Source organism: Poecilia latipinna, unplaced genomic scaffold, assembly GCF_001443285.1.
Source record: "Poecilia latipinna isolate Pla-1442-1.1 unplaced genomic scaffold, P_latipinna-1.0 Scaffold830, whole genome shotgun sequence".
NCBI classification, from domain to species: domain Eukaryota; kingdom Metazoa; phylum Chordata; class Actinopteri; order Cyprinodontiformes; family Poeciliidae; genus Poecilia; species Poecilia latipinna.
This window is the reverse complement of record NW_015113446.1, coordinates 1-140794: the sequence shown is the minus strand read 5'-3', so window position 1 is coordinate 140794 and position 140794 is coordinate 1. Positions and strand designations below refer to the sequence as shown.

The window sequence follows — 140794 nt, the reverse complement described above, 5'->3', positions numbered from 1 at the left end:
TTAATCAATTTTCCTTTGAGGGTGACCGCTTGGGTCAGATGGTGGACAATACCAAAACCGTCAACTCTGGTTGTGGAGTGTGTCATCCAGGAAAACATTAAGATTCAGGAATTGTCCAGACTAAAACCGGGTTGTACATGTGACTATACTTAAAATGTATCAATTACTACAAAAATGAGTGGTTGAATATCCAACTAGAATTACTTCAGAAACTTGATGAGATATGATTTCTCTGAAACATGCATGATTCATCCAGATATTGGTGGTGTATGTATTTATTTGAGCTTACATGCTGTATGTTGATTCTATGTAGAGGAAATGCACAATGAATTTAAAAACCATGCATCCAATTTGCAATTGAAGATCACTGAGTGATTGGCCCTTCACAAAAACGCCCCCCCCCAAAAAAAACAAGAGTGGTTGAAATCAAATATAACAAAATGTGTATGACATTCATGCCATCTGATTGGAACTCCACATAGTCTTATTTATTTATTATCTGGTGATTTGGTACAGTTCTGATGACAGCTTTTTAGATCCTCTATCATCTCGTCTCCAAAACTGACATAACTTTACAGCAGTTGTAAAAGTGAGGAGAAGAAGACAAACAAACGCACCCTCCAGTTCTTCGTCAGGCCACCAGCCCAGCTCACAGGCCTTGCATGTGAACTCGTCCTGCACATATTCATTGTCCTTGCAGGCAGTGCATATCCAGCAGCAGCTCACCTCCCCCTTTCTTATGACCTATCCAAAAGAAACAAATATATATATATATATATATATATAAAGTACTTATCTAAAAATACCACTGTGTGACTCTCTGCTGCCCAGAACAAAAGGAAAGCCAGTAAATATTTTATATTAGCTTAAAACATGGAACATGTAAATAAATAAAAGTTATAAGTAACAAATTGGTAGTGTAACTATTATTTTTGAAATCTTTTACTAATAAATAACTTATTACAGTTGTGAGTAATAACAGAATTATAGAAAACAAATAATATCTCAACTGGAATTACAATGCTTTTAACAATATTTTTATTGTTGATTAATAAAAAGTCTATCTAGATCTATTGACAGGCTGCTAGCTAACTACCTCGCTGGATAGTTAGCTAGCAACTGTCTAACTATTTAGCTAGTTAGCTAGCTGTCTAGCTAAGTATTAAGCTAGCCGGTTAGCTAGTCAGCTAGCTATCAACAAACACTGTATAGTTAAATAGACAACTAAAGAGTATGACTAAAGTCTGTTCTGTCTCTAATGGGAGTAGACTTTCTCAGTGCAAAAACATTAAAGATGTCAGCCATCAGTGGAGTCTAATCGCAGCGTGTAAAAGATTAGTCCTGGACCTTGATTTCTCCTTTGGAGCAGGGCTCGCTGCAGACGGAGCGGACCATGTCACTGCTGTTCATATGGATCATTTCATCGTCGAGGCTCAGCATGCCCTCATGCCACGAGCCGATGTTGATGTAGTCATAAACACCAGGCTCCACGTGCTGGAAGTTCATAATCTCATACCTGAGTGAAGATGGGCGGGACAAAGATGACAACAAGGTAATCTAAATAATTTATAGCTAAAAAAGACTCTTTAACAGACTCTTTTTCAAATCAGTTTTTCCCATTTTGTGTTGTTCAAATTAGTGATATTTCTTTTTTTGCTTTCCTTCCCAATAGATTTCTTGTTCATTTGTAATGCTTAAGTACTTGACTTCATCATGCAATTTTTTATATAGGGCAAAGATAATATGAGTAAATACAACAAGCAACTTTAAAATCATAATTTAATTTATTGAGGGACAAAAAGGTATTCAGAAAAACCGTGGCACATCTATTTCAAAAACAATTAACCACTTCCTGAACCCAGTAACTTGACTTTCCAGCCTTGACGGCAATTGTCAGTAAAAACTGGTAGTAAGTCTTTTACATTGCTAAGGATTAATGTTAGCCCACTCCTCTTTATAGATTTGTTCTCAATGAGCCACATTGGAGGGTTTTCAAGCCTGAGCAGCTATTTTTTTTATAAAGACAATGCCTATGAGATTTATATTATCTGTTAGCCACAATTGTGGCATACAACCACGCTTTAAACCACACATATAAAGTAGCTCACCTTCCAGGCGAGTCTCCATTCTCATCAAACCATATGTCCTCCCCGGACACTCCTGTGAAGGACGTCTTGAGTAGAAACTCCAGCAAATGGCTTCCATCGATGGGCTTCATGTCATCGCACAGTCCCACATGGCCATCACAGAGGTGAGAGTGCATGTCATGCAGACCGTGTGCCATGGCGTAGATGGCATTGATGACAAAGCCCATCTTGCTGTCTTGAACATAGTTGTCTTCAAGACTTTCATAACCTGCCCATGAAGGAGACAACAGTAAGGAATCTCCTACAAGATAAGTGTATTCGTTTTTTTAAAAAGGGAAAAGCCGTACAGTGCCTCGTCAATGCAAGCAGTAGCATGTTTTATGTCATCTCTCAGGTTCAGATGTACCCAACAGGTTGCCTGGCAGGATGCAAGGTATTACAAAGGAGTGATAGGGTGCACATAGATGCAGAAAATGTTCTCTGAATTCAAGCTGCTGGAAACACGCTCGTTTTTTTTTTTTTTTTGTCCTCTGTGGGAGACTGCTTTTAAGGAACTGGAAGTCTCAGAAAATGGCTTCAAAGAAACCTTGTTACCATGGCAAAACTATTCATTCTTGGAGTCATGAGTCAGGATTCAATTAGAAATGGTCCAACTGTTTAAAACCTGCACCGCATCGACTCTGTATTCTGCTCGACCACGGTTAATGTCACAAAGTCTCACGGGTTTTTCTTTTATTTAGCTTCCTAATTTCATCTGTCACTGCGGGGATTAACAAATACTTAAAAAATAAGTAACATTAGAGTATGTGATCTTTCAAACACACCCTATCAGTTCAGTGTAATGCAAGCTGGAGAAAGCAGTTTTTTAATTAAGCGTTTCACATTGTACTTAAACCTCTCTTGCGGCAATCTTTTTGTGTTAATAGCTGTGTTCAATATTTTGCATCTTCTCGCTGAAGGTCCCCGAAGTCTGATTATTATAATTTTTTTTTTTTTGCAATGCAAGCTAAAGCAACTAGTAATAATGCATTACACTGCAGTCTTTACCTTGACTATCAGTACAAGATAGCATTATCCTGTACATGCACATGCCTTGGAAAAGTATTTGTACGTCTTAAACCTTTACTTATGTAACACTTCCTGTGTTTTCCTGAGACTTTACTGGACACAATAAAAATATAAAGAAGAGCACAGCTGTGAAGTGGAAGGTAAATGATAAATGGTTTTAAAATATTTTTGCAAATAAAAATCTAAACAGTTCAACACACACACACTTGTTATTTCGAGAAAACCATCAGGAAAAGCTACATACGTAAAACGTCTGCTCTCGGCTTCCACACGTGGCTACTAATTGTGGTGCGTAATATAAATTATCTCAAAACCAACAAAAAAATATATATTTTTTTTTTTGTTTTAAAAACAGCCCTTTTCATTATTGAACCATTATATTTTAGCAATATTTAACTGTAGTTTATCTGAATGTGTGTGTGATCTTGGTGGTGCCTTGATTTCAGCCAAAAGATAGATGGGTCCAGGCGTTAATGTTGCAGATCTGAGCACCAGTGTGAAGGCTGGAAGTCTGGCAAGGTTTATCCTAAAGCAAGAATTATTAGTATTTCGCCTGTCTAAGTATGATCCACTTTTGAACACAGACTGAATGTCCATTCCTCCTTTGTGCAGAGAGCGATTGCACTGTCCTTTCTCCTTAAACTATGCTGTCACAGAAACACAGCTTTCTCTGAGCTTTGTGTAAACGGAGAAAAATCTGTAAGGGTTGCTTTATTTTGGAGATATGGCTTCCTACAAGCAGTCCCGAAAAAAGAAGGAAAGAAAGAAAAGGTTTTCTATTTCTATTGCATGTCCAGTAAATATTCCAATCCTGTGTGAGCAAAATGATGCTGGAGAAGCTGGTGTCTGAGTGCAGAAGATTCTGTTGTTGCTAAGTTCAAATAGCCATTTCACTCTTTTTTTTAAGAATATATTTGATCATCTTTAGTCTAAAATAAGAAAAACCAAAGAATGATCAGGGTTAATCTCCATTAAACTGAGCTTCTGTGATTTATGAAACATCATACTTGTAAACATACAAAAAAAAGGATTACGGTATCTTAGATTGAGACTAGCATCAACGCGTCAATTTCACAGAATCCTTAAAACACATTTTTGGATTTGTAAAAATCAAAAACAGGGTGTGGAAAAAAGATCTTGGCTGATTTCCAGGAGAGCAGTTCATTAAATGTATCTTACAATTGGATTTAAATGTTCTACTTGTTTTCTGCTGCTGGTTTGTTCCACTCTCCTGTTAGATGGCATTTCAATCATTTGTTGAGAATTCATGCAATACTTTCTGGGGGGAAAAAAACAGATTGCAGCCGCTCTAAGCAGCAGCAGCAGGTGACGATATTTCTTTATAAGCATCCCCTCCTGTATGCTGTGCTTGTTGCAATAATGATTTCAGAACAACTGGTGGGAAAGCTGCCTGTGCAAACAAACACACAAACAGTAACTACAGTCGGGTTAGCAGCTGGGTGAGCATCCGAAGGGAGCGACTGGTGATGACCTACTTTAGCAGCTCCTTGTCTTTGACGCTCGCTGCACTCACTAAGCTGTAGGAGATTCAGTCATGATGCGGCGATGTTATGATGTCTGCATGCAAGCAGAGGGACCTACTGCTGCATGTCGGGATTATTCGGCTGCATGACAGCGGGACTTTGTCTGCTTACTATATGAGTAGAACAGCACGGTTTGTGTGCTCACATGCAAATTCAGCAAGATTCAGCCAGTTATTGGGCTGTTTTATGCGACTGCCTTAAAGCATAGAGGGAGGGCGTGAGAGCACAAACGAACCCAATTATTGGGCTCTCGGAATCCCAAACAAAACATCCCAATAGCTTCATATATAAGAGGTCCACTGAGATTAATTGTATCATTAATGTGTTTCAATTTTAATGTCAGTCAACCTCCAGGTATATTTGTGAGGTGAGCAGCGTTATGTTTCCATTCAGAAAAAAAATAAAAATAAAAAATCACTCACCATCTTGGAGTTCTAAACCAAAATAAATTAATAAATAAGAAATAAAAACAATAAAAATGACTAAACAGCAAACGGGAACTACTTTCCACAAAAAAGACAAAAATAAGTATTTTTTTAATACAATTTTTAATGTGTTGTTTTTTCTTAAATTAAAACATGACAGCTCATGGGAGCAAACAAAAGCTTCAGGTTTGTGCATCAGACCAAAAATATCACACACAAAAAAAGTGTGAATGCTGCAAAAAATATTATTTAACAAAAAGTGCAACATAAATCCAGATAAGTAGAGCCAGAGGTGTCAACTGAAAAAAAAAAAAATAGGTGTTGCATGCACCAATTTATATTTACGTTTATCAGTTTCTTTAAACGTCATTTATATTAAGAGAGAGAATCTTTTCTTTTTTATTTTAAATAAAACCCTCATATATTTTGATTAAAAACGTAAATATATATACAAGCTTTTTGTTGGGGGAAAAAAACTCATGAATAAATAAAAAGAGCTGTGTCATAAAAAAACATTTAGAAACATGCTTGTTGAGCATCATTTCAAGAAAACAAGAACCAAAGCTAATGCATTAGCAGTGTTCCTTTAATAATGAAAAGCACTTAATTTACCTAGATCATCATCCTCTGTGAAAGCCAAGTAACACACAAATGAACAATATGAAAAAATGTACTGGATTCACTGGTGGAGAATTTTACCCTCGGGTAGTCTAATTCATATTTAAAGAGGTTGTTCCACTTCATGGGGCCTTTTGGCTCCTTCGCTCTGGCACTGAATACATCACAATATTTCAGAGTAACAAACAGATACTTTCTCTGTTAAAAATAAATATACTACCTGAGCAGTTGCGTGCGTAGTTCATGTTCTCCTGCGGGTGTCCGGGAAGGCGGCACTGAAAGCGGTGCTGCCAGAACTCCGGGAACCACGGGTTGCGCGTGTTCGTGCTGAGCTTGAGCTTCAGGAAGTAATTGTCGAAGGAGGAGACCTCTTCGGAGTGTAGCTTCACGGTGATGCCGCCAACAGCCTCGTGTTCGTATCCCTCCACTACCTCCACGCGGTCCGCCCAGCCGTCACTGCAGAAAACAGCACAATTAATCAGATTAACTAATCTGAAGGTATGTGTCTCTGCCGCCGCCATGATTCACCGTTGGGATTGGAAACTAGCGTTTTGAAGGCACGTGCACACATGCTAGGTGGTGCTAGCAGCGGCGGTTATGGGCGACATGCCAGGGCGCCATTTTGTCAATGAGACGCTTAAATACGGTACTTTAGAAAGTATTTAATTTAGATGCTCGCTTTGCAAATGCTGGTGAACACCGAAACTTTAGCCAATTTATTTTTTACAATTTAAATTTTTTCATTCACATAAGACGAAATATTGGAAATGTATTGGGGCAACACCCAGTCTTGTTAGAATGTACTTTATTAAATGACACACAAAGTTGTTCCATTAGAACACAGACCTGCATGTAAACAACATATTCCCTCGATGACTATACCCCTAAAATGAATGTGGAAAAAAAAGAAAACATCAAAAGAAAACATCAAAAAAAAAAATAAGTGGTCATAAATTCAGAGCTCTCTCAAATATCCTCCTGTGTTTCCACAACTCCATTTTCCAGTTTCCGAAGGGTGTGCGGTTCTCACTGTACTTGCCGAGAAAAGACAAGAAAAGCCTCCGAGTCCACTGACACAATCACAAGTCCAGTGAGAATTCACAGATTAGGAGCGTAGCTGTGCCGTCTGCCCCTGAGAGATTCAAACTCTCACCCGGCTCACACACTCCGAGCCTCAAGAGGGAAATCTGTTTCTGCACTGGTCATAATCTCTATTTCCTGCATGTGTCGCTTATTATGGTTAACAATCTGTCTGTCAAGAACTCACCTTCATCTTCTGCAAGGAATTAAAAACATGTTGAAGAAAAGGCAGAAGTGTGTGCCATGTGAATGGAATATAGAGGTGGAGAACAATCTGCATGAAAGTCCTTTAGAAGGAAGTGTTGGCGTCTTTTCAGGTTTTCTTAATGGTAACTTTTTTATGCCTTGCATTAGGTTTGATTAGTTTCTTCTGTAATGGGGGGAACAGCAGCTCCACTTAATGAGAAACCTAATTTTCCATGGGACTGTAATTGGGAGAACGCTGACTGCCACCTTGGCTGACTCTGCCACCGTGTGCATTATTATTTTTGCTCCCTAGCAGTGGTTATATAAGCCTAATTATTATGTTTTTCGTAGGAATAAGCAATAAGATCCTCAGCACTTGCTGGGAACAACCAACACGGATTCCCCAGAGTTTTTTCCTCGACAGAACTGAGAAAGCAGTAGCCCATAGCGTAAGGTAAATACGGATACTAGCCAGGCTTCCGCTAAATGCTGTGGTTTGGGGAAAAAAATCCTATCCTGAATGTTTTCACTTTTTGTCACAGTACAACCACAAACGTGATGTGTTTTAGAGCAACACAAAGTAGCATGTAACTAAAGAAGTAGAGGGAAAGTCTGAATGTTTACATATTTTTCACTGATAATCTGCAACTTCCAGCTGTTTGGGGATACGCCTCTAACAGGTGAAATGGCCTGGGTCAGATTAGCTAGAGAGTTTCTATGAACAACTATTTCAGCATCAAAAATGGTCACAGACTTTTGATTGGATTTAGGTTTGACTTTATGTCATTCTAAAGCAGTGGTTACCAAACTTTTTCTCCTGCCCCCCCCCCCCGTGGTTTCCAAACTACTTCTGGGCCCCACTATGGCTTACAAATAGCTGACTGGTTGAACGATGTGTGTGAGCGAAGGGGGTGGATTCTTAGAGACTCCCTGTTATACTCAGCCCCGTCTCCAGATGAACAAGGGGGGGAATCAACTTTTTTGGGGGCAAAATGAATCGTAGCTGAACATGGACAACAACATGTTCAGCTACTTCAGTACAAGCTACTTGTTAACAATCTTTAGGTGCTGTATTGATATTAGCTATCTTTTAGCTAACTTTACCTGCATCCAACAGCTTTACTCAACAGTCTGTTAGTTTGGAGGAAAAACTGAAAAGTTCTTTGCGTTTTGCTGGTTTGCTGCCATGATTCTAACACACCTGCGTAGCAGCAGCAGCAGCAGGTCTCCTTCACAGGTGTAAACGCAGTGCGAGCGTCGTAGCGCTCATGTAACGTTTAAAGGCGGCTCGGAAAAACAGGTTAAGACATGTTACCAACGGATTAAACAGTTTTAACTGCTGATAAAAGTGATAGAGGACACAGATATGGGAAGTGTTGAAGCCTCTACTGTATCAAATTTACAGAGGAATAACAGAGAGTTGGCCATTCTAAGGTAAAAACCCAGAGCATACTGCGTTCATGTTATTTTTTTTCTTTTCATCCAGAAGGTTTCCCCCGACCCTCCTGCAATGGCATGGCACCCCCCCCAGGGGTCGCGCCCCACAGTTTGGGAACCTCTGTTCTAAAGCATGATTTGATTTAAACCAAAGCTTTAGCATTGCTAAAAGCTTTTGTCTCAAGTCTTTTGTTGCCTCTTACAAGTCTTCTAGTTGCCCTGAATTCAGCTTCATCCATCTTTTTTTAATGTCTGATCCACCACCACAGATTATATACTAGTAAATTCCATTACAATTACACAATTATGTTTGTTTCATTCATTTAGAATTTAAAATGAACATGCCACATGTTGCTATGAAGAAAAGTTTTGAATGAAAATGAGTAGTTGGCAGAATAAAATCTTATGTTTTGTGCTCGATCTATCGCATAAATCCAAATTAAACAGGCAGTGGCTGTAGTGCACTAAAATGTGAAAAAGTTTGAGGTGCCGTAATCGGTAATAAATCTGGGTCATAGCATGCCGTTTCCGACTTAAAACATAATCTTTGGACAAATTGCTGTTTATCCGCAGGACAGAAATATCCCACCTCAAACCCTCTTTTGGGTTGTGGGAGCCAGTCGCACGTTTGGCTTGGCTGACACTTCAAGAATGAGCTGACAAAGGCTGTGCGCTACGACGGTCTCAACAGTACCTGGCCATCTGCTTCACAGCATCACGCCACCCCCAGGCCGACACTCCCAGTGCCAAAAACCTACAGCTCTGACGTCCACACACACACACACACACACACACACACACACACACACACACATACTGTAAAGTACTCTGAGTTCATGCACTTGTACATCATTTAGCTTCGCATGGCAAAACTGAAACTATTCATGTGAAGACGATTTTAAAGTAATTCTGCACGAGAGGAGGAAATTATTTTAAGATAGATTCGAAACCAAATAGAGTACATGTTTAATTGAACGGGGGCATCGCTTCCGAGCTGGTTAAAAAAGTTATTTGTTGATTGGGAGGTGTGAGAATAGCCTTCCTCCTCCGTCTTCCTCCACACAGCAGAACAGAAGATGGATGGCCGATGACCAGCACCTCCAGGCCGTCCAGTTGGCCTGCTGCACAGGCGACTGCGTGTGTTCACTTACTGCATTGCTCTAAAAAACATTTTCCATTTTAGAAGTCTCCTTGACCCAGAAAGCACTCCGTCACACGCACACACACACACACACACACACACACACACACACGCCGCATGCACACACACTGCTTTTCTGCACCCTTCCCACCAGCCGTGGCAGGCATGAAGCACAAGAGAAAGCGCTTTTTACTTGATCGTGTGAGTTTCAGAAACATTTGGGTGACATTTTAATGCCCACACAACCAGCAAAACATCTATAATGAATGAAAGAGATTTAACTTTAATTACGGCCTCAATTCAGCTGCTAACTAGACCAGCGACAAACCACGACTCCACAATAGGATAATTTCTGCCGTATTAGCTTTGATGTTCCTTACTGCACACTCCCCAGATTATGCTGGAGGTGCTGTCCCATATTAGCCCGTCCTGCCGGAGATCTGACAGGGAGCGGGAAAGCTTGCTGCGTGGATGCATTATTCATCAGTGAGCCTGATTCAAAGCGTCTCCTGCCTTCAGAGGAACTCTTTGGGAAAATTGGGAACATTTGAGTTTTGTGTGAATTTTGTGTAACAACTGATTCAGGCTGAGAACATCTACACGCCAAAATATGGATTCCAAACAAGAGACAAGGATGAGTGATGTCCTTTTTCCTTAAGTTATGAGGAAAACCATTCGATGAACAGACACTAACATTTAACCTTAATAAAAGTTGCAAAAGTTTTGCATGATACGCTGTTCACAAACTTCAAAGTATTAAATTAGGGTTTATGTTATAGAAAAATATGCATACTTGAGAAGTGTTAGGAAAATTGTCAATTGTTTCTAGTTTATTATTGTTTATTTATTTTGTAATAATATAGGTTTCATACTTTTCAAGCATTTTCAAGGTAAGTTTTTAAACTTTTCCAGTTTAAACCACACTTTGGAGATAGAAAAAAATAATGTTAAAGAACTATAAAAAAAAAACAATTTCAATTGACTATTGTATGATTTTATTTATTGTCATTAAGAATATTTTGTAATAGTATTCTACTTTCTGCTGCAGGGACACGGTTGACTAAAACCCTAAAAGTGCAGTATGTATTTGTATTCAGTCCCCCTTACTCAGATACCCCTAATAAAAATCCATTCAGAGTGTATTTAGAGGTAATCTATTCATTATATAGACTACACTTGTTTGTAATTTATTCTCAGTTTTTATACAATTAAGAGACCTGAATGCAGAAACCGACTGAGGCAAAACTGAATTTCAGTGATAAATAAATACAGTGGAGACTTTGAAAACGACAGGAAGAGACTAGAGCAGGGAAGAGCCACAGGCAAACCATGGACAAACAGAGAATGAGAGATAAATACTGGTTAGCTGGATTATTGAAAAGAGACAGGTGGTGGAGGGAAAAAAAACAATAATCACAAGAGAAGCAGAAGAGGACATAAACAATAAACCAAGAAGGGGAGGCTAACACTAATCTAAGGAAACTACAGTAAATTCAAATGCACAACCAGAACAGGTACGGCAAGACTTTCCCACCATTATTAATGAACTGAATACGGCAAGACATGTTGAACAATAAAGCATGCAGGAACTAATAAAGTAAATAAACAAGAAATTGACAAAAATACAAGCAGACAGGCCAGGTAAACAATTGTAGATAAGTTTAAAGCAGGGTTAGATTATAAAACAGAAATGCCAAGCTTTAAAGATCTCAAAAACACGGCACAAACCTGAAAACAGGAGTAATTGGAGAATGGGTGCATGTTTACTGTAATCTGAGATGACAACTATTAAGTCATGGACTCATTAAATTTAGGCTTTATATTGGAGTGACAAGAAGAAACCAATTGGTGACAAAATGCTGAAGCAGCTCCTGTTTGCAGCTTCTTTGGTCAGATGAGGCAGAGATTTAGGTTTTTGGTGCACATCCAAAATCATATATGGCAACACTACACATCACCCTGCACACACCATTTAGACATGGACACATGGTAGTGGCAGCATCATGCTGAGGGAGTGTTTTTTTTTTCTTCAGCTGGTAGAGGGAAGTAAATAATAATTGACAATATTTCAGTCTCCAGGTGTGTATTGATTATAAAATATATCCTAATTATCGCCCTCAGAGGAAGGTGATCCAACAAAGTGCTGATTCAGGGCTTTGAATTCAAATTTGAGCTACTTGACTCAGTTTTTTGTAAAAGATTTTAGAAATCATGAATCCCTTTCCTTCCACTTAAAGACAGACTGTGGGATCTGAAGGTCGTTGGAGGGGGGAGGACTTAATACATTACTTTTCAGAGTTTTACTCCTTTTACTATTTTCTTGCACTATATTCATGTTGGTCTGTCACAACAAATCAATACAAACCACAAAAAAATAAATGCTGAGGTTTGAAGTGATAATGTGACAAAAATGTGAAAAAGTAGTAAATATGTTGACATGGCGCTGTAATTGAAATGGAACTGGAAGAACTATCTGCACAAAACTCTCAATAATTGTTACATAAATACCACAAAGTTGTAAAAGAAAAAGGAGATAATCTTAATATCACATCTACTGTATTTTATGAAGATATTAAAAGTTAGTGGATCATTTAATGATAATGACAGAATTACCTGCATATTCTATAAGGAACAAAAACATGCTTTGACAGAGCCATTAAGTGCCGTTTTTAGTCCTACTTGGTACCATCAGTAAGGAGCTAATCTGAGTTTTACAGCCTATTTTTACAAAAAAAACAGCTAAGGATAAAAGCAACTTTAGCTTGTTAGTGTTTCATCTCCCGTCCTCCAAAAAACAAAACAAAACAAAACAAAAAAAAAACACAACACATAAAGCTGGAAGCCCCTTGGGAAAACATTCCCTAACGAACCTGCCAATTAGGAGGAACTCTCCCGCCACTCCGAGGCGCCTCATAGCCATGAGCAGCCCGCGGACTGTCATGCCTTCACAGAAGCAGACAACAACCCTGGCTTTGGGAAGACGCTCCCGCAGCTTCCTGAGCAACCGGTCGAAGTGCTTCTCGCCAGCGTTGCTGTAGATCTTGTCAGAATGAGCGATGCAGAGGCCTTCCTGCGAGGCGAGCTCCTTGAACGCTTCCATCCCGCTCTCGCCGTAGTTACCTGAGAAAGACAAGAGGAGCCGTCAGCAGAGGCTCATTTGCAGGGGAACAGACGCGATCAGTAGGCTGTCATTCATAACTTTTCTCGACGGCGTGGTTTTTCAGATTCGCTGAAGTGTCATTGAATATGAATTTCTTGTTGTTTTTTTGGGCACAGAAGAGAACATGGGTTGTAAAATATCCAGAGGATGCTGTAACAGAAGTTAAAGACTTGCATCTTGTTTCCACTTGCCTGCTCGGATCTTAAGAATCAATCAGTTGTGGCAAAACACATTAAAACGCGCCTCGTGCTTACTGCAGGTTTTGATCCGTTTGCCAAACAGATTTTAATCACCTCAAAGAAATCTTACCATGTTTTAACAGGATTATCATCTCCTCTTCCTACATTTATCATATTCTGTTGTGAAAAAAAATGAAGCAGGCATGAAATTTGACTCCAAATCATGTGAGGGATTTTTGATATTCTTGTAATTGCCATACAGTGTTTTTTACATATTTTGTGACTTTTAAATTTGCAAATCTCAATGTGCCTTACTTGGGTTGTATTTAGCTTCAGCTATTTTGGAAATACCTCTGGCCTTCTTCTCTGTCCCTGCTGAAGAAATAAATCCCCTCATGATAATGCCTGAACCACCATTTGTAACCATGGTTACAGTGCGCTCACGGCGGACATAAAAGTTTGGTCTCATCTGACCAAAGTGTCTTCTTCCACATGCTTTCCAGGTCACCCGTATGTCTTGAGGAAACGTTTAGATTTGACTTCTTAAGGCTGTCGCTCAACAATGTCTTTCTTAGTCATTCGATTTGTGACGAAAAGTTCAGTTCAAATTCCTCCACCTGAGTAGTGGATCTGTACGGCTCCTCCAGACTTACAGAACCTCCTGACTATTGATTAAAGATGTGAATCTTTCACTATCTACCAATTCACTTCCAATTCGATTCGGAAACAATCGGTCTGCAGATTCTGTTTAAATTATGTGACTGATAAGTGGAAAAGACAGTGTGTGTGGGGGGGGAGGGGATTTACATTTCTGTATCAAATTCAATCAGTTTATATTTAAACAAAATCGGTTTGTGCATAAGCTTAGCAGGCTGGCTTTTCCTTAAATAAAAAAAATCATAGAATAAGTCAAAATATATACAGAGGGCGAGACAGCCTTCTGCGATATGCAGTGTAGTTGCAAAGACGTACAACTTAAACACATCTTAAAATTGATTTAGCATTTTGATTCAATTCAGAATTACCAGGCCTATAAATTGCAGTTCTCTATAGAACTGATTTATTTTTCTGCACCTCTACTGCTGATCCCCTTGAAATGCCTGTAAGTTTAGGAGAAGAAAAAAAACAACAACTTTGTGTTGGTTTGTCACATAAAATGCCAACAAATTACATTGAGGTTTTGGTTTTAACATGACAAAATGTCCAATGGGGGTATAAATACTTTTACAAAGTATTACAAAACATGGCTTCAACTCAATATGTATATTTTTGTTGCTGTATAGGTGAATACATCGTGACCTTTATTATAGTGGCTTGACTGCAGGACTTGGTATTGTGAACAGAATGTTACAAATGCAAATTACACTTCTTAAATAATTCAACGGCTTTTATAAAGAAACCCAGAATCAATTAAGGAAAGAGGCTTGATTTGACCTTCGTAGACCTCAAATGATCAGTGCTCCTGATAAGCCAGGAAACTCACAAAACTGAATGCCTAATGAGCACAGATCATAACCGTGGCTAGAATATCTATTTGTCCAAAAGCTGGACGCTTTGCCTAATTGAGTGACACGACACATTGAGGGACGATCAACAGTTTCACCTTTTGAAAAATGTACCAATATTTGGATGCACTGTTTGTTCTGTGTCTCATTCAGTTTCCTGTGCCAGGAACAGATGAGAGGTGGAGTAGACCTCGAACAGTTCATCAATCAGTTCCAGGGATCAGAGGAACACCTGCAGTGACTTGCAAAAGTATCAGGACCTCATAAACATTTGAGCATTTTGTTGCAATTTTACAACAAGCTTCCGTTTATATCATTTAAACTCGATGTGATGAGTCAACATGAAACACTGAGTAAGTATGAAACATTTTACAGATTTGTTTAACTAATAAAATGTGTGGTGTGCATTTGCTTTCTGTTCCCTTTATTCTTTAAGCACTGAAAATAGAGAATCAAGAAATCCATAGTACCATTAGAGATTCCCAGAAGAAGGTGAAAAAGTGAACATTTGGAATCACTCTTGATCAAAGTCAGACTTTTCAGCCTGTCTCCAAAATGCTGCGTGTGTTGGAAACAGACTGTAAATCACCCTGAACATGCCATCAGCAAGGTAGAACATGGTAGCAGATGCAATATATCGCGGGAATATTATTCATCAGAAGGAACAGGGAAGCTGGTCAAAGCTTGGAAGGATGGAAGGATTGGTAGTGAAGGTTCACCGACTAGCAGGTTCCCAAAACTTATAACCGTAGTTACACTATTCGTGTGTCAGAATGGCCAAATCAAAGAACAATCGTAACAACGGAAGATCATTCTACAAAGTAATAGTCCAGGTTTACTGAACATGAATGCATCCTAGAAGTTTCAGGTTTTAATCTGTCCAAAAAAACTTTACTTGCACTTCCGAATTAAATGTTAATTATCACATAAAAGCCCAATAAGACAAAGTATTTTGTTTTGTTTTGTTTATGAGAGTATCAAGAGAAAACCCAGCTGGTTTGATTCTTGACCCAGTGGATCTGATTTTTTTTTGTCCAAAAGATTGCATTAGCAAGTATTTAAGTAAGTTTACAGTCACTCCAGAACTACAAAAATTAAGAAGCAAAGCATTCATTGAAGTCATAAAAGGAATATAAAATATATGATCAACATATTAACTAACCGGTTCTATTACCCGGGACAAGCTATTGACACAACCGCAAGCAATAATGGAAAAGGAAAGTAAATGTGCTGCCCTCTTTGTCTTTCTTCCTCTAAAATAACTTACTGAAGAAACGTCACAAGCAACCATATAACAACGGAGCCACTGTACTGCACATGTATGCTGTTGATTTTATGAATCATCAAGAAACAACTAAAGTGACTGATCCCGCTCAGCTTGTTCTCAGAGACAGTTATTAAACTGTGATCCTCTCGTCTTAGACTTTCTTTAGAACCTTCTCTGGTTTATTGAAGAAAATATGTTCTTTCAATGAAAGAAGAAGAAGATGATTTATTAAAGAGGCATTGTATGAGCTTTATGCCATATGGGGGTTGTCTCTGCTATTCAGAGATTTTGTTCATGTCAAGACACATACACACATTGTACTATTTAGCTAACGATTTTGAAAATCATGCATCGTTTCCCTTCCATGTCCCACTTCTTTGCAACTTTGTTAATCATTTTTGGATGCAATGTGGCAAAAAGCCATTAGGCTCCAATGAAAATATCACTTAACATCTAAAAAGAAGGATGATGTCTTACCCTCTGTGTGTACTGCTGACACATAGGTCCAATTGTACTGTTTGACAATGTCCAACAGGGCTCTGGCTTGGAGAGTGTCCGAGGGCACAACTCTGAGGAAGTACTTGAACAACGTCTTATCACTGAGGTCAATGCTTGTTGCAGAATAGGCAATCTGCGGGATGTTGAACAGCTGCAGAAGGTTCTGGACTTGAATTGCAACCGAGCTTGAGCCAGGACCGATGACTCCTGCGATGGGCTTCTTGGTAGGAGGTGGCTGGCTGGAGGGTGACCCTTCAATGCACCACTTGGAGCCCTCCGTGTCATCTCGGATGGAGATGAGAGAGTCCCGTATGAACTCAATGCTCTGCTCCAGGGCCACAGAAGAATGCCAGCAGGAGTCCCTGATCTCACAGCCAAGGGTGATGTTGGGTAGCAGGTTGGGGTCCGAGTTTATTCGATCCAGGGTGTGGAACATGGCCTCCACTCTCTGGATGCCATACTGCTCACGGACTTCTCCGCATTTCCTCTCAGCAACCTTCTCCGCTGATGGCTGGTGGTGTACGGAAAACAGGGCACCTATTATTACATCCCCATCCATTCGTGCCACCAGGCGGGAGGCAGAACTTGGGACAACTGACCTCTCATACTTGCCTTTGGACAAGACGAATGCCTCAAAGAGTAAAATGGGCAAGTACAAATTGCTTATTACAGTCAGGTAAATCATGCTTGTCATTGTACAACAAGTGATGGGTGTACAATCATCTCCTTTGGGCCATAGTAGAGGTCCATTAATCCCGTATGGATTCAATGGGAACTTCAAGGGACCGTCTTCATTGCTTTTAACCTGCAATTGAGACAAAAACACTTGCACTACTTTTCATACAATGTCTGTCGGAGACATTTGAGTGGTCAAGATGACATTAAGTTTCCTGCCACTGGTAAATCTTTTCAGTTTCAGCACCTTGGACAGCTGCCTCTGCTGTGTGAGGAAATCAGTTGTTTTAATCTCTTTTAAACTTTTACCGAAAAGCATCACATACAATGCCAATATCTAATTGCGACATCTACTATCAACAGGACAATAGTTGACTGCACTACATTACACTACAGCTTGCATCCACATGCATATCGATCAGAGATAGCTGCATATCTAAGCTGTGTTAGGAAGCCTATTGTCGGGTAGCAAACATGAGTTTATTTACCTGCGACAGGCAGCTCCGGGTATGCGGGCTCTGTGTCTCCGGTGATGCAGCCAGACTGAACCCCAGCTTCTCCTTACCAACAGAACACGGTGGGACTGACTCCCTCTCTCTCTTTTCTATCTGCACTGATGCCCCCTTCTCCTCCTATTCCTCACTGCATCTTAAAAGCGGGTCATAGTCGCTGCAGTGTCCCTGATTTGAGTGCACAGTTTGTAAACGTCGGGGCGGGACAGTGACGCATTTACAAATCAGATTTTGGGGGCGAAGTATATTGGGACTGACGTGAAAAGAAAATGTATCCGGGGAGCAGAAATGTTAACTTTTAAAGCTAACATGACAGCACAAACACAGTACGATATAGGACGACATGCCAAATGATAACTAACTATGTAGGGACTAATCAAACTTCATGTACAGAAAACGCTCCTGTTTCGTTTGGTCACTGACAGATGTGATGCACGTGCAGTTTACCGCTGCAGCTGAAAAAAGGGGAAGCTCTCTTGTGACACCATGTGGTAAATATATGGTATGACAACCTTTATTTCAAATACAAGTTTAAAATCCTTTTAAATTGTTATCCCAATGAATAATATAAATAATTCATTAAATATATTTGAACTATACATTTAATTGTAGTTACATAATTAGATATATTAATTTATTATATTGGCTTTACATTATGACATAGGGAAAACTAATGATTTAGACTCATCAATCCGTTATGAAATACACAAGTAAACTATGAAATGTGGAAATTGCTGTTTAAAACTTGAATACATAAGGAGATCAAATTAAAATTAATTATGTATTTAGTATGTATTTGAACAATTCTTGTGATACATTCGAACATGGATTATTGAAAAAAAAACCTTCAGTATTTAACTACGAATTTATTAAATCAATAAATATGATACATTCCAACAAATATTAATCAATTACTTTTATTTTATTTGTGATATAAATATAGGCTAAATTATCTTACGACTTCAAAACTCACTATCTAATGAATAAGCCAACAGTTATATGAATTTATATGATGAAACATAAATATTTATTTCACAATATAGTAATGTACATACTTGTATCTTTTTACCCTCAATACACATAGGTATCAGAACCAGAACAAAAAGAAAAAAAAAAGTTTTTAATTGAATAACTTGAAAATATTACATTTGACATTTTGGTATTTTTTTATTATTATCTTCAAAATATATGTATATGCTAAATTTGACCTAAATTGTATGAAAGTAAAGATCTAATTTCTTATCGTGGAAACCCTTTTTATTATTTATTTTTAGTATGGCTTTTGACGCAGAACGAAGATGTTAAACTCTGGAAATTCTACGTCCTCAGACGGCAACAAAACAAAACAATAATAATAATAAAAAAGACGTCACTTAAATTGATCAGAAAAGACATTGAGGGGTTTTAGTTTCCAAAAACTGCTTTTTTCCCCCCTCAGACGTCACTTCCTGTATTTAAAAATGGCGGACATGAACGTCGCTGTGGATAATTGAACTGTGTTTTTGCTGCTTTTTCTGCTCGTTAATGAGGAGCTTCTTCATCATGAAGCGACTTTTGCTACAGTCGTAGTCAGCGGAGCAGCTTGGGGAAGGCTAAGAAGGTAAATGTTTTTAATATAATTTGCTGGTATGTCAAACGATAAATCTACAACGTTAGGTGAAAGCGCTCTCTGTACCGTTGTTTATATTAGCAGAAAGGCTTCCGTATTTCAAATCCTGAAACAGTGCCCTGTGCAGGTGGATAAACAAACTAGTTGCTGGTTTGCAGTAGGTTTTACCCTAAAATTAGAAGCTGTGTTAATGTACGTCTGTGTTTCACCTGATGTAATGGAGCCAAGTACATTACATAGGTTTTGTAATGATACAAATGCTCTTAACTGACAGGTTAAAGTAGTAAAATGACGAGAGCATCATAGTTAAAATGGTTGCTAATAACCCTTTAAAAAAGCATCTACTAGACGCAGCAAAATACAAAAGTTGCACTTGCATAAAGCATAAGAGACATTGTTGTGCAACGTTTTTTAATCATGATACTCAGTTCAAAGAAATGTAAAATATGAATAAACATTATTTACAGAGTAAGGCTCAATTCCAGCTTCTTGGCTCTCTCACTTTCTAGCTCTAGAGATTTAATTCAGGTAATATGGGACACTTCAGATTTTACTATTCTATTCTAATTTAATGTATGTCCCTTATACCCATAAATATACAGAATAAATGTTTGTATTGCCTCATAATGACACTTTATCTTGCTTTGTTTAGTTATGTGGCTCCTATTTTTGATGTGGTACAAGGTAATAAGTAATTCCTTATTAATTTTGGTCTCTGTTAAGGTTTTTACAATGAGCAGTCGAAGGAAGAGGGCCCCTCCTGTGAGGGTGGACGAAGAATCGAAGAGGAGGCTGGAATGGAACATGCTGGAGGACCGGAAGAACGAAGCCATCCAAGAGGACGACCAGACTCCGTCCTCTTCTTCCTGTCTTTCAGTCGACCCTACCGCCTGCAGCTCTTTTCTCTCCGCCGTAGAAGACATCACCGAGGAGGACGCCTGCGCTCGTTCGGTTCAGCTTTCAGATGAACTTCCCAGCACGTCCTCGGACAGCAGCGGCGCCGCCTCTGCCTCTCTGGCGGTCTCTGTGGTGCCGGCTTTAAAGCTGGGTCACGTCTGGAAGGCTCTTATCGGGGAGTTCAGCATCAGGCCGGCTTGGCTGCCGTCTGACTACGAGCACAGATCTTTTCTGGCGTACCGGACGGGCAAGCAGCTCTACCTCAGTTACAGCAGCTGTGATGAGAGCCCGGGGCCACAGTGGAGCTCTGAGGAGGACGGCTGTGCCGTGGAGTGCAGCCTCAGCAGGATCCCATTCGAGGACCTCGACTGGCTGCAGAAGAGGAGGGTGGTGCAACTCTGCCACCAGACCAAGGAGCAGGAAGTTAAGGTGCAAGTTAGGAGGTCGCTTAAACTTTTCCACATTTTGTCACGTTACAACAGAAAACTTTGTTTGGATTACATTTGACAGACCAACACAAATTGGAGCATAACTTGCTCTCTGTAAATTATTGGAACAGACTTATGTGCACCTATGAGTAATTAATCAATGAATTGCATGATAAACTTAAATGAGCTTGATAATTTCCATGGTGATGATATTTTTTTGACAGGCAGTTCTTTTCACAGAGACTTCATAATGCATCTTATTTACGGTTTGGGATGGGTGTGCTTTTTATTTCCATGTTATTTATTGATTTTGGTTGTTGTTTTGTTTTGCATACTTAAATATCTTCAAGTTCCAGTGTTAAATGTCCTTTACAAAATGAAATTATGCCATTTTGCCATTATAAATACATTACTGGAAAATGGTCTCAAAACACAACAGTATTATCATTAATCACGATAATTACTGGGACAATTTATCGTCCTGAAAAACGTGTTATTGTGACAAGCCTACTTATTGTAACATAGCAATACTATATCACAGGATTAGTGGTTGTAATATTAGGAAGACATATTTTTGCAATTAACTACAGGCATATTCACAAAATTAGATTACACACACCGATGAGGCTCGTTTGTCAGATTAAGTGTATTTTTGAAAATAACAACCTTTAAGCAATTACTAAGCATGCATTTCATTAATCCCATATTTCTGCTTTGAATATGTGTTTTTTTATGGTTTGAAGTCATATTCTAGTCTTAAATTTTGAGTGTCTATGAGCTGTAAGCAGAAAATCATCATAATTAACAGAAATGGAGGCTTGAAAACTTCTGTCTGTGTGAAATTTATTTGTATAATATGACCTGAATTTAGTTACTGAAATAAAAAAAACCTAATTTTTAATTTATTGAACATGACTGTACAGGTTTATAGTCTGTACACAGTAATGTTAATAATCCGGTATAATTAGTGATTAATTACAGATTTGTTTTCCGGATGCTTTAGAGCTAATTTAAGATATAATAATATTGTTTCCCTCATGCTGCATGAAAGCTGAGTGTTGTCTTTGTGTGACAGGTGGGAATTTACCTGCTGGAAACTGGGCTGGGGAAGCCAGAGTTCCTCAGCGAGGGAAACGCTCGGCCGAAGAAAGCGACTCAGATAATGCAGAAGCTGATGGAATATTTCTACGATTTCATCATTCCTGGTGCGCGTTTGGGCCCAGTTTGTAACGTTAGCCACTAAATGAACCCTATGCTCCTTCAGAGCCCTCTCTTAACCGTTTCTCCTTCTTTTTTATTTTGATGCAGAAGTCGTAGAGAACGAGGAGGAGGAGTGCGACACTGATCTGGAGAGGCAGAACGTGGAGGAACTCTACGATTACGTGAGGCACCAGCACCAGGAGGAGAACCAGGATGTAACATACGACGTCCAGCACAAGGTTCTGATTCCCGTCCTCAGGCCCTACCAGAGCCAGGCCGTCAACTGGATGCTGAGGAGAGAGAAATATAACATTAGTGCACCTAAAGGTACATATGATGATGATGATAGTGAAAGGTATGCATGTCCATTTCAGGGAAACTTGGGAATTTAAGTGATTACTTGAGACTATATAAAAGGTGAAAAAGACGTTTCGAGTGTTCGTAGAAAAAACCAGAGATTATGCGAGCTTTATATATTGAAGATTGTGATGTATTTTCTGCTTTTGTTTGTAGAACACTCCCTGCATTTCCTGTGGCGAGAGGTTGTGACTTTATGTGGCAAGAAGTTGTTCTATAATCCCTTTACTGGCTGGTAAGAAGAACCACTTTTTCTGAAACACGTGTAATCAATAATAAGAACAATAACAAATCTATTTATGTTCCTTGTCTTAGGTTGTATTTTAGTGCTTTCTCTTTGAGCATGTTTTTTTTTTGGTCATAGTGCTACAGTTGTTACTTAAGAAAAACAAGCCAGTAGACATTGAAACTCTGCTGAAGTTGCGCTGCCATTTTTTTCTCCCCCCCAATTAAACTCACACTGCAGCCTTAACCAGTAAAACTGGACACTTCCCTTGTAAATAAAGAAAAGTTCATGCACTGGTTTTTGGATAAATGTAACACCACCCACCAGTAGGTGGCGGTATAGCTCAACACAAATGTTATAGTTTGGATATTATATGGTGCTAAAGGAGGGTTTTACTCCTCAATGAAGCCATCTGGGTTTCACTTTCAAATCTGCTCACACAAAATAAAAATAAAACAACATTGAATGCATAAAATCATTGGATGTTTCTGCATGTGATGAGCAAAGCCACACACTTATGTCCTCCAAAGAGATTTTGTCACATCTTTGCAAGGAAATTTCAAAACGTTTTAAGCCTGACTGGTCCAGAAATGTGCATGTCTTACTAAGAAACAAAGCCGAATACCATAGGTAGTACAATTTTTGAAAAATAAACAAGATGCACGTTTTACAGCTCCTACCTAAAAGCTAGATTTTAAAGATATTGTATTAGTACCTGCAGTTTTATCTGTTTTTTTTTTCCATCCTGAAGCATATGTTTAGTTTTATCTGCGTTTCCTGTTATTTTAGCTTAATTCGAGAATTCCCGCTGGCCGGAATCGAGTGGCCCGGTGGGATCCTGGCCGATGAGATGGGGCTCGGGAAAACGGTGGAGGTTTTGGCGCTTATTCTCTTCCATACTCGTCAGAATCTGGAGCAGGAGGCCCTCACTTTGCCTGTGGTGTGAACTTCTTGCACAGTATTATCTTTTTGAACGAGACCTTTGAAAACTGCAACCCTTTTATAGCTCGTTACCTTCTGTTCACTGCAGGGAAAATCTGTGAATTACTTTGTTCCTCCTCGTCCGTTAGAAGTGAAAGCTACGTGCTACAAGCCTGAAGCTCAGCCGAAAATAAAAACGTCCCACCCAGGTGCGACACCCTCATCCGTCTCTTGACACATCTGTATGTTCAAAGTTGATCTTGCATTTTTTTAAAAAGTGGTTTTTTTGGGTGGGGGTTTTCTGCAGCTGTGCGTGTGATGTTGCTAAATGCAATAAAGGAGATGCGGACCAGCAAAGGAGCCTCTGTCAACGCTGTGTTCACCTACATCCGGGCCACTTACGGCTACGACCTCCTGAAGAACCGCAATCACATCAAGAAGACGCTCGCGAAGCTGATAAATGAAGGATTTGTCGACCGCGTAAAGGGCCGGGGTCTGGCAGGTTCTTTCAAGTTGGGGAAGAACTTCAAAGAAACAAAGAAAATCTTGTCTGCAGCGTCCAAGTTGGTAAGAATCTGCAACTTCCGTGTCAAAATTTGATGCCGTGATTAATCGGTCACTTTGATTTCTCTCCTGAATCAACGTTTGTCTTTGTTAGATCTTCAGACCAGCAGAGAGCACGCCAAGGAAGACGTTTCAAAGGCGAGCGAAGGAGAAGGCCGAGGCGGCTCTCCAGAACTCCCTCTCAGACGATCAGAGAGATCTGAGCCCCGCATCGGACCGGCGTGACACAGAGCGAAAAGAACAAAAGCAATGGGAGGAAAAAGCGAACAAGAAAGCCAATCTGGAAGATGGTGCAACGTCGACGGGTTCTGCCGCGGTATCTTTACGGCTTTCTCTGGGTAAAGTTGAGTCAGACACACAGGGGATTCCCGGGGCAGACAGAGGAGAAGAAGCCTCTGGGACGGATTCGCAGGACAAGACGGAAACTCCCACCAGAGTGTCCGTAGTCCCGTTCAACACTGCCGATTACCGCTTCGAGTGCATCTGTGGAGAGCTGGGCATTATTGACTACAAGCCGCGTGTGCAGTGTATGAACTGTCAGCTGTGGCAGCATGCAGAATGTGTGAACTATAAGGAGGAGAGCCTCACAACCACGCCCTTCTACTGCCCTCACTGCCTGGTGGCTATGAAACCAGTATCCACTGGTGCCACACTCATCATTTCGCCCAGCTCCATCTGCCACCAGTGGGTGGAGGAGATCAACCGCCACATCAGATCCTCCTCCCTGCGCGTGCTGGTGAGCGAGATTTATTTACTTTTTTTTTTAAAGCGGCTAAATAGTTCTGCAATCAATTAGCTAATCAATTGATTGGCGATTAATTGATCCATTGTCAGTTATTCTGATGATTAATTGATTAATCGGATAAAAATACTGTCACATTCTACAGAGTTTTCATTTAGCTACTTAAGCCTTTTCAATATAATATTAGGAATACAATAAAAGATGCAAAGAAACGTTCAATTAATGTTGTAAATGAAAAATGAAACATTTTCTTTTGCCTAAAATGCATTAACAAAGAATTTCTTTAGTAAATTTGAACCTGGTGAAGCTAAAACTACAACACCCGAGGAGTTTTAGATAAAACAAAGGCATTTTACAAAATGGATATATATTTTGTACAATTTTGACTAATCGCTGCTAATCACTGAATATATATTTTTTTATTTCAGCAAATGACCTTTTTTGAGGCTGTATACTCCAGTTAATGATTAATCAATTATTAAATTAGATTCATCACGATTAATCCAATTAATCGTTTCACCTCTATTTGGTTTTAAAGCCTTCTATGTCTTTCTATGTGTTGGAAATAGTTGTCATTCTGTCTTATTAAACTCCACCTTACATCTGTTTTCTCACATTTGAGTTTATTTTTTTTACAGCTCCTGCTCTTCTCTAAAATAGCTCCGTGTGTGTGTGTCCGTCTCTCAGGTGTATCAGGGCGTGAAGAAACATGGGTTCATCCAGCCTCGGATGCTCGCCGAGCAGGACGTGGTCATCACCACCTACGACGTTCTTCGCTCTGAGCTCAACTACGTCGACATCCCCCACAGCAACAGCAAGGACGGCCGACGCTTCCGCAACCAGAAGCGCTACATGGCGGTCCCCAGCCCTCTGGTGGCCGTGGAGTGGTGGCGCATCTGTCTGGACGAGGCCCAGATGGTCGAGTGTCCCACTGCCAAGGTGAGTCGAGGTCGCGCTCTTCTGTTGTTCATAAACGTGTCAATTTACGTGTGCTACTTTTCTGGCCGCCAGGCTGCAGAAATGGCTCTACGTCTTGCCTCCGTCAACCGTTGGTGCGTCAGCGGCACTCCCGTCCAACGAGGCCTCGAAGGTAAAGTTGTCGATGGAAAACCGTCGACCTGAGTCCATTGAATCTCTCCGCTCCCCACTGAACTCGTCGTGTTTTGTAGATCTGTACGGCCTGACGCTTTTTCTCGGAGTGGATCCATACTGGGTGAAGTACTGGTGGGACCAGCTGCTTTATCGCCCCTATCGCCGCGGAAACACAGAACCTCTGTACAATGTGATTGCTCAGATATTGTGGCGGTCGGCTAAAAAGGACGTCATCGATCAGGTAGGGTTTTTAAGAGCCCCGCGCCGACTTTTCAGACAATTTCACCGAAACTAAATGCATTATTTATTCTTCCCTCTTCAGATTCAGATCCCCCCTCAGACAGAGGAAGTGCACTGGCTTCATTTTTCTCCTGTTGAGGGCCATTTCTACCATCGCCAGCACGAGGTCTGCTCCCAGGATGCTCTGGTCAAACTCAGGAAAATCTCCGACTGGAGCCTGAAACTGGGCAGCCTGGACCGCCGCACCGTCAACACCATTCTGTACCCGCTACTGAGGCTGCGCCAGGCCTGCTGCCACCCGCAGGCCGTGAGGGGGGAGTTCCTGCCTCTGCAGAAAAGGTTTTCTTTTAGCACCCACTAATTACTAACCCTGCTAGACTAGGCAGAGTCAACCAGGAAGCTAATAGGGCGCATTTGTGTTTATTTTAAGCTCACCAAGTCTGCGTAGGCGAGATTTAAGCGCGTTTCTCTTCTTTCAGCACCATGACAATGGAGGAGCTCCTCAAGTCCTTGCAGAAGAAATGTCGAGTGGAGTGTGAAGAAGCTCACAGACAGCTGGTGTGCGCACTCAACGGCTTAGCTGGAATTCACATCATCCGAGGTATAAAACGCCCGCCCGCTTTGCTCCCGTTTCCCATGGGAAGAAGTTCAAAACAAAACACGATCTCATCTTTGTTGCGTTTTGTACGGATATGTGAGGTTATTCCTACAGTCTCATCTCATTACCTCAAATTGCAGCAAGAGTCACTCAGGACAACTGCTTCTTTTGTCACCTGCAGGCGAGTTTGTGGAGGCCGCAGAGATGTATAGAGAAGTTCTTCGCTCATCAGAGGAGCACAAAGGCCGGCTGAAAACTGATTCATTACAGGTGTGTGGGATCATTGTTGATTATTTTTCAACACTACATTGACGTTTGTGGTTGAGGGTGGCAAACGTAGAAAAATTCAAGGGGTTATAAATGTAGGAAGTCATGCTCTTCTCCGGTTTTGTCCAGACATAAGAGTTTAATATTATTCTTTCACCATTAATGCAAACCAGCGACTTCACGCCACTCACAACCTAATGGAGCTGCTCAATGCAAAGCATCGTGGGATTCCTCCAACACTCAGAGATGACCGACTCGGTGAAGAGGTACGCAGCGCAGATTTGTTACGAAAACAAGTGTAGTGTTTTAGATATAAACATCGTTGGAGGTCTGTTCCAAATTCGTTTCCTTTTAAAATATTTGTCTGCAGGCTGAGCAGCTGCGGCAGCATTACATGACCAAATACGACTCGGAGGTGGCCGACGCCCACCAGGCTCTGCAGCCGGTGCTACAGAACATCAAAGAGCTGAAGCGCAAAGTGAGAAATGGCACATATTCTTTCAAAAACATTCAAACATTCGTTGTTGCTGTCAGATTTATTATTTTTACGCTACAGAAATAGATGAATTTTTCAATAATTATCTGAACAAGATGAGCAGTTACAACAGAAGTATTTATTATTGTTTTATTGCTTTTTCTGTTACTTGTATTTTCTTGTATTTCTAGTTTTTGAACATGACAAATAAACTTGAGTAAACAAACTGCAACATCAATAGAGGCAAAATAAAAAAATATAAAATGAAAGAAAATTTACTCAAAATTAGTCCTGAGATTTTGGGCAGATATGTTCCATTGCTTTCATGTTGCTGTTAATTAAGAATCCAATAGTGTAATTAAAATAATTACCTCACTATTTTCTGAGATAATTTGAAAAAGATAAGCTTCCAATCAGACAGATTTACTTTTTAATCTCCAGGTGAACTTGAACTCCCCCTGGTGGTTGGAAGTCGTCCAGGTGTCAACTCGCTGTTCCACCGATGAAGATCTGGTGTCTCGTGTGAAGAATGAGCTAACTTCCAGCTACAAGCAGCAGGCCAACAAACTCTCCATGGCAGACAAGTAAAACGCCTCTGCTTAGCTTCCACTGTTAGCAATCACGCTAATAACAACTAAAAACATGCTGGGTTCCCTGCAGGTTCCGTGACGCTTGTGGTCTGCAGTTCCTTCTCACCACACAAATGCAAGATCTAATGAAGTCACAAAAGACGGTCCGAGACGCAGTGAAGAGTCTTGAGGGCCCAGCTTCTAAGGAAGTGATTGAAGAGGCCACCATTTGCCACCTTAGGCCAATGCGACTGCCTCTCAATAAGTAAGTTACCGATACCAGTACTCTGGGTCATCATCACATTATACATGATGCTCTACAATATGTACAATATGTAGTTGTATGAGCGACCCCTCTTAAAGCTTTTATAACTAACATGTGTTTTACATATTTGTTAAAACTGTGACTGTGTCATGACAGCAGAGCACGAGACAGATAAAATGTGGAAAAAAATGTTATCTCCTCCATGTGGTTCTACTGCCATTGTGAGAAATACACCGCTTGGCCAGAAACAACCAATCAGATCCAGGAGGAGAGTCAGTTATGCTTGGATACGTGCTGCTCACACCTTCCACCCTTCCTCTCTGCTACCCTACAGCTAGCTCCTCTCAAATTACTAAGGCTAGTTAGCATGGCCACTGATGACGGTGGATATGCAATTTTTTATAAGAATGTGCCATTAGCACATTTAGCACCATGTACATGAGCATGATTGACAGTGCCAAGACCCTCCTCCTGGCTCTGATTGGTTGTTTTTGACTGAGCTGTGTATTTCTGCAGATGGCAGTGGGACCACAGGGGAGCTTGATACATATATATATATTTTGTTTGTTTTCCACAGATCATCTGCCTCATCAGGACATAGTGACAGTTTTAACAAATATAAAAAAAATATTGCTTATAAAAGTTGCATAAATCAGCTTTAAAAGTCATGAACTACACCTCATCTCTTTTTATGTCACAGCTGTGTGTTTTGTAAAGCCGACGAGCTTTTCACTGATTATGAATCCAAGTTGTTTGCTCACACGTAAGTAAGCAGGCACCTTGAGTTTTCCAACTCGTATTGAAATTGAACACCCGAAGTGATAGAAACAAAATCCGTCGTCAGGGTGAAAGGCCAGACGGCCATCTTTGAAGAGATGATCGAGGATGAAGAAGGCCTGATGGACGACCGCCTCCCCACCACCAGTCGCGGTCTGTGGGCGGCGAGCGAGACGGAGCGCACTCTGAAAGCCATCCTGTCGTTCGCCAAAGCTAAGCGCATGGACCCAGAGCTGGTGGAGGAGGGCAACACGTTCATGGAGCTGTTTGAGAACTGGAAGAAGGAGTATAAGGTAAGTGGGCTTCTCTTATATTTTGGAATTGAGGAAGAAAGTTTCCTGTCTGCTTTAGGAAAAATGTCAAATTACAAAAGGTCAAAGAGATTTTTATATTTGTCTGTAACTTGTTACACAGCTGTACTTTTGCAAGTTAAAAAGAAGATTCATTTGGTGTTATTCCAGGTGTTGCATGAGTACTGGATGGTGCTGCGCAATCACGTGTCGGCCATTGACGAGTTGGGCATGGCGACTGAACGGCTGCGTGTTCGTCTGCCTGACGAGCCGAAGCCCAAACTGCTACACATTATAGAACCACATGAAGTAAGTAAACAGAGTGATGCAATCTGTCACTAATCAGATGTTTAAACCCGTCTTATCAAAGTAGGACTGTACTATATGACTGAAAAACATATCATGATATAATAGTTTCATATCAGTCAATATCGATAATTACTGATTAGTTTTTTGTTTTAAATATTTGCAATGCTGACAATCTAGTGCCATGACCTTTCCTGTTTTATCCACAGTTTTTACTCTGTCATTATTTTATTTTTAAGCAGTCATAACAAATTTTGCTGGATGATAAATTGTCTCAGAAGTTATTGTAATAAACAGTAATGCTGTTTTACACAATTTTAAGTTATATAATGGTATATATGTATGTGGGTATTTTTATTTAACTAGGAAGAAAATCTAACTGAGTTAAAAATTATTGCGCCACGAAAGCAAAACCTGAAACTGCTGCTTCGCATGTTACTCCACAGGTTGTTGCTAGGTAACCAAAGAGCAAGTGAGTTAGTTGATGAGGCTCACTTTGCTTAGCTAATCTTGAGAGGTTAAAGTCTTTTCTCTGCCTACATCACCCAGAATTCTGTGCGGTTCTGAACGCAGTGAAATGATTGAATATTCTATCAGACATATTATCTATTGATTGATGACGTGTCTGTTGCATTGTTATTGATTTATTGTCCAGCCCTACATTAAAAGGTAAAGTACGTTTATCTAGTTTTGACCCTTGTGCTCGCTGACTTTAATTATGAAACATTTTCACTGATAGTCTGTCGCTTTTGTTGCTTTTCTATCTTTTTTGCCCTCTGCTCTCCATGGTTTTGCCGTCAGGTGGAGCAGAACAGGGTGAAGCTCCTGAACGATCAAGCTGTGGCCAAGTCTCAACTCCAAAAGAAGCTTGGACAGTTTCTGTATCTAACCAATCTGGAAAAGGTACGTTTATAATTGTTAGCAGCATTTCGTTGTATCTTTTGGAGTAATTATGAAACATTTAATGTAGTCTGACTCCATGTTCCATGAATTTTGTATCCAAGTCACAGGACAAGTCAACTGGTGGGCTGAACCCAGAGCCATGCCCCATCTGTGCTCGTCCTCTGGGGCAGGAGGTGAGTGTTTTATATTAAATATATTAAAAGAATGAAAGAACAAGGCTCAACTTTTAAGCAATATTCTCATAAATATCAATTTAAAACAATTTTGCTTTTGGATGCTTATTGATAAGCTTGTCAAAATAAGCAATAGATCATGATAAATTTGAATGATAAATTAAAATGAGTTCAATATTTTCCATTTGTATGAGTTGGCGTTTTTCTCTTTTCATACCAAAAATTACCAAAAATTGGACAAAAGTCATCAGTCTGGTGCTTTGGTCTCAACCAGCCCTAGTTTTATTTACAGACTTCATGATTCATATTATTTGCCGTTTCTTTTCTTTTCTTTATTTTGAATATTTAAAATGTCTTGCATTTCCTGTGTTAAATGTTCACGAGAATTTAAAGTTTATTGATCTTTGACAATGTCTGGCATTATCATGCTATATGACCATTATATCACATGAAAATGGTCTCAAAAATAACTTCTGGGACAATTTATTGTCCAGTAAAATGTGTGTGACAGGCCTACTAATTGCTTTTGAATTTTTTATAACATCTAACATTTGACATTTAATCAAATTTACCACAATCTCACTGCTATTATGCTGTTCTCTGGGAGCAGCGAGTCAAAAATAACCTCAATCAGGTTGCAAACTGTGAACTACTTACTTTCCACCGTTATTTCCTCCTTATAGTGGGCCGTGTTGACTTGCGGCCACTGCTTCTGTAACGAGTGCATTGCCATCATCGTGGAGCAGTACAGTGTGGGCTCAAGGCGGCGAGCCATCAAGTGTGCCATTTGCAGACAGACCACTTCCCACACAGAAATCTCCTATGTGTTCACTACCCAGTCTTCCAGCCACGACCAGGACATACCAGTCAAGGTTGATCGACAATTGCATTTTAAACATGTTAAGTTTTGGACTTTTTGTTAACAGCTGTAATTGTTTTGTGCAGGGCAGCCACTCTACCAAAGTGGAGGCGGTTGTGAGAACACTAAAGCAGATCCAGATGAACAATCCCGGAGCCAAATGTCTCGTCTTTTCAACGGTAAATGAAGCATTTCTGCTGCGAAGGACTGTGGTTTGTTGTGATATTGAGCTTGGATGTGATCTGGATTGTTTCCTCGTGTCTTGCAAACAGTGGCAGAGTGTCCTGGACATCATCGCCAAGGCCTTGTTGGACAATAACCTGGAGTTTTCACAAATCAATGGAATTCATAAGTTCCAGGTTTGGCTTTAAACATTTCACAGAAATCATAGCAAACCATCTAGATCACTGATATTTTTTTTCTTGTGTGTTTTCAGGAGAATCTTAGTTCTTTCAAATACGATGAAAAGATCAATATTCTCCTCCTCCCACTCCACACTGGCTCCAATGGGCTGAATATCATCGAAGCAACACACGTGTTGCTGGTCGAACCAATCCTCAACCCAGCTCACGAACTCCAGGCTATAGGGAGGGTGCACCGGATTGGCCAAACAAAGTAAGCGACAGGAATCTAACTTGAGTTCCCACAAGTAAAGATGTAATGAGGGGTAATGTTTCCCATTTTCAAAGCTTTCTTATACAGACTCAAATGATCACTTTATGACAATTACAAATTCACAATCTTACATCAAGCACACATACAGAACTTTTCATTGATGTCTTTTGTATATTTAACTTTAAGCTTTTAGTTTAAACTTCACAGTACTCTGCAAAAATGCGCTTCCCCTTTAAATGGTTTTACAATCTGTGTTGCCTAGACCACAAACGTCAGTGCATTTTATAGGGATTTTTATCTGATGAATCAGACAAAGTAGTACATCATTGTGGACGACTTTGGCTGAATTAAATGTGTTTAATTATCTCTTTGACCTATCATATAAACACATGGAAGTTTGTGGTTGGCACATGACAAAATGTGGGAAAATGTAACATTGGTGTTCTCTGTCCAACAGGCCGACATTTGTACACAGATTCCTGATCAAATCCACTATCGAGGAGCGAATGCAAGCGATGCTGAAGACGGCAGAAAAGAGGTGGTTTTCAAAACACCATCATTGGTATATGTACTATTAATTTAAATACTAACAGAATGTGTTTTGCTTTAATTGTAGTCACACCAGCACAGCCATGAAGCATTCGGAGGCTGCCGTTCTGACGGTGGCTGACCTGGCCGATCTTTTTACGGAGGACACCGAACCTCTGGAGTGAATCCGAACAGACTCTGTACCCAGTGGCAATGGAAGTACTATGATTTTGCACATTCCTTTTTATATACATATGTAAGCAACTTACGAAATGCATTTCCAAGAATATATTGTTGTTGTTTTTTTAAGCAAATCACTGACAACAAGCAATGTATTTAAAGCCACATTTTAATGTAAGTCAGTTCTCGTTCTAACAGACTCAGCTGTTTATATTCACTCTCGGTTGTAACGTTTGACTAGACTGTACAGCATCATGCGCTACTCTGAATCTCACTGTACGGCCACAATAAAACCTCATTCAGGTGAAGCTACCACAAGCGGTAAATAAAAGTGTGTCAGTGAAACAATGTTGGCTTTTTATTTATTTCATTAATGAACGAATAAACAGGAAACCACTCAATCCACTCGTATTTACTCTTACAAATGTCTGCTAAAACAATGACAGGGAGACGAACCAAATTGTAAAACATGTCTCATTTAAAAAAAAAAAAAAAAACACAAGATTTGTTGTGTTTGAAATAAAAGAACGTATAAAATCTAACAAAGGTGAAGAGGATTTCTGCCTCACTTCATCTTTTTTTCCCCCTTTATTTCCATTTGCAAAGTGCCTGAACAAGTTTAATGTTCAAAATGATTTAATACATGTTGGTTTTAAGGTTTTTTTTTTTTTTTTTTTTTTAAAATGAGGATGTATTTCTTGAATTTGCATGCGGTAGCGGGATTTCACTCCGTGTCTAACTACACACATGCAAACTAGTCAGTGAATTGCCCTTGACCTATAATGAGTCTCTTTTGTCCTTGCCAACTGGGATTCCCGCACCAATAAAATGTTTTAAAGTGTCCAAACAAAAGACGGAGAGAACAAAGAGTAACCCTTTCAGGGTTTTTTCCACATATATAGTTGCTCCCCGCGGTAAGCAACTTAGTAAGGTGTTTACTAAGACGACATCGCTGTAGTAGGTGGTGTCATCCGTGTTACCTTGGACTCGCCTCGGTCAACCCTATTCATGTGTGGAATCTCATTGTTGTCTGAAGCATCATTCAAACTGGTGTTTTAATGCCAGAGAAGGGGATAGTGGGGTGGGAGGGTGGTCCCAGTTCATTTAGAGCTGGGTTTCATGGGTTGGAGAAGGAGAGAAGCGCTACATCTTCTGGTGACAGTGAAATTTAGGGAAAGATTCAAGCAGCAGCAGAGTGGCAGAGCAGAGAGAAACCAGAGGGACAGGATGTGGAAGATGGTGTCCAGCGGTGTGGTTTTCACCTGGTTGCTCTTCGCTCAAACGACGGCGGTCTCGGCAGTTCACCTGGAGCCCATGGTGGAGGGTCAGTGCACACTTTACAAACCGCATACATGATTCAGTATCAAAAATCAGGCAGAAAGCTCTTTTACTACTTGTTTTCTTCACTTCTAAGTTGTAGTTATTCGTATAATTTAAATATGAGTAATGTATTATGTGTTGAAGGGAAATCTGACTCAATTTGAAGAGTAGTCGTCCTATAATCAGAAAGTTCTGGGTTTGATTCCAGTTTTTTCCTGTTACTTATTGTTGACTTAACCCCAAGTTGCCATTATGAAGCTTTTCATTATGTTGACAATTTTTAAAGAGAAATTCACAGTTCTGTAAAAGAAAAGTTGTTTTTATTTGCCACACTTAAATGTTCCTAGTCATCTAAAACAAAAACAAAAAAGCTTGATCTCACTAAATAAAATCTATTGAAACCAACATTCCCTTAGGCCACATTTTTGGACAGCTTAATTTCACTTCTTACACCCATATCACTTGTATCAGTTGCCTCAGTCCTCGCATGCACAAGGGTTAAGTACCTGTCTGACAGTATGAAGTAGGTGTGATCTAAATTCAATGGAAGGGAAACAGAGTCGCTGACATTTATTGATCTGAAAAGGCTGATGAAGTCATTCCTAGGGGTTGGCTTTCACTGGACTGACGAGACAAAGTGCAACCTTTTGAAAGGTGTACATGTGCTGAAGTGTATCAGACGAACATCACACTGATAATGAAACATTGTGGGGGCATTGTAATAATCTGGGCCTGCTTTGCTGATTGAAGCACATATTCTGCTCTCTTATAGAGAGAATCCCAAATGAGAATGTCTGGTCCTCAGTTTGTGACCTTAAAGTCAAACAAATTTCTGCTATGTAGTAGAATAACGATTCAGAGCACAACATCAAGTCCACTTCTGACTGAATGGCTCAAATTGAACTTAAAGGACTTCTCCGGGTCAGGACTTCAATCTTGTTGAAATACCGTGGCGTGACCTTGCTTTCTCTAAAGGGACTTTTTTATTGTCCTCTTGTTTGAAAACCTTTTTTTGCCCCCATTTTTTAAACACCAGAGCTCAATGAAACGGTGATTTGTACCAATGACCAAATGGACGTCATTATTCCAAGTGTGTTTTTCCTCAACAAGGTTCCTCCAGTTGATGTGAGCAAAACCGTCCCAACATTTTCTCTTCAAGTGCGACCACAGCAAAACGTGAACCTGTGTGACTTTGTTTTTCAGGTCGATGATTTGCATCTAAATGATCCAGAATGCAGAGGAGAGGAAATCGGGGACAACTTTGTTTTTAGCATAAAGACGAATCTCTCAGACTGCGGGACCATAATGGTAGGACACTAAACCTAAATGGTAGAAAACTTTTTTTGTTTTTGAGTGTTTTGCAGCACTCATCTAATTAATCAAACATTGCACGTGAGCTCAGACATTTAGAACAGCTCCTTACAAATGAGAGAGGCTTTAACTTTAACTGCTATGGAGACAAACAGCACTTGGTATCAGCATAATGGGCGATGTAAAACTGCCACTAATAAATTTTCTATTTTACGATGGCTACCTTTGTTCTGGGGCTAGTTCCCAGCCAATTAGTGTTGCTTTTGGCACCAACTTGTGCTATTAACATCTTTTTTTTAAACAAAGGTGACTTTTGAGTTGCATAAAAATGAGTCAAGGAAATGTAAAAATAAATTAATTAATTAATTAATTAATAATTTAAAAAAAAAACTGAGAGAGGAACAAACTCTGAAGTCCAGCCAGAAAAAAGTGAGGCGAAAAGAAATAGGGAGTGGCTCTTTTTTCATCAGGAATTATGGGTAGTGTTTCTTTCAACCTCATTCAAGGGAACCCTGAAGATTTTTATTGGGAAAGCTAATTATTTATTGAAAGTTCTCTGAATAAGAAGGTGGTGAATCACTGGCCATTTCACCTCCTGATCATTTTAATCCGGTCACTTTTACGAGTTTTGGGGAGCTTTAAATGCTGGCTGCACCACACAAGTTTTCTCAAACTTGGAATGTTTGAAGGTTTCTCGTATAAAGAAAGCCAAAGGTTAAACCAGCTTTCACCGGGGGAGACAAACCCTGCCAGCTCTCCACCTCAGTGTTTTACAAGGTTTCTGGCACAGCAGCTGGTGAAAGTAACCCTCCACACAGGATTAGGCTGTGGGTTGCTAAAGAAGACTGGCTGCCTCAGCTGCCAGAGCCGCTTTCACCCTGACTGTAGATCTTTAGAAACTTTTAGAAACGTCATGTGATAGACAAATTCGCAGTTGTGCAGTGAAAGGTCAATTAAATGTGCTTTTTATTATTTTGATGGAGCCTGGATGGAGATTGTCAGGTGGATTTGGTGACATCTACCTGCCACTGATAGCCCTAACCCTTTGGTCCCGTCTCACCAGAGCAATGTTTTCTATTTAACCTGTCATTCACGAGAGGACCCAAATTTGGGTCCTCTCCTTGTGAATGACAACCTGTGAATGACAGGTTAATACATTTGCTTAGCATAAACAAATGTATTGAGTAAATTCCGAGAGGTTAGAGTCCTCGTCAAACGGCGTTTTGACTAAAGTCCAAAGGGTTGGAGTCCCAGTTAACGGTGTCTCAACTAAAGTTCTTCAGCTTTTTATTTCTTTTTCTCACTGTTTACGTTTTAATTATGTTTTTTAAATCTCTTTCTCACATGCTGTTTTTATTTTAATTATGTAAAGCACCTTGAAATGCCTTGCTGCTGAAATGTGCTATACAAATAAAATTTGATTGATTGATTGATTGATTGATTGATTGATTGATTGATTGATTGATTGATTGATTGATTGATTGATTGATTGATTGATGCGGCCTCATACCTTCTGATTTTAGTTGACCTTGAGTTCGTAGGGGGGCTTTTTGGCAGCAGTGTCCTCCACAGCAGGTTGCTGGACGGATCCTTTTGTGTTTTTCTTGACAAAAACTTCCCATTTCGTGCTTGCTACGCTAGCTTGTCGAGCAAAGCAACTGGCAGCCAATCAGAGATGAGCGTGGCAAATAACATTTGAATAAGTTATTCTAACGTATGTTTTACATTAATGGCTAAAAAGCAGACTGAATATTATGATATCAAAAGTTACAATTGAAAACTTATGATTAAAAATGTATAAAATTCAGTTTTTTATTTTCGCATTTTTTCTCATCTTTCGTCAAATTATCCGAGTCACCTGTAGCGACCCCTGGTGGCCTCCACTTCGAAAAACACTGCTCTTTACCACTTGTAGCGACTGATGGCTTACTTTTGATGATGGTTTTGTTTTTGCCTCTTTATTTTGGTCTTAAACAAATACAAAACACTGAAGTTTATGACTGTAATGTGACATGTGAAAAGGTTCAAAGAGTATGAATAATTTGGCAAGTGGCTGTGTGTAATATTATGGGATACCTGTTTTCCTCAGCATGCCTTACACATGAGGAAAACGTCTCAACTAATTATTCTTGTTAACTTTCTGTTCCTTGATCTCTTTATAGGTCTCTGATGATACACACATCATGTTCATCAACACTATACACAATAACTATTCAGATATCATCACAAGAAACTATATAAACATCACGTTTGTGTGCCGCTACCCCATAAACTACATGGTCCAACAACCCAACAGCGAAAACATGATCCGAGTGGATGTTCGGTAGGTGATTTGTGTGCTGCTTCTTTTTATTTATACCCCTGACATCTGATTTAACAATAAGACTTGTGTTTGCTTGACCTCTTCAGAAGCATCACCCTGAACACTGAGGATGGGAATTTCTCAGTGTCAATGCTGCTGTACAAAGATGAAGCCTTTGAGGACGTGTGGACAACTGTGCCGTCCCTGACCCTGGATGAAAACATCTTTGTCAAAGTTTTTATGGTATCTCTGCAGATAAAGAAAGCCCTACAATAAAAAGTAAAAAGTAGTCCCCCACTTTATTTATTTAGTGGGGGGACTAAATAAATAGTCCCCCACTAAATAAATACACATTTATTTAGTGGGGGACGTGGTACGAGGCTGAATGAAGACCCGTATTTATCCTCAACTCTCCATAACTGTCATGATTCAGGTTTTGGGTGAGGTGAGGTAAGACGCAGGCATGCCCAGGATGATGAAAATAATTAATTTTAATGAAATGACCAAAACAGAGACAGCCCAGGGAACAGATTGACGACATAACACACGACGAGGATCCGACACAGACAAAGACAACAGGTGGGGTTAAATACACAGGGAAGGTAATCAGGGAACGGGATACAGCTGGGAGCAATCAACAGGGAAGACAGATTCACAGGGGAAACTGGACTAACACAGAAAAACTACACAGAAAACACAGATCCTAACAATAACTTACAGTTAGAGATTTACAGCCAGGAGTGACATTTTGGGGACATCAAATTTGTATAAAAACCATTAGAGGCTATCTCCATGCCAACTGGTTGTTCCTGTCCTTTTGTCAGAAATAAAAATGGACTTTGTTTACATTGAGTTTCAGTTGAAATTCAACTGAAACCCTGTGCTTCAAATCAGACTAAGATTAAGCGTTCTGGTAACAAACACTCCTCCGTTTTGCATTAAACAAAGGGTAATTATGTGTAAATGTGCCGCTGTACAACATCTGTGGTGCTTTGGGCCTATCTCTCCTCCAAAGACCCTTGGAACACACGAAAGGAACTCTGAACGATATAAAAAAGTGAACAAAGATGGCAAATATTCTCTCTTTATTTGCTCCAAACTTGTGAAATGCAATACACAAACAGTATGGGCTGCTCTGTTGGGGTTTTGTTTCTTAACACAGAATATTTCCCGTGTTAAGAAATACCCCATTTAATTTATATACATCAAGTAAATGTATATAAATCAAATATTAAATTTAAAGAATTTTTACACATCCTAACCAAGTGTGATAATGAATATGACCGTCAATGTCTGAATTGTACTTTTATTCAATGGTATTAAGTTTTATAACCCAATGACACCAGAACAACTAATACGATTGGGAAAACTAGTTCTTTAGAATTAAAAAAGCAAATTGAGAGATGACAATGATTACATCTGTTATCTGTTTGCTTAACAGATTGGGAAGGGATGTCCTGGACCATTTTAGAAAACTGAGACGAAAATGTTTCAAATGTTCTTAGTGTTAACAGCTATTTTTGGATTAGTTGTACGCTGCCTGCCTTAGTTGCCCAATGTTAAGAAATACTGCCTTGTGGATTGATGTCCCAAATTATCCCGGAAATCTAACACTTCAGCCGTGACTAGACGGTCATGTGAGAGCTTCTGCACATCTTCTCCAGGCTGTCACCACCCCTCGGATCAGCTGTTGTTTACACACTGTGAATCAGCAATTCGTAACACATCGTGAAACAGGTTTTGGCTTGCATTCAGAATGACTTGATTGCTGCTTGACATTCAGATTTTTTTATTTTTTTTTCGTTTAAAGATACCGGCTCACTTGATGCTCCGTTTGGAGAGATGCTGGGCCACACCCACCAGGGATCCATACGGCAACATTCAGTACACCTTCATCAGAGACAGGTGTGTCACTGTGATAACGCTCAACAAGTTCATTTTGACTGCCTGCCTTTCTATTTACAAGAGAAGCTTGTTTGTGGTGCGCTCTATTTCAGTGTTATTGCTCCACGTTTGCGACGAGCTCTAGAGCACTGTTGAAATCTGAAATAAGAGAATTTGTTGCCTAGAGAGCGGGTCAGACAACAAATCCCAGAGCCAGGTCATGTGACTCCGGTCTGAAAGGCCACATGCGGTTCAGTTCAACAGCTGTGCATGCCCTTGACAACCGGGGCAGCGTTTGGTACTGTTAGCGACAGCAGGACTGTGAAATGCACAATGATTTCACAAGGTCAAGAAAAGGAGGAAAACACTGCTGGCTTAGATGAGCTTAAAGGAGTAGTTCAGAATTTTTAGGGAGAGTTTCTGTGAAATGGTTATAGCAGCTAATAACTAAACTCTCTTGGCATCTTCACTTACTCTAAATTCAGATTAGCTGGACCTGGAAGCTGAAGCTAACAGCTAGCCCGAGAGATGCAAGGCTAAAGCAGAGGTTTTTGTTTTTTAAAACAACTGTAAGTTTTAAAATGTCATAGTTGTTGACGTGAATGCCAGTTTCTGAGTCTTTAATCCGCTGTCATATTCAGAAGCTGATAATTATTTATGTTTGAAATGTAAATAACATTGGTAGAGGCAGGCCTTCACCAAACCCCTTCCTGAGTTAATATGTACTGAAAAAAGAAAAAAGAAAGATGTGTAAATAAATACATTTAAAAAATAATTCACATAAACCACTATATTTTTCCTCACTGATTAATTTTATTATTTCAGTACTTGTTTCACATAGGAAGATCATTGGTGATGCACTGTCTCCTACTCCTATTTCCCTTCTAAATCATAAACCTTTGTATGAATAATCTCCCAAATATCCCAATAATCTCATAAAACAGGAACGCTTTTAAGAATGGACCATCCATTAGCTTCAGCCTCAGCGATAAGCTAATCTGGATTCATGCAAAATGAAGACACCAAGAGAGTCAGGAAAGACATCAAACATGCTTTAAAAGAGCTGCACTCATACATTCTGAACCATCAAGATTAGGTTCAGAAATGTTTCTAAACGGACAGCTCACTCCTAGCTCGTTTTTTTTTTTCCACCTTCCTAGTTGTTCAGTGTTGGCCGACAAACAGACTCTCAGCGTCCTGAAGAACAGCGAAGGTCCGGAGGCCACGTTCAGGATACAGATGTTTAAGTTTGTTGGCAGCTCTTACGCTTTCGTCTTCCTGCACTGCAACGTCCAGATCTGCCACAGCAGCCTGAGTGTGTGTAAGCCTGTGAGTGAGACCTCCTTACACACACACACAGCTCAAAGTGAAAGTCAGACGCCAGCTCAGAACAGCAGTCAGCAAGCCTTGACTTGTTTTTACTGGTATGAACTGAGACTTACACAGTCCTTATTTCAACTGAATTACAAGTCTACATCGTTACAACCAGACATTTACTTTTTTTTTCCAGCTAAATTTTTGAGATTAAATCTAAACTTTTCCTTTTCCCTGCAACCTGTAAGATATATTTTTATGCAATTTTTCAAGTAAATGACATCTTCTTCTCTGAGTTGCGTTTTAGTTCACATTAGTACAGGACTAGTTTCCCTTCGATAGGGTTGATGTGCTCATTCTAAATACATTATCTGGTTTCAACTGTGATTGTTTGTCTCTGCATTTGCTACGCAGAACTGTACCACCGAAGACGGACAGATGAGGACACGGAGAGACGCCCCACTGTCCCACACTGTGTCCTACGGCCCAATCAGACGACTGCTCACCGCCAGTGAAAAACCCAACCTAAGTGCGTCACTTTACAATCCCTGCAACTTGCACAAGTTAAAACAGTTCATTTAAGGGATAATTCAACCTTTCTCTGCAGAGCCCAGCGGTTTCCCTCCGGTGGAGACTCTCGTCCTGGGAGGCTTGCTGGTCGTCTTGGTGCTCGTTACTGGGGTGTTCGGGAGGCTGTGGCTTCGCTCCAGGCGTTTCTACCCACCACAGGAGGCACAGCTCACCCTATCTAACATTCACCACATCTCAGAGGTGGCTTCATGAAGTGAAGCTTTTATAGAACTGACAAATGGACATAAACCTCACATTGTGATTGTAACAGCAAATGTTTTGAGTGTTTCCTGTTCATATTTTATTATTATTATTATTATTGTTATTTTAAAGAAATGACTAAGTCATCAATCATTTTTTAACATCTCTTTCAGAGTGCTATATTGCAGATTTAATAATAAAACAACTAAATAATGTGTGCTTTATTTCAAAAATTTAAGTAATAACCATATCATTGCTTTCTTTGTCCTAAAATTGTCTAAAGTCACATCACAGTTATTTCAGATATATGTTGTAAAATTGCACTTAGGGTATTTCCTTACGCTATTTCAGGACCTTAGCCATAGTACTGTGTCCATTGTATGGCAAGCCATTTATTATATTGAAGTACAAATCAATTTTTTGTTCTTTTTTCCTAACATAAACCAGAACATTTTAGCTTTCTAGAGTTCATTTTGTCTGGTGCACAATCTTAAATTCTGATATCTCAGTTGACATTCTTTATAGTGATTACTAGGGGTAAAGTTTGATTTTTGTCTATATTTTTGGCCACATTACTTATCAAAATGGAGTCAATATTATCTGTCAGCAAGTGATTTCATCTGGTGTTTATGTTTTGGCTATTATAATGGTATTTGGGATTTAAAAGTTAGCTTTAAGCTTTGACAATCTACAGAGGGGTCTTCAAATTCAGACCTTGACGACCAGTGTCCTGCAACTTTTAGATGTTTATTTGCTTAAACACAATTTTTCGCTCTATAAACACCCCAACCAGCACCAGTGGTGGTACCAGTTTGAGAACCATGAAGCAAAGCCATATTTTTTAACCTTGGAAATGTTAAGGTTGCAAAGGAGTGGGAAATTTTTCAGAAACCTTTCATTAGAAGTTAGGCAGAGGAATGTTGAACCGTTGTGAAGAGACAGTCGACGAATAAAGATTTCTTATTAGGCTGTATAAAGCTCTAGACGTTTAAATCTAATAATTAGCAGATCATGTTAATTTTTTTGTATCTTTATTTTCAGCTTGGACAAGTAAGTATGTTAATTTGACTCAGATTGTTTCATTTAGCTAAAAAGAAAAGAAAAGATTGTATATAACAACGACCTGCCATAATTCGCCCATAAACCTAAATGTGACAGGCCACTTTACGTGATGAGGTAGTGCTGCGACGTCCTAAACCAGGATCAACACTCGGAGAGAACCAAAGGTCCCGCACCAACTAAACCAGCTGCGGCCAATTCACAAGATTTGAAGTTGTTAAGTACTTTAAGTTGTTGATATGTAGGTATAGTTTCCGGCTCTTTGAAATTAACGAACCAAATTTAAAGAGAACAATATTAGCATAAATAAGACTTCAGGGACTTCAGTAACTCAGGTAGGTTGTTTCCAGAAGCTACCGGCGAGCTAACAACTGAGAATACAGAGTTGTACACGCTAATGCTAACAGGCTATTTGTGTTGTTCTTTTGTTAGCTTGAAAAGTTTTTTTTTTCTGTCTGTTCGCTGCTGTTCGGCTGTTACTTGTTTAGTGATAAAACAAGTTTATGTAAATCCTATTATTTTTAGTGAAGTCATAAGAGGAAGGGATAAAAGTGGGCAGAAGGAATTACACCGGCTGATGTGTTGTTTACGTTTAGCTGAATGCTAACCTGCCAGCTGTTCTTGCGCAACTCTGCTGTCAACTGCAGCAAAGATTTCAACAATAATTATTATGTTTTAAACTTTTCATTTTAGACCAACAGCGTTGTTGCGGGTGTTTAAATTGCTGTCTGGAGACACAACGCCGTTCACATCCGTAACCTGACCTGATAAACAGTAAACTCATAAGCCATCAACTGGTTGTGTTGGTTTGGGAAAAGTCTTGGCATGTTTTTCTGAATACCAGAGATTTTGAACAAAAGCTTAGTTTCTGCTCTGAAAGTAACATTTCAGGTTTTCACCAAACCTGAAAACCCCTGTTGTGAAATGTTCCTCACCAGACAAAAATATTTTATTTAGTGTAGTTATTATTAGTATTCTTTCTTTGTGTGTGACAAAGAAGCACTAATTATTATGTGATGTGGAAGTGAAATGTTCATAATTCTTCCTGAATAATTATTTGAAAAGTGTACTTGTATCCAGTGGTGAAATTTGAAGCAAATTATAACCCAAAATATGCAGTCAGAGCTACAATACAGTGGTTTAGATCATGAAATTTGTGTTTTAGAGTGGCTCGGTTAAAATCCGATATTTTAAATTCCTTTAAAAATAGCTGAGCTTGTTTAGTATAAAGAGGATTAAACAACATTTTTAGTTCCTAGATGTGCAAAAGGCCTTAATGAGAGGTTCATTTTGGTATTGCATGTTTTCTCTGTATGTGAATAATGGCTGTAGTTATAAAGCAACCCTTTTCACAGTGATTACACTTTTTGCATTTGTTGTTGAATTTCTCTTTTTCAGGGTACAACGTGTTCCTTTTTGAGATTTTCTAGTCTACAACATGGCAGGTTCTGTTTAAGTGATTAAAAATAATAATTATAAGAAGAAGAAAATTACAAGTCTTGTAGTAATCAGGTATGGGTGTGGCCAGTAAGCAGTAAATCTGCTGAATCACAGCTGCTATGATTTAACATGGGGGGGATTGCTTTTTTTCTGTAGTCACTCCGCTTATCTTCATCTAATTTGTATGTATATATTTTTTTTATAATCTAAAACAGGGGTGTCAAACTCCAGTCCTCAAGGGCCTCTGTCCTGCAACTTTTAGATGTGCCTCTGCTGCACCACACCTGAAAGGAATAATTAGGTCATTAGCAAGGCTCAGGAGAACCGATCTACACAGGGAGGAGGTAATTAAGCCATTTCATTCCACTGTTTTTTACCTGTGGCACATCTAAACACTGCAGGACAGCGGCCCTTGAGGACTGGAGTTTGACACCCCTGATCTAAAACATTTAAGTGGGACAAAAAGGTACAAACAGAATTCATCTGTAATGGCACAAACGCTGTTTCACATCACTGTATGTACACCAGACTTTTCAGGTTTCCATTTGAAAAAAACAATTAAATACTCACTAAACTATCATATGTGTTCCATTGAACCTCGTTTGTCAAATTAAAAATATATTAAAGCAGGTGTTAAACTTTTAATTAGGCCCACATTTCTATGTTAAATGTCTTTTTTTTGTATTAGTCTGATGTGATGTTCTAATTTTAAAAGTCATGTTTTCATCAGTTTTGTGCTGAAAATCATTAAACAAAGGCTCAAAAAACATCAGTCTGTCTGTAATTAATCGTTATGTGTTTCACTCGGTGAATTGAGTTACTAAAGTAAATAGTTTTCAGTAATATTCTAATTTATTGAAAAAATCTGTACGACAATGTATAATTTTTAGGACTTCAACTAACAATTATTTTAGCTATCGATCAATCTCTGTTTGTTCTGGTGATTAATCAGATAAAATAAATTGGCACGTTCTGCAGATTTTTATTAAACTACTTGAGCCTTTTCAATGCAATACTAGAAATTCTTTTAAAAGGTGGAATAAATTAAATTAGAAAATATTTTATTTCCTAAAATGCAGTAGTTTATTGAATTGTGTGAATATATAAAAAATCTACTTGAGGATTTCAGGGTAAAACACATTTCCAGCCAAAGGTGTTTTTTTTTTTTTGTGTGTTTTTTTTAAATCTTAGAAGCAAAATATATACATGTCCAGTTTTGGCTTAATTACAGCTTTGAATATTTTATTTTTATCAGCAAATGGCCTTTTCTTGAGTCCGTATTCTCCAGATAATGATTAATTGATTACTAAATTAGCTGACGAGTATTTAAAAAATTCATTAATCCAATTAATCGTTTCAGCCCTAATAGTTTTTCCTCCACTTACCCAATAGGTGTACAAATCCTAGTACATTTGAGTTTGTTGTGTTGTGACACGATGTGAAAAAGTTTTAAGAATAAACATTAAAGGTGAGGGATTCACTATAAAAGTCTTTTTTTAATCCTTTGTCTTTGTTTACAGGGTCCAGCTTTTGACCACCCCACTGCAGGCAGGAACTACTTTAAAATGGAGAACCTGCATCCACACTGCCTTAAATGCATCAACAGAAGGTGCATGGCCAAACCAGAGCCGGGTGTCTCCTGCGATCTGGTTGGCTGCCCTCTCGTCTGCGGGGCTGTTTTTCACTCCTGCAAGCTGGACGAACATCGTCTCCTGTGCCCCTACGAAAGACTGCCGTGCCTAAACAGCGGCTTCGGCTGCCCCTTCACCGTCAAGAGAATCAAAATGGCGCAGCATCTGGAGACGTGCCCTGCCAGCATAGTTTGTTGCACAATGGAGTGGAACCGGTGGCCTGTGAGCTACGCCGATCACAAGTCCTACGAAAACCTGAGCAAAGACTTTGACGAGGTGGAGCAGCTGGACATGGCTCTAGCTCTTCAGGATCAGAGGATGCTATTGGAATCGCTGAAAGTTACAACCAACGTGTCGAAGAACGGAGAAAAGGGAGCAGGTTATGGGAATGAAATGGCGTCGGTGTTGGGCAGTGAAACGGTAGAAATGGAGGAAGAACCTTACAACAACTTGTACAGAGCTTCAGGGGAGGCGACCAGGAGCTTAGCTGCTGCGCTCGACATCCTCACTAATTCCAACAACATTGGCAAAATCATCGAAAATATAAATGGAGATAAGAGTGGAGTGGTCCATAATGGAGAAAATGGGGAAATCAGGCATGTTGCTGAAGGCGGGAGGAACGTAGAAATGCTTGAGAGTGACAGTGATTCAGAGTGTGAGCTGGGGGCTGTGGGTGGAGTTGATTGCGCTGTGGAAACGGACGGAGATGAAGATGCTGCTAACTGGTCTGAAGAAAGGAACTTTGTGGAATTGCATTTTGAGGAAAAAGATGTCGTCATCAATGAACCAATTCAAAACGGTGACCTCGTCTGGCCTCTCATCCCTCAGGACTACATACCCGTCGTAGCACCGGAGCCTCCCGCGCCCCAGCTGGTCCCGCTCACACCGCCATTCCTGGTGTCGGATCAAGTGAGAAGGAGCTTCTGCAGGTATCGGTGTTGGAAGCAGAACTTAGAAGTGCTCAGCATGTTTACATATAACGTCCCCCAGGCCCTGATCAACCCTTACTTGTTTCGAGTAAAAATGGAGGACAAAGCGGTGGACACATCTGACCTGGAGGTAGAGGAGGACCCGATGGGGCTCCATGGCATTGACCTCATCACTGCGGCGTTGCTGTTTTGCCTCGGGGATTCCCCGGGAGGCCGGGGGATCTCCGACAGCAGGTTCGTCGACGGCTACCACATTGACTTTGGCACTCAGACATTCTCCTTCCCTTCCGCCATCCTTGCCACGAACACCATGGTGGGCGACATCGCCTCAGCCTCGGCCTGCGACCACGCCAGTCCGCAGCTTTCCAACCCCAGCCCCTTCCACACGCTGCGGCTGGAACTGGTGCTTGAATGCGTCGCGCGGTACCAAACCAAACAGCGCTCCATGTTCACGTTCGTGTGCGGGCAGCTCTTCCGACGCGACGAGTTTTCGTCTCACTTCAAGAACGTCCACGGGGACATCCACGCTGGCCTCAACGGCTGGATGGAGCAGCGTTGCCCCTTGGCGTATTACGGCTGCACTTACTCCCAGAGGCGCTTCTGTCCGTCCGTGCAGGGCTTTCGGATCATCCACGACAGACACCTGGGTTCCTTTGGAGTGCAGCCCGGATTGCCTTTGAAAACCGGAGACAGCCACTCAAGAAAGCCCCACCACATCGACGCTCAGTACGATCAGTTTAGCAGTCTTCCTTTTGAGGTGCTGCAGCACATAGCAAGCTTTCTCGACAGTTTCAGTCTGTGCCAGCTGTCCAGAGTGTCTCGCACCATGAGGAACGTGTGCGCCAGTCTGCTTCAGATGCGTGGCATGGTCGTCCTGCTGTGGGAGAAGAAGCGGCGCGACGACGGGTCTCCTTCGTGGCAAATAACGCACAAGGTTAGAACATTCAGGTGCTATGTTGTATGGTCATTCAATTGTCAAAATCCTTGTCATAATTAAAGCAAATGTGAGTTTTTCTCGCCATGGTTGAAGTTGCATGCTGTTCTCGTGTTCTGCCAGGTGTGGCGCTTCAGCACGGCCTTCGGCACGGTGAACGAGTGGAAGTTCGCCGACATTGCCAGCATGGCCGACCACCTGAAGAAGTGCAAGTTCAACACAATCGCCCGCCGGGAGGAAGCCATTCCTCTGCCGTGCATGTGCTTCACCAGGGAGCTCACGAAAGAGGGAAGATGTTTACGATCGGTTCTGAAACCAGTAGCATGAACACTGATGGCATTTTTTTGACACCTTTTTCTTTTTTGACTGACCAAGAGAACTTTGATCTACTTGTACGTTCTTCAGCGTTTACAGACGTTTACTCTCTCCACGCTTCAAAACTGCAACTCCAGTTAAAACGGTGTCAATTTCAGGTTATTCTTTGTTTCACTTTAATTTACAGGAGACTGTCAGCAAGGTGTTGTGGTTCAGCTGAGGTCGCGCTGAAATTCAAACGTTTTTCTCCACAGCATCTCAAATGGTTCCACTAAAACGTACATTAGCTCCGTTTTAAATAGATTAGGTTTTTACTGAAATATAACGTTGTGATATTCAATATCTATTATGATTTACCTAAATTTTCCCCTACTTTCTTTCTATTTCGTCAGAAGGATCTTGATCTGGGAAAGGCGAATAGTAGAAGTTCACCTTATTGGCAAAATATACAAGATCATTCCTATTTCTTGGCCCAAAACAAATGCCTACAACCTATATACATGTTTTGCTAAACCCTACTTTTCTATATAATGAATGATTTTTATATATATATATGTGTGTGTGTTTTTTTTAATGACTTAAACTCGAATACTAAACATCTGACAGATTTCTTAGTGAGATGTCATCACTGCTGTTAGCCGGTTAAAACTCTTTTTCACAGCTTTATTAGAACATATTGAGACAAACCAAACACCTGAGCAGAAGTTGGATGTTTCCCAGGATCCTTCTGCTTTCAGCTCAGCAGCGTTGGCGTGTCGACATCGCCGTCTCTGCGAGGCACGTCTTGTGGTTGTGGAGTGTTTTGTCTTCATTTCTACTTGTCATTTCTGAGTAATTATCTGACTTATTCAGGGTGAAACGAGAAACGCTATTATTCAGTCTGTTTGGCCAAACTTTACCAGCAGCTTATTATTTTTTTGTGGGTTCTTTGCTCCAAAAATCTAAATGGAGCATTGAGATGAATATGAATGTACTTGGTGAAAACATAAGTGACATAAAACCCTGCTGGCCAGGTTTTAGGAAGCTTAACCAATGATTTTGAACATCACTACTTTTTTCATCTTTGATTTTGATGTGTTGAATGTTTTTGCCATTACCTGCCAGGTGGGTAAAAATGGATGGCGTCTCAGGGTTTTAGGATGTTTTTGTTGTGATGTTGGTTGTGAGACGACGATCACAGCGCACAGTATGACGAGCACAGGTTGTAGTGCAGCAACAGAGAAATCTAAGATTTTATGGGTGTTTTTTCTGATTGCTGATGTATTAAAACAGGTTGTTTTTCAGATATTGAGGTTTGTTTCGTTAGCATAAAAACACGTTTTGAAACACCGTGTGTTTTGTTTCTGTTTGAAAGAAAATGCTTGAATCGTTTTTTTTAATAAAAGGTAGCAGAAAATGTCAGCTACTTTAGGTTTTAGCTGCCAGTTTTCATCTTTTTTTCCCCCTCCTCTTTATGTATATATATATTTTTTAGAGGTTGCTGTAAACTCAAAGCTTTATTTTTTTATCCACTTGTGCTATTACACTTTTATTTTGGTACTTTAAGCTTTTTTTTTTTTTAAGAAACCTGCCTCAGTTAGGTGTAGATGTGAATTATTGGTTTGCACATGAATGCATGTACTGTAAACTCCTACAGGTGACCGGTTTGTTTTTGCTTGATATTTTGCTGTCACTCTGCATGTGAGTTTGAAACATGTATTAATCAGTTCAGCTGCAGATTGATATATATATTTTTTTTTTCTACAAATATTTTTAGGCATCTGGATTACTTTTTTCACTTTTCTTTTGACTTGAACCACCAGGTACTTAAGCTATACTTCATCACATGTGCCCAGTGTTCAAATTTAAACAGATGTTTGTATAGTAAGGGAACTGGTCATTCATCGGTCCATAAGTTCATGATCCCAGGAAGAAGGCAAGAGAAAAAAAAATTAATCTGCTGATTTTCTAAATGTAGCCATTTTTTGTGTCTGCAGTGTGTTGACAGTATTTTAACTTTTATTTTCACTCCTGTGTTTTGTTTTTCTCGCACCAAATTATGTCAGTTTGTTTGTAGGTAATAAAGAGATCTGCCAGTATTTATGCATTTATTTGTATTTATTGATGTGTATGCAGGTTTAACACCATTCTTAACTGAAAACTGCCATGTTTACACAGAACTTTTTTTATTTTAAATTTCCTGGTCTAAAGTAAGAGCTCAATCAGTTTTAACCAAATAAGCACTCGGTGTTTGCTGTTCACACTAAAAAAAATTTCTAGAAATTTATACTAATAGTTTAAAATATGATCCATTTCCTTTCTTGTCCTGTTTTGGTAAAAGGGTCTAATTTTTTTATGGATTTGTTAAGGTTAGTTTCTCGGAAACGTATTCATAATCCTTGTAACAGAACCACTAAATTCTGTTATTTTATTTGACAGACCAACATACAGGAGCACATTTCAAGGACTATTTCATCTCGTATATTTTTACCATGGGATTTTTCTGCCAGGCAAACGTTTGCGTCGCATACGGGTATTTTTATGACGTTCTGTGACTTGAGGCTACTGCTAACTAGCTGTTAGCATACCCTTGCTAGCTAGCTAGCGTTGTGCGTCTAGATAAAAGCGTCATTTTATTGCCAGTTGCTGGACGACAGTCTTTGCTACTGATTTGCTTCTGTTGCCAACCCATACGATGCTGTGCATTCTGTGCAAGAAAGCTTGGAACTACAACTATATAAAATATGGAGTGTTATTTTGTACATTTTTGCCATGTACAAAAATGTCCATTAAATTTCGTTGATAATGGACTTAAAATGTATTTGAATTGGTGAAACCTGCAGAAACCCTGCTTACAGCTAGATGGCACCAAATTCACACAACAATGTTTAATGAGTCCTTGTGTCTTGTAGTTTCGATACTGTTTTGTCTGTGTGTTAAGACCGGACAGCATTATAAAAATAGTTAAATAAGGTTAAAATTGACAAGTGACTTAATGATGTTCCAAGATTACTAATGTAAATGTTGTCCTTAACTTTGAAGCCTGGATGAAAAGCCCTTATTCATCATATGTAAATATTTTAAAGGAATTTTTTCTTGAGTTTCCCACCCTCCTACATGTACAGGCAATAAGCCCACACATAACTCTCAAACAGCCACACTTCCCATCAAACCTGGGGGTTGCAAACCCACAAGGATTTAGCCCATCGACTCTAATCTCCTACACCTAAACCTTCTCTGCCAGGCTGGGGTCTGCAGCTAACCACAACAAAACAAACGTGAGCAGTCGTGTGCGGACGACGGGCAACTTTGTAAAGTCTTGGTGCAACGCCTCTGACAGAGCTGGTCACACTGCCTGTAAGCCCCCCCTGCCTCAGCCATGTAAACCACAGCGATGCTGCTGATGGAGGAAGTGCAATCATTGCAGACTCATTTCAACATTGAGTGGCGACGTTGCAGTTTGAAAACGCCCACGACAACCACGGCCATCTGACTCACCTTCATGTTACCAGCTGACAACTGGCACCTCCTGTGGGAGATGGCGTGTCGCACATTTTCACCTTGCTGTCGCGCGGCCAGAAGGCCCGCTGCACGAACCGAGAGCCTTCTGATCTGCTCTCCATTCTATTGTTGTTCCTCAGCCTTAGCAAACACATAGATAGATTCAGGTCACGAGAAAAGCTGACGTATTACGTGACTGGCTTCTGTTGTGTACTGTTGACTTAAGATAATACCATTTCATCTGAAACTGCAGGAGCTCTCAGTCGAGAAAGACAACAAAAGGCCTGTAGGTGAATTAGGTTGGCCAGGCTATAGTTTCGTAAAGCATGTAAACATATCTTCCCTTAATTAGAGGCCTTAATGTATTTCTAAAGACCTGCTGAACAACAGCAGCTGCAGCAGGAACCAGAACCGCTGTTATTTCCAGTTTCATGCTTGCGCCGTCCAAACCACTCGAAGGCATTTAATCTCACTTTAAAAAAAATCACATTTAAATATTTTACACTGCAAAAATGACAAAGCTGAGAGCCTAAACACAAAGTTAAAAGGTATTGTACTTTAGATTTATGTCTTTACAGGAGGTCAGAGGGAGCTGCTTAAAATATAATCAAAGTAACAATCAGGAAATGTAACATCCAAATTACACTCTCAGTTTTGCATGAGTGTGTGGTTTGAAGTGACTCTTCCTTCTTCTTAACACTGTAAAAAAACAAAAAGAACTGTGATGTCAAAGTACTGATGTTGGGCTGCAGTGCAACACTTTAAATTAAATAGACACAGACACATGGCCGGCCCAAGATTCTACAGGATCCTGGGGCAGCAGCTGATTTAAGGCCCCGTAATCTTAAAACTCACTTAAAAGTAGACACAAATTTGAAGATTGTGCTCATGCCTGGGGTCAGCTCTGTAGATATGGATAAAGGAATCGTTTTGCTAAACAAGTCTCATTTGCAGCAAGGGAAGCAGCAGCAGAAAAGCTTCTTGCACGGATTGTTTTTCTTGTACTTCACAGCCTTCTTGATCTCAACCGTAGCCTTGGCGACGTAGTCCTGAGTCGCGCCAACGTTGGCCTCTATGTTGTCCAGCATGGAGCCCTGCTCCTCCACCAGCAGCGCCAGCTGAAAAAAGAGTTCGTGGATGTCCTTGATGCGGCTCTCCAGCTCCAGCAGCTCCTTGTGCCTGTTCTCTATCTCGTTCAGAGCCGACCTAGCAGTCCTGCCCTCCTGGAGGAGATTATCCACGAAGATGTTGCACTTCCCCGTCTCGATCATCTCGTCTATCTGCTCCCTGCTCACCTCCTTGCCCATGATCTCCGCTTGCCTCTGGATGCGGTTTTTGCAGTTCTCCCTCTGGATCATTTCGGCCTCGTTGAACTCGGATATGGCTTCATGGAAGGCGCTGGTCAGGGACACATACTGCGAGCGCACCATGCGAGCCACGGCCGACGTGGGGCCATGCTCTTCCTCCAGCTCCTTGCTCAGCTTCCCCATCTTCTCCAGCCGGGCGTAGATGGCCTCCCCCCGTGCCTTGATGTCCCTACCGAGCGCGTTGGCGTCCCGCTTAATGCTGCTAAACCTCCTCACCGACGTGAGGAAGCGTGTGTTCTGCTTCCCCATGCGCTTCACGTCCAACTTGAGAAGCAGCATCTCCTTCCTCATCATCTGGGCGTCTTTGTAGATGCTGTCCATCACGTCCTCGCCCTGGAAGACGACAGCGTGCTGCTCCAGCAGCTCCTCGTCCTCGTTGGGGCCCCTCTCCTCCTCTGTGGGGGCAGAGGGGAAGGTCTGCAGCTCGCACAGTCGGTCTTTCATTTTGCCTGCAGGAGTGAGCAAGAAGCTTAGTCAACCTCTTTAGGGAAATAACATTTTACATTGTAAAACAGAAGCTACTGTAATACCATAGATCTGTTGATCGAATGTCTACCAGAAAAGGGAAACAGAAGCAGTTTTTTTGTTTTTTCTTCTCTTGTGAATTATCTGATCTGCATCAAAGCCTTCCTAAACACAAACTGGGCCACAATTGTTAAAAATAGGTCAGTAAAGTGGCATGCAGTCACCGTTTCAACAGCTGCAGGCAGCAGAGTTTCACTCTCAAAACAGTAGAAAGGTTAGGCTTTCATTTTTGGGCAGATAGAGTAAATAAAAGGTACCAATAGCCTTAGCAACAGTTTCAGCCATCTGCCTTTTTAGTTTCATAATTATGAAATAGCTGAAAACAGGAAGAGTGAAGATAAATTTGTGTATAAGAACAACGAGAAAAGAGAACTTGTTGTGAGGTAGGCGGGAAGGTTACTTGAAAACTTCAAGAAGATTCTGGTAAACTAAATAGAATCGTTTGACTTGAGAAAGAAATTCACTTCTGGTGAGACTAAGTTGCAGTCAACCAAAAGTGGATTGGAAATGCAGGAAAACCAGCTGAAGATTAAAAAAAAAAGACCAACTCAATCAATTAATCAAGTTTATTTGAACTGCAGACACAAAGCAGTTCAAAGTTACATCGCATTCTATAAAGATTACACTCTAAAAACAAATTTTGGAGCGTGTTAACTATTAGATATTAAATCTATTTACATTTCAACTAATTACTGTAAATGTACCATCCAATAAAAGTAACATTCTAACAACACTTTTCTTTAGTAACAATTTTTTTTTAATTAAGGATTAACTGAGGAGCTTAACTGAGCTAACCATAAGCTAGCTATTACCGTTTGTCTACAGCAGTGAACAGAAATGCTGACATGTTCAATGTTGATATGATACGGTTTTGTTATGAATGAACATGACAACAGCAAAAGTTGAGATTTGTCATTAAGAATTGTGGGCCGGAAAGTTGCAGTGGTGGGGGGAAAAATTAGGATTGCACCCCACCATAGGTAGCTTAGCGATAGCGCTAGTGCTAAAGTCCAACTTGTATAGAAGGAATCTGGATGCTAGTCTGTTAAATGTGGGATATTGAAGGTATTTAGACTTTAATTAAGTGCATAAATGTGCAGCAAGTTTCAAGAAATTATATATATTTTTAGAAACATTAGCTACTTCATTGGAATGTAACAACACCCAACATTTATTGAGCACACAAGAGAAGGGTGACGTTGGTATGTTTTTATGGACTGTACTTTAAATTAATTTCATCAAATGTTTTTCAAGATATGTCTTGACTTTAACTTCTTGCCTTTGGTGATTATTTGCATAATTAAATCATGGCTAAATATTTTAATATAAATCCATAAATTGGTTTTCTTTAAAAATCAAATATTCCTTAACTTGTCACCTTGTGACCCATAAAAAGTAGGTATCAGAAGCTTAGCTACTGGTTTAGTGTACTAGTTATTCTATTTACTCAGTAGGCTGTAATAAAGGTGCCAGCATCACTAGTTGACCTAAACTTTGGAGACGCTGCTACAGCTCCATTAGTTTTCATATCCTGCATCATTTCATAGTTTTAAACAGAACCTTGTGATTCGTCAACATATATATCTAGCATTAATACGCCCAGTTTCAACTATAACCAAGAAATTTTAAGATAAACTGACCTAGATTTTTCAGAAACTTCTGTAACATTTTGAGGCTATTCTGAACAAACTATTTTTAGAAAACTCCTATAAAAAACTTCCGATGTTCTTATTCAGGTTTCTAGGAAGGAAACCCGTGAGCTACTTCCTCGGATGTGATGATGCGCAGATATACTTAGCCGCTCGTCTCAGACTCAGGCTTGTACAGAGAATCCGCTATTAACATTTACTGATAAATGAGCGATTAAAACTTGTATTTTACAGTCAAAACGTTAACCAGAACGCGTTTTTTTGTTTTTGTTTGGTCAGACTGATGGAGAAAAACTGACAGAGACAACCTGACTCACCCCACCACTCAGTGAACTTATAGATGCAACATTACAGAAAATATAGTTTAAAAGATTGCACATACCTTGAAGCGTCACCCTTCAGCGGTACTACGAAATTAAACTCACAGAAGCACAAGGAGCGAGCGATGAAAGACTCATTTCCTCTTTTTGACTCGGTTCCAAATGTGAATATTTCAACATGCGTGCAGTGAACAGAGTTGAGGGCGTCTGACAACACTGCAGCGCCGTGAGCCAACGCGGAAGATCACGCCTTGAGTGCTTCATCACCGCCGCTGGGTACAGGAAGAAGATCCAGCAGTCATTCAGAAGGTGCAGCCCCACACACTGTGACATGTTACGGTTATTAACAGAAAGATATTAAACAAACGTCAAAACGTTTTATTTTATTTTTTTTTAAATCCATCCACCCATTTTCGATACCCGCTAGTCTTGTCAAGGCCTGTGCCAATCTCCAGCGGCCATTGGGTGAGAGGCGGAGGGAGAAATAACCTGGACAGGTCACCAGCCAATCACAGGGCAACACAGAGATACACCTGGGAGTCGTGTAGTTGGACTTTGGGAGGAAGCTGGAGACAACCCAATAATACACAGGCTACACCAGTGCAACTAGGATTAATAAATGTTAAAAAAATGAAGCTGAAATAAGTGATTTGTAAGATTTTTAAACTTTTATAGTTTTTTTTTCCATCCCCGTAATTAATGAAAATACTTAACTACATTAGACATACTTAGAATATGTGCATGAATGCTAAATGGTTTGTTAATTAAATGGAATGGTGTGGAAAGGAGGCACAGACTGGCAAATGCCATCGTAGCATGTTTACGATGTGAAAGATACAAAACATCAGTCTCTTCGACCTTTCACCATCGTTGTAGTTTCAGTTGTTTGTTCCAGAAAGGAGCCGTCTCCGATACTGGATCATGTTTTCCATACCAACGAGGCATCAGCTGGAGAAGTTTTCTACAAATTGAGGACTAAAAGGAAACGATCTCTAATCAGTTGCTAGAAGGAAATGTGCTTACGTGACCCCAGTAAATAATCAGGAAGTCACTCAGAGTTGGTTTGGTTCTGTATGGGTCATAATCACTTATATTTCATAAGAGTCAACCGGCCAAACAGGGATCAGAGGCAAGGTTAACACAAATGTGGCTCATAAGATTAAATACACATTTGAAATAAAATAAAATTTGTTTTACATTCATTAGAATTTCATGCATCATTTTATGTGTGCATTTGTCAGCTGATCAATAAGATATTTAAATGCAATGCTAAACAGGGTTAAGCAGAAACAGGAATTAAAGCCGATTGTTTCATATCTTTTTTTTTTAATTAACCTACTAAGCTGGTCACAGAATGCTTTTCATTGCAACATACTTCATATCTTTACATAAAAATATTAGTGTCAAAGGCATGGAAATTTAAAGCAGCACAAAATTAATGTTGGCTCAATTAGAACAAAGCGTTCCACATAAAAACAAGTAGAAATATTTCCTCCACAGATTCTGAGAATTTACAGAAAGCGCTTCTTTGTCTTTCAGTAATAAAAATTTCTTTACATTCAGAGGCTTACATTCCTTCAGTACTTATTAGATTTACCTTTTTGATTTTGTCCCATTCCTACCGAGCAGGTTTGCAAATGTAACAGTGGTCACTACCATTTAAAGATACTTGGATGATATGAGTTACAATATTTCATTTTCATTTGGGATAAACTAAGCATTTTTTTTTATTTAATTGAGTTGATTTGAATACTATCAGCTTCAATCAGCTCCTTCACAAGACCTTTAGCTTTCTTCTTTTCAGAGATGTATATGCAAATTTTACAGCAAAGCATCTTCATTTCTTCGACAACCATCTGGTTTCTGAATGACAACTGCTTCTCTTGCTTCATATATTTGCTTAAATAGATGAATATAGTAGCACAAAATTTTATTCACTTTAAATGAGAAGTTTACAAACCCTAGACAGTAGCATCCAGACTGTCCAAAATAGTTTTAAAACCATGAATTTTGAAGAAGTTGGTAAAACGTCTTACTTATGCATGCATTGTGGAAATAGGTTTTCAGTAGCTTATTGGTGTCTGACACAGCAGTTTGTTCTTATACTTCCTGTCATGTAGGTTTTTGGATTTGCTGCTTATCTTTTCCGTGTGTGTAAAATAAGCACCGTCATAACCAGATCTGTTATTTCCTCATCACAAATCAAGGCATTTTTTTGTAACACGGAAAACAGCCACAAAACATCTTCTTGAAGGGGTTGTTTTTGTCCGAAGCGAGGGCCCTGTCCAGCTGGAACGTGCCCTCCTGGACGGTCACCTCGGCTCTCTGGACGTTCCTCTCGATGCTCTCCATCCCGGCCCCCTGCTCCTCCACCAGCATGGCCACGTCCAAGAAGAGCTCCTGGATCCCCTCGATCCTCCTCTCCAGCTCCTGCAGCTCCCGGTGTCTGCTCTCGATGCTCACCAGGGCCGAGCGGGCGGTCTGGCCCCCCACCTGGATGCTGAACACGCGCGGCTCCTCTCCCTCCATCATCTCCTCCAGCTCCGTCTCGCTGACCTCCCTCCCCACCACCTCCATCTGCCGCTGGATGTGGCGCTTGCAGGCCTCGCTGTGGCTCATCTCGGCCTCGTTGTAGCCGAATATGACCTCCCGCAGCGCGGCGCTCAGGTAGTGGTACTGGGTCCGAGCAATGCGGGCCGCGGGGTCAGAGGAGCCCCGCTGGTCCTCCAGCTGACCCCGGAGGTCGTTCATCCCGTGCAGCTGCTGCAACACGGCTTCCCCTCTGCGCTTGATGTCCATCCCGATTGTGTTGGAGTCTCGCTTCGTGACATCGGGAAATGAAGTCTTGTTTAACGTCTGGAAGTTCACTTCCTTTAGCTCGCCAATGTCGTTCTGGATCTGCTGGATCTCCAGACGGATCCGCTGGGCCTGCTGTAGGATCCCATCCAGATCCGGGTTGGAGTCTTCGCGTTCTGAGCGGCCGTTCAGGTCCACAGCGCTGAAACCTTCAGGATCAGTCTGGGCCTCCTGCAGGTGTCCCAGTCGGTCTCTCATGTCTAAAAGAAACAACAGGAAGGAGGTTAGATCCATTCATTTAACAGCAACACATTAAGCACAGCTGTGCTTCCTACAGAGGCTAAGAAAACCTTCCAAACCCCATCTAAACACGTCCATTTCTGCCATATTGCAGCCACAAACTTAAACATGTTTCATTGACATATCATGCGAAATGAAAGAAAATGTATACATTTCATAAAACGATATTCAAATCTGAAAAGAGTGGCTTGTATTTGGGTTCAGTCCTCCCTCACTCACTCACTCAACACTATTTTGGTTGTGGTTGGCGTCATGTAACTTTAGGTGTGGTCCTGCTGCATAAAGGCTGAATCAAAGGTTTACTCATTTCCTCAGTGCATCATCAAGTTCTGCAGGACTTCATCCATCTACCCACCAAACTTGACCTGACCTAACAAGATACTGCCACCACCGTGTTTCAGTGTGGGAATCTACTTCTCCAGTGTGTAACATTAAATATGGAGCAACAACAGTTACATCTGACAGTTTCATTTGACCTTCTTTTGCATGTTTATTGTGTCCCCCACAACTTTATAAAAAACTTCAGTTAAGACATCTTATGAGTTTAATTTATCTATTTTATTGCAAGTCTTCCAAAGTGACTAAATGAGTGGAGTGTTTAAATATTACTTCTGTTGACTGATGGCTCCTTCTCTGGGTAATTTTATTTTAGGGTATCAGATTAAAGGCTCACCAAACTTCTCCGATTTTATTTAAAAATTGTAACATGAAAAACATTGTGGTTGGATTGTGACAAATTCTGAAAATGTTCAAATTTTAGCTAATTTCTTTGGTTTGTAACTTTGGCCCTGCTAGAAGAACTAAAACCCTCTTTTAGCCGATAAATGTCCCACTCCATCAAAAGCTGCTAACAAAACAGGAAGTAGGTTCTTAAAGCATTTTTCTCCGTTTTTGACACAGGCCATGCTGATAGGAGTGGTACGTGTGAGCTGAAAGATTTACATGTGTCAAGTTTTTTGCTCCCTTTAAACCACCTCAGCTTCTGCCCAAACTTGAAAAAGCTTGCTTCCCAAATGAAAAAACAAATGGAAAAAAAAATCAATTATAGATCACAACAAACTAATTAACTAGTTTTCCAGGTAATGTTAATAATCTACTTTTAAGTTAACAGTGAATGAACAAACTACATTCCAAACACATAAAACCCATCGAATCACCAAGGCTAATTTGATCTTCTGAATGCAGATTAAATGATATAAACTGTGCATAATGTCCAGTTCCTACCAGTGGTGTCTTTGTGAAAGTTTGAAGGTGAGGCTCTTTGTCTGAAGAGATCATTGTGAGCACAGGTGTGCCAAGTTATCTTATAGACTTCAGATGGGCCTGAGTGAAAAGGATAGGTGCGCTTGATTCTCTGTGATGTGTGTGCCAGTTGGGTGGAGATAGTAAATGCACTCACAAGTGTACCATCTGCTATTTTAACTTGACAACATGCTACAACATTAACTCACAGTTCTGGGGGGAAATCCAATACTACAGGGAGCTGAAGAGAGCAGTTCTGAAAGTAAAACTTTGCTGTCAGAAAATTACATTTTGAAATACATGTTTCTTCATTTTCATTTAGTTCTCTAAAAGGCTCTCAAGTACGTGACTTTAATCTTTAATGAGAAGATTACAAGATATTTAGCAATAAAAAAATAAAAATAAAAAAAATAAAAAATACTGCCTGCCCTTAGAGAGGAAATTAAAGTACAAACATGAACTTTTCACAGTTTTAGGTTTAGGGTAGATGTGGGTTCAATTCTAGAGAAATTATAAGTAAAGGCATTTAAGTGGACTAAACAGATTGCAGGTGAACTTAATGAACTTCCTACATCTGCTACTGCTGATTGCAGTTTTTGCAGGAAAGTATTCAAAAATCCTCGATTGTTTCCACATTCTATCACATTACCATCAGCTACTTTAATACATTTTCTGGAAACATTAAAATGTGATAGACCAGCTGCCACCACCGTGTTTCACTGAAGGGATGGAGGGATCAGAGTGATGTGCAGCGTTAGTTTTCTTCCACACAAAGTTTTGTATGGAGGCACATAAAAAAAGCTAAATTTTGGACTATTTTTCTTAATTTCTTTCTCCCCGAGTGGGTAACAGCAAATTGCAAATATGCCTTCCTATGGTGTTTTATCAACATGCAAAGCTTTTTTCTTCCTACTCTTAGCCAAAAAATACTGAAGCTATCACCTGCACTAAAAAACATAAATAACTTTATTTTTATCCCTTCATGTTGGTTGAAAGGAGCATCCATTGGCTGTTTTTGAACGTGTGAAGGCTCCCAGCATGCGGCCTCACTAAGACAGGCCCTTTTTCTCATTGGCTTCGTAAGGCCGATATCCTCTGCATCTCCAGTAATCAGGTCATCTTAGATGAACATTCTTGATCCAGCAGGACATTTCTCAAAATTCACCAAACAAGTTCCAGTACAGAAAAAAAGGACAGACTAAAAAATAACCGAGCTTGTCTGATAGAACCTCTCAAACTTTGAATTGAATTATTTACAGTGAAACTCAAGTGATGAACAAAAAACAATTTTCTCTTATTTTATTCCTAAGAAGGACTCCAGTACAGGCCTGTTTAGAGGCCTTTAAAATCATTTCTATATTAGAAGAAATCACTATAATGGCAGAATTTTTTCATCCCTTACTTGTGCTGGTGTGATTTTTCTGTAGAGGCCTCGCAGCTCGTTTCTTTGCGACCTCCTAATTAATCCCGATCATATAGAGACAGGTGCGAGGTCCAGCGAGCGTGGCGACGGCTCGGGCAGCTCCAGATGACTTCAGGTAAATGTTAACCCTCATCACTGATGCGCCTTAGAACCAAACTTTCTGCATTCCTGTTGCATCACATGGAAACAGAGTAAAGTGAAGACCGGCCTCTCGAGGATTTTATCAGGAGGAGAAACTGGTGTTGATCCTCCGCATTCCTCTGATCGGCTGAAAGTGCGTGAACTTTTCTAGAAAATCAATTTCTGTTCCTTTTTTCTGACAGGTTAAAACAGAGCCAGTTCCTGGACTCTAGAAGCAAAATCTTACAAAGTGTTTTTGGTCTAGTTTCTATGAGTGACCTTTCACCAAGCAATAGGAGCTTGCTTTAAGAAAGTGAAAAAGTACTAGCTGTAAGTGAAGTAGTCTGCCAGTGAGACAAGATATTTGTCTCATATTATAAGTTAAAATATCACTGATGTTGGTTTTATGTTTTTGCAGTGTAAGAATAGAAAACAGGAAGTGTTTTAGATATGCTATCTCCACAAAGGGTGTGACTTACATGTTCAGACGTGATAAGACATAAGAGAGATTTGTTCTTCTGACATTGAGGTTTCTGTGGAAAAGGCTTCTGGTTTAATGAAACACAAACTCTGTCCAGGAGAGCTGCGAGAAAACAAAAAGCTGAAAACTAGAGCAAGGTTTTAGTGGGTGTGTGGGAGGCAGCGTGATATAGTTATTTCCAAAGAAAAACAGTATCTTTTTTTTTTTGGATCCGCATGATTAGCAATTTCCACCACCCTCTGTGAGTCTGAGTCACACTCGGCTTGCGTTTCGAAGGGGATTTTTGTTGCAGAGTCACTGGGCTGCTGCAGCTCACTCTTCAGCTGTCGTTCCTATAAAGAGACGAGAAGCATGAATGAAAACCGCCACCGCTGCCGCTTGAGGATTCCCCTAGAAACCACAGCAAAAGCAGCGAGTCTTTGTCGTCTCCTGTTCCACTCACCTGGTCCTGAGAGAGCGCCTCCAAAAAGTATTCATCTGACTCTCTCTCCTTATAAATATTGCTGGGTAAAACCCAAATATGGTGATGTTTTCCATTTCAAATGAATGAAGTTTATGAACTGGAATTTATGTTATGAAATAAACAGTGAAGTACATGTAAGTGTAATTAAGACATTTTTCTGTGCAAGGAAACAGTATGTTGGATCCAGTAATTGATTTTAAATGAACACTCCTCTTTAATGAAGCAGAATCATCAGTGATTACATGCCCAAATTGTGTTTTTGAATTTGCAACACTTTATAATACTGAGCATGTATGTAGTAACGGCATAGAGGAAAAAATAACCTTTAAGAATAAACCTTTAGCTTAACCTGTCTGAATGTAAAGTGTCATCTGCTATGTCATGCGCTAGGACTATAATTAGGTTTCATGTAAAATAATAAAAAATATTGATGAAAGTTGTAGCTCCTTTAGCGACTTAATTTGAAAGTCCAAGACAATAAAGAAGTTTTCAAGTCTGCAGGAAGAATGAGAGAACATATTTGGTGCTCAGTAAAGTTCAGCGTTTGGTGTCTATAATAAATTTTGTGAAACAGTGAAAGAAAGGAGCAATTTTATCATCCATGGAAGATAATTGTTGGAAGCTGGGGTTTGGATTCTGTGTGGATTTCTTCAGGTTCTACAGTTATCCACCAGAGGGAGCCAGGTAGTTGCTACTGAGCAATTACACACACCTGTTAATCATCTTCTGTATGAGGATCAAAAATATACCAAAAAACATGACTGTAATGGAAAGTAGCATTATCTTAGACAAAGTCTTCCTGCAGAAAAACATGACAGCTAAAGAGAACATGTGGTATGACATTCCATCTATGAAGAGACCAAAAAACAGAAATGCCATGTAATACTGAAAAAGTTAAATATTCGGAGAGTAACAAAAGAATGTATGAGTGGTGAAAAGTGATCATTATATGCTCCACCTTTTGCATTAAGCACCATTAATAATCATTTTGTCATTTTGAGATCCAGGCGAGGTTACACAGCTGTGTGTGTACAAATGCTGCAGTGGCTGATGTAGTAAGAAGATATAGCTGATGGAATAACTTAGGGGGCACAGTGAAGTCCAATTACAATTGAATGATATCGGGATCTTTAGAGGTTCACAAAAGTGAATCATAAAAAGTTTGGTGCAAATCTGATGATGCATGTATGATTTAGAGACGACTGTATCCGTACGGCAAGGGATTTTAATTCGCCATTCGGCCACAGCCACATGGTTCAGCCAGCAGCCAGCGTTGACAGTTCATCATGTCATTTTGTGTCACTTGGCACAGGTTGAAACCTATATGAGTCAAAGTGTAAAAGTAAGACATTAAGACATTCAGCAGAAAAAACAGGTGACTTCCTGTTGGAAGCAGGGGGGAGGGGATTCAAAACTGAGGAATTTAGAGCCACCATATGGCAACGGCGTTACAGGTCACTTCGCCACACCCACCCGTTCCATTGAAATCCATCTGTGTTGGAAACCCAGTCAAACCCACACGTCTTCTGTCTCTGGACACAGATTAATGTTGATTAGGGAAAAGGGATCAGATAGAGACCGTTCCCAGTAAAGCATGACACTTCCTATTCTCAGGGGGCATGGCTTACGTGATGTCATCATTTGATCACTGGGTATTGTAGGAATCCCGATGATGATCAATCACTGAAAGTTTGGTGCCTCTGTGAGTTTTTGTGTAGGAGATATAACAGTGAATAAGTGAACTTTGACCCCAGGTATCTCCCTTTCAGCATGAAGGAAAACTCACAGTTTTGATAACTTTTAATCGGCCATGCCGTATGAACAAACTGACCAAGTTTGAAGCCAATCAATCGAAATCTCGTAGGAGGAGTTAGATCAAATGCGAAGGCTGTAAATGTCCAAAATGGGTCAAAATTGGAACTTCAATCCAAAATGGCCGACTTCCTGTTTGAGTTGCACGATGACATTAATTGAATTTTCTGTGTATCTTGGGGAGCTCTACAAGTGTACCAAACTTAATGTCTCTACGATGAAGTAAGGTCCACGTGGACGGTATTTTGAAAGTTGCCAGGTGGCGCTGTTCGGCTGTTTCTGTTGCAATTTTTGTGACGACCTTAAAATACATAATTTTCACACAGACTTGACAGATCCGCCAACTTTGGTGAGTTTTTGAATATGATAACGCCCCCAAAAAAGCTAATTCATTTGATGGAAGCATAATAGAAAGAAGAAGAAACAGGACTATTACGATAGGCCTTCGCAGCGCTTAGCTGCTCAGCCCTAAAACGTTGAACTGAGGCAAATGTTCAAAATCAAGAAAGAAAATATTTCTAGAGAAAACAGGCTATAACCATTAGATGGCGACAAAAGTCATCCGGTTTCAGGGAGTTTTCTCTAAGGAGGCAATTGAGAGACGTTCAGATTTTAATATAGCTGGATATTTTCACTGTTTAATTTACAAAAATTTTCCAATTGAAACCACACAAATTGGTGGCTATAGTTCAGAGCTTCTAGAAACAAATAAACATTTTATATACAACAAATCAAAGAAACTTAATGTAACTAAATAACTTGTACTTTTAAACTAGTGTCAAGTGTATTATTTCTAATCATACATTTTAAATACACCATACACCCACATGTCATGTCCAAAGGAGGCATGTATTATAATTTTCAACCAAGCAAGTGAAGTTAGATTTATGCCTGATAGATTTTACTGCCGTTCACAAACTCAGGTCAGCAAACATTACAAGCAAAAAAGCCTAAATTGTGTTTCCTGTCCTCAGTCAGCTGGTTCTGATTTTTTCCTAAATCAATAACCTGTTTAGGCTTTGCTGATCTCCAGTCATGATGTTCGCATGTGAACAGCTAAAACAAAAATTAAAACACACACACACATGTTTGTGTGGCTATCTTTGTGGGGACTTTCCATTTACTTCCATACATTTCTACAGCCTAAACCTTTTTTCCTAACCCTAACCAAAACTCAATTCACACCTTAGTCCTAAATCTGACCCCTGACCTAAAAACAGGGTTTCCCCTTGTTGGACCACACACACGCACACACACACACACACACACACACACACACACACACACACACACACACACACACACACACACACACACACACACACACGCACACACAGGCTGCTGTGGCCTCTTTCTCTTTCATTAGATATTGGACAAACTCTGGGAAACGGCTTTCTGCGAGCAAACCAAAAATACATCCTGAACTGAAGGATGGAAACCTTCACGATTCAAAGCCAAGTAAAAGTAAAATCTAATTGTGATCTGTGCTGCCCATTAGTCCTCTTAAACCAGGTTTCCATGACCTCTTGCCAGGCTGATTCCCTGCTAAAGGAAAGTGAGCTTGATCTTCTTTTCACACAGAAGATGCGATTGCTTAATCTGAGATCTTAAACACGGGTCAGTCAAGGAACCTTGCTGGCGTCTTAAAATATAACTTTGTATGTTTACACAACTTGCGACTCCGTAAATAATATCTAATGTAATTTTCTTGCTTTTTTTCCTCACCGACTTTTACAGCACAGCCAAGAAAATCTCAAAACTCTGGCTGACAGTCATGGTTTTTAATCGAATTTCACGTCCCCTGCAGGAAAAATCGCAACAGGGCCTTAGCAGGGACTCGGCCGCCAGATCAGAGCCGCACTCTCCCAGCTTGGATAGGGCACCTCAGACAACAACCAGGTATCACGGGAGCACATGCACACACATGCGGTGGGAGCCGCTCGGACCCCCCACGTTTTTATTGGATTACGTCTCATCAGGCCTCAGCAGTCAGGCCGCCGGTCTGAATGGAGAAAACATCAGCCGTTTCCAGTTAACCAGAGTTGTGACTCTAATTATTCAACTTATTAACTCCATACTGAGGTTCACATAACAGCATCAGTGTCTTGGAGCATCTGATCAAATTAACATGAATGCCTGTCATGGGTTTGGAGATGCTCCCTTCTGATTTCCCAAGCTCTCACTTTGCTGCGCTTAGGCGATACATACATACCTTCAGTCTTGTTTTAGAGGTGACCTGTTTTACTTTTTGGTGCATCTGCATGACAAACTGCATCCTGGTATCATTTACATGCATTTTTGCAGTAACAATAACATTATAAAACATGACTAAAAACAATCTGTTTTAATGTGATATTTTAAACATATCCAGCAACAAAGTCACATAAAACCAGGTAGTTAAATTTCTGCAAATTCCATTGCTTTCAATCAAGTTAATTCCTCATAAATAAATAGCAGAAATACCAAGAATTGAATCTAATCTGATTAACAGAAGACAGACGTATATAATGGAATATTCCTAGACTAATCTGGTTGTGTCTAATCCTTTTTGATTGTGATGGTAAAACATTTAAAAGCAGTGCCAGCAGGGGGGCTGTGGTGTTGTGTAAATATTAATTTTATGGAAAAGTTGAGCGTCCTTCGTCATCACCTCAGTTATGCAAGTTTGGGGCCCCCAAAGCATAAGCTGCTTGTTTCATTCTTTTTTTTTTTTTCTTTTTTTTTTGGCCCAAGAGGACAAAAGAGAAATAAAACACTTTGTAAAAACAACAGAAAGAGATTCAAGGAATTAGTAAATATACAAAAATCCTCTGGATGATTGTAAGGATGTCAGGGTTGGTTATAAAAGAGTCTTTCACCAGAGACAAACATATAAATGAAGTTAAATATTTATTACTCAGTACTTTGTTCGGTATAAATTTGATTAGAGTTGTTTCTTGGTTTAGACTTGAGTATTTTAGGAAGACTTTTTTTTAATAAATTGTTGAATGTAAAAAGTTACACAATAAGTTAGGAGAGATGAGTTTTACATACTTCCGATTTAAATGCTGGCATAAATATTCAAATATTCAAACCCTCCGTTTGTGGGTTTTTGTTTGTGTGTGTGTTGCTGTTTTACATTTTTTTTAAATGTTAAACAGAAATGTCCATGTATCTTGTTTGGATTTGTTGTCAGAGTTGAAATCAGCGCTTATTCATTTGTAGGAACAATCCAGTCAGTTCTGACCCAGAAACGACTGACGCACCAATCGGACTCAGTTTGAGCTATTTTGCAAAGATGAATGGACAAAAAAAATAAAAAATTAAAAATCTGTCTCTATATGTGCAAAAGTGGTTTAAAAAACCCCAGTCCAAATCGTTCGCTGGGGCAAAATGACTCTCTAGTATGTATTGTCTCACATTTATACCATACTTTTCAAAATCTACATTTTCAAGCATTTAAAAAAACCATAACATCCAAATTAATGGTTTTTGAAATTAAGGTACTTTCGCACTTTAATTTTTGTTGGTTTATCAAATGTAATCCCACGAAATTTGTGGTTGAAGCCTAATAAATGTTTAAAAAAAGTTCAAGAGGTGTGACTTTTGCGAGGCACACACACACACACACACACACACACACACACACACACACACACACACACACACACACACACACACACACACACCTTTAATTCCTTTATAACTGATTTATTAACCCATCAGTCCACAGAATCTCAGATTCTGCTTGATAAATCTCACCGGAGGAAGACCAAAGTCTTTTTCTGCGAGCCGGTCTGCAACCTGATTAGGTTTTTGAAGGATATACGGAAAACATGTAGCTTATTGCTCGGCTCGCAGGTTAGATCATGCAGTAAATTGTAGCGTAAAACTGCATCAAATTGCATCGATCTAAGCTAGAAGCAACCTCTTTTGTTTTTAATGTTTGTATATGTAATCACTGAAAGCAAACTTTGTAAATTAAAAAAAAAAAAGCTTTGATTGAATAAGACAAAAAAAAAACATTCACTAACAGAGAATAAATGCGTTTGAAACCTTGCTGAAGTAAATCAGAGGGTCATGTTCTTCCATAAAAGCTCCAAAAACATGTCAGACTGTTTTGGTTTTGCTTAAACTGTACCTCGCCCACATGCTCCATCACAAACCCGAAATCACATAATTTCTTGTTGGCTGAACAGTTTGACCAGTCAGCTGATTTCCATTTGTCAGAGAAATTTGTTCCCATCTTGTAAATCTTTGACATTTTCCATCTTCTAAAATGATTCTGCTGACATTACCGTTTCATAAGTTAGCAAAATATGGAGACAGTCAGTAAGTCAGAACATTCTTGTTAGTCAGATTAAAAGTACATTTTGAAAACCTTCAAGAGGGGATCAAGCATACTTTTCATTTTATACTAAATATGTCTTTTTTTATTGGTTTGATGTACAGTAATAATCTAAAGTTACAGTTAAGTACTTGTTTTCATTAACCTTAAGCAGGAAATCATCATAACACAATCAAAGGCTTTAAAACTCCAATTTGTGTGTAATTAATCTACATAAAGTGCTCCACTTTGCAAATTGAGTTATCGAAATAAATAAATTAACTTTTCATTCATATTCTAAGTTATGACATTGGTCTGCCTGTTACAGGCTGAATTATTTCAGTATGAAAATAACACATGACACCTCCTGATGTCCTGTGCATGAATCTTCTAATACTCTCTGAAATCCAATCAACCATGTCGCCCCAAGAGTCACAACTGGACAAGACCAGTGAAAATCAATCGTGTTCGTTCCATAATAATCGCGGACAAAGCAACATCCACTCATTCCTCCTGTGTAGAGCTTAAAGCTGTTCGCTGACATGACATGACACGTGCTTTGGGTCTTTGTCCTCCGTTGAAAATCTGCAAGTGTAGAAAACTGCATTATAAAAACTAAAAACTTTATGATCCTCACAGAGCAACGTGTCCCAGGTCACGCCCATGTCAGCGTCCATAGTGATCAGAGGCACTGTAACGTTTTGAAAAGTGAGATACAAGTACGGTTTGTTCGGCTCTTTGGAGTAAAGTCTTGTACCAAACATTAAAAATGTATGAAACCCCAATAAATAATATTAATATTACAGTGGTGGATGGACGGTTTGACTATGTGTGAGTGAGTGCACAATGCAGGATCCGTAAAAGTTTCATGTGCACAGAATCCTGATTCAACACAACTCAGTTGGGACGAAATCTTCTCATCCCACATCAGTGTCTAACCTCATAAATGTCCTTTTAGGAAGAGAGGTCAAATATTCTCATAATGACGGCCCTAAACATGTGGAAAAGTGTCCCAGAAGAAGCTGTTAAAGCTGCACAGGTTGGGCTAACATCATCATAAACTATATTCATTTAGAGCTGAAGGTCAGTCAAGGTCACATATGTGTGGTAATCGCATAGTTTAGGCGATATAGTTTCCGTGTATACAATTTTTTTATTCATTTTTTCTAATGGTAAGCGCTTTGGGAGTGCTGTTATTTTTCTTCTCTAGGACAAAACAAGTCTTGGTGTGTAGTTGGAATAATTGTTAAAACATTTCAATCCAGATTTTCCCATCTGACCCAAACTGACTCATTAGATGAAATGAAATGGGTCAGAAAGTTCAACAACAACAACCACCACGGTTCAGCTCAGAATAGACTGAAAAACTACTGGAACATCAGGATCTCTGTCCAAACTGGGCTGTGTTTTCATATTAGCTTGGACCAAAATTCAAAACGGTCAAAACTCAACTTGACATGAGCAGGGTATCACTGAACCAGCCAAAAAAAAAAAAAAAAAAAAGATTTTTGGAAGAATACAGAAGATTCTTCATTTCCACTTTGAATCAACGGCTACATGCGTCAAATTGAATTAGTTTTTCACATCATAGTTCCCCAACAAACACACAACTCCATTCCCCTCATGACGGACCACTTTGACCTGTTGAGATCGTGGGCCTGGTGCGCTTTCAGACCATGCAGCTGGCATTGCAGAACCAAAGAGGTTTCAACTGGTTACACTTGTGTTCACTGTATTATTTCACTGTGACCGCCGTGGATCAGGAGTGCAACACCAGTGGGTTGACTTCAACCCCCCTATTACACGTAAATACGAGAACAAAAGTCTGATCAGAAGAGGCTTTGCTTCTCCAACAGGACGACAATCTCGAGGATAAACATCGTGGCATCCGGTACGGTTCAGGACGGGAGGTGGGTGTGTTTTTGGTGTGAAATATCTGCATGCAGAACAAAAGCAGAAGACCTTGTGAAGATGCCGACTGATGCTGCCAAGAGAGTCTTATTGTACAGCAGATGTAAATATCTGGTTTCAACGGTATCTTTGAGAAGAAGGCGGCTAAAATAAATCAACTTGCCAGGTTTTTGCAGTGATTTACAGTCACCATGACATATTTCATAAACAGGTTTCAGTATGGAAAAAAAGAAAAAGAAAAGAATGCTACTCTAAGTTAGTATTCACGCTGTTTCACATTAATTCTCAAAACTCATACATTGTCACAATACTTAACCAGGAATTTTTTTTGTGTGTGTGTGCAGAGTTTAAGACTTAATTTTATCCAATTAAGAGTGAATATATATTTATAATCCAATTACACCGCACAAAATGATCTCGGAATAACTTTTAATTTATAACGGGCTGTGAAATAAGTTGGTGCATGTTTGCTGTTTGCGTCTGGAAGCGATCTGTGGTGAATGTACAATGGCTCCATTTCATGCTTCCAGCTCGGACATGGTTTCCTCAGTCATCTGAGTACAGGAGCTTGTTTTTCCTCTTTATTTGATGCATTCGGAGGCGTGCCGAGCCGAGCCGGTCCGGGTCAGGCTTGGCTCCTTATATCTTCATGTGATCTCGAAGGGAGGTGTTTTAACTCGGTGGGGAGGAGGTGGGGGGGGAATAGTTTGTCAAGATCCATCCCAGCAGCAGTCAGGAGCTGACCTTCTCCTCCACGGAGTTGCCGGCTCGTTGGGATATTTATTATTTTTTTTGGTTGCGCGGCTCCCTCCGTCCGGACAGTGACGAGCTGCAGATCTGATTATGGGAGACGCTCAGTCTGCGCCACGGGAGGCCAAAAGCGATGCAGCAGCAGCGGAGAAGGAAGAGGAGGAGGAGGAGAGGAGCGGGGAAGTGAAGGATGTGGAAACCGGACAGGACATCGACGACAAGGTACAGCGTCATGTTTTCTTCCCGCATCGATAACTTCTGCTGGTACAGGCGTCATGTTAGGACACAGGCGCAGGGAATTCACCTGTTATGAACTGCGCGGAGTTTCTTTCTTTTACGCAGAATGGGGCTGATGTGTGTAAAAAGCAGAGGAAGGTGCTGAGGCTGGTTTTTTTTTTTTTTGCTGCTGGCAGGACAACGCAGATGCTGCTGCAGAAAAGAAGGGAGGGGAACAAAAAGCTCTTTCAAACGGAGAGAATTAGTTGTACTGTGACACCGAGGTGTGTAGAAATTTGCCGGATTGCCAAAAAACGAGCTCACTTTTGATCGAGTTTTGGAGAGGACCGACTTTCATCTGCATTGCTTTTCTTTATGATGCGGTAGTTTTGAATTTCCTGACTGGGGTGGGTCGCTGGGACAAAACTCCAGGAAGAACAAAAGTAAAGCCCAAGGGAGGGATAAAATTCCCTCTCTGCTGCACTCAGCAGAAAGCAGCATCGATTATTTACGTGCACCGTCATTACCTGGTCAAGATGGGCAGGAAGTCCAACATGATGCACTGTTCGGAGACAGTGAGGAGAGGCATGGACACCCGACACTTCAAATATAGCAAATGTCTGAATGTCAACAAGAGCAGTCAATCCACGAACCTGGTTTAAATATAAAGCAGTAGAAATGCCATCTGAACTCAAATGAACTCACTTTATGAGTCTATAGTCACACAGGGAATAAGTGGAAGATGGAGGTCTGGTCAGAGACTAAAAATGAACCTTTTGGCCCACATGCTAAGCCCTGTGGCTGGCGGACCTCTAAACCACCTGGAGCACCACATCTCAACCACAAGATGTGGTTCTGACAGAGAAAGAATGGCCTAGTCAAAGGGTCTACACACTTTAATCAAAGAGCTATTTTTGCCCTCAGTCCTGCGCTACAAAACCTGCTTAGAGGCACTAAGCTTACACCAATTTAAAAAAAAGAAAAAGAAAAAAAAGATACATTTTAATATTTAATAAATATTTACAACAGCAAATTTGTTGTAATTTTAAAGAACCGTTATTTTATTTATATTTTTAAATTTTAAAACAAAGAAAAAAACTTTTTAAAAAGAGGATGAATACCTGGGATTGATGGGATGTTAATATGTGTGGTAAAAAAAAAAAGCACAACATTTCAACCTGATAACATGAAAAAAATATCTAAAAAATATTATAGGTGCTTTTCGTGTCGTTTTGATGTGGAAATTTAATGCAATTATTCCATAAAAAAAACTGTAAAACATCTAAAACTTGTATTTGTTATTATATCTGTATTTAAAAAAATGATTGGTTCTTTATAATTTTAATCAAAATTATTAGGAGTAACTGAGAAATATCCAAAGGAAAGCTTGTAGATCCAGAGACACGTGTTGCAAATCTCTGGCCTAGTCAAAGTAACAACAATTGGGAATCTGTGGCAGTGCTTGAAAACTTATTTACAGATGTTCTCTATTGTACCTGACTATAATGGAGGACTACATTAAAAAAAAGAAAGAAAAAACATGCCAATCTAAGTGTTGTAACATTATTTACTTTGACAACTTTTATAAATAAGATGCAACAATGATTGGAAAAGATATCTGTCATATCTTATCTGTTGATTAATGCAAAGACATTAATCAAACCATTCGTTGGTCACGGCAGCTCATACTGAGTCCAGTTCCTCTGGAGGTCTTCTCCTGTTAAAAGGAAGTTGTTCCTTTCCTACGTTGCCAAAACCTTATTCAGGAGGAATTGCTGCAAAGCCAGTGACATAATGTAATCAATTACTTTTTAACAATCAATTAATTATTAAATCATAACCAGGATAAAATTGGTATCTGTAAGTATCATTGGATCAATCCCGGAATACACTTCTGTATATAAATTTGGTCTTTTCATTTGCTGTGAATTGGTGCTGAAATTTCATAGCCTTAAACTTTTTTTTTTTTTTTTTTTTGCTTTATTTTCTGAACTGTTCAAAAATATATACAGAGACAAACAAGCTCCAAATAAATCAAAGCAAAAGAAAATCTGCCGAACCGTCTACCACAGGTCAGGCGCTCGCTTGTTTATGATGCTGAGTGTCCGTCGCCTGGAAAAGGAAGTTTTAATCACGTTATGGCATTTGATCTTTTGGCATCTGGTAATTCTCTTAGTGGTTTTGCCCTGCATTTCCTCAGAGTTAATCGTCCTCGAGGATTACTTGGAAGACCTGTTTTGACATCAGCAAACAACAGTGAGAAACATCACCTCTAGAAGATTGGCCAAATATGTTGGGACACCGACATCTATCAACTCGCTGACAGCGACGTTTATCCTGATTTATTAAGTGAATGACCTCACCCTAGTTGGACATGTGTTCCTCATTCTCTAAACCCTGCTCAGACCTGCTGCACTAATCTGTCTCAGGGACTTGAGATTTAGGCTATTAGGGTTGCTAACGGAAAGGTCACAGTTGCCACCATTCAACAGTAACTGGATTGTATCGATTGTTTAGAAAACACGACTTAAGATGGAAGAAATACCCGGGAATCACAAAGGGAAAGTTATTTTTTCACCCTTCCACAAAAGACAGAAGTATGATCAAAATGTTTGTAACTTAAATGTAGAAAGAAAATACTTCTTTGTCATTTGTGAATAACTGAAGCTGAGTGCGGATCGACTGTTTGCTGTGTTTTATCTTAAAATTGGCTCCACCATGATGCAGATGAGAGCACCGCTGATTTGCACAAAGAAGGTCCTGGGTTTGAATCCCAGCCTGGAGTTCACCTGTACCATCTTCCTCCAAGTCCAAAACCGTTGCTGTTAGGTTAACTTGTTACTCCAGGGTGAGTGTGTGAATGGTTGTTCGCCCTGTGATGCCTCTTGCCCAATAACAGCTGGAGATAGACAACAGTACTCCAAACAGCCCTGTAGGGATCAGTGCAAATGGACAATTGATGGATAATCTATTACTGATCGTATGATTTTTGTTCGTTTCAGGTTCTCAGAAACAACGGACAGATCTCTGATATCAACAGAAAAGCAGAGAGCTCCACAGTAGAGCTGAATGGTCACTGTGAGGATGAGATTGGCATTGAAGGTGAGGAATCCTAATTTAAATACACACGAAGCCGCATATTTACATACACTGACTTTAAACCAGACCCAAGACTTTCCAATTTTTAGGGCACTCAGGATAATAAAAACTATTTCTGTTTGCTAAATGTCAGAATAACGATTAATTTTTTCCTCCTATTCAGTTTCTTAATATGTTGTAGTATAGTTTGTTGTAATTGTCGCCTGGTTCTCCTGTCTCCTGGTGTGTCTGAGTCGCCTTGCCTGGACACACCTTTTAAGGATCTGCTTAAAGAAATCTTTAAGGATCACTCCAAATCACAGACTTTCTACTCTTCAAGTCACTTCGTAAATACTTCCTTGGTAAATACTTCAGGGTCATTGTCCACTTACTTACTGACTGAGTCTTGAGTAGTTGCATCAATGTTTCCACATAATGTTATTTTCTTTAAAATACCATATATTTTGAAAAACGTACCAATCCCTTGTAAAGCAAAACGCCCTCATGACATTATTCTTGATATTTTGGCTGATTTCATTTAATTTTCAATTGATGATATGCAAGAAATAAGTGTTACAGAGACAAAGACATAATTTTAGGAGACATTTCCTCTGGTCTCTTGAAACTATGATTGAAGTGTTTAGTCATAATGACCACTGTTACATTTGGAAGAAAACGAGGGAAGCTTGCCAGCCTAAAAGCACCGTCCCAACTGTGAAATACAAGGGTGGACCTCACAAAAATGGTGACATTATGAGGACAAGACATGGTGGAAATATCAAAGCAACATCTTCAGCCATTAGCCAAATAATCAAAGCTTGGGAACAAATGAATCTTACAAATGGACAATGACCAAGCGTACTGCCAAATTAGTTATAAAGGACGACAAAGTCAATGTTTTGGAGTGGTCAAGTGCTATGAATAGTATAACACTTACAGTATTTAAAGAAAGTCTCTTAGTTTTCTAACATGTAGCAAATAAATATAATTTTATGACAAGAAAAGTGTGATTTAACATTGGTCAGTGAAGAAAAAGTGTCCTTATGGAGTTTCAAAAATATATACATTTTAGCTGTATTACTGTTTAATGACAAAAAATCTGAAAATTGTCTCAGCAGAAAACTGACTGGTATATAATTTTCTTCTATCCTGGTTTAGCTGCCATTTGTCCAGACATAAAAGTTTCAGAGCCACCAAAAGAAGAAGAGACACCCTTAGAAAACGAGGACATTCATTTGAAGAAAGTGACCGAGGAAGCTGAAGATGAACAGGTTGGACACGATGATCTGATCGAAATGGATGCCAAGCAGAATGACATCAATGAAAGTTTCAGGAAGTTTTTCAGCAACATTGGTCTGAAGCTGACAGTGAAGAGAGGCTCCACCGACAGAGGTGCAGTGCCAATAGACGTGACGGAGGAGGAGCCGAGCAAACCAGAAGATGTTAATGTTGAACCACCTGCGAATGAAATAATTGAGGAGGCTCAAGAAAGCACAGACCTCAACATGGCAGAGGAGGCTGTGGAAAACGATTCAACAGTTTGCCAGACACCGACAGATGTTACACCTGATGATTTTCAGGAGAAAGAAGATGAGAAAACAGCAGGAACCAAAGAGGACAACACGTCCCATGATGCGGGAACGTCTTCACCTCTCAGCGAGGACGTTACATCGCAGGAGGACCCACGTCCAACATCTCCAGCTGGGCTTGACGAAAATGCAAGTCCATTTAAAAAGTTTTTTACAACTGGAATCTTTTCCGGCCTTCGAAAGAAAAAGAAGCTTGAAGATGATGAAGTAGGACAAAAAGAAGAGGAAAATGCGACCCAGGCGGCATGTGATCACCACCATGAGGAAGACTTTGCTCGAGCTGAGAAAGAGCTTCATGAAGAGAAAACTGAAGAGGAAAAGCCAATCACCACGTCAGCTACTGCACCATCTATTGTCGTAAATGAAATCACCAACTCTCAGGAAATTGTTCAAGAAAGCCCCCTGAAAAAGCTTTTGTCAGGTTCTAGTTTCAAGAAACGAGGCAAAAAGCAAAAGGGCAGAAAATCGAGTGACGCAAAGCTGTCCGACTCTGGAGATCATGTTTCAGACCAGCTTCTGTCATCAGCAGAGTCTGCAGATAACAAGAAAGAGGAAACTCCTGCAGAGGCGGCGAGTGGGGAAGATGGGGCTTGGTTTTCATTCAAAAAGCTTGTAACTCCCCAACGGAGGAAGAAGTCATCTGTGGACCATGAAGAGGGGCCAATTCCAGGTTCAAAAGATGGACCGAAATCAGCTGAGGCAGAGCAAATATCAGATCACAGCACAGAGGAAGGGAAGAGGAGGAAAGATTCGTCTGTGTCATGGGAAGCTGTGTTGTGTGGATCTGGAAGAAGAAGAAGCCGGAAAACATCAGACTCTGAGGATGACATGCCTCAAAATGGTGAAGGTAGCAAGCAAAATGGTGGCTCTAAAGAACCACCGATTGGAGCGTCTAATGAGCTGCAGGAGATTCTGGCGTCATCCCCAAAACAGACAGGAAGTCCTCCAGAGGATGACGAAAGCTCAACATGGAGGTCGTTTAAAAAACTGGTTACTCCCAAAAAGAAAGTGAAGGAGGAAGAGGAAAGCACCTACGAAGCTGGCCAAGATGATTCGGCCTTTTCCATAAAGAAACTCCTGTCAGGAAGAAAAACAAGAAAGTCTGTTGATGTTTCTCCTGAGGAGTTTGGTAAAGAGGTGGCAAGTATCGATGGCGAGGACTCCGAGACACCCGCTGTGGTCCCACTGTCTGAATTTGATTTACCTGAAACAGAACCAGTGGCAGAAAAAGAAAATAATATAGCAAAAGATGCAGATGGTGAACCTCAAATTGAAACCATTGAGATCAAAGAGGAAGTTCAGTTGCAGGACACTGCGCCCGCTGAGCCAAAAGACATCCCAAGCCACGAAGGGGCTTTAGAAAAAGAGGCTTCATCAGCTGCAACTACAGATGAAGAACCAGACGAGCTCACAGACTCAAGCAATCATCAACAGCTCAGTGATATCCCAGAGGAGGGGATCATTACAGAGACCACCCCAGCCTCAGTGGCGGAGAAGGAGGCAGCAAAAGACGAAACAATAGCAGAGGACCTGCTGGAGATCACATCTGAAGCCATAACCGCTCCAGAGCCAGCAGACGTTACCTTGGCAGATGAAACAGAGATGGTGTCTGCAGTTTCCCAGTTATCAGACTCTTCAAAAACGTCTGGTAACACAACACCTGTCCCAGCAGAGTACACCATCGTGAACACAGAGTCCCTCCTGCAGCAGGTTTCTGAGACTATAACCGCAAGCCCGAAGGCAATTCCAGTGTGTTTGGAGGAACAGAGTCCTGAAAGAGTGGTTTGTTCAGTATCACGTCAAATACTTGAATCGTCTGTATTAGACCAGCCCAAAATGCTGGAAATACACCGAGGATCAGAAGCAACAAGCATAAAGTCAGGCCTAAATGCTGAAGGAATTGATGCGGTGAATGAAGTCGCAGCAACAATCCATGCCAAGAGCATTTCTCACCTTAGTGAGGACATTTCTACAGAAATGGCTTCAGAAGTTCCTAAAGAGGAGCTCGACACCGCTGAGCCAGCTACAGATGACGTCTGTGAGGTCAATGTTTCAGAATTACAAAAAGACATAAAAGATTTGGAAATTACACCAGAGCGGCAGCATGTAGTTGAAGGTGCAGGGGATGTAGATGAAGCAGTTTCAATAGAGAGTTTAACTAAAGGAGAAGAGGTTGCAGCGACTGAAGAACCTATTACTAGTCAAGCTGAAAATAACAGAAGAAAAACAGACTCCAAGGAAGAATTAGTGGTAACATCAGTAGATGACACCGAGGAAGTAGGTGGGAAGGAGGAAGACCAAACTGTGACAGAGGAGGACACTGAAACCAAAAAGCAAACTCAAAATGATGCAGTGGATGAGCTGGAAGAACAGGTAAGAGCAGAAACAGCTGAGGTGGCCAAAGTAGAGTGTGATATTCACTCACCTGAAGAAAGGTCCCCAGAGACCATTCAACTAACTGAAACACCCTCACAGGATCTTAGTGAAGAAACCAAAGACAACAAAGAACCTCCAGTAGCGGAAGCTAAAACTGAGCAAAGTGCAGAAGTGACAGAAGTTGTAAAAGCTGCAGCAACACAGTTGGAAGAGGATCTGGTTCAGACACTCAACACAGAAGTATCAGTTTCAGAAAATATTTTCACAGCTGATATAGACACCGACGAGTCAAAACCAGTAGAGTCTCTCCCTGAAGTGACGGAGGAGACAGAAAAGAAAGAGCCACAAAATGATCAGTCTGAGGTTACAGTAGAATTAGAAAGTGTTCAAGCACCAACGTTAGAGTCAGAGGAAGATGCAGCCCAATCCCTTATTAAGGAAGCACCAGTGGCAGGTGATACAGCAACTGAAAGAGATGCAGAAGAATCCAAGCAGGTAGAGTCTCTGCTTGATGTAACTGAGGAGGTGGAGAGGAATGAGCCAGAAACAGCAGCTGCGCAAATTGACAGCTCCAAAGTTACAGAAGCATTAGAAAGTGCACAAGCGCCAATAACAGAGTCAGAGGAAGATGCTGTCCTGTCCCTTCATAAAGAAGTGTCATCATTACCAGATTCTTCACCAGCTGAAAAACATACAGAGGAATCTAAACAGCTGGAGTCTCTCGCTGAAGTCAGAGATGGGCAAGAAGATAAAGAATCACAAATAGATGGAGCCCAAATCCGTCAGTCAGAAGATACAGAAGGATTTGAAAATGCTCAAGCCCCAACGTTAGAGTCACAAAAGGATGCAGTTGTGTCCCTTGATGAAGTGTCATTGCCAGACCTTTCGCCAGCTGAAAAAGAAGAACCCAAACAAGAAGAGTCTCTCACTAAAGTCACTGATGAGCAAGAAGACAAAGAGGTCAAAACGGATGTAACTCAAACTGACAATGCTGAACTCAAAGAAGAATTGAAATCTGTAGAAACACCAACGGTGACATCTGAAGAGGATCTAGTTCAGTCCCTTAATAAAGAGGCTGAAGCAGACATACAGGATGAAAAACAAGAGGAACGTGATGAACCAGAAGACAAAGAGCCACAAACAGATGCAACTCAAATCAAAGAACTGATATGTCCAGAAGCACCAATATTGACTTCAGAAGAAGATGCAGGTCAGTCCATTAATCAGTCAGCACTGTTTTTAGAAAACATTTCATCTACTGTAACAAATGCAGAAGAACTTGAACTGCTAAAGTCTCTCTCTGAAGAAAGTGAAGAACAAGCTGACAAAGAGAGACAAAAAATAATTCCTACACTGGAGTCTCCTGATGTTACACAAGTTTCTGATGTTAAAGAAGCCACAGATGTTGTACAAGAAGCCACAAACGATCTTCAAGAAGACATACTGGCGTCAGAAGAAAGCAGAGTGGAGGTTCTAGGAAAAGATGCAACACCTACTGATGCCATACCAAAAGCAGAAACAGTTGAAGAAAAACCAAAAGAGGAACCTGAATGTTTGATTCAAGGAATCATTCAAGTGGAGGACGCTCCTGAAACAGAGAACGCTCAGGAACCAGAAGCTGCTGCAGTTCCGCCAGATGCAGTAGCAATTAGCTCTGGAGCATCTGATGTGGAAGTGATACATGACACTTCAGCATTGGAAACGGTCACAGAAGAACTAATTATTACAGAGTCAAAGGAACATCCATCTGTGGAACTGGAAGGTTCACCTCCTAGTCCACAAGATATTGCCTCAGATTTAGAGACATGCAAATCAACAACTGCACCAAGTGATGAGGAAAGTAAGACTCAGGAACCTGAAACGCAAACGTTACTTGAAGACGTTCCACAGCCAGAAGACATTGCTCCAGAAAAGCCAGAGGGGAAAGATGTATTGCAGCTGGATGAGGAAACTGATACTAAACCATGCGATGCTAAGGTTGAGCATGAAGAAAATGTTCTTGAAAACATGGAGGGGTTACCAGCATTGACAGCAGTTCATGTATCCTCAGTTAACGAGGAGGCAAGGACTGGCGAGGTCCTAGAAAGAACAACATGTCCTGAGGAAACCCAGCCAGTTTGTGTAGACCTGGTTGAAGTTTCAGAAGAACCTAAAAGTGAAGTGAATCTCTGTGAGCAGCAGGAGACAGTAGAGGGGGATAAAACGGACCTACTGTCAGCTGCCGAGATAAAGGTGGCTGATCACACCTTCATATCACATGAAGTTATGAGTAATTTACAAGACGTTTCAAGAGAGAAACCTTATGTGGTTCAAGAAGTTTTGATGAGTAAAACGGCCAGTGAGATAGAAATCAATGATACAATAGAGACTGCAACCCCGTTAGTGCTAGATGACATTAATCAGGTAGCAGAGCCGAGCTTTGCTGTTTTGACAATGCGTGTGCCACCTGTGGAGATCGAGGTGAATCACAAAGTCCAGGTGCACCTGATGGATGTGGACATCACATCAGCCCAGAACGCCGTTGACACAGTGATCCAAGTAGGCATTACAGAAGATAAGGAAGTCATTGATGTGTGCCATGAAAGCATTCAGAAAGTAGACAACCTCTTAGCCACTGCAGGAGTTGAAGAAGAAACTACTGTTGAAGAAATCCAGGTGACAGTTCAAGAAGTTATGCAGCATGTGACGAGTAACTTACTGGAAACGCCGTCCAAGATGGCCACCCAACATGTAGAACAAGCCATGGAAGAGTCAGTAAGTATGATAGAAGTATGTGAGACAGACCAAAAGGAATCAGTTGAGACGGAAGATGAGAAGGTGATCAATGATGGCACTGAGACGGCCATCGAAAGACAGGAGGAGGAGGCCACTGTCATCACTGAGAACTCTGGAATCCTGCCTGAGCAAGAATGCCTTGGAGGATCCGAGGTACCTTTAATTATTCCACAAAGCCCAGAAATCTCTGTTGAGGATCACAAAGAGGATTTGGAGGAAGCAAAACCTGACAAGCCAGAAGTATGCACCGCAGCAAGAGATGCAAGAACAGAGGAATTAACTGGAAAGGGCCCAAATGAAACCACCATGGAACCTCTGACAAGTACGCAAAGACAGCTTGCTACACCTGGCAATGCTGGATTAGCAGTCCCCCAAAACACTGGAGTAATCTCATCTGTGGGCAACCTGGAGTCCCCTTCTAGCCTGTCTTTAGAGTTCAAACTGAACATACAATTTGCTCAAGCCAAAGCCTCAACGTGGCCCTCTGCTGCACCTGTAGAGAGAATTGAACCTGTGAAGCAGGTGGATGTTTCTGAAGCTGGAGTTCAGGCAGAGGAGTCAGCAGAGTCTGTACGTCAAAGAGATGAAGGCAAGAAACAGACGGAGCTAAATGAGGTTGCAGTGCAGGCAACCAGTATCACAGAACCAGAAGCAGACTCGCATTTAATCCAAAGGGCTGTGATCGCAAGTCAGCCAGTGCTACAGGATGTGGGTATCCAAGCAGTGGAAACAATAGAACCATTGGAACAAATACAATCTAGTGAAAGAGTCATCGCAGAGGTTCAGACAGTGGAGGTTTGCCAACCAGCAAGACAAGAGAAGAGAGCAGTGTTCCTGAGAAAGCCTCTGCTTTCCGAGGCGAAAAAGAGCTGGGCTTTCAGACAATCAGAGGACGAAAATGATCAAGATGTTTGGCTGGACGCGGAGGAGGACATCTATCCACAGCAGGACATGCAAGCATCCACAGAAAAGGTGGATGAACGAGTCAAGCTGCAGAGTGAAAGTGAAGAAAAGGATGAAGCAGAGCCTGAGCTGGAGTTTGAGATGGCATGCAGCCTGGAGGCCGAGGACACAGAAAGTCAACGAGACGCACCGAGAAAAGAAACGAGTGAAATGGAAAGTGAAGGGGAGGATTTCACTGTTGCACTCGAGGACCTGGGGACCAGCGTCTCCGCGGTGGAATGAAGCTAACACATCCTGACTCAGGGGTTAACGACAGGTAAATCTTAGTGCATTTTCAGAATCACTGTTCATTTAAGAAATTTAGTCTTCAATTATCTGTCTCAAATGACTAACAGGTGCTTTATCTCGTCTTTTCCAAGGTTGGACAATCATAACAAAGGGCGAACGTTCCAAAAAGCCATTGCAGCGTTTCCCGTGACATCAAGTTAATCCAGTACGATTCCCATATTTAGTGGTGGAACCATTCTTGATTTTAAACATAACATTAATTATGATGGAGGTGTGGTTAGAGAAGTTCGGACAGGGAAGCTGTTGACCTTCTCAGGCTGACTGGAGTGATTTCAGGTGTGAACGCATCAACCTCTCACTGAAACATGGCTGTTCCAAAGTGTGTGACTTAGACTACTAATCATGTCCAATTCTTCCACTTTTAACATTATATTAATTTTTTTTATCTTTTGAAAAGTAAAAGTGATTTTAACAGTATCTGAGAGAATTCGGAAGCAGTATTTACGTTTGTACTCTGACACTGCACACACCTTTTTTATATACTAATGTATGTAGATATTTCACAGCCTGTCCTATTTATGACCACGTATGTTTCATCAGTCTTTTAGTTGTCACCTGTAGAGCCTTGTGAAAGGGTTCATACTCCTTGAACACTTTCACATTTTCTTAAGTAACAACCACAAACTCAAATGCATTTTGTAAAGAAAATTACACGTTTTTTTCTACAAATAATCTTAAAAGTGTGGAAGTAATTTGTATCTCCTCTGAAACAATTCTTTGTACAGTGAGCTTTTCCTGCAATCACAGCTGCAAGAGTTTTGGTATCTACCAGCTTTGCACATCTAGAAACCAAATTTCTTTGCTTGTTCTTTACAAAAAAGCTCAAACTTTGACAGATTGGTTAGACAGTGTCCATTTCAAGCGTGTCACAGCTGATTTAAGTCCAGATTTCTACTTGATTATCCTAACACAACAAAAAATGATTTGATCTAAACCATTCCATTGCAGCTGTGGTTTCATTTTTAGAGTCAAAACCTCATTATAGTAGCTCGCACAAGTGCCATATCTACTCTTTCAATTTTCAGATGACGAATTAAACAAAGCTCCGATTTGTTCAGATTGTGAAATGTTTTTGAAAAATAACCCAGAAGGCACTAAATTTTATTTAAAGCTAGCTGAGTAAAGGGGCTGGATATAAAAGCACACCACACTTTTGAGATGTGTTTGTAAACAAAGTAGAAAACCATGATGTTCGTTCCACCTTACCGTTGCACGTTATTTTACACAGTCATAATAATACAGCGCTGTTTGCGGCTGTAATGTGACAGAAACAAAAAGGTTTGTGTGGGAATGAACACGTTTGAATGCGAGTCCTTTACAATTTTACAAACTCTATTACAGACCTAAACATATTTCAGATATGTTACTATATTTTATCTTGTAAATAATGTCTGTTTTAAAGCTCATACAGGCTCTACTCTGCATATTTGCAATCAAAAAGAGATACCACTCAGTCAGTTTCAAGGAGACAGGGAGCATGCCACATCACCGTAGAAAAGTCTGACATTGAATGTACCCAAATATTGATCTTTGAGCCTTAATAATAATAATAATAATAATAATAATATATTTCTTGTTCCATCTTTCTGCCCAAATGTTTATGAATCAACTAAAAGGATTATCTGGATACAATCAGCTATGTATTCAAGCTGAAGGAAAACAAAAAAACAAAACAAAAAAAAAACAGTTTTCTTCTTTCTTCCTTTCATTCCATGTATTCTGATTTCAAAGAATTTGTCAAAAGTTGCAAGATGTAAAACCCAACTCTGAGATGCCTTTATTCGTGTATCAAGCAAGATTTTATTATTAAAACATTGTTTTATTTGAATAAAATAATACCTGCACATATCCTAACTCTCCTGTGTTATTGAAACGTCTTAATTCAGCCGTCAGTTTAACAGATTATTACGGCTCATGTTTTACATTCAAACAGTGGTCTGCATATCAAAACGTCCAGAACAGAACTCACGCTTTTTGTTGGGGGACCAAATAGGAGCAGACACATTTGTGTAAGAATTTATTCTTCTTTCTTTTAACATGAATGAGTCACACGAATAACGTTTTCATAATTCTCTTAAAATTTAAATACAAAAACAGTCAAATACTCAACAAGTTTGAACAAAAATCTGAGCAGACATTTAGCCAGGCTCAGCACCAATCCATCCTGGAAGGATAAGCGAGAGTAAACAATGGATGAATGGACATGTTTATAGATAAATTGTGCGTTTGAGAAGTGTCCCTTTGTTGAAAGAGGAACAAACCTAAAACTAATCGGGTCCCCTTCACATTTTCAGGTTGCGTCAGCGATTCGTTGTGAAATAGCAGTGAATGAATACCTGAGCACAGCACAGCATTCTTCCGTTGAAGTCTCTAATGTCATTCATAGATTTGTGTTTTCTGTGGTCAGCAGGTTAGAAGATCATTTTTGCGAGTTCAAACATCACCTTCAAGGAGAACAGGACACAGATTAATCACACAGCAGAGATATTAAGCAGTGCTTTTGTAAAATATATATATATATATATATATATATTGTGACATAAACCTTCTATTTCATTGAGATTTTATTTGGTACACCAACATGTTGCAGTGCAGAAATGCGAAGTAGAGAGAAAAGTAAACAGTTTTCAAACAACCTTTACAGCTGGAGGTGTTTGGGGTTTTCACCCGCTAGTTTTGCACATCGAAAGACATGAATTTGTACACGAAATATTTCCACATCAGTTCAAGCGTGAGGTTAAATTACACACAAGTGGACAAACAATTAGGTTACTTCTGACAGCAATTCATTGCACTGGATTTTATTTAGGAGTCTCAGAATAAAGGGGACAAAAGACAAATTCCCTTTTATCTCACTTCTTTGTGTTGGTATTTCAACATAAAACCACCAAAAATCTAGAATTTGTCATTTTAAACACCATGAATGAATCTTTCTTTACTGTAAATAAAGGGGTGAAGTAAATCCACTGTACCTCAATGGTAATGAGGATGACTATCATCCACTCCAACCTCAAACTGTGCTTTTCACTCAGGTGGCTCCTCATCAGGTCCGTCAGCTGCGTGCAATGCTCCAGCTTCTCGTTCACAACCTACAAATGACAGTAACGCACAAAGAAGGGAGCTAAACGTCTCGCGACGACTCTTGTTCATGACTCATCCGTGCTCTGCAGCTGCATTTACGTTGACTCTGCGGTTGATGCTCAGGAACTGACACGTCTTGTCATAGAGCTTCTCTAAGTTTTCTCGGTCCCAGTAGAAATCGGGAGTGAGGAGAAGGTCGGACCTCAGGTTGATGCAGTGTCTGCAGGAGGCAGAGAGCAAAAAACGATTAAAGTTATGGTCATGACTGAGGCAGGCGACCGTAAACGTGACCGCACAATACGGGCACTACGTCGATCCTGAAGTGGTAAAAATAGCAAATCAAGTGAAGAGGCTGGCGCCACGGGTAATTGGAAAGCTTTGGCTTTCTCTTAAGTCGTAAAAATGAAATAGAAAACGAGTGAGCCGCTGTTTGGAGAAAAATGAATTTACCTCAACGTAAATAGCTCTCCAATCTTCTGCATAACCTCAGCAGAGGATAGTTTGATTCTCCTGCCAGACTTCAGCATCTAAGCAAAACAAATTACTTCACATTTAGATTTTCAAATAGCTGGCATTAGGCATCATAAAATATGCATAGAGTCTCTCTCCGCCATGTCCATTGTACCTCTGGGATTGACTGAATTGACTCTACAAAGTTGTCCAAAGCCACCTCCCATATCGCCAACTTTACTGAAAAACAAACAACAAAAAAGAACTAAGAGTAAAAAAGTGCTTAAAACCGAAACCCAAAGCAAGTCAGTAGTATTCACCTATTCTCACCTGACAGACAGAGAGCGTTTGAAAATGCAAATTTCTCCAGGACAGCCTCTTGTTGATCCATGTCGTAACTAAGAATGAAGTTGCCTCTCTCCAGCTTTGTGTTTCCTCTGAGGAGAAGATTTAAATGTTTTAATGAAGAGGAAGCATTCAGGAACACCAACAACCCCGGCTGACATTGAAGCGCCTCATACTCTCCCACAGTGTAGTTGATCTCCTCATTTTCCCAGTGAACTAAAGCAACTTCGTAAGGCTGGATCTCATGATGTTCCAATAACCTCAAAACTTTCTTCATCTGCACAAAACGAGAACAAACTCCGTTGTCAACAGGTGATCTGATGTAGAAACGGGTTCAGTTTGGAAACGCTAAAGGTAACATTCACCTCTTTCTCCTGGACATTCCAGAAAACGACGGATCCTTCCCTGAAATTCAGATTTGGAACGTCAGAACAAGGATTTCCAAAACACCAAGGCTCACACTGAGAATCAGAAAATTATAGAAAACTAATTTCCACAAGAGTTTCTTCTTTTCCAGTTGATTCAAACTTTAATTTAATTTTACACAGGTTATGTTTTAGACCAAGCTACACAATCTTGATGAAACATTCACAAAATATTTATAAATTTATTGGCTTTTAATTACTTATTCCAACATTTCTTTTTCCAGGGTAAAATTATGATACAACAAACAATCCCAATTATTGTTGATTTTACAGTTTGAGCAGATTTTCTCACAAACTTATACCTAAATGCTCAACACAAACCTGAATATGTGGTTAAATGTCTCCGAGTTTGTTGCAGTAATTTTTTTTTGTAGCCACCAACAAGATCCCAGTTTAACTCTGGCCAGAAATATGACCAAGTAAATCTCATTCAATCGGCCTTATTTTGCGTTTTTGAGTAAAGTTCACACATTTTCAACAAAGAAAATTTGTGTTAATTCTAAATACTACATGTCAGACGGCTGTCCTTCCTGAACCGGTCCTGATTGTGTGTTCAGAGTCTTTCTAGAACCAGTAAACGGTGTCCAAGTTTCGACCAACTAGTTGTGGATTTGAAGTGAAGTAAAAAAAAACAACAAAAATGGAGGTAATCCTCCTTCGTCATTACTCCAACCACTTAGTGCAATGCACCTGTGACAGTGGCAGCTAAATGACCCCCTCAGCATGACACTGCCACCACCATGCTTGACGATTTGTGTGTCCTTTGAATTAAAAGCCTTTCCTCAGATTCCCTAAACATACTTCTAGTCAAAGTGGTTAAATAGCTCTCAGTCTTTATTTCTTCTGTCCCAGAAGGCATTTAGTCTCTCTCCTTTCGCTGTCTGATATTTCTATTATCAATATTACATAATATATAACTAATAAAGGCCACTGTCACCACAAAATCTAAATAAAAAGGCATAATACTACTTGGAGGTTGTTATTGGAATGTGTGTAGGTGAGGTGTGATCTACTAAAGGGCATTTATCTAAACATTAACGGGGCTGCATGCACATATTAGGGCCCGTATTTATATGTTTGAGTATTTAAAGATTAGAAAAATGAAATAAATTCAAATTTGTGAACCCAACTCTTTGCTTTGAAACTCCATAAAGTTGTTTGTTGTATCGTCATTTCGACCTCGGTGTGGGCAAACTGTGGTTCTCACGAATCACTAAAGTCCACAATTAAAATGATATTCAACAACTATGATGTCATTTTAATATATAAAAATATACAATAAAGATGTAAAAAAAAGAAGAAGAAAGAAAGTCATAAACACTTATTGTTTATGACGAAGCTCGTCGTTTCTACCTGAAGAAAAAAATAAGAGCGTCGTCGTCCACTTTAGCAGCGTTTTCGGTGCTTATCACCAGGACGTTTGATGCATCTGAAATGAAAACAGGGCAGTGAGAAGAACTCAAAGCAGCGTTCCTCAGAGTCAAGTTGTGATATAACAGCTGCTTGACTAGTACCTCTTGGTAAATCTATTTCTTGAAAGCCGTGGTTTATCAAGTCGTGGCTGAGTGTTGGCAAATGATACTGGTCTGCTGTTGCAAAGGCTATGCATTGCATCATATCCTGCAGACAAAATAACACCTGAATTAATGACTGAACCAGGCAGCAACCGATGGGAAAACAAACAATCACTAATTTCATCACCTCATCCTCTTTCTTTGAAGGCTGGTTGGACCGAGAAGGCTGTTTAGTTCGTGGACCTTTAGGAGGTCTTTTTCCTGTAGGAGGCACTATTACTGGTTTTAAGGTTGGCTTTAGCACTGACTGTACAATGTTAGATGAATAAAAACGAGCCTGATTACATATGAAGTTTGTAGGTGTAGGATTATGCATGCACTGCTGATTAAATGAGTTTAAGTAAAAGGTTCTTGTGGCTGTAGATGACCAGGAGTTAATCATTGGGGTAGATTCGTTGTTGCTGGGCTTCAAATATTGGGTAAGAGTGGTTGAAGAAACAATACAGACTGGTCTGCTCCCAGCAAGCTGCCGAGCTCCCAGTCTCGACCACAATGTCCGAAGAAGCATCTTTCTGATGCAAAGGTGTTCTGCAATATAAGGGGGAAAGAGAAATACATAAAAATACAGACAGCAGGAACAAGAATAAGTAAACCCGATTGGCTCAGATTATAAAATAAAAATTTAAATAAGCTTACAGTAAAAACTACGACAGTTCAGAGCAGGTAATAACCTCTGAAAACAAGCTAACAACATGCTAAAAGCCACCGTGCAACATTAGCCTTTGGCTTACCGGGGACGGAAAACACAGCGTCTTGAAATAAGCCAGAGATAATGTGATTAAACAGCGGCAACTGGTAACAAAGTGTTAAAAGAAAACCATAAACTGTCTCAAATTACTTGACAGCAAATGTGACTGACCCAGGAGGCGTGTTTCTCCTCGCACAAGCTGATGTTGTTCCACACTTCCTGTGTAGCGTGACGTATTCAGTTGGGTCTTGTAAGTCCAGAGTCTTGACTTGCAGGTAAAAACCTCACAGCCTTAAGTTTTATGTTAAAACTACATGAATTACTCTGACACGGTTCCTACAATGTGGCGAAGTAATGATCCTTTATGTGTCACATTTGTTCATATCACACAAAATAATAATTAATACGTCATATGTCAAAATGCGTTTTACCACTGCAGTTGCGATTCTAGGCATTTTAAGGCTGCATTTTAAACTTCACGGTGCATTCAAGTCAACTCGTGCAAAATTGATGTTACTCCAACCTTTATTATATCTATGAATGTTTACAGGTTTAGATAAAAAATATGTTCTCATTAATGCAAGACGTTTGTTTGTGATAAGAAACGAGAAAGGCTTTAAACGATGAAGACACAAAATAAAATGGGAATCAATAATAATAGAGAAATGTTTTATTTGTTATTGAACGTTGCATTTCTAAAATTATTTAAACTCTTCGAGATTGAACACTGACCGGGCCCCTTCAAAACAGCGATGTTACTTATATTGTGGGGAAATGTGCGGGTTACAGTAGAAGATTAATAATTTTTTATTTCACTTTGTCATACAGAAATTCAATCTCAAGAACATCTTTTCTACGTTTGGTTTTGTTAAATCTTTTTTTTTTTTTTTTTTTCTTGATTGAGGTTAATACCTGGTAATCAAAACAGGTATTAATGCGTTAAAATACGGGGTAAAGTCACTCTGGTTGTACTTGAATGCAACTTGAGGTTACTACTTGTTACGTTAAAACACTGTATAAAAGCGCAACGACATCAGCACAGAGTCGCGGTGAAAGCTGAAACACCCGTTTAAGATAAATTATATGCTATGTGGCAAAAAGGATGCGTATTCTTAACTGAGAAGGATTTGTGCTTATTTTTTAACATTATTCTGGTGAAGTTATGCGTTGCATATTATTTATTGGTATTAGCAAGAGCCTCGTAGAAATAGAGTTAATGTTTTGCTTAGGCATTTAACATAAGAGCGCCCCCTCTGGTTGAACTATGTATACACTGTTTGACGTTGCCATGAAACGTCATACAACAGAAACAACTTTCTTCTGCACCCTCACTTCTTCTGCTAAACTTGTGACATGGAAATCTTGGAAAATTCTGATGAGGTATGTTTATATCTCTTTATTGGAAACTTTCTGACTCAAATAAAAGAAAAAGTGTACGCAGTATTTGTGAAATGTGTCATTTGCCCCTGTTACCCGTCTAACGAGGAGGAGAGACTGAGGATGAGGATTGCTGTTTTGGAGGAGAATGTCAAATCTTGTGAGCTGGAGTGTAAAGCCAGCAGAGAGACGGCACAGAGGCTGATGGCAGAGCTGGATCAGGAGAAGAAGAAGACAGCCGGCAGTGCAGCAGCACTTGATTCTCTCAAAGAGGTAGAAATACTATTTTCAATGTGTTTTAGAGTTACATTCACTCTCAAAGTTGCCTCTTTTTGTCTGGATTTTACACTGTTTTTTCCCTTATTAACTAAATAAAACATCTATTTGCTGGTTACAAATGGATTCAAACTGAAAACATCACTCAAAGTTTGCGTCCATTCTAAATGTTAACATGTGACGCTGGCTCTTTCAGGAGTTGGAAGGCCTGGTGGTGGGAAGGAGGGGCGTGGAGACAGAGAAACGGACCTTAAGCGAAAGCCTTGACGCCAGCAGGAGAGTGATAGAGGCCGCCAGGCGAGAGTCCTGCTGTTTGGAGAAACGGGTGGAGGAGTGTAAGTCCAAGGCCCGGGCGGCTGAGCAGAAACTTCAGCGGTTCCTGGAAAAGGTGGCTGGTCTGCTGCAGGAGAAGACTGAGCTTGAGTTCCTGCCCACAGAGAGAGACGTCTTACACCATTTAGACGGCTTCTGTAACAAGGTGACTAATTACAGCAGATAAGTCTCCTGATTTAATTTTCTTTCAGGCCGCAGAGGAAAAAACAAAGACATCATAAATTAGCTGTTACACTTCTTGAGTGACTTTTGAAGTTTTTTTTTATAGCGCCTTGCAAAGTTATTCATTTTCCTTTGATCTTTCCACATTATCACTTTACAACCTCACATATTTATATTTTTTATTTCATTTTTGATAGACCAACTCAAAGTAGTGCACATATGAAAAGTGGAAGGAAAATGAATACTTTATTTACAAGTAGAAATCTGAAATGTGTGGTGTGCTTTTGAATTTGGTCCACTTCACTCTGGAAGCCCTACAATACGGTACAGATCACTTATTCTTAATTGAGCGATTAGTGAATTTTATTCTCAGTACCATTCAATTGTTCTGTGAAAAATAAAAGTGATAAAGCAACACATCCAGAATGGTTTATTTTAATTTCTCTTCATTATAAAACACTAACTTGCGTTGGTCCATCACATAAAATGAAGTTTATTTGTAAAGTGAAAACAGAAAGGTTCACGGGTTATGAATGATATAGAAATTAGCTGAAGTATCTGTTATATTCATCATTATATTGCAAGCTATTGTAATTTGAATTAGGAACGTCGTGAACACAACCAAATGCATAAAAGCAGAAGCGCATTTTATTCAGTACTTGAATTGTTCTTACTGTTTTTCATTGAAAATATTCCAAGATATGTCAAGAAATCCCTTCACCACCTACACCTTGAGCATGTTCCAACTATTAATGTTGATTTCCTCGGCGTGGCAGACCGTATCACAGATGGAGGTGAGACTGCGCCACACCTCTGAGGAACTGAAACAGCTGACGGCGCTCCAGCTCGGCACGCTGCAGAGGGCTCAGATTGCCGAGCAGCAAGCCCAGGACCTGAGGAGGCAACTGCAGAGTCTGGAGACGGAGCAGCTGGAGGCAGAGCTGCATCGGGACGAACTACGACGCAGCAACAAGCAAGTGAGAGAAGCCACTGGTGCAGATGAGAGACGAAACTGAGGGAGACGTAGCCAGTCATTCAGGTGTTTTGACCGCGATTTCTCCGCAGTATGAGGAGTTTGTGGAGCGGCTGTCTGAGACGATGAAGGTCGACGGTATTGACCCTGACCTGGGCTTCGACATGAGGCTGAAACTCGTCCGGTCTCGCGCAGAACAGCTCGACAGACAAGAGGCAGCCGCTCTGGTGGAGAGCAAAGTGCAGACATACAGCTTGAAGCAGAAGGTAAAACTGTAGAAACTCACTCTGAAGATTTTATGCTCCTCTAATCCAGAACAAACTTCCAAAAAACTGCAAGATAGTCGAAAGACTGAGCTCCTTTAAATCAAGGCTAAAAGTTGCTTTTGATAATAACTGAGACATTTATCAGAATATTTGGTGATGACAAAATCTAATGTTTACTGCTTATTTTGTAATAATTGACTATTTAACGTGTTTACGATGTAAAGCACTTTTTACTACGTTGTTGGTGAAAGGTGCTACACAAACAAATAAACCTGACGTGACTCTTTTGCTTCCTCTCTGAACAAAAGTAAAAATCTGCTCAATCCTTGTAGGTAAAGTCCCAAAAGGACCAACTGGACAGAAAAGATCTCCATGTCCAGCTTTTGAGGAAAAAGGTCTTGGAGTTGGAGGAGGAGAGGAGGAGAAGTCGATCTGTGCTGTCTGCAGAACAAAACGACGCTCTTCTGGAGGCCCGGAAGTTAAAAAAAAGGCTGGAGCGTCTCCAGGCAGAACTGAGGGCAACCAAGATGTCCAACACCGAGCTGAAGGCCCAGCTCACCCACACCGACGAGCTCAAGGTAGAGGGGAGAAAGGCTGGGATTCAGGGTCACTCTAGAGGCTCTTTTACCTCGAAACACCTTGTAAATTTATCTTTTTAAAAAAAATCATTTTGAATGATTGTAAAAATCATTTTGACATAATTTGAGCACGTATTCGTGTCAGAGTTACTTACCTAATCTAAATAAAGGTCAGCATAATTTGGCTTAAGCGCAAACATTTGGGTCTCCGCTGTGTTCAACACGCCAAGCTGAAAGTCACAGAGCAGAGTCAGAGCGAGCAGGAGCAGAAGACGAATCTGCTGCTGGATGGGAAGGCGAAGGAGGAGAAGAAGCTGAGCGGCTCAAACCTGCAGGACCAGGAGAAGAAGATGAGAGAGGAGCGAGAGGAGCGAGAGGAGCTCAACGTCCTCAGACTCAGCCTGACTCAGCTGTCTGACCGGCAGAGGGAGGTGAGTGAGGTCCAGTTGTAACATTTCCAGCAGACCCAATGGATTCGTCTCCTTGTTGTTCAGTCATTTTCTCGACTCGGTGGAGGAAAGTCACAAGGTTAGGGCAGAAAGCTGGAGGGAAACCAAGACTATTCTTCTGTAAACAAATTAAGTTTTTATGTTGTTTTTAAGTAAACAACTGGTCCAAAGTCAGAAACTTCAACTTTGGTTCGATAACAGTTTGAGAACCAAATCTATTGAGCAGACATTTGACCTTTTTTTTTTTATCAACCGTCTGCAGTGTTTTGCAAAAACATTCATACACCTTAAACATTTTCAAATTTAATTTTGCACTGCATTTTATCAGAAATCTGTGAACAAGCATCTATACTCCATTGGCTGTTGATAGTTAAACAGTTTCAAGTCTTTTTCAGCCTTAATAAACTCTGACCAGCTTTACTGTCCTTATAAAAACAAAGTATGCCCACAGCATGATGCTACTGCCACTGTGTTTCATCAAATGTTCTGCACAGTAAGCTCACGTCTTACATAGCTCTTTGCTAATAAGCAAAAAGTTACGTTTTTTTTTGTCTCATGTGAACAGATTATCTTCTTGTCTTCAGATTGAAACCGTGAATAACTTCCCTGCTTTACTTGCTACTTTAACTGCTCATATTCATGCGTTTTTATAAATGATGAAGAAAATGTAACACCAGTGTTCACTTCATCACATATGAAACTCATTTTAAGATTTTATTGAAGAACTTTATGACTCACTTCATGGGTTTCTGGTAAAGTAAAGCCTTTTTCGGTGCTTTTATGGGATGATTTTATTATCGTTTCTACTTTATTATTACTGCTCGTTTCTGTTGCAGAGAAATGTGTAAAGATTGTTGGTGCAGCTCTCGTTTTTAAAGTGTGCCATTGACATTGTGTTGGTTTATCACACAGAATCACACCACCGACGTTTACAAAAGTGACAAAGCGACAAAAACGTCAGGAAGCGTCAAAGTTTTGCAAGGCTCTTATTAATTTAGAGTAAAGCTTGTTGGCTCACAGTGAACCGAGCGTTTTCGTCTCTCGTTGTAGCTGCTGGATTTCCAGTCAAAGGTTTCTCAGACGTTGGGCCTGAACTCGACGTCTTTATCTCTTTCAAACGATGAAATCATCAAACTGCTTGAGGAGCTTCTTCACAGCCATCATCATCATCATCATCATGTGTGTTGTCACCATGGCGCTACACCCTGGCATTGCTCCACTCACCACAGTCTTCCTCTGCTCCCGGACCTCCAAGAAGGTCGTTCCACCCCGGATGATTCTGTCTCAGCTTCTCCATTTGCTGCCATTTAAAGGTCTTTATGTACAACAAATGCCACCTAAGATACTGACAAATACGTTACTTAGCAACCAGGGCTTTAAAGTTATGTTCATTAATAAAATGGACAAAAGAAAAATCAGATTAAAGACAAGATTCGGAGTGAGGATTTGGCATTCATTATTGTTGGTAGTTGCATATACATCTTTTCTCATAGTAATCTTCTGCACTATGTACACATGTTAAATAATTCTGGACTTTTATATATTTTATACTCAACCAACAGTCATACAAAATATACATTAGTTCAATGTGTCATAGTTTCGATCTTTAAGATACCTGATGTTATGAAAAAATAAAAAGCAGAATGTAAAAAGATCATGATGTTAAAGGTTAAACCCCTCGATTTGCATCCAATCATAAAACACTTGACTTGACAGACGAACGTGAATGGATGTAAGTTCAAGTTAAAAACGTCACACAGTTTAGCACAAACACAGTCGTAGATGTAAGTAAAGAAAAGTAAATATTAAAACTACATGCCCAAAAATACAGGTAAAAAAATAAACGCAATGAAGCTGTTTCGTGTTCCTTTTTGTCACCCCAGGCTAATCTTTCAGCGTTTGACTTTGGTGCTTTCCACTGACAGTCTTCTCCAGAAAAATACACGATGAAGGACCCGTAAATTCGTCCAGCAGAACTCCACCGCGAGTTAAGCCAAAACACACCTCGAAATGACGCAGCATTTCTTAACGTAGTGCGATTCTCGATCCTCTGAGCTACACACAAAAGAAGAGATTTTTCTGCGCACGATTCTCATTCCTGTCCCACGGAAGCCAAATTACGGAGAGTTCTCTTTGCCGCCCTAAACGGGAGGCGGTCCGTTAGTGTAGCTGAGCATCGGGTAGAAGGAATGAGCAAAGTTGTTGGACTGGGTGCAGTAGTCCTCCTCCGCCAGCGGCAGCAGGAAGGCGAGGACCACCAGCAGGAGCAGGAGGATTTGGAGAGGCAGCGCGAACCAGAGGACGCGGCGCCAGAACGAGGACCTGCGAGCCGTCGCCACGTCCCGATCAGAACGGCAGGAAGCGGATCCAGCGGCGCTGCGAGACCTGCTCACACACATTCACAACCGGGCAGAGGCTGAGCGTTAGCTAACCACTGCCGACAAACACACACAGCATCCCTGGCACAACTACACTGCTGCTAACACAACAATACTGTACAAACTATGTAACTCAAACTGACTGAACCACATTTTTAAACTTGCACATTTAAATAATCCTAACTCCTACTTTAATATCCCTCTCTCCATGTGTGAAATCTGTTTTCAATCCAAATCAGATCTCATTTCAGCAGCTTGGCTGCTGGATGTCGATGCTTTTACGGCCGCACGGCGCTAATCGTTTGAGAGTGACGATGTTTCCTACTGTGATCCACATGCTGACTGGAACTTGGTAGATAAACAGGATAACAAAGACAGTCACAAAACAGTATCCAAGCATAGACAAATACACTTAATGTTTGCTTGCATTCCTTTGCTGTAGGTGTTAAAGAGTAAAAAGACAAAAAAAAGAAAAGCATGCTGCAGGAATCAGCTGACCTGACTGAAAGGTTTCATCCTGGAGAAAAGTGCAAAGCATGCCATGGCAAGAGCAGTGCAGCATCTTGAAACAGGTTTTCGTTTTAACACTGTGGTTTTTCACTAACTTCTGTAAAGAACAGGTGTAAAGAAATATACCACTTTGCTTCATTGAATGTGGCTAACAATAAAATGCAAAAGAATTCATGCTACTTTAACCTTTTCACATTTTGTCATGTTAAAACAGTCACTGCATTTAATTTGGATGCTATGTGACAGACCAACACAACTTAGAGTAGTGTGGAGAGAAATGTAAAAATGATTTTATGTCTTTTTTTTAAACTAAAGATCTGAGAGCTGGTCAGGGATAAAACTGGAGAATTTGTAGTTGGCTGTAAAACAATAACCTCACAGACCTGAACTTGGATGGTTCAAATATAAGCATTTTCATGTGTTAGGATGGTCCAGTCAAAGTCCAGACCAAAATTAAATTGAGAATTTCAAAATTTTAACTCAGCTCAAAATAGTCGCAGCTCTGATTTCAGTGGAAGGTGGTTCTACAAGTATAACATTATGAGAGCTAAATACAAATGCATGCTTCACATTTTAGATATTTTTTGTTGTTGCTAAAACAACATTCAACATTTTTCTTCCACTTAACAATTTCGAACTGCTTTGTGTTGGTATATCACATAACCAGGAGAAAACATACAAGTTTGTGACTAAAAAGTGACAAAATGGGAAATATGTAGTTGAAGATGTATGAATAATTTTGCGAGGTGTTGCTACTTTATACGTTAAAATCATGGAAAAAACCCCAAACTGGAGCCAGAAGACTTGCTCACACAGTAAAATACATCATTCATTGTTGAGTGAATTCAAATGTTCCTGGTAAATGACTGAGGATGAAATTATTTAATCTTTCAGGGTCATAAACTTTGCATTATGGAGTTATCTTATTACGCTGATAACTAAGTTGTAAGTTAGGACAGGGAAAAAAAATATAACTTAAGGGAAACATCAGTAAGGTTTATACTCTCATTAGTACTTAATACTTTGTCCAATAAATTTTATAAGGAGTCTTCAATGAATTAATTGTGCCGACATCGTTGGAATAAAACATTCTATGTAACAAGAGCTTGTAGCTTTGTGATATTTTTCACACTGCTCCAGTTCTTGGAGATTTTAATGATGTCACATTCCTCATAATGAACAGTAAAGATGCTCAACGCTGAAACAACCCCACAAAAACAAACGTGCTGAACTTGACAGCTTCTGAGGGATAAGGGAGAATAATCCACAGGATCCAAAGGGTCCACCATCAACAAATTATCTCCATTATGTTATGATTTTTTTTTTTTTAGCTAAATCCAGAGTTTGTTTTCTGGAAATGACGTTATGTCAAAGAAATGTCCATTAAATTAATACAAAGTCATTTTGTATTAATTTAAACCCATCTAGAGCTTAACAGGACTTGCTAAACACCAATGGTTATGGTGCGTTCACATCAAAAATGCGTCTGACGCTTCAAGTGTGCACCGTGAATGCAGACTCTTGACATTTTGCTCTACACCTAGCGTTTCACATGCTAGGTGTAGAGCACCTAGTGAAGTCTATGTGGAGGCACATCAGACGTGTCAAAATTGCTCTAGCTGTTGTTTTTCGTTGCCGCCCTATTTGTCGGACGCGTTGGACGCTCTTGATGAGTCAAACGCTCCAAACGGTTCACAGTGCACCGCGCTAGACGCCTCGACGAGTCTCCACACAGACTTTGAATAGAGCGCGTTTGGTGTGAACGCACCGTTAGGTTTCTGGATCCCACTGTATGATAACCTTGAGTAAAAATACTACTTTGGTTTTACCGAAGTTTTTACTCGGGGGTCCTAACTCGCCACTGAATGCGCATTTGTAAAAAACGATGTAAAAAAAAAAAAATAAAAAAAAGCCTTGTTCAGGGCACAACTGCTGCATTTAAGTTAAACTTTTATATGTGCTTCTTGTCCGTCGTTTTTTTTGTTGCCCTGGGTTACTACCCTTGAACAACATGGGCGGCTGCGTTCACACTGCAGCCTGAAGTGACCCAATTTAGATTTTTATTTTTTTTTTACATAATTCGACCTGTATCTGATCGTTTCATGACAGTCTGAACAACACAGGTCGGATTTTTTTTCGAATGCGACCCGGGCCGATACGTATCCGATTCAAATGTGACCCAACGTCCAGGTCGTATTCATCCGACCTGAACGTCACTGATACTCGACTAAAAACAACCAAATGAGGATTAAGTTATTGCAAGTAAACATGGATGAACACTACTTCTTCTTTTTATGGCGGTTGGCCAAACTCTGAGAACGCTGACGTTATTGCGCCCTCTAGTGCGCATGCGGGACACTTTCAGCTCGTTTTTCCGTTCACACTGGAGTTCACACGCAGGTTGCACATATTTGGAAGTGTCAACAACCACGGAAAAAAAATAAATAAATAAAAAAATCCAATTTGACAAAAAATGGGAATCGGGTCACTTCAGGCTGTAGTGTGAACACAGCCAAAAATTTCCACTATGCTTCCTAAAAATTAGCATGTTTTCGAGGAATAATACGATCAGTGAACACAAAAACAATCTTATTAATGGTCAACATAAAGACATAAAGTTTTCTTATGTTGTTACCAAAAAGTCCCCCTTTACCGCCTCACAAATGGGCACCTGAGAGGCAAGACGCACAGATGACAGACTGAGGAACAGAGATGGAAAGTCGGCGAGGTAGAAGCAGCAGTGGAGAACCAGCACACACACGAGGTAAGAGTGAAAGAGCTAGAGAGAAAGGGAAGCCGCAGCTTTTGCATTGTTCATTGCAGACATTTATTGGCTCGACACTTTCAAAGAAAAAGGGGGAGTTTGCTGGCTTGCTTAGCGAGAAGTGTTGTTAGCTGTATATTAGATAAGCAGCCGAGGACACAAGAAGAAGAAGAAGCCTATTCCTCGTGAAACCCTTTCCTGGGTGGATGTTTGGCCTGCAGCTCACCTCATCGTCTAACCTACACAGAGCACCCAGACTGGCAGAAGATGATGGAATTCACTATCATGAGCCGGCACGAGGGTTAACACGTGAAATAGGGACTAATGCAGAAAGGGTGTGTACGTTAGAGAGCCCGGACTAGCCTCCCAGTGCATCATGGGTAGAGTTCCATTATCTTCTAGGTGTGCTAGAAGCAACAAAAAGGTACCTGTGGTGTGGACTGCTCACAGACGGTCCAGGCTGTGACAGACTACATTTGCCCCGTTGCTGTTTGCAATGAACAGGGGAGGGGAGGGTGAAAGAAAGAAAGTATGTTTCAGTCCACGCAAATCAAGACAAAGCTACTGATGAAAAGACAACCCAAAATGAAAAGAAGAGCAGCAAAAACAAAAACAAAAATCAAGACATGAGTATGAGAGATTTCGTGACTCAAAACAATAAAGGAATCTGGCTTTTCAAAGTGTGTTTTTTGGTGACTTTGAACGGCTTCCTGTGAGGAAGCGACTGCAGATCCGAAGCTACACATCAGGCAATGTGATGCATGACTCTGTTTGGTAACAGTGACATTAATAAGAAACATTAACAGCAGTGGCACCCTTATTTGGACTGATATTATTGTTGTGCCTTGCAAAAGTATTCCTACTCCTGAGACTTTTCTACATCCCGCCACCTCACAACCTCAGGTTTCAATGTTTCATTAGGATTTTATGCGATAGAACAACACAAAGTGGTGCGTATTTGTAAAAGGGAAAGACGATTACTGAACATCCTCCTGGAAAAACATTTCCTTATATAGGAAATGGAAGCTGATAGGCAGTGATGGAAGGATGAATGGAGCTACAAACAGAGCAATGCTGGAGAAAAACACATCTGGAGCTGGGAACTAAACACGTCACCAGTGCTAAAATGGAAATAATCCAGTTTGAAACCAATGGCAACTCTTGAAAATTACAGATTGGACGCCAGGCATTCAATCTGCCTGAGCTTAAACTATTCTGTAAAGAAGATGTGCAATGATGGTAGTTAAAGTTGGGCCTACAAATTATTGACTCAGTGATACAAATGCACACCTCACTCTTCAGATTTGTATTTGTCTACATTTTTCTTCCCCGCTGTAAATATGAACTACATTCTGTTGATTCGTCACATAACATCTAAACAACAGATATTGAATTTTTTGGTTGTAACAAAACAAAATGTGAAAAAGGTCAAGGGATGAATCCTTTTGCAAGGCATTTCTAAGACAATCGTGGTATCGTTTTCGTCAAATTCAAAAAGAATCTCATTGGTAGATTAAACAGCTCCAACCCAGCCAGTATTACTGAGATTAAACATATGGAAATTAAAATAAATGTACAGAGGAGAAGAAGTCAGAGGGAAATTCTAGGGAAAATGTTTTAGTTTGGAAATGAAGGGAAAGTAAAAGAGAAGAAGGGGAAAAAGTAGAAAGGTTTTGAAACACAGAACAAAAAAATAAACATCAAAAAGTAAAAATAAAACGTCCCAGTTTCCCAAGGAATTTACATGCAGGAATATTAAATGGTTTGAAAAAGGTTTGGGGCTTAGACGGTATAAAAGGGTATGGCGGTGTGGAAACATTTACAGGAGAGATACTGGGAAGACGGGGGTGAACTGGGCCATCGACGGGGCTGTCGGGACGTTTGGCGTCGTGTTACAGACGAGTTATCAAACTCCTGTTTCTACTCCGTAAACAGAAAGAGGTGAACATTACCGATCGTGAGCGACTCGGTGTGCTCCTCCCTGATACCGGACTGAGGGAGCCAGACGTGTCCAACTCATCAGCAGACGACCAAGAAGACAAATCCTGAAGATAAACAAAGACAAAAAACATCCGCAAATACAAAAACAGAAGCACAAAGACGGTGAGTATCACAATATGTTAGGCCTTCTGTGTACCGGAGCCAAAAAATCTGATTTGATTGAATTCATTCGAGTTTAATCACGGTCTTCATGTGACCTTTTAATAAAAGAATTACAAAGAGCAAAAACTATTTTGATAGACGTACAATGTGAACTTATTCTGTTGGCTAACTGAGTTTAAACTCTCCTGCGGCAAATAAACCTGAAACGTGTTGGAAAACTTCTCTGTGTGATATCTTAAATCAGGGTTGTAGAGATTCAAACTGGACATGCAGAAGCTTGTAGAAGTATTTATAGACCTGGAACATTTCACCACTTTATAGCTATAAATGCTGATATTTTATCTGACAGACCCACAAAAAGCAAAACACGACTGAAGTGGAAGTTTATGAAGAAAAATCTGGTATGCGTATGGATTTTTACTTGTGAAAAATGTAACACCCATTCATCATTTTCCTTGAACCCCAAATTTATGCGCAAGTTGATGATGATCTAATGGATAAAATGCCAAAAAAAAAAAAAAACCCTGAAGTTTGCAGTTGTAAAATAAAAGGCATGAATAATTTTATGTGAATGAGTCGACGTACCTGTTGGCTGCTGGTGATGTCCAGAGTCCTGGAGAGCTCTCTGAGATCTCGGGTCACTTCCTTCAGCAGCAGCTTGAGGCGGTTCCCGATGACATGGACCTTCTCCTTGGCCTCCAGGCAGTCGCTGCCCTGAGAGTTGACCAGCAACTGGAGCGACATGTCCTGCAGTGACGCCACTTTCAGCTGCGAGTCCAGTAACTCCTGGCGGATTTGCTGCCGGATTTATGACGTAAACTGAGTTAAAATACGCAATAGGGTAACACGTTTAAAACAGTAATTTTTCCGGTTTTGTACCGTGAGTGTCTTGTGATGCTCATGAAGGGTTTCGCTGTCCTGGATCGGGTCGATTGGGACGATCTCGTTCCTTCGGCGATCAATATTTTCCAACCAGAGGAGCAGACCGTGACTCATTTCATGAAAGTCCTGTTGGACATAAATGTTAATACGGAACTGCTGGTTGAATTCGTACATAGATAAGACAACATGCACTTACATGACACTGCATGAGAGCTTCCTGTAGCAAAGTCCTCCATTCGTCCAAAGAGCTGCCCAGTTTGTCCCAGCTGTTGTTCATGTCCTTCAGTTTGGCCTGCAGCTCTCTGGACTCCTCTGTGTCCGACTGCAGGAACTCAGCGCTGCACAGGTTGATGGAAAGTACGATGGCTTTGCGCTTGTCAAACGCCTTCTGCAGCTCCTGGAGTCAAACACAAACATCACAGAGCAGGAGAAAATCAGGCAACATGGACACAAAGTCATAAAATAGAAAGATTTTGAGTGTTTAGAATAATTAAATTGAGCAAATAATGTCAGGGGAAAAAAAAAGAGAATCTGATTTAATTACCTTGAGTTTTTTGATGCGGAGCTCAATTATCTGGATGTCTGTGCTGACGTCCAATTTTCGCTGCTGCTCCAGCTCTTCCTCCGTTTCCCCCAGCCAGGTCCAGATGTTATTCAGGTCGGAGTTCAGCTGCTGCCACTGTTGCTGGTTCTGCTTGGAGCGCATCTCCTTACTGAGATCCTGAGCCTGCAGGAACTCCCAGCGCTCAATCACACCTGGATCGAACAGGAAAGAACAAAAACGATTCGATGAAGGTAAATACGACCTAATAGTGTCACACTAAGCATTTATTTTGAGTGTGTCCAGCATTTTCACACAAATGGGAGAAAGACGCACAGCAGCTTGGCTCATAGTTGGTAATTCTGACAAAGAAACTAAATCAAGATTATAAAGAGCAACTAAACTGTGAAGCGTGATGTTGCTGAAAACATGAGCGCCGTCTGGGTTTCGTGGTTATATTACCTGAAGTCTGGGACTCTGAGCTGCTTGGGTCTGCCAGCCCAGACACGGCATCCTCTTCCTCTTTCAGCTCGGAGCCCATCCTCTTCACCGTGTCAATGCTGCCACGACACTCACCCAGCAGTCGCATCTACGGAGCAAACGCAGACTCGCTTGAAGAAGACTACCAGATTATTATAACCATGATGCCATTATCTACCTTTGAACATAAAGGCTGCCTTCAGGTGAAAATAACTTTTTAACCTGGTTAAAATGACTTTATAGGAACACCTTGACAAAGTAATCACGCCTCTTTTACTCTTCTAAGTTTTGTCAAGTTACAACCACAAACCTTTACGAAAGTAGTTGGAATTTTATTTGATAGATCAACTTTAACATGCAAATATTATTAAGTGGAAGGAAAACAATGCAAGTTTTTTTTTCCACATAGAAATATGAAAAGTGTAACACGAAAATCTCAGCCTCTCTGAGATTTTATAGGACCAACTATTACGACACTCGGTGCTGCACAACGTTTGAAATTTGCTTTTACAAGTGTTCCCATTTTTTGCCCATTCTTCTCAAAGTAAGCCAGGTTGAATAGAAAGCATCCGCAAACATAATTTTTTAAGTTTTGCCACATAGCATCAGTTGGATTCTTGTCTGGACTTTGACTAGGCCATACTAACACTTGAATGTGTTAGATCTAAACCAGTTGTGCCCTAAACTCATTTTCATTTTGGGCCAAATCAACAATCTGAATCTTCTTAAAGGGCCGGTTGTGCCAGAATGTATTGATAAAACCAATTCAACTGTTAAAATATTAATAAATAGCAAACAAAACACATGAAAGCTTTCAGCTGTAACATGACATGCGGAAAAAAATACTTTAGAGGTGTGAATACTTTTGCAAAACAAGAAAATAATCAGATGCAACATCAAAAATGTAGATGTAAGAGAGACATACGTAGCCCATGTATGATGCATCCGTTTCTGTGCTTAAAGGAGTGCGGCTGCGACTGCTGTCCAACTGCTGCAGGTGGGAACCACTGACATCAAAGGGACGCATATGAGAATCTGCTGAGGCAGCCTCTCCTGTTGACGCAACAACAACTGATCACCTTCAAGCAAAGGCGCCAAGTGACCATGTAAAGTGATTATCTGAAATGTGATTGACAGTCCAAGAGAAGGTGGACCTGTTCAGACAGAGAAAAACTAGACAAAATGTAGGAGATGAGAAACCAGGAGTGCAGATTGGTTTTCCAGACAGCCTTGTTCGCGGCGTCTGCTGCAGTTTAAGTCTTAGGGTCAGCTGGGATCAATTTATGAAAATGACCATTTAAAAGCGCAAACAAATCTGCAATCCTTTAAAAAGAATAAAGAAGTTGCTCACTGTGACAAAATAAAACAAAAACATGCTTTTCTGAGACATAAAAAAAAGAATCCAAACAGGTTAGCTACCCAGCAACACTGCAAGTCAAATGAAAGAGCAAGTTAGAAAGAAGATTTAGGCTGAACTCCATTTCTGCTCTTTTGAGTGAGAACCCAAAACCGGGAGCAGGAAGTTACAGAGGAAATGGAGTTCACCCTATAACACGGTGTTAGGAAGAGCGACTATTAGTGACAGTGTATAAGTGAAATCAACACAAAACAACCAAGCCGGTGACAGGGCTACAGGGCTATTTGGAGTAGTTATTTCTGGGTCCAAACAAATGCATTATGCTTAATTCTGCTGTTGCCTACCAGTGGAGGACCTCAGAGTTTGCTCTGTTAGCTTAACAAAGGCCTCAGGGCTCTCTGGAATCACTACATCTGGAAGAAACATTGTACAGTACAAACATTTAGCACTGGGCTTCACACTATGTCACCAAATTAATAGATGAACCAGGAATTCATCTGTATTTAACCTGAATTACATCAAAATATGTTTGTTGAAATATCTAATTGAAAGAAGGATGGTATGAGAAAGAACTTTTATTTAGAGACGCACCAAGAGTGTCAATCAAAAATGTAGCCTACGCTCTGCCAGGTGGCGCTAATCTCAACAATCTTCACTTTGTATGTTGTTACTGACTGAAGAAAATTAGTATCAGGTGTTTAAAATGAACCAGAGAGATGAAAGGGGCTGTTGAAAAGAAAACTTCATTTTCTACAATGTCTCTGGAAATGTCTACGGCTCATTCAGGATGCAAAAGAGAGAGAGTGAAACTTTCAGCAGAGAACGGGAAGGCTGTTTCTCTCTGAGCTTTCTGTCTCTGTCTGCTCTCAAACAATTAGATTTGAGAATGCTAGCAGTTTTTTGCTTTTAATTTCTCAGTTGTGCTAAATCCCAGAGCATTTCCACATATAGACAGTACTTTTAGCTGCACTAGCTAAGCTAATCACTAGCTAAAAGTGTTTTAAAACAACACTAATAATGATTTTACTTCTTAAAAACTTAAGTGCTAAAAAAATATTTCAGTGCTTTTTAATAGTTAAAAAAATCATAACTAGCTAAAACAAAGTAACATTTTTGCAATAACAGGAAATCATCCCTGTGCATCTCTACTTCTGACATCAAAATGTTTTTGTAAGGTCACTTTCTATTTCCTAAACCACAGTTATAACTTAAAACGTACGACTTGATCCATATTTGTAGCTTTCTGGATCTACAGGTTGCTAAATGGAAAACCTTCACAGCACGTTTTGAAATGTAAAAGCTCTTGCTGCAATTTAAATTTAGGTTCAAATTATTTCATTCGTCTGTAGCTAACCTGACAGGCCAGAGACGGGGCGCTGCAGGAAGTCTCCCTCCTCGCTCTGCTGCTCTCTCAGGGCTCTGCTGGCACTCTCAAGGCCACGGCTCAGGTCATAGTCGTGGTCCCACTCCAGGGGGATGGAGTCCACGCTCGCAGGCGTGTCCCTGCCGGACCGTTCGGCCCGAAGCTGGGCGGCCAGCGAGGCCGAGCGCCCGGAGGACGGCAGGGGTGAAAGGAAGCCATCCCCCAAACGTTCATTCCACGGCAAGCTGGACAAATCTCCAGGTTCGTCCAGCTCCAGCTCGCGGTCCGAGAACGATACTTCAGTATCATCGTCTGCAAGCTAAAAAAAAAACAACAACAACTGAATTTTGGTTCGGTAAGGAACAGCAAATTTCAGTTCATTAAAAGCAAAGCTGGTTTTTGGGCTCTTACTGGAAGACGAATGAGCTTTTTGTAGTAGCGCTCGACTCGCCCAAACACTTCCTGACAGTAACGCTGAAGCTCCTCCAGCTCTTCCTCTATGACCGCAGCATCCAGAGGCTCACTTTTCTCTATCAGTGCCTCCCCCTGGTGGAAGATGTGCTCGATCTTGGCTGTTGTCAGAGAAATCTCCTGCTGGAACGACTGGAGGGGTCAAAATATGAGTCAAAATCACTTTGTTATCAAGATCTTTACATTTTTTAATTAGGAGTGTCTAATCTGCATTACCATACTATACTATACCTTAGACATACCGAATAATTCTACATTATTCTCAAATAATTGAGATAAACTTACCCTGAGTTGTTTGATCTTGGCTTGAATGTCACACTCTGAGAAATGCTCGATGTTCGTCAGCTGAAGGTCCATCTCTGTCAACCAAACTAAGATGCCATCTCTGGCCGTCTCAAACTCCTCTCTCTGATTTATAAAGTGCTGCATTAATTAAAAAAAGAAAAAAAAAAAAAAACGTTATATCACTTTTATACTATTATACAGAATAAAAGTATTTACTCACTATGATAAGTTCAACAAAGCCTTTATGTTTGATCAACTTATTGATGAAAATAAGTAAAGCTAATCATTTTAAAAATGGAAAGCGTGTCGTGCCTTGAGCCTGCGAAGGATGGATGCCACCCTTTTCTGCAGGTTGTCCCATCGCTGATTGGCATCGTGAGCCATTTCCCTCAGACGACACGAGGCGTCTGTGCGGTTTTCTCTGGCCAGGCGGCGATATTGCTTGTTGATTAATTCCAGCTGGGTCAGGCTTTCGTGAACTTGTCTCTGGAAGGCCTGCAGAGACACAAACAAACATTCAGCAAATTAGAATATGCGTACCAACGAGTCTCAATTGCTTTCTTGCAAAACAGCTCATGCGCATTAGCACTTGCTGGCTAATTTAATATTAAAATATAAAAGCAATTCAGTACACAGGAATGTTTTACCTCAAATTTCTTCAGCTCCTCCTTGGCTACTGTGTACAGCACACCAGATGAGTTGGGCAAAGCTGCAGTTTTCTCTGAAGTGGCCAGCCACTCCTCAAAACGTGCAAAGTCTTCCAGAAATTTCTGCCATAAGCGCCATGTCTCCTCGATCCTAAAAGAGGACGATTCCAGAAAAAAGGAACAATTCTGATCAATGAGAGGAACTTGTTAGACATCCACAGTGTCTGTTTCTATTTATGTAACGATATGGCTGATTACTTTAATCTCCTCTCCATGGACAAGGCACAGATGCTCCTCCAGCGGCGATCGAGGCTCCGCGTCGCCTGCTGGATTGAGTCGCACTCCGCGTCGGTGGCACAAGCGTCACAGTCGTGCAGAAGAACCTCACATAAATTCAGCACTGAAGCCACTCCGGTGCTGTGCTTCTCTATGTCACGCTGAAGCTCCTGGTAGTTAAAAAAAATATATATATATATTTAATACATTTATTCTTGTATAAAAAAATTGACAGGTAACAGCGTCGAAAAAACTGGAAGAAAAAACTTTTAAAAAGCGATATAATTTTTTGCTAATTTTTTTTGTCATAAGGTCTTATTTAATTTCGTAGTAATTTGATTTAATTTAAAACACTTTAGTTTCATATTTTAGTTTGTATTCAAAAGTAAAATTAGATGCATGCTTCTCCCTTGTTTAATAGACTAAACAGATAAACAGGTAGATGTAAACAAAACAGCTACTCTGTGAATCATTTCCCAGTAATGATGACTTCATATGGAGCAATCTGTCACCTGCTGCAGATCGAGCTTCCTCTGAATCTCCTGGAAGTCGCAGGAGTCGTAGGCGATGGGTTTAGAAAGCTCCGCCTCGATGTGGGCGAGCCAAGAGCGCAGGCTGTTCATGTTCTTATCCAGCTGCTGCACGGCGACCAGAGTTTCCTTCAGCTTCTTCACTCTGTCGACATTAGGTTTCCAGGGTAATTAGAAACTAAATATTCCAGCAGAGAACAAAGGTAAAAACATTTCCATCCATAAATGCTCATGTCTCTTTACCGAGCTCCAATGAGATCCAGGAGGTGTTGCCAGCGGTCGCTGACTTTGTTGAGTTTTTGCTCGATTTCAGCTGCTTTAGTCTGATGACTGGCCTTAGCCAGGCGCTCTCCAAGCCGATGCAAGTGCTTCTTGTTCTCCTCTGCGACTGTGATCTCCTCCTGGTAATCCTGCAACAGAATTCAAAACAACAAAAAAACACTTTAAATACAGGTTTTAAAACTGGGACAGTTCTGGTGTATGACTTGAAAATAATAAAAAGGAAAAATTCCACAAAGGTTTGCAGCAATTAAGACATGCATAAAGTAAAAATGCTGAGAAATTTAACGTCTGCACTCATCGGGTGACACGTCTCCATACCTTGCGGAGCTTCTCGATCATCTCCTCGATGCTGATGTCTCCGTTCTGGGCCACCTTGTTCTCCATGTTGGTCAGCCACTCACAGAGCTCCTTGTGCTTCTCGGTGAAAACGGTCCACTCATTCAGCTTCTCGCTCACCTGCTGCCTGCGCAGGGAAAGCTGCAGAAGCACAGCAACGCATGTGAGGTCGACCTGCACGACTTAGCTCAGCCCATAAGAGCAACAAACCAACAATGCATGTCGTGGTAAAACATGCAAACAAAACACGAAAAGCCAAAAAAAAGGAAGCAGTGTTACAGAAATTATTGAAACATGACTGCCATTTGCGTTTCACAACGTGTGTGTGCTTCTGCGCTTCCTGTGAGAGCATTTTATCTACGAAGCACAGGAAGCAACTCAAAACAGAAAATCTTGAGGTTTCAGCAACGCTCTAACTTTGCAACGGTGCAGAAACATGAGCAAAGATCTGTAAAAAGAGACTGTTGTTGGTTTGAAAGCCTTGTTCAAAAATAATTTAAAAAATTCTAAGCTAAACAAATAACCACCGTATAAATACTATAGTCTATTCCCTACTTTTAAGTCTAAATTATGAATGGTAGCATGATTTAATGGTGACTGTGGACGTTTTTATATCTTATATTAAAGTTTTGACATTAGCATCACCTTGTGGTTTCCTGAGGAACTGCATAATCAGGAATACAAATGTTATAATAATTTATAACATTACTCAATCATTCTAGTAATACATACTGTATAAGTGAGCAACACAAAGTACTGCAAAATTATAACAGAGCAAAATTACACCCGGTTTTCAAACTCCAACAAATTGCTGCAGACTTCTGCCCAGGTCCCCCTTGAAAATGAAATCTGGATCTCAATGGGGTTTACCTGGTTAAATAAAGGAAATAAAAAAATCTGAAAAGTGCGTCAGAGTCAGTTCTCTTTAAAACCACCTTTCACTATAATTACATCTTCAAGTATTTCAGGGTTTCTACCAACTTTGAACGAGATTGATATTTTTTATCCTTTGTGAAATACCTCAAGCTCAGTCAGACTGAACGGAGTTTCTTTCTTACAGGATTACAGTTTAATTCTCTCCATCTTCTTATCAGCTCCGACCAACTTTACTCAACTCATAATTTATTCAGACTCTTAAGATTCGAAGCAGATCAGAAGGCAGAACAGGTCAATAAAAGAAGGTATCAGATTATACTTAGAACAACACTGATAGTAATACAGTACAACAAGAGGGCATGTGTGAATTAAACTAAACCCAAGTTAAAAATCAAAGAGATTTTATCTCTTATTGTCACTGAGATAAAAAAAAAGAAATGCTAATTATTCAGACACTTCCTTGCTCAACAAGTTAATTTAAGGTTAAGTTCAATCATTAAAAACCAATGCCAATGCAAGAATAATAATAATAAAAATGGAAAACAATAGCGGGCCCAAAATGGATCCTTGAGGGACACCAGAACCGAGTGCAGAACTTGCTGAGGAGAATTCAGATAATTAAACTGAGAGGCTCTGAACCAAGAAATATCTTGTGTGTCTCCTATGTCCTCTACATGGCAAAATGCAAACAGACGTGCCTGTTGCTTTTTTATTTAAAATTTTTTATTATAACTCTCTTTAAAAAGGGCAGATGTGTGAAGACCAGGATATAGGCTGCGGGGGCCTGGCTAATACTCGTGTTAAACGGACTGCGGAGTCCGGCGACGACAGACGCTTAATTTCCGTGACAAAAAGTGTGGCGCGTATATAAAACCCTGTAAATTCTAGACTCTAACAGGTAACCAATTAATGCACAAAATCCGCGTAGGACAGCGAAAGTCCTAGCGCAAAATTTTCGCGAAACAGGCGGACGGAGCCTGGTGCTGCAAGGCTGGAGGCCTTGTCCAGTTAGGCTGCGGGGCCTGGCTAATACCCGTGTTAAGAAATGGAAGGTCTGCGTAGATCATATAACTTGAATGGACAGGAAGTCCAACAGAATGATTTTATCTTTTCTTTTTATTACTTTCTTTTTCTTTCTCACTGTTTAAACTTATGTAAAGCACTTTGAAATGCCTTGCTGCTGAAATGTACTATACAAATAAAATTTGATTGATTGATTGATTGATATTGTTCTGTTTATAGATTCTCCCAATTAAAGTATGAATCTCTCCACGTCCTTCAAAGTCATCATATAATCTCTGGTAAATTTTTTCTTTTTCAATGATGGATTTAATGATGCTCAATTAGATGTTCAAAGCTTGGCTGAAACAAATGAATGCCTAGCATAACAGATAAAAAAAAAACCAACAAAAAAAAAAGCACACATTTTTTTTTCTTCTGTAACATGCATGTACTAGCTTATCAGCTAGCATAATAAAACCCACTGATGTTTGTGGTTATAATAAAATATCTTTGAAAAACGCAAAGGGTTCTGAACACTTGTGTAAAAATCATGTAAAATGTAAGTCAAGGGTTAAAAAAGAACAGCTGTTCAGGTCATGAGTTAGAAAGACGCAGATATAAAACGACTGAAACACAGAGAGGACTGTACCTGGTGGCAGATTTCATCCCACTGCCGATGCAGAAGTTCAATTCGCTCCTGCAGAACAGAAAGATCCTCTGCACTGATGTAACAAGACAAAGACTCTCTCAGCAGAGTCAGATGAGCCAAATCTCCAGTCCAGCCTTCGAATGTGTTCTCCAAATCCTGTTAATAAGGGGACAGGATTTACGACGGGAGAATTCACTCATTCAGTTTTACTGACAGACTGAAACCAGCCCTGCGGATACCTTGCAGCGCATCTGCTCGGCTTGGAGATCTTCGTGGTGATCAGGAAGAGGCTGAGACAGCTGCCGCTTGAAGGCTCTGAGTTTCTCAAGCGATCCTCCAATCCCCCTCTCACACCTTTCCCAGTCCTGCACATCAACATGGATACACAGGTAAACTGTAGGAATTAAGGCACTAAAAGTCATAACGAATGGCCTTTTGGGCTTTACTTGTTTTGTTTTCAGATGGCGGCATTTACATTCCTGATCTAAATTCAATGAATACAGAATAAAACAAAACAAAAAACAGTTCATTCCACCACATATAACACACTTCTACTTATGACTCTACCTGGGATTTAGTCGTAAAAGAAGAAAAGAAGCACATAAAAACAAATAAAACTCCAGAGAGATGAAGTTTAGCGTTACATGGAACTGCTGATCAACTTTACAATAGACTGAGTCAATAAATCTTGATTAAAAAAAACTAGAATCACGTGGTGATTCTGACATATACCGTTTGATATATTTTCCCCATTTACTCCAATGTTTGAAAAATACGTTTATCTTTAAACTGAATGTTATTTTTTCCATCTTGTGAATACCTGCTCCTATTTTTGACCTTTCTTGGACCTTGCTTTGTTTTTGGTTTTTTTTTGCATAAAATCAAAACTAAATGCAGACAACGTAGCACTTGGAAAAATGTGAAACTTGTATATAAGCACTAACGATGCAAAGCTGTGACTTTGCGCCATCCGTCCATTAAACTGCATGTTTTCTGTTTGCTTTACCTTCAGAAGCGAGCTCAGCTCTTTCTTCTGCTCCTCCAGGCACGTGCTGGCTTGTTTCCACCTGTCCTGGACATCCGTCAGCTCCGTCTGCAGGGTGACCTCGGCTCGACCGTCTGCAGACAGGAGCAGCTGTCTGCCGGCCTCTATCGTCAAGATGTAGCTGCCCTGCTGGCGCTGCAGCACCTTTTCCTTCAGCTGAAGAAGAAAGAGTGAATCTCATGAGGCGACAGAACCGCCAGCGTCCTGCTCTGCCAACAATTTCACATATTTTGTTCAGTATTAAATGCAAAGCTTTTTAAAAAAATGAACCATATCTTTTGGAGTTTTTCATGTTACAACCGTAAATGTTTTTCATTAACATTTTGCATAACGGATCAACACAAAGTAGAGAATAATGTACGGTAACTTTAGAAATAGCACCATTTGTTTTGGTTTACACCCAATTACTATGATATTACAAAACAAGATCTAACTGGACTTGAGAAGTCACGTAATTGTTACTCATTAGAGTCCAGTGTGTAATTTAAAATGAGGATAAAACTAATTTCTGGGAAGGTTTCGGAGGTTTATAGTGAACAAACAGCATCACGAAGAACAAAAAACAAAATACAGACGCGTAATAACCAACATCTCAAAACTGTGGATTATTATTATTATTTTGTACCTGGACAGCATCAAGCATGGAGCGAGCTTGTTGCAGGGGGATGGTGTTTCCTGACTGAAGCACCTCTGCAGGGTGGGAGACCTCCAGAAGCCATTTGCGCAGCTTCTCCACCATCTCTCTGTAGCGCTGCCACTGACGGATGAGACCGTCGATGATGCCCCGCCTCTGCTGAGCGCGGCGCACCACGCCTTGCCACTGGTTACTCAGGAGAGTCAGCTTCATGTTGAACTCGTCTCTGCCAGCAGAAGCCATTAAAATGAATCACTGGCTCATGATAGAGTTTGGATTTATTTCTAAAACATTGTAAGATATTTCACCTGTCATCTACTTGACCTTGCTCCAACATCCTCTGTCCATCGCTGATGATCGAGTGGAGGATCTGCTGGCAGCTGAACATTTCAGCTTGGAATAACTGGAAGAAAAATGTGATTACCTGCATGAGAAAAAACCCAACAATCTGCAGTTTCAGTATGCTTCATGTGGGACGAACTCGAACCTCATGGGCTTTTTGCTGATCTATTAAGCTCTGGTAGTTTCCAGAAATCTCCACAGCCAGGTTGTCTTCAGTTTGTAGCAGGAAGTCCATCCATGTTTCACATTTTTCAAGGAAGGTCTGCTGCTGCAGCAGGAATGACTGAAGCTTGCTGCAAGGAAGCAAAAATCATTTAAAATATGGTGTAATCCCAAATCTAATCCTTTTTGAAATCTCATTTAATATCCATGCCCTGTGTTCATGCACATGTCGCACCTGAATCTCTCTGTGGTCTGGGCCGAAGCCGTCGACCAGCTTCTGTTGAGGTTCTGCATGCGCTTGATCTCCAAGTCGTTGAGAGGGAGCCGATACCCGAGCTCGTTCAGATGCTCTAATTCAGGCGTCATGCTGCTAAACTTCAGCATGAGCTTCTGCAAAAAAACCAGGAAGAAAAAGGTTTTGGGTTCTTCACGTTTTGTTCACAGGCAGTTTTACCCAACTGACCAGAGAAAAGAAAGCTGTAAGAAACCTTGAGCTCCTCCATGCGGTCCTGGATGACGGTCAGGTCAGTGCAGCCGTTGGGATCTTGAGCTCTCAACGCGTCCTCAGCTTCAACTAACCAGCAGCCCAAAGACTCCAGCTGGTTATTAAACGTCTCATAGTCCTGAACTCCAGTCTGACGGAGGAGACACGCAAAGATGTGACGTTTATGACGCTCGTTGAAAGGCTGATCACTTACACAATTAATATTTATGCAGTAATCTGTCATGAATATTGCTTTTTTGTTTGTTTTACCTGCAAGGCGGTGAGCTGTCTGTTCAGGGCCTGCTCCACGCCCACCAGGCGCTGGCTGAGGGAGAGGTGGTCCGACTGGACAGCGGAGGCTGCCGAGGTGTCCACCTGCTGCTTCAGCTGCTCTCCCAGCTCTTGGAGAATCTGGAGGGAGGCCAGAACTGGAGCCTGTGATCGCAGCAACTCCTGACGAACAGAACCACAAAAATAAAAAAATCGGAAACACCAATATTTCATTAGAGTTTTACACGATAGAGCAACATTATTTAGTGATTAATTGGAAACATTTTAGGATATTTGATTTATGATTTTCTTTCTTTTCTCACTTGTTTTCCTAAAGAAATACAAATAAAAGAAAATATATTAAATGTCTGGCTTTAATTTCAGTAATTCTTGATGTGAGTTGACCTGAATTCAAAGTCAAAATAAATCAAAGCTGTAAACAAGATGGTTGTTTGTGGGCGGGTTAACACACACACACACACACACACACACACACACACACACACACACACACACACACACACACAAACAATAAAAATTTTACACAAATTAAATCTTCAAAGACAGAAAAGTGACAAATCAAAAAAACTGATTTGTCACAAATCTAATCTAAGGTTAGATTTGTGTCACACATGTCACAAATCTAACCTTAGAGGCACAAATAAAGCCATTCTTGGAAGAAAGACATAACACATTCATGTCAGGGACCCAGCAAACATGAACTTGAACTTTTCTGACCTACAGAACAAAATGCGTGCCAGAAAACCAAAACTGCACATCGTGAAGCTCGGAAACCTTTTCTTCAATGGCGACAGTAAAACTAGTCTGACAGATCATGACTGGCTGCCTTTTTGTACGACAAAAGTCGTCTGGAGCTTAAACCCATCGTCACCCCGGTCCAACTCACACTGCATTCCCGGATCCAGTTGGAAACTTCCTCATCAGCGATGTCCTTTCTGCAGGCGCTCTTCAGGAGCTGGTCTGCTTTCTCCTCTTGGAGCTGAATGCTGCTGCAGCTTTGCTCGTGGAGTTCCTTGTAGCGCTGCCACAGCTGAAGCAGGGCTTTGCTGCTCTTCAGACGCTCCGCTATCTCCTCCAGTAGGCTGGTCCACCTGAGTGTGGAGAATGGAAGACTAACATTAAACGTACTCAAAGACAAAGTTTGTTATATATGAGCTTTGCAGAAAAGAAAAAGAATAAAACACGTATTTATTTTTTGAAAAAGTTACCTTGCATTGACGTCCTTGAGGGAATTGTTGAGGGAATCCGACACTGAAGGGTGACACTCCCTCAGAAGTTGGTGGGTCACAGCTCCAAACTTTCTCAGACTGCTTTCCTGTTTCTCCAGTTCTTCTTGTAGATCCTTTACAATAAAGCACACAAATGTATGCTGAATGCTAAACACGTCCTAGAGCTAAATTATGTGATCAAAAATCCGAACTTTATGTTAACGGACCTGCAAACTTTGCACTTGCAGCTGAACGGCTTCTAGAGAACCGGTGAGGAGGCGGAAACGGGACACAGAGTATCGTCCTTCCATCAGGAAGCCGTTGATTTCCTCTGACGCCCGCTTGTACAGACTCCACTGATCCAGCACTGAGGTCAGGCTAATCTTTAGTTGTCCTATCTGTTAAAGATGAAACGTGAAAACACAGAGATTTGGTGAACAGAAAGCTCAGCCCTGCAGAGAAATCAGCAGCAAACAGGAATGAAACCCAACAACTCAGATAAATATGTAGGCTGGAGTAAAAATCTAAAAGTACCAAGTGGTCCAGGTTGGCCCAGGTGTGATTGACGCTTTGGAGGGTCTCCATGACGATAGCACAAGCCTCATCTGTCTTGTTCTGAACAAGAGCACAGCCCTGCTCCTCTACTCTCTCCAGTTCTTTCTCTTTTTCCTTCAACAGCTCTTCCATTTCCTAAAAAATATCCAGTTTACCCATCAAAGAACTAAAGCCACATAATCTAAAGGTGGTGAAGATGTAATCTGGATCAACATGTCAGGCCCACCTGACAGTCTTTGAGGGCATTTTGCACCGACGTCAAATCTTCTATCCTGTGTTTCCTCTTTAGCCGTTCTTCTTGAGACGTCATCCAGGACTTGAGGATCTGAACACTCGACTCGTACTCCAGCCACATCTTTAAGAGGCTCTCGAGGAACTGGATCTTAATTTAAAATAAAATATTTAGACTTTATGGTACACAGTTAAACAACACGAATAAGATATGTTGTAACAATCTCATTAAAATACGGGCTCACCCTCTCGTTGATGCAGCCTTGTAGGATCTGCCAGCGTCGGTTCATGGCTCCCAGACGCTCAGCGAAGTCGGTTTTGTCGCTGCGCTTGCTCTCGGCGTCCTGACCGCTGATCTGCAGAACTGACTGGTTGACAAAGTCCACAGTCAGCTGCTTGCAGGTTAAATCCACTCTGAATCCCTAAAACCGAGGAAAATGGGGGAATCAACCAAAGGATGATGAGCCAAATTTAAAAAAACTTAAATGTATATTTTTTATAAAAGGCAGAGAAAAGTTATTTTGAATGCAGTTTTTATAACCCCTTAAAGTTAAATTAAATGAATGCTGGGATTCAATAATGCCATTTAAAATATTAAGTTGTGCGAACATAAAAAAGTTCCACCTTATATTTTTGCAAGTAGTCTTGGATCACATTCGATCCAACAGCGCTCTTGAGGTTTTCTTCATCCTCCTCAATCACACTCTCCATCAGTGAAATCCAGTTACAAAGTTCAGAAATAGCATGGCGGGAGGCCAACTTCTCCATTTGGATCTAAAAAAAACGAAAAAAAAACAACAAAACAAACAAAGCAGGTGAATGTATAAAAACTGTCTTAAAATGCACGTGTCGCAGGTTTTGGGTCAACGGTCACATCAAAAGGGTGTTTCCGAGTGAAGGAGTGGGGCGGGGTAATCCTATTTGCCCTGAAGGAGCTAAGCCTGTTCAGCGTGGCTGCATGTGACTTTACCTGGTGCAGTTTCTCTTGAACCACAGGGATGCGCGTGAGGAGCTCGGCCCACTGGCTGTCGATGCGAGCCAAGTCGGAGCGCAGAGCCACTGTGTCCACTTTCTTCAGCCGCAGCAGCTGGTTTCCCTCTGAGACGACTGAGCTCTTCAGACTCGACTTCCCTTCCACCTCTTTTGAGAACTCCTACAGCGAGAAAGTCATAAGATGAGTGTTTTTCAGTGAAGACACTACTGGGAAGCGATAATTGAACGTGTTAATTATATATTTCTTTTGAATTACTTGGGTGATATACCTATGTCTAAATGGAGAGACGGAGATAAAAGATTAATGAACATGTTACTTGTTGTAAGTAAGAAAGCTATCACTAGCAAACGGTAGAAAGTGCAGTCCCCTACTACTGATGACTACATAAATATAATAGATGAAATATAAGTCATGGAAAAGTCGTCTTTCTCCCTGAGGATGCAAACGGGCATGTTTTACAACATTTGGACTAAATTGACCTAATACTGAAAGTCTTTTGACTCAAATTTCCTTTAACAATGCTTTTCAAAACTCTTCTTTTGTTTTGTGATTGATGCTACGCTTCCTTTGACTGTTGTGTGTTGATGTGTGTTTGATTTCTAATGCTGAAAATCTATTAAAAAAAATAAAGAAAAAAAGAAAAATATCTTGATGTAATGTTGGACTGGACCTCTAAAGTGACGTCTATAATTAAAACTCTTCGATTCTTATCAAGAACGAAAGGTTCTGATTAGGAAGTCCATATAATATTCAGACACACCGTTTGAGAAAAAGCAAAACAAAAAAAACTCTGTGTGTGTGTGTGTGTCCTCACCAGAAAAGCAGCCAGATGGTCCCTGACCGTCTCCAGCTCCTGTGGGACCAACATGGCCTGCGTGTTCCAGAACTCCAGGCGCTCCAGAGCAGATTGCAGCCACTCACTAATCTCCACACACTCCTTTTGATACCTGCAGAAGCACCATTGAAAACGATACATATAGATGTACAAATATATACAAGTTTTGTGAGTTAGCTAAAAGTAGTTTAGGTATTTCTGACCTGGTCCAGTGTTTTAGGATTGCCTCCAGGCGTTCCAGTTCCTTGTTGACTTTGGCCGTGTTGCTCAGCCAGTGCTCTCCCAGCAACGCCAGCTGATTGTCCAGCGCGGGGCAGCAGACCGACTGTAACAGATGCCTGCCGTCGTCCAGCACCTGGCGGAGCTTGTGCTGGTGCTCCGTCAGTCTCCCCTTTAAGCCCTGCAAAGAGTGGAGCACACAAAAACAAAATATATATTTTTGTTTTTGCTGGACTGGAACCTGAAAAGAGCTGAAAAGTCACTTTTGTGCTATTTACATTAGAAACTAGACAAACAATACTTGGTGAGATTTTGGGATTTTTTTGCAGTAATCTGACTAAACTATTAAATATGAACACATCTCACCCTAAAACTAAACTGCTATCACGTCTCACCTGATACAAAGAGATTCTGTCCATTAATCTCTCTTCGGTTTCTTCCACCAGGCCGACAGAGGGAACGCTTCCTTCGACGGCCTCCAGCTGCCGGTTCAGATTCTGGTAGTCCTGAACTAAACGGCACCAAGTCTGAGCGGGCGAAAAAAGTGAACAATTCAATCATGACAACTCAAACAAATAGCAGAATGTGAACAGTAATATTGTTCGTTTATATGTTGGTTTAAAGTTTGTACAGAACGTTCTACGTTTTCCTCACCTCCAGGATACTTTCCAGTTCAACTCCTTTGCTGTGTGCTTCTTTCAGGACACTCCGAGCCTCAACAAGCGTTTCCTCCAGTTTCTGGTTTTCTTTGGGAAGCATAAGGCAACTGATCTTTCTAAAATACGTCTCTGTTAGGATCATGTGGGACTCCAGACCCTGGAAAAACTCCTAGGAAAAATGACAATGAATGCAATGATTGGGTTGATTATAAACATGCACAAAGCCCACTATTCTGAGAAGTTACAATGCATTAGTATTCACACATTTTGCCATGTTACAACATAAACTACACTATATTTTACTTTAGTTACTGCATTCAGAAAATTTTAAAACACAGAAACAGAATTTTCTCCCCAATCCATCCATAACTTCAATGTACATGATGTATTTCATTCTTATTGTTAAATTCTTGTGCACAAAGTATTGAATTATTGTCTACGTTTTCACTTCCACGACTGGAAATTACTAAATTCAAGGGTTATAAACTGAAAATACCTTATGCTTATCCAGATGATTTTGAACCTCCTCCACGGAGCTCGCCACAATTCTCTGGTCGGCCGCCATCTTGTCTTTAGCTGTGTCGACCAGGTCAGTCAAATCCTGCAGCGCGCGCTCGTACTGCTCCTTCAGAGCGATGTTCTGGTTCAGCCCACTGCGTCTCGACCCCACCGTCATCAACAGCTCCTCGTACGAATCCTACATGCAGACAAGACAATAATTACATTTTGTGATATGAAGCAGCTTTATCTAAAAATTATTATTGATTACCTGGAGTTTAAGCAGTTTGTTTGCTGAAATCTGATCGGCCTGCAGTGCTGCTCCTCTGGTTTTCAGCTCTATGATTCTCTGCTCAAAGTCCTTTAACGTGTCCTCTGCACTCGCGATGACCTGGTAGAAGTGAAAGGCATTTATGAATGATTAAAAACTAAAAATATCTTTGATCTTGGACTCTTTGCTTCTCACTCACACTGAGAGCAAGTCTGGTTAAGATCGTACTTTAATTACCTCCATTTGTTTTGAAGCTGGTCTATCCATTGCTCCAGCGAGGGCTTGAAGGATCTGGCATTTAGTCTCAATTAAAGCAGTTTGGAGAAGCTGCAGTTCAGTCTGTTTCAGACAAAAGATGACAAATAATCTGACTGTAAGATGCGCAATAACAGTGCTACCAATCAGTACAATAAAATTTTAAAATATTGAAAAAACAAAGAGGGAAAGTAAAGGGTAGACCTGGTAGGCGGTGAGGTTGTGTGCTCTGGTCCTCATGTGGTCAAGCCGCTGACCCAGAGCTCCACCAAGCGTTCCTAATCTCTCCTTGAGGCAGTCCAGGTTGTCCTCCAGCAGCACGCGGTCTTCGTGTTTCAACCCTGGAGACCCAGCTAGCAGAGCCTGGCTGAGCTTCACCTCTTCTGTCACGTGTTTCACATCTTTTTCCAGGATCTGTAGAGAGGATGAAAAAAAGAAAGAAGTAGCATTCAACTTTAAAATTACCTGAGAAATGTAGCGCATACAAACAAATGAGATCTGACCTCTCAGGCACATTTAACTTCTCTTTTCAATCAGTTTTTGTCGTGATTTGAAATCTGGTCAAGTCTAAACTCTCATCCTAAATATGATGTTTCAAAACCTTCAAGACGCGAGTGTTGTTGATGTCTGTCTTTACATGTCAACATATTCTGTAAAGTAAAGGGTCTTACTTTTCTCACATAGGTTCTCAGAAAAATGTTTGAGCTCTAAACAGTGAGTTATGTGTTGGGTGTGAAATTTCAAACTTATTAAATTACATGTGAAAAAACTTGAGTGAGTGAGGCTGTTTCCAGAGGCGGCCCCCAAAGAGGGGGCTAGGGGACTCATCTGGAGAATTATGTTTAATAAAAAAGAGGTACAGAGTCATCTCCTTCAATCAAGATAAATGCAAAGCCAGAAAAATAAATAAATGTTTTAAAAAATGTAAATATAGAAATATATAACCACTTCTTTTGTTTTTCTTGTTCTGGCCTCGAACAGCCACCATTTTTAAAGTTTTTCACTGGCCGTTTCAAACCTGAAGATAATTTTTAAGAAGCAGTTTGTTTTGCGTTCCTCGCTTTCTTCTACTGTTCAAACGTGATGGGAAAAAAAAGTAGAAAAACAGAAGCAGCTCAAAAAAGGAGCCATCAAGACGGTCTGGCTCACTGAACCAGAAAGACCTGATCAACCTGTCAGATTTGGTTGCATTGATCCTTTTCCACATCGATCTAACTTTAAATTCCTGCAGGGAGCAGCCAGTTCACCACTTGCCCTCTTAGTAAATTGATTTGAAAGCAAAGTGAGGATTTTTGATATTTTTGAACAATTTAAAATACCTTATTAACGCTATAAAATTAAGATTATTTTTTTTAGAGCCGGGCAACCACACGTTGTGAAGAAGAAATACCTTATAAAGACAAAAATTGGTAACAGAAAATCTGTAAATTTTGTACCTCTTGATTCTGTAACTGGGTCTCTGCATTTTCAGCCATGAGCATGGAGCCGGAGAAGACGTTGTTCTCCACTCCGTCCAGCCAGGAAGACGTGGTCGACACGGCCGTGAAGAGCTGCTGCTCCATCTGAACCACCTGGGTTTCACCTCTACCTCCAGCCTACGTACAAAAATGCACATCGAACAATATTATTTCGTCAATATTTACCAACAACACACATTAGGATGCATGAAATAGTGTCAGGAAGGTGATAACCTGAGTGGTCATTCCTTCCACTGTCTGTCTGAAGCTGTCGTAGAGAGTTTTCAGAGAGGAGTTGTCAGGCTGGGTATCTCCTTTAAACAGCGGCCCAGATGATGTCACGCGAGTCGCTCTAGAAAACACCTGAAGAAGAAAAAAACAGACAGGATAGTAAAAAAAAACTCCTCACATTATGATATTTTTCTGTCACGTCCAGATGTGGAGAAAAAAAAACATGCGGTACCGGCTGCTTTTGGTCCTGCTCCAGAGTTTTTTGCAGAAGCTGCAGTTTAGTTTTGAGCTCCAGTCTGAGGCTCTCCCATCTCTGCCTCATCTGGTCTCGTCTGCTCTCAGACAGAGCTGCAGGCGAGAACGGTTCTGTCGTGCTGCAGAAACCAAACGCATCTGTGATTAGCGCTCAGCTTATTAAAGCTCGATCTGATCTGTGCTGCGTCGGTAACGTACCTGGCGCTGCTGGGCGACGCTTGCTGGATGAGAATTTCCTCTCCTCTGCTCGCCACCGACTGCAGAAGCTTCTTCTGCTCTGCAAGCTGCTCCTCCAGTTCCTTCAAAAAACACACACACTGGTTACAGCCTGATGGAACAAAACATGCTTCAGTCAACATGACACGACTTAGGATTTATCCTGATCATTTGCCATATTTCTGTTTCGACACAGTGTTCACGCCTCTCTTTAATTTATTTACAATTTGCATACTCATACTTGAATTTTTTGCATTTAAGCCCTGTGACAGACCCACACAAAGTGCTGCTTAATAGCAAATTAAAAGAAAAAGGCTACAAGGTTTTTAAATATTTTTGCAAAAAATAAATAAAACATTTCTCATTTAAACACATCTATAAATGTCAATGGGTGAATTCACTCCATTCAAACCACTGTCACCTTCTGCCTCTGCAGACTGTCTTCATGCTGTTGCGTCCGTGTGGTCCGGGCTTGGACCAGCCAGTCCTGCACACTGGGACTCGACGAGAGACTGGAGTCTGATTCGCTGTCTTCAGGCTCTTGCAGAGAACCCTACGGAGGCAGCAGTTTTTAGGATTGTAAATCAGGCTAACGTGCAACACTGTCAAAACACAAAAACACCTAAAACAAGGGGTTTCCAAACTTTTGGAGTAGACGTGACCCACAAACGGCATTAGCTTCTGACTGGGGACTCATGGAACCAGGAATTCAACATATGACGTCGCTCAGAGCACAAAGCATAGAATTAGACTGAGTAGATATCCCCATATGGATTGGGTCCATTCTCACTGATGCCCGATCTAGAATTCTTTTCAATATTGGGACTGAAACAATTATTATTGGCTCAGTGCGTCTCTAGTCTTTTGCACTGTTGTGAAAGAAAGTGCTCACCTGGATGCTCAGCTGTTTGTCTTGCAGCATTCTCTGCAGCTCCAGCAAGCCGCCCTTTAACGTGCGCAGCCTCGCGGCCAACTGCTCGGCCTCCGCCCTGGTGTCGGCCCGGCCCTCCCGCAGCAGGTTCTCGCTGCGCACCGACAGCTCGGTGAGGGCCAGCACTTTTTCTTCGATCTCCAGCAGCATGCTCTGCAGAAGCAGCAGCAGAGAGGCCAGCTCATACATGACGTCTCCACTTTTTTTTTTTTTTGATCTCAACTCTACGCAGCGGAGCCTCTGGGCAGGGCAGCTTTCCCCGGCCGCGGGGCAGAGGACGCCCTCATCCTCAGCCCCCTTTCCGCCCTGTTCTCCTGTGCGACATATTAGCACTAATCCTTCACACTCCGTGCTCTGCAGCGCACATCCACTCAAACGAATTTGATAACAGTTCTCTCGTGGTAAAAACCATTCTACATCCCCGGTGTTCATCAATGCCCATTGGTAAAAGAAGTTCCAATTTATGAGCAGACATAAGTATTGGTTCTCCTTCGAAGTGTTGCAGCAGGTTCACCCTCCTGCCTGCTCCTCACTGCTCTTCCATTCAACCCCACTTGGATATTCAAGCAGCTTTGTCACTAGTAGCACAAATCGTAGGCTGTATTCACGGCAGTGACTCCTCCCTGTGGCTTTACCACGCCTCTGTCCCACAGAGACCTGACCGTAATCTTCTTAAGGCTCATGCTGCAGTCATTTAGCAAACCAGGTATCTGAGTGTAACTCTAACTTCACTAACGCTGTTGTTTACTCTCTGTGAAGCCCCCGTCATGCATGCAGAATAATACTGGAAATGTGAATGTTAATGTGTCTTGCACATGCAGTTTCTCTCCTTTAAGTATGTGATCAATCAACAGTCACTGACATGGCACGAGGAGGTAAAATTTTTAAAATTCTGTTCAAATTTGATGCTAAAGTATACTTTGAATGAACCTTCTTATGTTTATAGTTTGCAGAACCACGTTTGGCTGCAAAAATAGCAGCGTGTGAGAAAGAGATTTTTCTTTCTCCACTGAATGAATGGAGATTTAGCTCCATCCATCTACCTCCAGCTTTCCTTTTACTGCAGAAGAAGAAAAACCTCCACGCATCATAATGCTGCCACTATCTTGTTTGTTAGTTAGAACTGGATTTTTATGTGATTTTGCCTCACAAAGATCAATTTTTGTTTCGTCTGAGCAGAACAAGACATTTTTCCTATATTATAAGTTAAAATGTCTTGTTCCACCGGCAGATTATTTCACCTATAGTTAGTACTTTTTCATCAAGATTAAGGAATCACTTACTTAAAAAAAAGGTCATATTTCTTTCTGAAAAAGTTACTTGTAAATTTAGTTTTGTCTAAAATATTTGCACTACAAAATAAACCAAAAATACTTGGTACGATTTTGAGATTTTGCAGTGTGCTCAGTTTGTTACGATCAACTCTGCTCATATCTAGAAGCCCTTTGTAGTTGAAAATGTATTTAATTGTTATTAATGTGGATTTTTAAGACAACTCTCAAGTGCCCACCTGGCATTCAGTGAGCTGGTGGTTTTCATCGGCCTCCTCTGCGGGTCTAGTGTCGAGGATGCACGTTACAGCGCCACGCGTTCTAGTCAGCCACTGATCCAGTTCGTCTACGTCGGTGTGGTAGGACTGCAAAGCCTTTTCCTGACGCTGATCCTCCAGGCGGTCTGTGGCGCGCTCCTGCAACAAGACAGATCGAATTGAATTTGCTAAAAAAGTGATTAAAATCTGCTGGAAATATCTTGTGTTCAGTTTTTATGTCTTATTAAGAGCTCAAGCTGGGTTTTATTGTATATTTCTATCTTCTAAATTGTTTGTTACCTCAAGTAGTTGTAGTTTCCCTGAAGCTTTCATTTGGATGGTGGCCATCCGCTCAGCCAGCACAGCGAGTGAAGACTGCATGGCAAGCTGGTCGGCCAAATCCGAGTCCACGGCGTCGGCAGCGACGTCCTCTGTGAAGCCCGCCTGCAGCCTGTCGATTTCTCCCTGGACACTGTGAATCTCCTGGATGAGATCCTGAACAGACAGATGAGGAAAAGGTTTTCCTTACGTCTGTTTTCCTGAAAACTTCTAATCCGATTTAGTTTTATGGAATGGATTCAATGTTGTAAATATGCCGTCAAACACCAAAAAAAAAAAAAAAAAGTCACGAAAATAAAAACTATGTTTATGTAAAACAGAAATTCAATCTGAACCACAGGAACATTAACATCAGTTAAAATGTGATTTCATGGCTGTGATTCAGGATTATTTCCACCAATGTTCATGCTTCACTGTAACATCACAGGCTAAAAAGCTCCACAAAGACACTCTACATGGAAGAAGTGTATTTACAGCCCTCACCTCATGGGCCTTCATGCTGCTGTCTGGGCTTCTGTCCACCTCCAGTGGCTCACTGAGCTTGGACTCCAGTGTTTCCATTTTAGAGGAGATCGACTGGAGCGAACCTTGGTAATGCTGCTGTTTTTCCAGAGCCTCATACAAGGATCTCTGCTTCTCACTTATCTGTGGGTCAGTGAGCATTAACACACACAAACGGTCAATTTGGGAAGTCATTAACATCAGTAACAATAAAACTGACTTCCAAACAGCTTGGTCTATGATTAACTATCTTACTAAGATAAATTTTAATATGATGAAATCTAGTGGCTAAAAAAGAAAAAAAGAAAACAAAATCGTTGCACACCCCAACATTTTAATTCAAAGTTATCATATTCTAAAACGCTAGGATTTAATGAAGCCATGCTACTGATTAAATAAAATACAGAGCTTTTCACATACCACGTTCTTTAAAGTCTCCCATGAGCGCTGCAGGTCGTCTAAGTTTGCCACAGACTCAAATGTCGGATCGTATAATTCCTGAACTGGAGCTCTGGTGAGGGTTCCACGTCCAAGCTGCAGAAAACAGAGAAACACATCACTACTCATGAGAAACCTCCAAGGTGAAATCAACGTCGGTGGCCGAGTTCTGTTTTTGTTTTTATTTACCGCCTTTATTACATGAAAGCAGTTCAAGAGTTACACCACACACCGTTCACAGAGAAGAGTTAAGAATAAAGATATTTCAGTTATTTGGTTATCTGGCAGAATTAAGAGCAGAGGAGGGTAGAAACCTTGGTGAAAGGGCCTTCAGCGTGAGAGACAGGAGAAGGAGAGCGGCACAAAGAAGAGGAGGAGACCTCGCTGTTGGTGCCCTCCTCCCCAGACTCCTCAGTAACCGGGGACAACAGAGTGTGACAGCGGCCAGCCGTCATCTGACAGACCATGCGAGAAACAACAGAAGACGTGTGAGGATTTTAGGAGAATATTAATCAGGATGTTTGTTTTTTTTTAAAAACTGAAACAGCAGAAGAACTTCATAGGCTGATGAATTGAGAAAAACTAAGAATCAGCATTGTATAACAAAACCTAATTTCTTCAGTTTGGAAATTTGGAAAAATCCTCTTACAACTACAGATTGTCCTGAAGATTTCCTGGACTTTTCTTCATCCAGGTCCTCCAGCCCCTCAGGCAGTCCTTCCACGTCGCTCACAGTCAGCAGCATGGTGGCATGCTTGGCCTTCACCGCCAGCATCTTACACTTTGAGTTCAGTGAAGCTATTTGCTCCTGGTAGCCTTTGATCTGCTGAGCGAGTTCCTAAACAAACGAGAAAAAATGTAAAAATAAAGAAAATGTTTTCTAATTTATTTACATTCAGGGGTTTTCAATTATTCCCCAACATGTGAGTTATAGATAGAATGAAGATGTTTCACCTCATGGTGCAGAATCTGGGCTTGCAGCTCCTGAATGTTGCTGGTGGGGATCGGTCGGTCCTGAATGACCCGATGTGCTTCCTCTATCAGCGCCTGCAGATCTCTCACCTCCTGTTCATATTGCTCATACTGAACCACCGCCTCCTGGACACCAAAAACACAGAATTAGTTGTTTTTTTTTTATATACATTGCTACATTAGCAGATTCATTTCCTCATTTCTGTGTGCTAAAACTAGACTCATACTGGAAGAACTGTACTGTAGCACCTGTAGTATGTTGCACTGCTGTATTGCCACATGCTGCAGCTGACTAGCTTCTTGCTGCAGACGGAGAGCCGTGCGACAAATAGCCAGGTTGGGCATCACCTCCTCTGGGACCTGCAGGGCGCTCTGGCACAGCTGCACCGCCTGCACCTGCTGCTTGAAGCTCTCCATGTCGGCCAGTAGCCGCTGCAAAACCCATAAAAAGTTTTATGACGCCAGCAGAGAGAACGTGGTGAGTTAAAAAGCGAATGAAGAAGGCACCTGTCTCTGAATGAGTTGCTCTTTGAGGCTCTGCCGGGCTAACTCCGGTGACGTCAGCGTGGCTTGGACCTGCTCCAGAGCAACGTGCAGGGCCTTGACTTCAAACTCCAGAGCTTCCATACTCTAAAAAAACCCACATGTATAGATTAATCTAAAATTTTGAATTTTTCTACCAAACGAAAATCCCAAAACACCGTTTTTACTGCACCTTGTGTCCGTCTTGGAGGCTTTGCAATCGAGTCTTGATGCTCTGTTGCAGCTCATCGGTGTGTCTGCTGAGTTCACACACCTCCTGGCTCATGGACTCAACCTGCAGCACCTCAGACAGAAGGTCTACTTTCTCTGCCATAGACTCCAGGTCGCTGTGGAGCTCTCGAGACTCACGGAAAACCGCCTGAGCACAAGGGTGACAAAATTATTAGTCAATCTGTCCTGCTTTATAAAAGTACGTGTCAAAGTACTCCTACAGGTTACCCTTCTAAATATGCAAAAACAAAACTCGGTCGATGAAACGTCAGAATTGCTCCGCTCACCTGATACATCCGTATTTGCTCCTGCAGGTGAACAGAGGAGTTCCAGATGATGTTTGCTCTCACCAGGCTCTTAGCTTTCTCTGACCACCTCACTATGAAGTCCAGCATCTCGTTATACTCGTCTAAATAGCAGACAGCCTAAACAGTCAACAACAGACACATGTTAATAACCTTTTGTGTTAGCGAAAGGATTTACAAAGGTATTCATGAGCCTCGACTCTTTTCGTGTTATGAGATTACAACCACAAACTTACTGGGCTTTTAGGTGATAGAGCAACATAATAAAGTAGTCTGTATTTGTGAAGTGGAAGGAAAAAGACTCACAGTTTTCCATATTTTTAAATAAAAAAAATAAATAAATCCCCCTTTTTTTTATTTAAAATGATGGGATCCGAAATAAGACTGCTCTATATATCATACAACCTCAACACAATGCACTAATGCTTGTAGTAGTAACCTTTACAAGGCACAGTAACGCGGTTGGAAAGTACCGTCTGTTTTTAACCCTTTCATGCATAGCGGTCACTACAGTGAACAGTTGTCTAAAAGCCATTTTCTTGTGCTTCTGGTGGATTTTTATGCTATAAATGCCCACAGACCACTGAAGTGGACACTAACGCATCATAAAATACACCATCAACTACTGGCCATCAGCTGCAAATGCACAAAATTATTTTTGTTAAATCCAATATGGCCGACAGACAAAACAGCATGCCGACCGACCAGGTCTCTCCTTCTACTGTAGACAACGCTAGCAGGTAAAAAAAAATATTGTGACATCAGATAACCTCTAAAGAACAATACTACTGATGTATTTTTCAAATAACAACTTTGTATTTGGAGAAAATTACAATTGAGCACCTAAAATGTATATATATATATATATATATATATATATATATATATATATATTTAAAAAAAATTTGCGAAAAAAATCCTGACACAAAGGATCATAATTCATGCATGACAGGGTTAAGTTAGGAGCAGGGTAAAAAGCGCAAACCTTTTTGAGCCAGTTGTTCCTGCAGTCTGCTAATCGAGTTGTATGATGATGCATCTCTGACAGCTTGTTTATAGCATCACTGAGCTGCTTGGCCAGCAGGGGGTTTCTCCGGCCGAACTCTTGTACAGCGGTGTCCAGTTCTGACAATGTGCGGCCGCAGGAGTCCAAATCTTCAAAAAGACTCTGAGGATAAAATTCAATTCTTTGTTGTTAAGGGCAAAGCGAATCATATTTCAGAGTAATACATATGTTAACTTGACAAACAAGACCTACCTTGACCTCTTCTTTGGCATGATCGACATCAGGAGATTTCTCCTTGAACTTGTTTGAGATCGTCTTCAGCTTGTCTGACATGCCGTGGATTCTGGAGCCGAAGTCCTCCTTTATTTCTCTCGTTCTCTGATATTCTCTCTCTTTACATAGAACCTGGAACATCAGACAAAACGATGTGAAAATCAGGTTAGAAAACCAGAACAATTTTCTGAGCTGAGTATTTCCTATGAGGTCTGATTTACCTGATCTTCAATCGCCCCGAGTGCAAGAGAGACCTCGGCGAGTTGCATGGAGATTTCAGATGGGAGGATGGTGTAAAGGTCCAGGTACTTGCTCTGCTGTTGTTCGGCTAACTTGTCCACGTTCTGCCGGTAATTAATTACTTCCCCGTGTACAATCTATACAGAATAAAAAAACAATTTAAAAGAAAATAACAGCAGTACATGTATATTGATGTTAGCAGCTTCCACTTTCCATACTTTGATTCAAGGAACACATTATGTGATGCAAACATTAGTTAAATTAAAATAAACTTCAGTATGTTTGTACGATACAACTATCCTGATAAAGATATTAATCAAGGTATTGACTGGTGACCAAAATTTGACAATATTCAACTTGATCAGCCCTGAAATTAAAAAAATCGAATCTGTTCCAATTAACAAATACACCAAAGAGCCATAGGGTTTGGGGTCACAGCAACACTCTTCGGTGTGAATGCTATTACTGAAGGAAGAATAATCAGATTTAACTATTTACACCCTCGGTGGAGTGTTGGGAAAAACAAAGTCAAAGGAAGAACGGAGAGATAAGAAGCTATTTAAAATGCTCCTGATTTCTTCAGGACATGAAGACTGTTTATATTTTATATATAGTTCATACAGGCTCCAAACAAAGCAAGAGAGAGCAAGACTTTTAACAGATAACAGGAAGGCTACAATAGCAAAGGTTTTATTTTTTTGGACTTCCAGTTTTTGTCTGCTAGGGAACAAGGTGAAAATAAGATGATACGTTTTCTAAGCAATATACAAGAGGACAGATGTTTACAGTTGCTGATGCTAACTGCGCCAAATGCTAATACAAGATGCTAAAGAAAATTTGAGCAATGACTTATAATAAAATCTGTTTACATTTTTTAACTCCTCTCATACAAGCAGTATGACTTAATTAATGCACAGTCATGGCTGGAAAATTAAAAAAATGTTTAGCTCTTAAGCAGAAAGTAGATTTATCTATAGTTTATATCAGCAGTTCAAAGCTGTACAAAAAAAAAGAGGGATTAGAAATCAGTCAGAAAACCTTTATGGGTGCATCTCTACAAAAAAAAAAAAACAACAGACACACCTCAAGTTCCTGCAACAGAGAATCGATATCTGGGGTGGGATTGAGAAGAAGCTCTCTGGTCTCCTGGATCCAGGCTTTCACCACTCCAAGCTCCTTTTCCACTTCCTCCCTTTCCCTGAGCTCCTGAGCTGCTTGGGCCCGCTTGGTTCTGGACTGTGTCAAAAGGCTGCAGGCAAATGTCAAAATAAATATTCAACAGCATCTTTTACCAAATGCATGTGCTTATTTTACAAAGCCATTTGTAAGACAAAGAAACCTCAGATTAAGAGCAACACTAACTCTGGTCCGACCTGTTACCTTTCCATTTGGTCTTGGACCGCCCTGATTTCTCTTAAGCTAGGCAGCTCGTCTTGATCTGCTGTTGGTGAAGGCACCTCCACGTCGTGCAGAAGACTGAGCGCGTACTGGCGCAGCAGCATGAGGGACGAGAGTTCCCGCTCCAGGTCTTGGCTCAGCAAGTCGTGCTGATCCAGCAGAGACTGCAGAGTGGCTTTGGACGCCTTCTCCACAGCGCTGTCAGGGAAACGGCTCTGGAGCTCCTCACAAACCGCTCGTACTTTCACCATCTGCAACAAAACAGACATTTTGTATCGCAAAGTTTTAATTTTCGGTTAAATTTGCAAGATTTTTTTTTTGCATTCAGGCTGTATATTTATTTGCCTTTTCTCTGAATGTTCTCCACTCCTGGGCCGTGTCCTCGAGTACTCTTTCCTGTCCCCTCGCTACGCTGCGCAGGCGCGTCCAGCGCTGCCACACGGTGGTCATGGAGCGACTGATGGTGGCTTTGCTGGCGTCACTCCCCACCAGCTCCAGCTGAGCAGCTTGTTCTTCTAAACCGCTCAGTTTCTCTTGAAACCCGTTCACAAGTGACACCAGGGACTAAACAGAAAAAACAGAGATTTATGACTTTTGTCAAGTTGCAACAACAAACTTGAATGTATTTTAATTTTATCAGCACAAATAATTATGTATTAAACTGTGCTGCGCATGAGCTGAATACAAACGCACACTACAGTTTTCAGATTTGTATTTCTAAAAATCATTTTCTTTCAAACCACAACAACTTTATGTTGAATTTTGAAATACTACTGTAAAAATGTGAATCAGTTCAACGGGCTATTAATATATTTGCAAGGCAACACGATGCATACCCTGTGGCTACAGAGCTTGTCTTCGGCCTCCTGGTTTGTGGCCGCCTTGGCTGTGGAAAATTCTGTGAGCTTCTTTTCGGCTTCGTTCATTAATTCAATGACAGTCTGCCTCGCTTCCTGGAATGACTTCCACTGGGCCACACAGCTGAGAAAAGAATAATTAATTAGATTCCAATGATCTTACAGATTAAAATGAAATTGATCTGACAACCTGGATCATTGTCATCATTGCCTTATAAACCGTACCTGTGCAGAACATCTCGGTGACACTGGAGCTGCTCTCGGACCTCAACTCCTCTCTGCTTCGCCGACTCCACGCTCACTCTTAGCTGCTCTTTCGCTGTGGGGTTCACCAGGTTCTCCAGCTGTGGGAGGAGCGTCTGCAGTTCCTCCAGATGGATGAGAAACTCCTGCTCCGTTGACATGATGTCCGCCTGCTGCCGCAGACACTCCTCGTAGTTCTCCACATCGACTCCCAAGCTGGCTTGTTGGAGGAAAGAGACGGCATCCTCCAGCCATTCGCAGGCTGACTGCATCCTGAAGTGATACTTCTGACACAGAACCAAGGCTTCCTCCAAAGTAATCTTCACATAAAACCGAAGAGAAAAGACAGACAGATTAGCGTTGACCTAATTGTTTCAGTTCAATTCTGCTTTTTATTTCAGTGGTGTAAAGACTCGACAGGACTTTAAACTTCACAATATCGCTTTGTTTCCTCACATCCTCACCCATTCAAGACATTATATTGTCAGCATTGCTAGTTTTACTATTTTCTCCACTGTTTGTTCAAGTAAAGCATCAATAAATGTCAATAAATTTGAAAATAAAGTTCAGGATTTCCCTCAGTGCATCATAAACCTGGCGGGTCACCAGACTTTACTTGTGCCCTCACCAGGCTTTGGATTGTTATTTTTTTAATGATTGCCTTTTTGAAGACTTTCTAGTTGGTGTCCTAAAGACACCAGTCACAAATAGGAATGTTTTTCAAGAGCGTTATTTGTGTTTGTGGGGCTATAATTGCTGTGACACACAGTCACAGTCATACAGAAATAACAAATAGTTCTTATCACAATAATAACACAAAATATTGTGACAAAACTTGAAGTCCATATTGCTCGCCCCTAACGGTAAGACAGTAAACAGTGTGGCCACAGAGTATCAAGTTGAGAATTAAGAGTTTGTGGTTAAGTCAAAATTATCCCACCTGTTTGGCACTCAGGGCTTTTTGGACGTCTGCTTGCAATTTTGCCATTTCTTCGAGGCTCATATCAACATGAGCGGGGACCAGCTCGTTGGCACTAATGTACTCCTGCTTCTCCTGGCTGCTGAGAGCGGCCACTATTCTGAGTCGGGACTGCACCTCCTCCTGCAAGATCTGCTGCTTTCTGATCTCCTCTTGCACTTTCTCCACTCTGACGTCAACGATGACAGCACAGCTGAGCTCGTCCCGGATCTGCTGCAGCCAGTCCAGCGTCCTCTTCATCTCCGTCTCAAAGTCTTTGCTTTGGATGAACCTGTTCTCGCATTCCTCGATCAGTTCGCCCACTGCGGCCTGGAGCGATCGCAGCTCGTCCTGCCACAAAACGACCTGCTCTTTGGACGCGTCGTGAGCCGCTTGGTCCACACGGGGCGCTAGAGAGTCCATCTGCTCCATTAGCCTCGACAAGTGGGAGTTGGCGCTCTGTAGGCTTCCCGCCAGGGCGTGGTAGTTCTTCAGCCTCTCTTCTGCAGACTGAGTCTCTGCGTTCACTTTCACCAGCTGCTCTTTTGTGGCCTTCAACTGGGAGTCCACCTGCATAGCCATCGCCTTGTGGTCCTCGAAAGACTCCAGAGTTTCATCCAGATGCTCGACTTTCTGCTCCACCAGCCTCTTTAGCCCGTTATACAAGCTCACGAGCTGAGTCATTTCTTCCGGCCGCCACGGTTGCCCCGTGCTACGAAAGCCCTCTTTCTTCTGATTCAGCTCGCTCACAGCCAGACCCAGGTTGCCGAGATCCGCCAGAATTGCTTTGTAGTCGCTCTGCAGAATGACGACCTCCTCCGTTTGAAGGCCGACGGGTTGAGTCCCCAGGTTGTTGAACTGGTCCTCCAGTTCTTTCAGGGCTTTGTGGGTGACGTCTATGAAGGACGTGTACTCGTTCCTGGTGAGGATGGCCTGCTGGATTTTCTCCTGTTTCTCTTTGGCCAGAGCTAGTATGCTGTTGTACTGCTGAGGGAGGGTGTTGAGTTTCTCGTCCAAATAGCAGTGGTCTACTTCGTTCAGAGTGGGCAGGATCTCTTGGCCTGCTCTCTGCACAATCAGGAGGAGGTTCTCGTACTCGACGGCCTGCTCGATTATCTGCTGGTACTTCGATCGCTGCGCTTGCAGTTCACCGTCTCCCACCATTAGGTTTATTTCGGGGAACGTGATAATATCAGCTTGCTTCAACCACTGGCAGATTTTCTCCAAGTCGGTCTTGAAGTACTTTCTCGAGATGAGTACTTTTTCGAGCTCCTGTAGCTTCTGGCCGCATCTGTGCAGAGTTCTGTCGAAGATATTTTGTAATTCCTGCAACTTTGTGAGAATCTCATTCCTCTCCTCGTCGCTGGCTTCCCTCATCAGGTCTCTCCCCTGGGACCACAGGGAGGTCAGCTCGCTCTGATAGGCCTTCAGGCTGCTTTGGATGTTCCTGCACGTTCGCACCTGCTTAGCCAGGTCGTCGGGTAACAAAGCGATGTATTCTTCTGCCTGGGCCTTCTTCTCGTTCTGCTGAACCCAGGAAATGGACTGACTGACAGCCATTAGGAACTGCGTCCTCTCTGTAAAAGCCTTGCTGAGGTGTTTTCTCCGCTGCACCACCTTGACGCTCAGAGACTCCACCTCCGACTGCGTGTCGGAAATCAGCTGCTGCAGGTGCTGGCGCTCGCTGAGGCCCAGCCGCGGCAGCACCCTGTCGGCGTCGGCCATGGCCTGAGCCAGGAGGAGCTGCTTTGCCTCCAGCTCACTGCAGATGCTCAGGTGGTCGAACAGGAAACTCTGGGCCAGTTCGGGCGGGGGGCTCATTTTCATGGCTTCGGACAGGGCGGGCTGCTGCTCCTCCGCCCAGTCCCGGGCCTCTCTCAGACGGGCCTCCACTTGGCCCATGTCCTCCAGGGTCACCGTGGAGTCCTGGATCTTCCTTTCGATCAGGTGTTGCATCTGAGACCACCGTTGTTCGAAGTGACTGATTTGCTCTTTCACCAACTCCTTGTCGTCCAAGTTTAAATGCTGGATGACTTTCTGTTTCTGCTCTTTAAGGTCCTCCAGGGCTCCTTTTTGTTGCTCCAGAGTCACAGCGAGTTTTCTTAGAGCCTCCAAATGCTGAGATGAACTTTCAGCGTCGGTTCTGTGGCGATAAAAAACCCCCCGAACAATTCATTACATATTTGTTGAACATTTGTTCACACGGAAGCAACAAACTGATATTTATTTTTTTCTTTTCAGGTTTCACCCTTAACTCTAACAGACCGAACGTATTGGCGACGATTTATGGACGATGTACCGTAATTCTGCCACATTTTGTGCCATCTGACAAATTCCAACGGTTTCTGAAAGGGGAGACGTTGTGCTTTCCAGCCAACATCGGGTTTTTACGGTAATTTCACCCAAGTCAAATTTATCTGACGATTATTCTTCTGGATGGTAAATTGCGAAAATAACTTGCTAGATATTGAAAGTTTCAGTTGTTATGGATGTATGGGCAAATATATTTACTCACAAGACATTTAAAGAGCTGCGTACAATTAAAATAAGCAAAAATATCCAGGTGGAGATTTTAAACTTGGGTCTAAAATTGTTAAACTTCTAAGGATTTATTAACAGACTTTCACACTAGGTTGATATATTTACAATCTGGAAATACACACAGACTGATGTTACAGTTAGCAATGCTAACTTTGCTAATCACTAATAAAAATGACAGAAACTGCTAAAAACTGTCACCATCAAATATTCCTGAATTTAAAATAGTAAAGTCCTGTTTTAGTGTTATTTCACTGAATAATATATATATAAAGTATTTTACAGTAGCTCATATACTAAGCTACTGTATAAAAAAAAACATCATGAAAGTAAATGTAGAAAATTAAGGATGAAAGCCAAAAACTACATCTATAATTTAACACATTTGGTCATATCACTAATTAATTTTACCGATTAGAGGTTCTGCCTTATGTTCAAACCCACCTTGCCAGATTGTCCCACTCTTTGGACACCTGCTCAAACAGCTCCTCCACTGCAGTGATGCAGTCATGGTAATCTTTGGATCTCTGCAGATCCTCCTCTCTCTGGGTCTGGAGCTTGTTCGCCTGGTGGCAGAGCTCAAGCCAAGCGTGGCTCAGACGATCAAGCTCTGCGTGTTCTGCAGTGTCCTGGCTGCCGATCAGTCGGCTCACGGTCTCTGTCATTTTAGTGAGGGTGCTCTGTTTGGACTGCAGCTGCTGGCAGCACTCCTGAGACACAGGCAATAGGACTAGTGATTAAATGTCTCCTCTCACACCAAAGGCTAATACACAGGAAAAAAGGTGCAAGGTCAATGCGATGATTCTAGTGACGCTTGTACCCACCTGGGCTTGTAACAACATGTTTTGAGCAATCTTCGTCTCCAGCTCTGCTGGTCTTCTCGAGAGGCTGAGAAGCTGCTGCTCCATGTCCTGGAACAAGCCTGTTAGATCCTGTTTCTGCTCTTTGATCTCCCTCCAGCTTTCTGAAAGCTCTTGGGCAGTAGACATCCTTTCTTCTATCTGCTCACAAAGAAACCAAAACTTTAGTACTTATAATCCAATAACCTCTTGTAATTTGCACACAGAGACAGAGACAGGTGTCAGATTCACAATACGAGTAGCTACACTGACTTCAGCCTGTGGATTTAGTTAAGCCCAAACTTTCAGATTTAGATTTTAATCTGTTTGACATGTTTCTTCTGAGTGAAAGTAGTATTAGTGTTTTGAAATGACAGAGAATTTGTGGAGGAGTTAAGAATTAGGGTGATGGTAAGGAGTCCCTTCAACCTCAGAGACTCGTTATAATAGAGAGATGTTGACATACATCTCTCTGGAAGCATGCAAAAAGGTGATACGAGGATGGCTTAGACTGTTGTAATAAAGTAATAGGCTGTTTCATTGATTACTAAGAAAGGAAAACATAATTTTTAAAATGCCATCTTTGATAAAATGCAAACAGAGAGATGTGCTCATTTTTTAATGATAATCCTTGTTGATTTATTTCATCTATTATGTGATTCCTGTCACTTCCTGTCAGAAACAAAGTTCATTCATGAATAAAAGTAACTTAAAGTCTGAATTTACTAAGGTATGAATTATTTATTATTTATGTCGACTTCAAAACTCCTGAGTTCAAGTAAAGCAGACATGTTACACGTGGAATAAAGCGAGAATAACACTGACCATGAGCTTGATCTGCTGGACCTCAGCAGCTGCAACTCTCACCGCGTCATGCGAGAGGTCGCACACAGAACACACCAGGTCCAGGTATGTGCTGGCTTGCTCCTGAAGAGCCCTGTAGTGCTTCACCTGTGTGAGTAACAGTAGGTAATAGAAATAAATTTGAAAAATAAACAAAGTAAGCGATCGGTATTTGAAATTTCAAAGCCTGTGTGACGTTCAGCACCTGCTTCAGAGCTTCCTGAAGGCCGGTGGGCCCCTGATCGTTGAGCTGAAGCTCTTCTTGCACAGTCAAGAGCCAGGTTTGGCATTGCTGCAGAGTGTCCTGATGGCTGACATATTTTTGCAACTCCCGGTCCAAACTCTGGTAGACCTATTAGACGAGAACAATCAGCACCTAATGAATTAAATACAGCTAAAAAAAATTGTTTGTACCAGTTTTTTTCTACTGCATGAATGAATACTTGTGTATATCTGTGACTCACACGCTGGGCAGTGCTGCAGATGGCAGAGTAGCTGTCTCTTGTTCCCTGCAGGTGGGCCTGGACTTGCTGACTAATCTTAGCCTGAACTTGAACTTGTTCTGTGCAGCCGGCTATAAGACCTTCTCCTTTCTGCTTCAAGCTGGTAAGGCGTTCCTCAAAACTGGCTATTTCCTCCATCATGGCCTAAAAACATCAACACAAACAGAAGGGAAGGTGATGCATGCTGTTTAAATGCATCAGTGCAAAGAGCAACGGAATAAAATGTAAAAACTGATTGTGACGTTGTTCACCTTGTGTCGGGCGAGTTGCTGAGTTGCCATCTCCATGTTTCCAGTTTGCATGGAGTCTGAGGTCACAAGCCTGCTGGACATCTGTAACAACCATTTTTCAACTTCCTGCAGCTCGCTGTTGTAATCTTCGTGCTCTTTTACCCACTCCACAAGGCTCTGCACATGTGTCTACAACAAGCACAAATGAAAATTAGATGCACATTTTTGAATCTGAATTGTGGATTTCCTCAAATCCACATTTTCTCTAACCTTACCAATGTTTGAAAAAATGTTCCTTCGTAAGTTGTAGAGAAACCACACGTGGATATTTTGACCAGAACGACATGAGGAATATTTGGTTGTTCCAATTCAAGTTTGATCCAATTTACTAAATGAAAACGATGCCTTAATACATAAAAAACTGGCTTTAAATGGGATCAACATCAAGCATCTGTGTAAAGGGCTTCACCTTAAACTTATGAAAAATGTGTTAAATGTATCCATGTCAACTGAAAAACTACGTTTGTGGCAGCAAACCAAACAATTAAAATGAGCTCTACCAGTTCTGATAAGTGGAGAGCTCAGTTATCAAGCCAGATTTATGCTGGTAACTTGTTGATAGCAACAACAAAAAAAAAAAACAAAAAAAACATGGATTCTCTGCAATGAAGGAACAAGCAAGGAACATTAAACCAAATATCAAAAAGGTCATTTAGTCTGTGAAAGGCATAATAATGAACTAATGAAAATTAGAGGCAATCAACCAGTTTTTGCTTTAAAAATGAACTGAACTCGTTTGTCATGTGCGTACCTTGGCTGCCAAACAAAGGTCCTGATAATCAGCCTGTAACTTTTTCATGTTTTCGCTGATGGTCGGGTCGCTAAACGAATTGAGGAGAGCCTCTCCTTTCTCAACGACGCACTTCACAGCTGGCTCATGGGACTCTACCGTCTGCTGAATGGTCTAAACAAATGAGAAGAAAATGAAACATTGAATCCATTTTTTGCGAAAAGAAATCACAATTTAACTGAAGATAAACTTACCTTATATTTTGCCAACTGAGCTTTTTTCTGGTAGAGTTCGGCTTTTGGTTCTAAACTTGACGCTAAAAAGTTCTTTGTCTCTTTCACCCACTGGGCTTGGGTTTTGTATTTATCCATGAAGTCCTTGGAGAGTGAGATGTATTTCTCAAGCGAGCTGTGCTCTGTGCGTAGAGAAGTCGTTAACTCCTCCAGCTGAAAGAGCTGAATGTCCACTTCCTCCCTGAGATGATCTGCCTCAGGCTCCTCCAAGAAGGCCATGGCCTGCTCAGTCTTTTCCCTCATCGCCTTCAGGTAAGTGTGACCCTGCTCCATGTCACCCTGAAGAGTCTGAAGTGACATAAAATGTTGTTAAAACACGCTAAACAATATTCGTGCATAGCATAGAGTATCTAAGTCGAGCTTAGATAAACAAATAGAACGTGAACACTGCGCTGAAAACTCTACCTCAAGTTTCTTCATCTTTCTTTCTAAAGCAAAGCGGTCGATTACATCAACACTAATAGCTACGGTGCTGAAGTTATTCTGAGCTGTGCTGAGCCACTCTGAGAACGTGGTGAAGACACACTGTGCTTCTTCAATCGAAGACACCTCCTCCTGGAGCTGCTTGATCGTCTCCTGTGTTATAAAAGACAAAATAGGAAAATCTGCAGTGGTTAAAATAGGAGATGTCTAACCGAAAAAATTTAATTTACAGAAACTGTTTATGCAGAGTTTCCCATAGTGTGTTATAAGCCTGGTGGGCCACCAGGCTATACTTGTGCCCCCACCAGGATTAGCATCATTTATTTATTTCAGTTTTCTCTTAATTATTGCCTTTTTTAAAGACTTTATAGGTGGCATTTAGGTATTAACATTCCAGTCTTCCAATAATGCAGAGCTATCAAGTAATATTTTCAAATTTCCTGTCCACTTTAAACATTTTTTAACTCAAAAACTTGTTTCCTGGCTGTATGACTGCCCTAGTCCCCCGAGCATCAGGCTTAGTAAATTTTCTGGGGTAAACCCTGTTTATGCACAATGCCTGATGAAGGATTTTTAAATAGTTAAGTATTATATTTAGGGCTACATGCAAATAAATACAAGTCAAACTTTTAAGATCTTTAATTTCTAAAAACGTTCCATGTTGCATTATCTTTCCGATATTCACTGGTTGTTGGTATTTTTCAAGTCAAATACTCTTAAATGTGATGATCTGATAAAAATACACAAATAATGTACAGAGAAACACACAACCTGCTGGCTAGAAACACAAATATTTTCAAACAGAGACATACACTGGACATAGAGACTTTCTACTTAATATTCCAAAAGAATACAACAATATTTTGTGGTTTAAAGTAGCAAAAGTTTAAAGCTATATGAAAACATTTGTTTCTTTGTTTATCTCTGTGTAACAATGCCAACAAGTGCAGACGATGTGGTTAAATAAAACAGATTGGATTAATTTTAGAGTTATTTTGTAATTAGCTACTGTTACCAGTAAGTGCAGGAGCAGGGCATGGTAGCGGGCTGTGATCTGGGTGGCTCTGGTACTGATCCGACTGCTAATGTGGGTTTCATCCAGAACCTGCTGAGCCAAAAGAGTAAGGCCCTCCATTTCCTCTTGATAAACAAGGACTTCTTCCTGCCAGCTCTACAAAAGAAAGAGGGAATATGTTTACTGTTGGGATTTATGCTCCAATTGTTAACACAGATTTTTAAAACGCAGGACAAACCAGTTTGTCATCCAGCAAATGTAAAACTGGAGCGTCACAATCAGCCCAAACTCACTGCATCATAAGAATGGAAAATGATAAGTTCATTGGTTTTCCCGTCAGTTTACCGACCTTCACCATCTGCAGCTGAGCGCTCTTCGTGGCTCGATCAGACCGCCGATTGGAGCGCAGCTGCGCTTTGGTTTCCATGCCTTTCAGCCAGCTGTCGAGACGCTGGAACTTCTGCTCCATCTGCCGTAGTTTGGCCAGGGCGCTGTTCAGCTGAGCGCGGGTGTCTGCCAGCTGCGCCTGATAGAGCCTCCATTCCTGCTGGAGCGTCTCCAGTGCCCGGTCCTCTATCTGAGGCAGACCCCAGGGGACGACCAGTTCCCGGCTAAGCAACAAGGTGTTCAGCAGAGCCTGGCCTTCTGTGCAGTGTAGCTGCAGTTCCTGGAATTAAACAGTTCCCTGTTGATCACACTCATAATTTCGCTCTTTTTATCAATTAGATGCAGTTTCTTGCATCTAAGTGTTCGTTATCGTGCGTCATGCTTGCTGACATCAGCAGAAAAGCATCAGTGGCGTTTGGTTTCAAACCTGCAGCTTTTGGAGGGTATCCTCCAACATGTCCACATCTCCCTCAAGTTGGGTGTAGCAGCTGAGCTTCTCTTCTTCCTCCTTCAGCCACTCCTCAAAGGAATGAAGGTCCCACTGATACTCCTGGTGAGCTTTCACCAGCTCCTCTGCCTTGCCGACAGCCCTCTGACGAAAACAGTAATTTACCGAATTAATTTTCAGAGTTAAATGCTTTTTTTTTTCGTATTCCTGTTAATCTGGAATACAAATGACTATTTAATTAGTAGTATCTTTTTTCTTTCTTCTGTGAAAATGTTATTTATTTAGTTTT

General features: G+C 40.8%; 10 protein-coding genes and 1 long non-coding RNA gene across 19 annotated transcripts in view; 5 read left to right on the top strand and 6 right to left on the bottom strand.

Annotated features, from left to right (window-relative positions):
- The window catches only part of grm1b (glutamate receptor, metabotropic 1b), a 26303-nt gene extending 8573 nt beyond the window's left edge, over positions 1-17730 (bottom strand). The window contains exons 1-9 of one of the 4 annotated variants that reach the window (XM_015047512.1): positions 17359-17730; positions 16175-17000; positions 12457-12706; positions 5963-6198; positions 5737-5751; positions 5122-5133; positions 2109-2355; positions 1348-1516; positions 618-744 (exon numbers count right to left, since the gene is read on the bottom strand). In XM_015047512.1, the coding sequence (XP_014902998.1) occupies positions 618-744; positions 1348-1516; positions 2109-2355; positions 5122-5133; positions 5737-5751; positions 5963-6198; positions 12457-12706; positions 16175-16889 (1771 nt within the window). In that variant the 5' untranslated portion in view covers positions 16890-17000; positions 17359-17730. The remainder of the gene's footprint in view (positions 1-617; positions 745-1347; positions 1517-2108; positions 2356-5121; positions 5134-5736; positions 5752-5962; positions 6199-12456; positions 12707-16174; positions 17001-17358) is intronic. The other 3 variants (XM_015047509.1, XM_015047510.1, XM_015047511.1) reach the window with 3 other exon arrangements.
- Positions 17731-18821: 1091 nt separating this feature from the next.
- On the top strand, positions 18822-32807 carry shprh (SNF2 histone linker PHD RING helicase). 2 transcript variants are annotated; one of them, XM_015047501.1, is made up of 30 exons: positions 18822-18982; positions 19715-20317; positions 21392-21521; positions 21625-21843; positions 22030-22108; positions 22889-23039; positions 23130-23229; positions 23328-23587; positions 23679-24320; positions 25014-25265; positions 25338-25416; positions 25496-25659; positions 25741-25997; positions 26138-26259; positions 26438-26526; positions 26697-26789; positions 26894-27001; positions 27440-27582; positions 27659-27832; positions 28533-28595; positions 28677-28902; positions 29071-29208; positions 30007-30108; positions 30210-30281; positions 30965-31153; positions 31227-31319; positions 31413-31499; positions 31577-31755; positions 32213-32293; positions 32372-32807. In XM_015047501.1, the coding sequence occupies exons 2-30, from the start codon at positions 19724-19726 to the stop codon at positions 32466-32468; spliced, it is 4983 nt and encodes a 1660-aa protein (XP_014902987.1). In that variant the 5' UTR covers positions 18822-18982; positions 19715-19723; the 3' UTR covers positions 32469-32807. The 2 variants fall into 2 exon arrangements, with proteins under 2 accessions (XP_014902987.1, XP_014902988.1); XM_015047502.1 differs by having other exon boundaries at positions 18822-19008.
- Positions 32808-32817: 10 nt separating this feature from the next.
- On the bottom strand, positions 32818-34856 carry LOC106956584 (uncharacterized). The gene is made up of 2 exons (XR_001426795.1): positions 34277-34856; positions 32818-34244 (listed from the first exon to the last, which is right to left on the bottom strand). It is a non-coding gene; the product is annotated as an uncharacterized LOC106956584 (long non-coding RNA).
- Positions 32901-41800, top strand: LOC106956582 (pancreatic secretory granule membrane major glycoprotein GP2). Its single transcript, XM_015047506.1, has 9 exons — positions 32901-33787; positions 34820-34908; positions 34987-35091; positions 37257-37417; positions 37504-37639; positions 39207-39301; positions 40441-40609; positions 41009-41123; positions 41202-41800. The coding sequence occupies exons 1-9, from the start codon at positions 33583-33585 to the stop codon at positions 41375-41377; spliced, it is 1251 nt and encodes a 416-aa protein (XP_014902992.1). The 5' UTR covers positions 32901-33582; the 3' UTR covers positions 41378-41800.
- Positions 41801-42533: 733 nt separating this feature from the next.
- Positions 42534-48223, top strand: fbxo30a (F-box protein 30a). 3 transcript variants are annotated; one of them, XM_015047503.1, is made up of 3 exons: positions 42534-42759; positions 45385-47358; positions 47482-47685. In XM_015047503.1, the coding sequence occupies exons 2-3, from the start codon at positions 45430-45432 to the stop codon at positions 47683-47685; spliced, it is 2133 nt and encodes a 710-aa protein (XP_014902989.1). In that variant the 5' UTR covers positions 42534-42759; positions 45385-45429. The 3 variants fall into 3 exon arrangements, with proteins under 3 accessions (XP_014902989.1, XP_014902990.1, XP_014902991.1); XM_015047504.1 differs by having other exon boundaries at positions 42543-42637; XM_015047505.1 differs by lacking the exon at positions 42534-42759 and having other exon boundaries at positions 45430-47358; positions 47482-48223.
- Positions 48224-48585: 362 nt separating this feature from the next.
- On the bottom strand, positions 48586-55464 carry stx11a (syntaxin 11a). The gene is made up of 2 exons (XM_015047508.1): positions 55077-55464; positions 48586-52969 (listed from the first exon to the last, which is right to left on the bottom strand). The coding sequence occupies exon 2, from the start codon at positions 52962-52964 to the stop codon at positions 52098-52100; it is 867 nt and encodes a 288-aa protein (XP_014902994.1). The 5' UTR covers positions 52965-52969; positions 55077-55464; the 3' UTR covers positions 48586-52097.
- Positions 55465-56320: 856 nt separating this feature from the next.
- Positions 56321-60877, bottom strand: LOC106956575 (syntaxin-11-like). Of its 2 annotated transcripts, none has more exons than XM_015047494.1 (2): positions 60755-60877; positions 56321-58070 (listed from the first exon to the last, which is right to left on the bottom strand). In XM_015047494.1, the coding sequence occupies exon 2, from the start codon at positions 58066-58068 to the stop codon at positions 57217-57219; it is 852 nt and encodes a 283-aa protein (XP_014902980.1). In that variant the 5' UTR covers positions 58069-58070; positions 60755-60877; the 3' UTR covers positions 56321-57216. The 2 variants fall into 2 exon arrangements, with proteins under 2 accessions (XP_014902980.1, XP_014902979.1); XM_015047493.1 differs by lacking the exon at positions 60755-60877 and adding an exon at positions 59335-59439.
- A 9594-nt stretch (positions 60878-70471) lies between these two features.
- Positions 70472-83751, top strand: akap12a (A kinase (PRKA) anchor protein 12a). Its single transcript, XM_015047496.1, has 4 exons — positions 70472-70840; positions 73837-73936; positions 75071-81871; positions 81975-83751. Exons 1-3 carry the CDS (start codon positions 70712-70714, stop codon positions 81835-81837), a joined length of 6996 nt encoding a protein of 2331 aa, XP_014902982.1. The 5' UTR covers positions 70472-70711; the 3' UTR covers positions 81838-81871; positions 81975-83751.
- A 156-nt stretch (positions 83752-83907) lies between these two features.
- On the bottom strand, positions 83908-88874 carry rmnd1 (required for meiotic nuclear division 1 homolog). Of its 2 annotated transcripts, none has more exons than XM_015047500.1 (12): positions 88638-88874; positions 87906-88306; positions 87719-87824; positions 87558-87633; positions 86145-86184; positions 85956-86056; positions 85765-85871; positions 85610-85674; positions 85435-85511; positions 85084-85204; positions 84876-84992; positions 83908-84347 (listed from the first exon to the last, which is right to left on the bottom strand). In XM_015047500.1, the coding sequence occupies exons 2-12, from the start codon at positions 88284-88286 to the stop codon at positions 84315-84317; spliced, it is 1224 nt and encodes a 407-aa protein (XP_014902986.1). In that variant the 5' UTR covers positions 88287-88306; positions 88638-88874; the 3' UTR covers positions 83908-84314. The 2 variants fall into 2 exon arrangements, with proteins under 2 accessions (XP_014902986.1, XP_014902985.1); XM_015047499.1 differs by having other exon boundaries at positions 88510-88873.
- A 630-nt stretch (positions 88875-89504) lies between these two features.
- ccdc170 (coiled-coil domain containing 170) lies at positions 89505-94730 on the top strand. Its single transcript, XM_015047497.1, has 8 exons — positions 89505-89846; positions 89952-90116; positions 90316-90597; positions 91391-91591; positions 91680-91853; positions 92186-92431; positions 92662-92862; positions 93931-94730. The coding sequence occupies exons 1-8, from the start codon at positions 89820-89822 to the stop codon at positions 94189-94191; spliced, it is 1557 nt and encodes a 518-aa protein (XP_014902983.1). The 5' UTR covers positions 89505-89819; the 3' UTR covers positions 94192-94730.
- Positions 94320-140649, bottom strand: LOC106956576 (nesprin-1-like; the record flags this gene model as incomplete). Its single annotated transcript, XM_015047495.1, has 82 exons — positions 94320-95265; positions 98961-99019; positions 100485-100577; positions 101221-101433; positions 101515-101643; positions 101714-101914; positions 102062-102273; positions 102521-102647; positions 103464-103591; positions 104240-104308; positions 105250-105577; positions 105670-105861; positions 106015-106152; positions 106327-106509; positions 106662-106812; positions 106920-107107; positions 107450-107612; positions 107711-107877; positions 108068-108226; positions 110613-110768; positions 110852-110977; positions 111619-111813; positions 112283-112517; positions 112600-112694; positions 112779-112926; positions 113031-113185; positions 113284-113430; positions 113550-113732; positions 114457-114661; positions 114779-114912; positions 115006-115176; positions 115313-115468; positions 115560-115715; positions 115810-115986; positions 116189-116338; positions 116535-116717; positions 117373-117505; positions 117597-117793; positions 118008-118139; positions 118267-118440; positions 118768-118968; positions 119041-119160; positions 119278-119379; positions 119500-119709; positions 120732-120890; positions 120987-121115; positions 121216-121357; positions 121437-121537; positions 121876-122007; positions 122347-122538; positions 123896-124072; positions 124214-124408; positions 124736-124897; positions 125174-125287; positions 125506-125646; positions 125841-126029; positions 126146-126289; positions 126413-126595; positions 126671-126793; positions 126879-127064; positions 127204-127341; positions 128207-128389; positions 128480-128632; positions 128722-128877; positions 129824-129989; positions 130121-130389; positions 130484-130702; positions 130975-131119; positions 131221-131558; positions 132179-134339; positions 135179-135444; positions 135559-135735; positions 136399-136524; positions 136622-136768; positions 136881-137063; positions 137171-137338; positions 137961-138113; positions 138194-138520; positions 138638-138808; positions 139671-139826; positions 140020-140337; positions 140485-140649. Coding segments are annotated over 82 exons (15939 nt in total), but the record flags the coding sequence as incomplete, so codon positions are not given.
- Positions 140650-140794: the final 145 nt, after the last annotated feature.

Bases quoted from the DNA above. Each gene is read 5' to 3' on its own strand.
- stx11a (XM_015047508.1), bottom strand. From the start codon at position 52,964: ATGAAAGACCGACTGTGCGAGCTGCAGACCTTCCCCTCTGCCCCCACA.
- fbxo30a (XM_015047505.1), top strand. From the start codon at position 45,430: ATGGAGAACCTGCATCCACACTGCCTTAAATGCATCAACAGAAGGTGC. The intron at 47,359-47,481 runs GTTAGAACATTC...GTGTTCTGCCAG, and splicing joins CGTGGCAAATAACGCACAAG to GTGTGGCGCTTCAGCACGGC.
- LOC106956575 (XM_015047494.1), bottom strand. From the start codon at position 58,068: ATGAGAGACCGACTGGGACACCTGCAGGAGGCCCAGACTGATCCTGAA.
- akap12a (XM_015047496.1), top strand. From the start codon at position 70,712: ATGGGAGACGCTCAGTCTGCGCCACGGGAGGCCAAAAGCGATGCAGCA. The intron at 70,841-73,836 runs GTACAGCGTCAT...TGTTCGTTTCAG, and splicing joins GACAGGACATCGACGACAAG to GTTCTCAGAAACAACGGACA. The intron at 73,937-75,070 runs GTGAGGAATCCT...ATCCTGGTTTAG, and splicing joins GGATGAGATTGGCATTGAAG to CTGCCATTTGTCCAGACATA.
- ccdc170 (XM_015047497.1), top strand. From the start codon at position 89,820: ATGGAAATCTTGGAAAATTCTGATGAG. The intron at 90,117-90,315 runs GTAGAAATACTA...TGGCTCTTTCAG, and splicing joins CACTTGATTCTCTCAAAGAG to GAGTTGGAAGGCCTGGTGGT. The intron at 91,592-91,679 runs GTGAGAGAAGCC...ATTTCTCCGCAG, and splicing joins TACGACGCAGCAACAAGCAA to TATGAGGAGTTTGTGGAGCG.
- rmnd1 (XM_015047500.1), bottom strand. From the start codon at position 88,286: ATGCTTCTTCGGACATTGTGGTCGAGACTGGGAGCTCGGCAGCTTGCT. The intron at 87,825-87,905 runs GTGATGAAATTA...TTTTGTCTGCAG, and splicing joins CTTCAAAGAAAGAGGATGAG to GATATGATGCAATGCATAGC. The intron at 87,634-87,718 runs GTACTAGTCAAG...TTTTCATTTCAG, and splicing joins AGAAATAGATTTACCAAGAG to ATGCATCAAACGTCCTGGTG.
- shprh (XM_015047501.1), top strand. From the start codon at position 19,724: ATGAGCAGTCGAAGGAAGAGGGCCCCTCCTGTGAGGGTGGACGAAGAA. The intron at 25,998-26,137 runs GTTTTCTTTTAG...CTCTTCTTTCAG, and splicing joins TTCCTGCCTCTGCAGAAAAG to CACCATGACAATGGAGGAGC. The intron at 27,002-27,439 runs GTGAGAAATGGC...TTTAATCTCCAG, and splicing joins TCAAAGAGCTGAAGCGCAAA to GTGAACTTGAACTCCCCCTG.
- LOC106956582 (XM_015047506.1), top strand. From the start codon at position 33,583: ATGGGTTGGAGAAGGAGAGAAGCGCTACATCTTCTGGTGACAGTGAAA. The intron at 33,788-34,819 runs GTCAGTGCACAC...TTTAAACACCAG, and splicing joins CCTGGAGCCCATGGTGGAGG to AGCTCAATGAAACGGTGATT. The intron at 41,124-41,201 runs GTGCGTCACTTT...CTTTCTCTGCAG, and splicing joins CAGTGAAAAACCCAACCTAA to AGCCCAGCGGTTTCCCTCCG.